Source organism: Triturus cristatus, chromosome 12 (genome assembly GCF_964204655.1).
Source record: "Triturus cristatus chromosome 12, aTriCri1.1, whole genome shotgun sequence".
NCBI lineage: Eukaryota > Metazoa > Chordata > Amphibia > Caudata > Salamandridae > Triturus > Triturus cristatus.
Genome location: NC_140595.1, coordinates 762254730 through 762398908, shown reverse-complemented (window position 1 = coordinate 762398908; position 144179 = coordinate 762254730). Strand labels below are relative to the sequence as shown.

The window sequence follows — 144179 nt, the reverse complement described above, 5'->3', positions numbered from 1 at the left end:
CAGTGAATGTGCCGTGGACACCAATGTTTCACTTTTCTGAACTCTTCAGAAGGGAAAATATCCTTTGGGGGAACCTGACAAGACGCTTAGAGTCTGTATATAGGTGCCAAACAACTCCAAATCAAGCTGTTTTCAATGGCTGTTTGGCCCTACTTATGCTAACAGCTGTGCAATGGCACAATTCGCTATACAAGTCTTAGAGGGTTAAGTAGCCTCACCCAGATTTTGTGGCATGGTTTATTCTTGCCAATCTCATCTCCCACTACCAAGGTGGACTCAACCTCACTGAGAGGGAGCTCTTCTTTAGAAATGTAGGTGATACAGAAGGGATCCAGATAAATTAAAGTTAACTTGAGGTAAACCCAAGGGTATACCTGTATTGTTGGGAACCCCAGGTATATTTGAAACCAGAAAACAATTGATTATAATGAGGTTAAATCACCTGTTATTGCATGTCAATATAACATGCTTCTGACCTCTCCAGTGCCAATACATGTCAGGAGCATTCGACAGGACAGATGGGATCTTTGTCTCTAATTCTAAATCCCTTAAATTAAACCTAGTAAAAAGTGAACAATGGTAGGAAATATAACGTTTCTAGCTCGACAAGGGGCACAAGTAAGGATTCTTAAAACTAAAAGAAGTAATGTAAAAAAATATTATTACATGGGAGACGTACATGACCGGCATAAAAACACATGCATCATGCATATAAATTAAACACACTGATGTGAAAAAATGCATTGATGAGACTGAACTGCAATCCCAGGCGCAAACAACTGTGTACCGTGAAATGTGCTTTCACACAATTCTTGCCTAGTGCTTACCCTAACTGCGGAATAGCTGTGCTTGTTGGTCTGGTGGGAGGAAGCACCCCATATGGTCACGCAGTATATGTACACCAATAGTTGAGAACATATCAATTAAAAGAGGGATGTTGGACTTGGCCCTTTCTGCAGGGTCATCCCTAAACTTTTTGCCTATCCCCGTAGTCTTTTCTCTGACATTGTGTTGGTGATTTTAGGCCTCTGGGCACTTTAGCACTGCTGTCTAGTGTAAAGTGTGTGCGATCTCTGTGGTTTATATGGTAAGATTTGCCTGCCCTCCCATAGGAATGCATTGGGATTCCCTGATAAGTGTTTCAGTGGTAATCCCTGATATGAGAGGCGCAGCGTGGTCAAGTTTAATATATTTGGAATTGTAATAATAAATGCTGCGCAATGGTGTGCACAGATTTATTATTACTATTTTAGAAATACCAGGCTGCCTTGCCTGGTTGTGGGTGGGGTGGTGAAACGGAAGCTGAAAGTCCGGAGCCTCGTGGGCTCCACATCGAAGTCCCAGGAGGGGGCCCGGGTGAAATGAGGAGAGGCCTGGTGCAGTGGACACCAGGCAAGCTGGCCCCGGATCGTCGGCGGGGCTCACATGTCTGGAGAGTGCCCCGCATGCTGAGTGAGGGAGAGAAGGCATCCGACCTGAGCCTCCAGATCTCCAGTGCAGAGATTCCCCGAGGAGTGGGGGCTGCCATTGGTGTGCCGAGGTCGGCACCGGTCGGCACCGGGAGGACCGGCGTAGAGAGGAACAGATGCCCAGAGAGTCCTGGTGAATGGGGGCCCTATGTGCCCTTTGAGGCACGTTCTTGGTGCTTGTTATGAGCGGACCTGCAGGAGAGCGGGCTGCTCCAACGTTGGGGCACATTTGTTTGAAGAGCCCCAGAGCAGGGCCCCAGAGAGCCGGTGCCCCTTTTGCTCCCTAGCTGTGCTGCCCCAAATTGTGTTCTTAAGGCCCCAGTGGGAGTCCAGAGGGCACCGAGGAGCCCTGCCAGTATTTATTTAATTCAGTTGTGCCGCGGAAGTGGTCAACTGCACCGTGGGGCACATTTGTTTAGAGAGTCCCAGTGGGGACGCATCCAGAAGGCACAGTGGTGCCAGCGCAATTGCGCACTTGGGATTCTGCTGCATTGGCAGCCGCCCTGACATTATGGACATAGGGCATTTTGAGCCCTCTGAGAAGGCCAGTTGGCCAGGGGGACTGTGTGAGGTTGATAGGGCACCAGGCCCTAATGTGATCTATGTGCTTTCGCATAATGTGTTTATGCTTATGAGGTTATGGCATACAGTGTTTATGCTTGTGAGGTTGGCGCAAAATGTTTTGTAAGCCTAATTTGATGCTAATTGCATAATATGATTTATGTTGCAGGATATGAGAACAGTGTTTGGCCAGTAGTTACTGATTGTGTTCTACATTTATTATTTGTGCTTGTGATGGTTCTGGCAGTGGCCCAATTGGCCCTGTCATGTGTATATAATCCCCTGTAAATATTGCCTAGTGCCCGTTGACACAGTGTATATTGTGTGGTTACTATTCTAATGTGTTTATGATAATGCAAAGGCTATTTTTGATATAACTTTGAATGGAGTTCCTTTTGTAGTGTGCCCAGTGTGTTGCTGTTGTGTGTCTGTGTTGCGCAGATGCTTTACACACTGCCTCTGAGATAAGCCTGACTGCTCGTGCCAAGCTACCAAGGGATTGAGCAGGGGTTATATTCAGCTTGTAACTCCCTTGCCCTGACTAGAGTGGTGGTCAGTAGTGGCCCGTGGAGGGAGTTCCGTGGGGTAGTGAGGCAGGGTGGGGGAGGGGCAGGATGGGGGGTAGTAAACACCGGAATATGGATGAACGGAGGTAAGTAAACAATCAAACACCCACCACACACTAAGAAGTTATATATTATATTAGTTTGATTGTACTATCTTTTGACTGATTTTCTTCTGGCTTCTTTGCTTTTAGGTGCACAAAAGACTGAGGAGGAGGTGTGTCATCATCGCCTGTTGTGGTGCCAGACCGGCGTCCTGCTGCTGTACACGACATGAAGTGTGAGTGACCTGACCAGCCATCTCTGCAACTTGTGCAACTGTGTGCTGCTGACATCTGAAGAAGATGCCCCCAAAGAAAGCAGGTAGCAGGCCCTTCAGTACCAAGAAAGTTGCCATTGAGAAGAAGGAACAGAAGAAGGAAGTGTCACTTAAGTCTGGTGTGCCGCCCAAAATCTTTTTTCGGACACCAAAAATGATGCCTCCAGCAGCGGAGTCCGGGGGCCAAGCTGGGGACAGCACCTCCACATCAGTGGGCCCAACTCACCAACCCAGGCCAAAGTAGATGAGTGTGGAAGAGGTAGTCAGCCTAATGGTGGAAAGCAGTGATGCTGAGCCTGAACTAAACTTATCGCTATCTCAAAGTAGTACACAATCAACGCAGGAGGGAACACAGCAGATAAGTGGTCAACTACAACAGCCGCAACCACCGCCCGCAATAGTAGCTGTTGTTCGTCCTGAAGTAGGGGCAGTTCAGGAAATTGAGCCTCATGCAGAGGAAGAAGAGGAAGCCACTCCTTCAGAAGTTCCATTGTCTTCCAAATCCCCAGCAAGGAAAAGGAGGGTTAGTCCATCAAGTTCTTCGCCAAGCCCCCCTTCTGATGATCTAGATGCCACTTGGAAGCCACAAAATGAGTCTGAGAGGGAGACACATCCCAAAATCAGGCTAGGGAAAAGGAAGGTTCCAGAAAGCCTTACACTTATGGAGGTTGATGTAGAACAGCAGGATGCTGATGATGATGAGCCAGTCATCACGAACATCTCCCAGAGGAGATGGAGACCAACATTATTACGCTACCCAAAATGGCTGCAAGGGATGTAGCACACATACCTCCAACACAGGTAACACCAACACAACCTCCAGCTTCCATATTTACATTAGCAAAGGGCCGGCAGCGTCCTACATCCAGCACAAGCACCACCTCGGCAGAAGTAGATAGTGGTACTGCACAGAGTCAAATTCAACGCACACCCTCCAGTTCATTCGGCATTGGAAGTGTCACCTCCAGCAGGAGGCAAACGTTAAGCTCCCCAGTGTGGGACTTCTTTACAGTTAGCGAAAAGGAGGAGAACATTGCTATATGCTCCATTTGTCATACCTCTGTTAGTCGTGGTAAGCTTGGTACAAGGTACCGGAGGCCAAATGACTCATCTGAAAAAGCACCACGCAATCCACTGGGAGGAGCACTTTCGCGCATAAAAACTGGAACCATTGCTGTTGGTGGGGATAAATGAGTAGAAGAAGGTCCGCTCCCGGTGGAACAGGAAGAAGAGGGAGACATTCTCTGTGGTAGTGGTACACAAACTAGCCCTGTCCCCAGCACTGCAGTGGTAACGCCCACATCCTCAGCAACATCTCAGTGGCACAAGAGTAAGAGTCAGCCTGAGACACCAAGGAGTAATGCATTGAAAAAAAGTGCGACGTTGAGCATTACAAGAAGGAATACCACGCAGCCTACCATTCTTAGCATGTTTACTAGGCTGGAGGGGCAGTATGAATGCAACTACCCAAAAGCATGTTTGTACAATGCGAATCTGGCTAAAATGTTAGCACTTTACCTTCTCCCTTTTTCTTTTGTTGAAGGGGTGGGTTTTCCGGAATTTGTGACAATCAATCTGCCTAAAATGGAAGGTTTTCAGCCGCTACTATTTCGCCAGAGTTGGTTTTCCAGCACTACATCACAACATGCTGGAATTGCTTGGAAAAGCCTTCAAACAGAGTGCTGTTCAGAGTATCCACCTGTCAACAGACATGTGGACCAGTTGCCAAGCCACTGATTACATGTGCATCACTACACACTGGGTCTCTTTTTCGGGTGTTAGAGATAAGATATCTGCAGGTGTTGACACTGCTGAGATTTTTAATGACACTCGCAAACATGCAACTGTGCCATGTTTGCTATGGAGAAATCTCATACTGCTGCAAACATTTTGGATGAGTTTAACCGCAAGGTCTTTGAGTGGCTGCGACCAAGAGGGCTTAACATTGGTTTTGTTGACACGGACAATGGCAGTAATGTAGTTAGGGCCATGAAAGATGGTGGCTATTTCAGGGTCCCGTGTTTGGCACACTGCATTAACATTGTTTTTCAAGACTTTCTGAAAAATGAAAGCAAAGTCAGCAACTTACTGACCACCTGCAGAAGAATATGCACACATTTCAACCATTCTTTTAAAGCCCGGAAGCAGCTGAGGGTCATTCAACTTGAGCAGAAAATGCCAGTCAAAGCACTCATCCACTTATTACATGTTTGAGCGTCTGTTTGAGCAGTACATACCACTCAATGCTTATGTCATGAAAAGGTCAGGAGATCCTACTGTGAAAGGCATGGCCATTGAGATGGCCCAATGGGACCTCTTTAAATGCCCGACAGAGATGCTACTTCCTTTTGAGGTCTTCACATGTGAAGTCAGCAGGGAGGACTGTACTATGGGCCAAGATATCCCATTGTTGTACATGCTAGAGCAAGAGCTGAAGAATGTGTCTGAAACTTACGCAGGTGTGGATGACAAAGTAGATGCATATTATTTGGCGGACACCTTTGCCGTTTGCTTATCTGAAAACACAAGGATTCAAAATAACATTGTGTCACATCGACATTACATTACTGCCTCAATTTTGGATCCATGTTACAAATTATTTCTGAACAGTAATGAAGTAATTCTTTTTTCAGAAGTGGATGTTGCCAAGTACAAAACTGTGATCACGGAGGAAGCCACTGTCTTCAAAAACGAACGGCTCTTAATTAGAGGCCCGCCACCCCAGGCCAAAACAAGTACTACAGGGCACCCAGAGTCAAGGTCTACTTCAGAACCCAAGAGCAGTGCGTTTGCCTCCCAGCAGTCACCAACACTACCAGCAATAACATCAACAACAGCACCAATAGGATCATCAGCCACATTAAAAAAAACGGCAAGTGATTGGTTTCTGCGGAAAGGGTTTTTTACGTCCATTGCTGATGCAAAGGCAAAAGAGGCCAAGCAAATCGGAGCATCCCTGAACATAGAGCGGATGGTCCAGACCTATCTGGATGACACAACAGAGGTCTTCATGGAGCAAAGCCCATTGGTGCATTGGTATGGGAAAAGAAGCCAATGGCCAGTGCTCAGCAGGCTGGCGATAAAGTATCTAGCTTGCCCTATTGCAAGTGTCTCTTCTGAGCGTGTTTTCAGTGCTTCTGGTGCCATTGTAACTGTGAAGAGGACCAGTCTCTCACCCAAAAGTGTGGAGAGGTTAATCATGATCAAAATGAATCAGCACTTTATACCACTGGAGTACAAAATATGTGAATCACAGCAGGAAGAGGAGAGTGACTTCGATGACATAAGTAGTGGATTACATGACCTACTTCTGTCTGAACCACCAGAGTTTGAGGACGAGCTCCTCTTCCCTGACAACTAGGCTTTCAAATTGTTCTTCCTTCCTTTATTTGTGTGTGTATCTGTTTTTCCAGTTCAAATCTAATCACAACAAATCCATCAACACCGTCTCCTCTTTTTATTTCCCTGTTGGAGTTGCACGTCTGTGCATAACTGTCCACTCCACTCCTCAGAGTCCTGCTCCATCTTCCTTACTCTCCCTAAATACATTTCAAGCAAGCCAGACATTGGCTGGAGATGGAGAATAGTACGGTAAATGTTGCCTATAACAGTCCCTCCAGATGAAGTGAAACATAACTACAGCTATCTTCCGTTTTTTTTCCGAGACAAAACTCATCACTGTCAGAAGGCTAGGCATCTGATCTGACAGCCAAAGAGAAGAGCAAGACAGGTAATGATTAATGAATGATGGCATGCATTGTATTGGATGCTTGCTGACTCCGAGTGAATGTGCATGAAGTCGAACTATACTAGTTTATCTACAAAGTAAAAGTGACTCAAGCGACAGTCAATGTTTCCTTGTTGTTTAATAACCACATTGTACTCCTAGTACTGCAGGTGCAGGCCAATATCCGTTGCATTTTTTAAAAATGGAATATAAACTTAATCTACAGACCGAGTTGGTATTGGAGAACACATACCACATGGTCATGATGATGACCATACTATCTTTGCACGCAGTCAGTCAGTTGGAACAGAGATAATTGATGGAATAACTGCATTTCATGGTCTGGCATAAAAGGTAAACACAACAATTCAACAAGAACCACAGCAGACCTAGGCTACATGTCCGTGTAGTGGTGTGGAGTAGAGTGTAGTGGTATGACTGACAGTGGCGCATTGCTTTAGTCACTTGATTTGGAAAATGCTAGGTTGCTGTATATGCATTTTGTCTGGCTCTGTCAAAATTTAAGGTAAATGGAGGTTGGGTCACGGGCCAGCCCTAAGTACATTTCATGCAACTCAGACATTGGAGACATTGGATGGAGATGGAGAATAGTACAATACATGTTGCCTCTAACAGTCCCTCCATAAGAAGTGAAACGTGACTCCAGCTATATTCCATTTTGTTTCCAAGCCGAAAGAAACTCATCACTGACTGCCCGAAGGCTAGGCAGGCATCAGATAAGACAGCCAAAGAGAACACCAAGACAGGTAATGAGTGATTATTGTGAATGATGGTGGTATGCATTGCATTGAATGCTGGCTGACTACGAATAATTGTGCATGATGAAGTAGAACTATACTAGTTTATCGACAAAGTAAAAGTGACTCAGGTGTGGTGACAGTTAATGTTTCCTTGTTGTTTAATAATAACCACATTGTACTCCTACCACTGCAGGTGCCGGCCAATATCCGTTGCAATTTTGTAATAAGGAATATATTATAAACTTAATCAGTCACTACAGACTGAGTTGGTGTTGGAGAATACGTACCACACAGTCATCATCATGATGCTTCTGAGCATACTATTTTTGCACACAGTCAGTTGGATCAGAGAAAATTGAAGGAATAACTGCGTTTCATGGGCTGACTTAAAAGGTAAACAGTTTGAACAAGAACCACAGCAGACCTAGGCTAGATGTCCGTGTAGTGGTGTGGACTGGAGTAGAGTGTAGTGGTATGAGGGACAGTGGCGCATTGATTTAGTCACTTCATTTGGAAAATGCTAGGTTGGTGCAGTGCATATGACATTTCTCTGGCTCGGTCAAAATGTAAGTAAGGGGTAGGGTGCCTGGCCTGTGCCGCGGTTCTCCTGTTCTGTGGCTGTGCTGGCTCCTGAATCCTGTCCCGCTGTTGTTGTACCTTAATGCTGTAGAGTAGACACTAGGGGCCTCATGTAGGTAACATACTATTTACCGATTCATAAATACCGAATTTTACCGATTCGGTATTTATGAATCGGTAAATAGTATGTAGGTAAACAATCGGTAATTATTACCGATTCGGTAAATATCGGTATTTATGAATCGGTATTTACCGAATCCGTAATAATGCATCCCTTCCCATTCATTCCTATGGGCCTGGAGGCTCATAGGAATGAATGGGAAGACATTTACTATTACCGATTCGGTAAATACCGAATCGGTAATAGGGGAAGCATAATCATGGATGGCAGGGTGTCACATTGACACCCTGTTGCACCCCTGATTCGTGCATGTGTGCGCATGTGGCGCACATACATGCCCTAAGGGCATGTATGTCTGCCACATGGCACTTTTAAAGCAGCCAAATTTAGATTTTTGAAAGGTATTCGTTATTTAACATCAACCTGTAGTTGGTGTTAAATACCGAATCCTTACTACTGAAATTCACTCACTTGAGTGCTCCCTACATATGATTTAAGGATTCGGTAATTTACCGAATCTGTATTTTACCGATTCGGTATTTTACCGATCCATTACCGATTCGGTAAATTACCGAATCCTTAAATCATGCCTCCTACATCTCAAATGCCTAAATACCGGTCAGTAACGGGATATTTACCGAATTTCGGCCGTTACCGACCGGTATTTAGCTACCTACATGAGGCCCTATGTAGCCTATCCAAGCTGCCTCAGTCTGAAAGTGTTCTCTCCAGAGTGTTGTCTTCTCTTCTTGCACTCCACCGTAATTGAGATTTTTTTTTAATTCAGTTATTTTTCAATACCCCTTTTGTTTATCCATTTACACTTACAGGTCGGCCTTTACCCTGTGCTATAGTGGGAGAAACAACTCACACTTACCTCACCAATCCGCATCAGGCAGGCAGTGGTACCCAAGATTGATGTGCGGAGTGTCCATGGAAGGGAGGACCCAGATGAATGACGAGAATGATGCAACTCCACAATTGCACCTGGATAATACAGTAACTTTAGTATCATTCATCATTCGTCTTTTAATTTATTTGATGCCTTTTTTCTCTTCAATTATTACGACTCTGTGTTGTGGGTTGTTTGGTAATTGATCCCTACAACAATTTTTTCATTTTCTTTGCTAGCTTTAAAACTAAATGTAAGCATGTAATTTGGGTCTCTCTGGGGGAAGACAGGCAAGGCAAATTTCATATTAATAATTACTGCCCTGTACTGTCTAATTGTGTAATAGTAGTTAGTAAGTACTGCTCATTAACCATCATCATGCATGCATTTCCTTTTTCTCCCTTTATAGATTTATTGGGTAACGGATCATGGTTGTCTTCCAAGATTGTGTTTTACTTTTGTTGTGTCCATGCGTACTGTCTGTTTTTCTTTCTCAAACCTTTCCCCAAACCCCCCTTCCCATCCATTCATCAATCCCTACCCCTCTTACCCCGGGCTGTGTGATTTATATTGAGGTGTAATGTGACTACATTAAATGTACACCAACAATTGATCACACACTTTCTGGGGCAGATGTGGGGAAAGCAACACTAATTCAATTTCATGGCAGGGCAAGGATCTTCTTCTGCTTGCCCACCCATGCTGTACTTTACTTCGTTCTACTGCTCCTCCCACAGTCTCTCTCAGGCAAGTGACTGTCTCTTGTTTTTTTTCAAATGCTAGTGCCAGTGTCTACTACTACCACAACAACCATGGCATCTTCTCCATTCTCTTGGGAAACCATGCACCCATCGCTGTGCCGAACTTAATCATCATCAATCACAGGTAAGATACGTTTGGTGGGAGGTATAATGGACTAGGAGGAGAGACTGACAGTACTAGTAGGACCAATAAAGTAACTCAGTGAGGGGTACCGCATCTATCTATTTGTGTGCTACAAAATCAGCAAATATTTTAAATCAAACACTGGCTGCGGGCCTGCAGCAGCAAGGAAACCATGTGACGTAAATTAGTAAAACAGTAACCCACCCACAAAACATTAACATCGTATGTTTAAGTAAATGTAATTTATTACCCTAACAAAAATAAACTGTCCCACTCTGACCTGACCCACCCCTCTCCCTAACCCCAAACAATGTCCAAAAGTCCCAAATGTCCACAAACCCCAACACCCAAAACCCACCCACCAACAAAAGGAATGAAAAAAGGGGCAATTCATCGAGGTCCTAAATTCGGCTGGCTTTCAGATGTTTATCGACCAGGATCTTTAAACACTCCTCTAGGGGTACCTCCAAGCATGCTATCCGGAGGAGCATCTGGCGGCGAAATGCCCTGCAGTTACATCCAGGGTGGGGGCAGCATTGCTTGATGTTATTGAAGCACGGCGGCTGCCTGAGCACGGCGCTGTAAAACTAGAGGCGGGGCCTGGCTGGTGCCAGAGGCATTGGAGGTGGCTGTAGCTGCAGCCGCCTCCTCCTCCTCCTCCGCCTGAGCCACCAGCTGCCGGTATTCTTCACAAATGGCCTCCAGTTTACGGTGCCGGGCCCTGGCTGCCAACTCCTTCCGCGTGGGTTTTGGTTGGGAAGGAGGATCTATATCAAGAAAGAAAAAGAATATTGTAACCAATACTCTTAGCAAAACAGTAACACAATATTCATTCAACACATAGTGGCACAGTATCACTAGCAAGCACAGTACATAACATTTGTGGTAAGTATCTATCCTCCTACTTCCTCGGACTCTAACATTTGTGGGAGTTTGAGGCATTATACTAGCACTATGGACTCCAGTACACATCAGTCGTCTTGTTCTTATCTCTAGTTTAGCGAAATGACATAACCTTGTTGTAGCCGGCATGCCAGCTCAGTCAGCTAAGCTTGCACCCAAGAAAAACAGATACGAGTCACATGATGCATACTCACGTTAGTTTTATTTACTACTACTGTCTGCAGGTGGGGAAGCTCATATTTTTGTATTAAGGGTGGCACTGGCCATACTCTCCCTGTTACATGAGGGCAATTGCTCAATTTCACTTTCACCCTGCCCTGGGTACTACAAAAAGGCAGATTATTTATCTGATCCAATGATCATTGCTTATGTTATAGATACGGAAACACGACATAAGGTCAGCAGCAGTCGGTGGTGGTATTACTGCCGCCGGTGATGTGGGGAGGGGCAAGCTCGGGGGTAGTAAACTGTGGATTACGGACAGTTACAGGTAAGTAAACAATACATATAAATAAATAAAACAAATTTCGTTGCACACCCTGCATCAAATTTGGCGGTGCAGTGCGCACAATGAAACTTGTTTTATTTATTTTTATGTTTACTTACTTGTATTAGGCCGTAATGCTTAGTTTACTACCCCCCACCCTGCCCCTCCCCAGGTCACCGCCCACCAGCACTCCCACCACCGACCGCTACTGCATAGGGTACTTTGTTTTAATTGATTGTGAAACCAACAGATAGGCCACCCTTTGCAGGCTGGCTGACACAATCGAAAATACATTAACATAGGTAGGGAGTCGGAGGAAGGCGCTTGATAATATAAATATATATATGATGTACTTGCAAACTACTGTGAGTCAACTGCATTCTGAAAATACTACTTCTATTCCCCTCCGCTTTGCTACTCTGGTGCAGTTTCTTTTACATTCTCTTCAAAGTAAGACTCTCCAGTGACAGTCTCCACCTATGCTGTCTATGATGATAGTACATCCAGGCATCCATCCATTAAAAGTAAATGTCTATCATTCTTTTTTGTATATCTCTTAACAAACCTTAGTTGGTTTCACCAACAACCACCCATGCGTCCGCTCTTTCCTTACTTGCCTTGGCATGGAGTTTGACCCAAACACCGCTGTTGATTCTTGCTATCTAGTATCCACCCATACTGTGTCGCCCACCCAGGCAGGCATATTCTTTCACCTTCCACCCATCCTTCAACAACCCATGCATGTGATCTGATTCCAATCAGCCACTTATGCATGCTTCCAACATATCCTTTTCTGCCAGTCATATTACATCTCGCCCGTCCTTCCTCCTTCCACCCTTCTTTCCCTCTTTGTTCAACACATCCATCAAGGTCATCTGATCTGAGTTTTAGTCTTCTCCATAAAACATTCACAGCTGAGTTGGAGTCAGATAGAAGAGGCCATTAGTTACTCAACTCACACTGCTAATGCATTGCTAATGCTAAGTAAAGGGTGTCTTCTTCAACCGTTGTATAATGTTCACTACAACTTAATAAGTCTCACAGTACAGTGAGTGAAGTGAACATGCTTCCAGCTAGTAGTAATGTCAATAAGTAATGAATATAACTTACCACCGTCCACCACTGCTGCTGGCTCACCCCCTGTAGCTCCTGCGGGTTCCACCTGTTCTCCTGCCCCCTCCACAATGGCCGCATCGCCATCGCCACTAGCCCCGCCGGCACTGGTGGTTGGTAGTATGCTTAGAAAAAACATTACACATTTTTAGATGCCTGTACACCTCCCCCTATTTTATTAGTTTTCACTAGGAAGATTGAAAAAAAAGTTAATACAACATACATCATCACTAGTCCAAATCGGGTACTAGAATAGAGTCAGTAGATAGACACTAGTAGTGTTATTATGATCTCTAGGGTCATCTAGTCCTACTCTACTCTTTGGAAAGTTAGCCTGAGCCATGTAACCATTTTAGATTCATCATGTCTACTCTTTTGCGCATATTACCTCACAGCTTGTTGTGCAGTAGACGCCTTTGAGGCCACATGAGTGTTGCGTACAAGTGAAGAGGTCAAAAAACAAGCCACTTTGTTATGGAGTTCGGTTAGTCCGTATTGCTTAGCCATCACATGTACATGTTACACTTTTTGGCATGACTGCGAAATGCTTGCATAATTGCATTATACTATCTAACACGCACCATTTTTCTCATAATAGGCGGAAGATTCCCTTCCACAAACCAGAGATTTACGGAGCTTATGATGCATGTAACCAGTATTTCTATGTTCTACGGTGAGGGGTCTTCCAGAATTCACACAGACCTTTTGTCCTCTATCATGCACTTGTAAATGTTTACTGTTTTAATCTTATGCTTTTTGCTGTTGGAGCTGGCTGTAGTAATAATGTCATAGAACTACGTACAGAGCTTGTTACTTATTTGAAAATAAACCTTTTGGACTTACACATAGACTCTGGTATTTGGTGTGGTGGGGTGGACTTACACAAGTGAGTGAGCAAAAGGGTGTTATGTTCTGGGTTGTATCATCATCATTGGGTATCTTCGTGTGGGGGGTCGGGTCCTAATGAGACACTATAGCTAGTCGGTCAGGGGATTGTGGGTTCTTCTGACTGAGGTGTGAGTAAGGTCCAACCTCCCATCACCAAGATCCTATTTTCTTGTGCATAGTTCTGTATGTGGCTGCGCAGAATCCCTACAACAGTAGTAGTATGTACTATCCTATCCAAAATATAAGTCAAATATCTGGTTGGGTATTTTGTTGGTGGGAATTGTCAAAGACTCAAGATTAAGAAGACTAGAAGAGGACAACCTAAAGGACAGGACACAGTGGCTAGAGCTATTGGTCAATCTGAGTTTTATTCTAAAGAAAACCTTCAATAAAGAGTGGCCAACTGGGCAAGCTTAGCTACAGACAGACTAATAGTAGTAGTAGTAGTAGTAGTACAGAGACTCATAGCAGAGGCAGTTAGAAGGAACTTAGAGGCAGGGATAACCAGAATTTGGAAGCAGATAGTCAGGGTCAAAGAAGCTTTTGTAAAAAATAGAATTAGGAAGTGTAACCATAATTAATAGTTCGGAAAAAAAGGTGCAGTAAAGGTTAGGGAAATATAATTGTTAATATTAACCATTGGAGGACTTACTGGGGCCAGCAGTAGGGGCCTCGGTAGAGGAGCGGTCCTCTGGTTGTTGTCCCGCCGACTCGGACCCCGTCTTCTTGCCCCTGGGTGGTGCTGATGATCATGTAGGAAATAATAAAGAAAGAGACAACATTAAGGAGTGCTGTGAAACAAATAAATCATTTTAAAAAAAAGTCAAAAAACATTTTAGGAAACAACAATTGCAATAAACGACCTATCTAATTAGATGGATCGACTACAGGGCTGCTTGCTGGATTCACGGATCGTCTACTTGTTTATGAACACTCCAGTGTTCCATAATCATTTTGATTCCAGAATACTAACGAAGCCTAAGTACCACCTGATCTAGACCACCTATTCCAGACGGGCCAATTGTTCACTAAGTCTGCATTTCCATATTTTAGCCATCAAAAATGCATAGATGAGATGGAGGACACATGCATACATTTGTGCATACACCAAATTGTGGGTTGGTTGCGTCTGATCTTGTTCTGCTACTGACTGACACTGCTAAGCCTACCACTCACTAAACAAACTACAAAAGGTTCTACGGAGGACTGGGTTAAGCAGCACTCAGTGACAGAGGAGGCGTCACGCAGACCGTAAAAAAATTATGAACTAATAGTAACTAAACCTAGTATCCATCCACCACTATTTCACTGGAGGACAATGGAAGGACTAGAGTCTCTCTAGAAATAGCATTACCTAACTTCAGTTCTCTAAAGTAAACTCTTACATTAATCAGCCAAGCTAGCGCAAAGTTGCAAACAAGTAAGAGTAGCGCCAAGCACCTGTGTCCTACAATCACAGATTTTGAAACGTAATTTACCAGCAATGTTAGCAGCAGTAATCTTGTTATTCGTCAAAATTGTATACACAACAATACTTATACTACCGTATATTAGCTACTCACCAAGCCCCATGACCTCAACACCTAGCAGGTCCAACAGGTCCTGCTCCCGGTCCAGGATGTATGACCACCGGTGGGCCAGCTGTTTATGGGTGCGCCGGAGCCCTGAGCAGTGAAACACTGCCTGGCACACCTTCACCCACCGACGCTGACGCTCCTGGGTAGGGTACCCAGAGCCGGGCCTGCCTCCTGCTGCCAAGGTCAAGGGGAGGTGGCGCTGGATAAAAAAACAAGGGCGGCCACCTTGCCAAAGAGCTGCCGGGCCTGCACCCCTGCAGGGCGCATTCTGCCGCAAGGCAGGCGGCTCTTGGGCGCAGGCGCCTTTGCCTTTGAGCTGTTAGTGCCCTTGGCCATGGTTCTGGGGTAGGTGGGAGGCGGAAAAGAAAAGTTAGAAGGGAAAAAAGAAAGTTAGGTAGAAGAAGTAGTAGCTTAAAGAAAGAAGTAATATAAAGTTAAAAAAACACAGTAAAAGTAGAAATAAAATGCAAAATATAAACTTAGGGACAGAAAGAGATAGATGATAAATAAAAAAAGTCAGAAAAACTGTGTAAAAAACTAAGGATTGCAAAGATTAAGGGAGGATAGAAAAGTAGGCCCAGAACCAAAGCATAGAGTGAAAAACAAGATGGCCGCGCCCATTCGCGAACAAGTAAAATGCACTCCTGAACATGACATGCGTGTTGCGAACATGCTATACACGACCCTGAAATAAGGCATCGCGAGCCGGCGGGACAATTGAAAAACAAGATGGCCGCCGCATGGGTACGTTTGGGAGATATTATCCCCCGAGCACGCAAACAGCGCCCCGAACGCGCACAACGCACTCCCGAACAAGAAAAACGCATCGCGAACGGGCACCCCAAGCAACTACGCATGCTCGCGTGGCTACGCGTAGCTCGAGTAGTGCAATGACATCATCGCGTAGCGCGAATACGGGAACTACGCCCAGGGTTACATATGACTTACAAATACCAGCTGTTCCATTATTATCCAATACTCACTTTTTAAATTGACTAAGGCTTTAATTGAGGTTAAAGTCTAATTTAATGTCAAGTGTAGTAGCTGTAACTTCTAGTGAAACTATAATGTCACAATAGCTAAATAAATTGATTACATGAAATGATTGTAAAAATATCTACCAACAACAATATCGAAGTCAAAATATAGAAAAGCATATTATCGACAATTTTTAACTTATAATTAAAACAACAACAAAATTGAATCCAAAATATTGTCCTACAGGAATATTTAAAGTTAAAAATGATCTAATAAAAGATGTAGGTTACCATAAAATTGACTTTTAAAATATTAACAAATAACAAAAAAAATAAAAAATAAAATAGAGTGAAAAAATATAGAATATATATTTTTAAATATACAAACATAAATTTAGGTGAAACAAATTACAAAAAGTATCATTATTTTACTTAAAACAATAAAATAAATACAGATAAATCTACACATATGTAAAACCATTTTAACACATTTAAATGTTTAGAAATTGGCATATATTTGTGGGGTGCATCAGACTTATTATTCCCACTCCAAACCAAGCATCACTGGGGAAAACTCTGGAGGAGTCAGATAAACTATTCTCACTCCAAACTAAACAACGCTTGGGAACGTGTTTGACTCTGGGGAGTCAAATATACTATACCCACTGAAAAACTGAATAACATTGGAGGAGTTTAATTCAGGATGGGTCAGATTTACTACTTCCACTCCAAACAAAGCAACATCGGTGAAAGTATTAGACTCTTATCAAATACGCTACTCCAACTCCAAAAAAAGGAACATTGTGGAAAGTGATAGACAAAAGGCTCAGAAAACACACAAGAAGCCAACACCTTCAGGCTGAAAGGATAACTCGAATGGGGCCTTTTCCCAAACTCCTGGATTCCTGGCTGTTTCTCCCTGCTCTTCCATCACCAAAATGGCAATCACCCACCTGAGGATTTCCGCTGTCTTTTAAAGATGACCCACAGTTCATTTTCATTCTCTTTTCATTTCCTTTTCAATCATGGCTGTTTCTTCCTTGGTTCTGACCTGATTCATGTTTCCTGCCATGTAGTGTCTGATGTAATTTCATTTTACTACTCTGTTATGAAGGAAGGACTTCAGCTTGGTAGGAAGTTGTGTCAGAACAACGCTGTGTTCCTTTGCTTGTTTCCTCACTCACTCCACTTGCTGATCCTAACTCTTCACTCCAGAAGAATTCCTGTGATGGATGCCTTCTTTATGGCTTCTTCAATTCTTTGAACTCTTCATCTAGTAAGGAGGTTTCATATTCCTTTAGCTTTTTCCTCCTGAGAAGGTGGCAGCTTCACAAGAACACATGCCTACGCCATATTTCAGAGCGTGGTGAAGTTGTGGTTTCCGTAAATAATATCCCTGACTTAAGACAGAGGAAGACCGGTATCCAGGTTTTGGGTAAGCGTCTAGTTCAACATTTTGTAATAATATTTGACATATAAATTTAGATTAGCATAATAAATTCATTTCCAACTTCTATTTTTAAATTGAAACAATTATTAAAAAATCTTAAACTTAAAGGAAAAATATTTTTGAAACTCAGAAACAAACATTTCAACAAAACAAATTATTTGTTTTAAATAAATAAAATATTAAAACGTTTAAAGCCGCACAAATATTTAAAAGAAGACATTTCTAGTTTTTCAAATTTTAAACAATTCTTGCCTATAACCCCTATTGAACCAAACAACCCAAAACATAGACCAAGACAATACATTTTTAAATAGCAGACCAAAAAGTGCTAATAGAAGCATGATTACCTTCAACTATATTGAAATATTACTGCCACTCAAAACCCGCTTGGAGTTTGGCTATCTGGGCATGTTTAGCACGAGAACCAAGGTCCAGGACTGGTAGAATATCACTTGGGACTTTAGGACTCACTCAGGCTGGGTCCAGGTGTGGGTTCAGATGGTAGTAGCCTTTTATGTCTCAGTGGCTCAGAACATGAGCTCAGCAAACTAACCTCTGGAGTCACTCTGGTAGATATGAGTTAATGTGCAAGTTCAAACAGCAGGGCTAGCCTCTGAGGATTCAAGGCAGGCTCCACTCAGCAGAGAAGTCCTTCCAGATGCAGCAAAGCAGTCTTGTAGAGTACACAGCAGACAGGCTACAGCAGCAGGCAGTCCTCTGGCAGTCCTTCCAAAGATCCAGAAAGTGAACTGAAGAGTGGTTCTGAGGGACCTATCGTTATACAATGTGCCTTGGGTTGAAGTTGGTAGAAGTTTGTAGAGATTCCTCTTTGAAGTGCTTGGAATTTCATGACTCCTGTACCCTGACTCAAAGCTGGCTGCAGAGACAATGTGCAGGTGACAGGTCCATTGTATGAAAGCAGATCACAGCCTATTCAGTTGCAAGTGGGGCTGTGCCAGCAGATGGGCCAGAATATGGTCAATTTGGTCCATTTAGGCACACCTAATCCCTCTACTGTGCAACTGTTTGGGAAGAATTCACAAAGTCTGCCTGAAGGCAGGAAATATCAACTTTTGTAAAAGTGGCATTTTCTAAATTGTAACTTAAAGTCTGGCTTCACCATTAAAGAGGATTTCTCATTACAATTTCATAGGTATCAAACAAGAATGCATTTAATAAGGCAACAGGTAGGCCTCACAAGAGTGAAACATAAATTCAGGAGTTTTCAGTACCAGGACATGTAAAACCTAATAGTACATGTCTAACCTTTTATAACAATGCGCCCTGTCCAATGCGCAAGCTAGGGTCTACCTTAAGGTTGACTTATATGCAATAAAAGGGAGGTTTAAGACTTTTCAAGGGGTTTATGTTGCCAAGTTGAATTGGTAGTTTAAAACTGCATTCAGGCTGCAATTGCAGACCTGGGATATGTTTTAAGGGGCTGCTTAAGTGGATGGCACAATATGTGCTACATGCTCACTAGTGGAATTTAATTTACAGGATCTGAATATATGGTATACCACTCTACAAGGAACTTATAAGTACATTAAATATGCCAATCAGGTGTAAACTAATTTAGCCATATTTAGGGAGTGAGCACAAGCACTTTAGCACAGGAAAACAGTGGTAAAGTGTACAGAGTCCTAAGCCCAACAAAAACAAATTTCACCCTAAAGTTGACAGTTCTAACAGCTACCAATAATGTCAAATTAGAAATATGATATCTCCTGGACAAAGCCATGCTCCGAAAAACAATGTCCAATACGTATCCAAGCTATTTATTATGTTTGGCGTCTAAAGAAGTGTCAGAAGACAAAATTCCCTTAGCTTTAAAAAGAAGATCCAAAACCTATTTTGTCCAGAACACCATTGTACTGGTACTGTGGATACCTCTCAAAACTCTCAGGGCCTTATTATGACTTTGGTGTCTCAGAGCAGGGCCGCCATGCTGCAGCACTGCTTCGAGACTGCCAAAGCCATTAACTGCCTGCTAGAGTACGACTTTTAAAGTTTCTGGCTGGCAGTTCTTTGGCAGTCCCACGCGGTGCCTTTGAAAATGGCACCGCAATGGGAGCATTAAAGTCAGTTTGTGTAGGGGGAGGAATATCAAGTCCATGCCTTGCAGGATTTGGGGGTACATACAGACATGGGGCCACCTCATGTGAGCCCCTGCATGCACCCTATGGCACAGAGGCACCAGGGAGCCCTTTAAGTCCCCCTGTGTTTGCTCACTGCCATACTTTTTATGGAGGTCGCACGATCATGAAAGGTGCGGTGGTGAGGATACTTGTAATATGATTATTGGGCCCTCAGCAGCTATGCCAAGCATATTGCGGCCTTGAGACCGCTGCAACACCACCAGGAATCCCTGATCCTTGGCTTTTGCAGCGGTATCATGCAGTCAGACTGCCCAAGTTATAAGGGGGTGGTCAGTGTAGTGGTGCTCACTCCACCACCATGGCTACAGCAGTCCGATGGACCACCGCAGTCATAATAAGGTCTTCAGTCTCTTGTCATCAGGAACTTTACAACCCACTCCACCCCCCCACACTCACCTCTAGGAAATACTTTAAAAAATCATCATTCTGTTCCTCTTGAATTAATGCCTTGAATCTCATTGTTTCAAGGTTATATATTTTCTGGCTTACTATAATGTTTATTGTATTGAATGTGGACCATATTTGTGGTAGGAGCACTATTTTCAACTGTTACACAAATAATGACTAACAGAATTGGACAGGTGCTTCATCATTTCTAGTTCATTAAAATTATCTATAGTGACAACTTGCAGTGAGCAGAAAAGATAATTACACAGATGTTTCAAAGTCCTTAAAAGTCTCTTGCCTACCTGTGTGTTTCCTGTAGCCCACTGGGCAGCACACATTGATAATCAGTGGCTGTTCTGGAGGAGTATACTAACAGCACTGCCCTTGATACTTATCACACAAAATATATTTGTATCGTAAAAGGCAACACCTAGAGCAGACCTTTCCAAACTCTGTGTCGCAACACGGTACTGTGTTGCCTGCAAATGGTGGGTTTGTCACGGGATGATGCCGGTACTATGCCAGACGTACGTGAAGAAAGGAGGAGACCGTTAGGCGAGCGTGTGCGCTCCACGCGCTGCACATGCACAGTTTGTTCTGCAGAGCCTGGGGACGAGGAGGAAATGGCAGGCCTGGAGAACAATCCAGTAGGTGCGGCATAAGCCAAGTATGGGTGTTCAAGTTCTGAGGTAGGTAGGGCATAGTGTGCGCCTTTCTGTCTGATGTGTTGTTTTAAGCCAGAATGTGTTTTAAGCAATCCCTTCCTCCGACCGGGGGGCAAGATCGTGTGCCCTTTCTGCAGGACACCTTCAGCAAGCAGCGGGACAGTGAACACCCGGATCTTGGAACTCCTGCAGGACGGTTCTCAGGATGCGGGAGGGATGATGAAGGGATGCCTATGTCAGAGTGGTCCCGATCTTCCACCGGAAATATGCCCACTGTGTGAGGTTTACTTTGAGGGGAGCAACCCGAAGCCAAGGATATTGGAGTGCTCCCATGTCTTCTGCGGTGACTGTATCTTGGACATGTTGGCCACGTCTCGCGGAAAATTTGTGAAGTCCCTGTACTGCCCGCTCTACGGCAGTCAATCAGTGGCTTTCGTACAGGGCCGTGTGCCGTTCACATACAGTGGGCTTGGGCTATCTCCCATCCCCTATTGCTATGGAGGACAGACTCTTCCCAAGCAGACAGTAAGCAGCGAGGAAGACAGAAGACAGTTGCAGTCCGTCATCTGAGGTGAGGCGATGGCTGTGAGTCCTGATGAAGATGAAGAGCAACACGAGGATGAAGAGGAAAGGGAGCTAAAGTGAGGCTGCTGGGATGTTCGTGCTCCTTGCCTTACTTCTTTTTCACACCATTGCAAATGTTGTGCAGTGTGTATCTTAGAGTTACTCAGAGCATAATCCGGTAGTGTCAGACATTCATCTGTCTGAAAATGGAGAGGGAATTTTCAGGGATACGAAATTCATGCAGGGGACAGCATGAGATACTTCGTTCAATATCACATCATATTTTCAAGGTGGGAGGTTCGACAGCCCCGTATATTGAGTCAGGATAGGGGACGTTGTTACGATGATGGAGAAACCGAAATGAAAAATATCAAGTGATGCATTTTAAACCAAATACTGTGCTTAATACTTTATTACACCTTTACGGCCGCCATGTCGCGTTCGGGAAAAACCAATGTGAGATGCACGGAAACAAAGAGATTGGCAAATTACGTGATAATCCATGTGGTACCAAGTTAAGCAAAACTCTGTTTTAAGAGCAACAGAACTAATCGCAGGCCCCCCTGGAGATATCTGGTAGCCATCAATTGAGAATATGAACGAGGTGCTATGTAGGAGTACTAAAAGATGTACTGGAACTCTGAGCCCTATAGCAAAAGACCATGGGCCTCATTTATGAGGTTTTGCCGTAGGGAAGCGCAGCAGGCCTTCCTGCTGCGCTTCCCTACGGCAAAAGAAAAGGGCAGAAATGCGCTGTATGTATAAGATATGGCGCATTCCTGTCCTTTTCCCCTGCGCAGGCGCACAATGGGCTGCCTGCGCCAACGCAGGCACCTCTGCACCATGGTGCAAGGGTGCCTGCGTTGCGGGGATGAATATTTGTGTACAGGAAGGGAAACCTTTCTGTACAAAAATAATCACAAGAGGTTTTTCCTCTTTGTATGGGTGCTGCAGAATGCAGCAGACATAGAAAAAGGAAAAACGAAGAGAAATAAAGATATTTCTCCCCGTTGCGCCTCCCTTACGCCTCCCCTGGGGAGGCGTAAGCTTTTGGCGCTGCCTCAGATTTACGATTTCTCGTAAATCTGGGGCAGTGTCAAAAGGCCATGGATGTTGCTGGGAATGCCCCCAGCAACACCAATTGCACGCCCCTTTAACACAGAACACTGCGTTAAGGGGACTGATATTTATGAGGCAGCAGTAAGCCACAAAAAGTGGCTCAGTGCTGCCTGATAAATGTCACGCAGGCTTCTGCACCACGGAACGTCACAAAAAGTGACGTTCCGATGGCGCAACGGGCCTCATAAATGAGGCCCATAGTCTCAAGTTGTGTCACTGCAGAACTGAGTCAGTTCAATTACCAATTATAATTAACAGGCACGCAATGTGGGCCTAAGTCTCAGCTTCTGTGGCTTTGAACTGCGGATCAATAAATGCAGTGCTCTTTAGATCATTTCAGTGTGCGATCATTCCTGCTGCACGTAACAAAAGTCATAGCAAACAAGCAGAAGATTCACATTTTTTTTTCGTTGTGAACTCCCCGCACAAACTTCCTGCACAGACCTTGAAAGTATCTTACATGAGCTTGGTGTTGTGGAGCAGTCGGAATAGGTGAGCACGCGTGGCTCAGCTTAAATAGGAGTGGAGGGGGAATCATGCAAGGCCCTGCTTAAATAGATGGCGGAGGGGGAAGCACGCGCAGCCCGGATTATAAAGAGGAATAAACGTGTACAGCCCGATTTACATGGGGCGGAGGGGGAAGCGGGTGTGGCCCGGCTTATACAGGTGCAGAGGGAAAAGCGTGTGCAGTCCAGCTTATATAGGGGCAAAAGGGGAATTGCACATGACCCAGTTTATATAGTGGGGGGAGGGTGGGCAGCCGAGCATGTGTAGATCTGTTGAGAGGAGGTGAGCACTTGTGACCCGGCAGATGGGAGCACTGTGTGGGGTAGAGTGGAGACAGCATGACTGAGGTTGTGTACTAAGCTTGGCCTTAATATATCCCATTGAGCACACAGTAAATAGACACGGGTATGCTAAGAGTAACCGAAAGGGTGTAACAATTAGTGACGGGAGAGCGTAAGGTTGTAAACAGCACTGCTGAGGCAGTTTTAGGCATGGATAATCATGCAGAGAGTGTGGACCAGTGTCTGCAGACTAGCTAATACTGAGCAGACGAATGAGGTGAAGCATATAAATAAATGCGTATGGAAATAATAAATATGGAAAAACTTCAGAGAAAGAAAGCACATTTAAATAAAATGACACAAGCTTCAATACGTTTAGCTTCCATAAGCAGTGGAGCAGCACTACGAGGTATCCAAAAGGGCATGAGTGAAGAGGCCTGAAGCAGGGCTCCCCCATGCCCCCGGGGTGAGATTGCTTCCGTAGTGTATTAAGTTGATCCGTTTTAATTTCTTGCACCGTACGTATATCACACCAGTTCTGCCTTACAGATTGACCCCAGTAGGCCTAAAAGTTGTTACCGGTGTCAGTCACAGGTGATGTCATTTCTCTATCTTGCCTGGAAATCTGTAGTGAGGCAGGTGGCCACGGTCATTGGTGCTGAGATGGATCTGGACCCAGTTGTTTGCCTGTTGGGCGCTATTAAAAAGCATAAAGGCTGAAAGATGGAATTAAAAATGTTGCATTTGCTATTGTTGTTGGCAAAGAGGAGAGTCGCATTTACCTGGATAGGGCAGGGTGGGCCTAGTCTTGACGTTTGGGAGAGGGGTGTGTGTGAGTAGGCGATGGCGGAGGAAGTGCGCCTCCGTAAAATGTAGACATGATGATAAAGTGGAAGATGATCTGCAAGTTTGGGGGGTGCTGTTGACTAAATATGATGGACGGGGGAAACCAGACATTTCTTCTGAGGACAAGGTGAGGTTACTCCTGTTACGGGTGCTGTGGTGTATTGAGACATAATGTACATGATTTCTTTCTATGGGGTTTGATCTACAATAACTTATTACTACATATCAAATGTTGGGGGATGGCTGTGAGTCTTGTATCATTTTCAATTGTTTTGCTGTTTTGCTCAGCAGTAAACAATACTAGATGTCTTTAAATAAAAAACTCAGATCTGTGACTGGTGGTGAGTGTTTGACAATGTTCAGCATTCCGTCCATCACCTTTTTGTGTTGCAAATAAATATCCATGTGCAGATAGTATGGATGAGTCTGCAGCTGCACTCATGACTTTAATCCCATTGTTATCTCATTTAAAACTTGTATAACATTTTTGCTGTGAACTATTTATTGATAAGTCATCAGCAATTTGCTGCAGAGTTCCTCAACGATATTGAGAGCTGAACACACACTCCAAATACTCGAGTCTCACTCTTAATGTGTGAGACTTGAGGTCTGCATTTCTCTTGTGTGCCTAAAGTTGGATTGGGATTAAAAATCGGCCCGGGCAAGCTAAAAAAGTGGCCCTCATTTGCATATTGCCTTTCCGCAAAACACTACTTCGGTGAAGTTTTATGAAACAGAGGCATGTTTTCTTAACAACATTTTTTTCCTAGGTCAAATAGATAAAAAGTTATGGAAAATCTCACTATTCATGTTACCGCACACTGGAAAACCTCTTGCAAAGATTGACTGGTCATCTTTTAGTCGCTTATCGCTGTATTTGGGTGTTAAACTGGTGCACCCATGTGTATCTACAGCAGAAGGGAGTCTTAACATGGGTGAATATGACACAATATTGATGTAATACTGTCACAAAAATGCATAATTTAGTCACCCTTGCCGCATAATTTGGTCCTTCTCAAATGTTGAAATCCAAGACTATGTTTGCATCAGAAATCCATATCTATATATTTTTTTTAATCAATTAAAGGTTTTTGTGAGATATGTTGTGTCTCCATACATTTTGATATTTACAATATCTATGACATATATGTATTAGTCCTTATCTCTTAATGCAATTAATTTTACCTCAAAGTGCTGAATGGAAAAACATATGACTCGTCTTATTTTCTGTTGGCTTTTGGTGCACTGAGGAAAGCGGTCCTACCTGAGTTCAATGCGCAATGACCGGCTGATAAGTTGCATGATTGTTTTACCACTCACAATTCCCCCTTCCTGAATGGATTTTTGTATAACTCATATTCAGCAAGGCAGCAGGCAGACTTTGTGCATGGTTGAAAGGGTTGGCAGTGCGTGCACCCGCCCTTTTTGTACCGTAAATCACTGGGGCATGTGTCAATGTGTGCATGATTATATTCTTGTTTCAGGCACAAACCTAACCTTACACCCAGTTTTGCCAATCACTGTCTTTGTTAGAACAGATTCACAATTGCTTCATTAACCTTCCAGCTTTCTCAAATTTGCTTGAAAATGCACCATTTGCCCACTATTGTTTGAAGATTTTTGCGGGGGCAGGACCCCCCCGAATCCCCCCTTAGGTGGTTCGGGCTGGCTCGCTACGCCCGCAGGTATTACCGTGTCGCAAAATGATGATTGTCGAAAAAGTGTGTCACCAACATGAAAAGTTTGGAAAGCTGTGCCCTAGAGTCTTCTTTTTTTACAGGAGGGTCATGCTCCATTACCTATTCAGAGACTAACCCTGTGCCTGTGTATTATTTTTTTAACAGGCCAAGTGACAACATATATATATATAGGAAGTGCCTCACATAAGCAGCTACCATTGGCCTTTTGGCTGTTATTCACCAACTTGCTTGCTTTCTCATCATTGGCAGCTGTTCTATAACACCAGAGAAACCAACACCCAGACTATAAAGTCAAACACACACATTAGCCTCTTTAGGTCCTCATAAAAGAAGAAATAGCTATACTATCTTCCTCACAAAGATTATATATACTAAAAAAGGGTTAAATGTAGCATGTCTTTTTTCCATGCCCATACTCATGATTAAAATCAAGTCACATGTTTCGACCATATTAGTGTGAACGCATGAACTGTTTTGTACATAATACCCCCCATTTTTAAATCCACACCCGGACTCCGCTATTTTGAATTTCTCAGGTAGTGTAGCATCCAGGTGTGGATTTAGACACCGGCGATGATATGATATAATGTATTAATCAGTTTGCAATTCATTCTGGTTATTCTGATGGACAACATTAGCAACTTACTGGGGGGCATTACCAATAACTGAGAATTTACATACAGAGTTATTATTTTCATTAAAGTTGGATTTGCCTTTTGCACTTTTTATCTTTGCATTGGATACTCATATACTATACCCCAAGCCCTGAAGAAGTCTAGTAAGAAAATATACGTGTTGACTGGGCTGACTAATCAGACGTATTATGCAACAACAGATTTTTTATCTCTTTGTATATCACATACTCTGATCTTTTTTCATCTTTGTGAATACGATCATGCATTGTAATTAACAGAGGCATTAGTATATGTATGATCACATATTTCTAAATATTTGTACATGTGCCATATGTTTTGTAATTAGTGAAACAAAAAACAACTTATTTCTTCCATACTGATTTGACTGTTGTATTAGAGTGCTCCATACTTCTTTGGAATGTTAAATTGGGCATTGTGTGTGACAATTCCCATGTATACACCTTTTTGCAGCAGAAGTGCTGTCTGATAAAGCACCATTTGGTATTTTCACTGACCACGGGTGTGGAGGTTTTGTTCAGGTTGTGTATCCAGATTGCAATATTTTGTATCTCAGAATCCAGACACGGTATCTAAAGGAATTTTAATTAGATACACGTTACTGACCATGCTGTGGGGTTAAAAACTTCACTGGTACATAGTAAAGAAGTAAGGTTTTTGGCCAAGGCACTGACTATGCTGTGATTCTACTGCATGTCTCGAGGGCTTTTGGCACCATTTTAAACAATCACTTGGTTAGATGTGCTGGAGTCAAAAGGCATACTGCATTTCACACTAGGCTCCTCCCTGTCTCTCATTATGGATTGTAGGATCCCATAAAGATTGGCCAACCCTCCAACCCTCTTTAGTGCTTCTCAGGGGTCTACAATTGTAGATGCCAACCACACTAACCACAAGGTAGAGGAAGAAACCTCCAGATCTACCTCAAACCATGCAAAAAGATCTGATTGGCTCAGAGGACAAAACACTTGTTCCTGGGCCCAGTTGATGCTTCAGCGCACCACCTTTCATTTCACCAAACTCCATGGGTCAATCTCCTATGCCATTGTATTAGATACACAACATGGCAGTGCTGTTTGACAGTGACTTCTGATTCACTCATTCATTCACTCCCCAAGTCAATGCAATAACTAAGAATGTGTTCAACCACCAAATGTATGCAATTAATCTTACATTGCACCATCTTCTAAATTGCTCTAGTTGTTACTGAGGTTACTTTCCACCTGGAGTACTGCAACATTATCTACAAAGGCTTCCAGAGAGTCTAAAACCATGTAGCCCAGATAATGTTCTTCCAAAGACAATAATACATTACGCCTACCCTCAAAAGGGTGCACCAGGTCAGAATCAAATAAAGTTCACATTTCCAAAGATTGAGATGGAGATGGAGTGAAAATATTATTTTAGAATAAACCCCAAACTACCCTAACATTACTCTGCTCAAACTTTTCTGGAATGCAACATACAACACTACACAATCGTTAAACTAAGTGGAGGCCACTCGTGTACAGAGATGTCTACCAACAAAATCTATCCACGATCCACTAACATATTTATACATCAGATCAGAAAATATGCATCCACATTACTTGGACACATGCTAATCAGGGCAGGCTTGCTATTACTTTAACAATCTCATAAACATAATGTTTGCCTAAGGAAAATGCATCCCTGCCATGGGCAGAAGTTTGAGATATTTGTACATGTCCCTTGAATGAAAATCCCTTCATCTTGTATGCAAAGCCTCAAATGCTCCAATCCAACCACAGTGGCATATATTGCATTGTTAATATTGTAAGTGATTCTGAAGTCCACCATGCTGTCAATTGGAAGGCTGTCCAGTTTCACTTTCCCTGTGCACAACTTTGTTACATTGCTCTTCTTTGGGAAGTTTTCTTTATTCAGATACTGACAACAACCAAATGTTTCTCCTAGAACTTGTTCATAAAATAATCTTGTGAGGATGATGATGGGTAAATGCTGATTTAAAAAGTTCATCATTTCACCACTATAGATTGCAAACCAGATGGTAAAAGGCAAGATTTCTGAGTATTGCTTGATGGAGAGAACATGGTGACTAGGCTTCGACGGCAATCCAAATCTTTCAAATGATATTCTGCCTCATCATATCATCTAGTAGAGGAACCAGATTAGCTTTAGATGAAAAGACAACAATGGCATTGCCCATGATGATATAGAAGGCTTGGTTTAGGCAATTATTCTCAGTAAAGGCCACATGAGCCCCGCCTTGATTAGCTGCCATTGCACTATTGGACTACCCTGTTGTCCATAATCATTATCCGCAGCCGGAATACCAACACGTGTGCATCACTAACTGGGCCAGTCCATGGGATTGAAGCTCATCGTTGGGATTATTCCAGTTGAAGACCCAAAACATGAGGAACAAACCTTTACCACATGGCAAACAGAAGAAACAGAACTTCTCGTTCTGAAACATACACAACAATCCGGGGTACAGGGCATAAAATTATGAAAACAAACCAAATCCCATTATCCCCAACCCTCAATCTCGAAATCACGTAAAAAATCAAAGTAATTATCAAAAAAACTAAATAAAAGACCTAATACTTGCCAACATCACAAGGTGTAATGCAGAACACAGGGAAATTCAAGGTGAAAACAACATGGCTGAATTTGACTTTTGCAAAGGCAGTCATTAGCCAACAGCTAATGACATGTCATTGCAATAAACCTCGGTAGTACAGTGGCACAGATTTAGCTAAATTTAAAACACTTAAGACTTTAAAAATACTTACCTGACGTACCCTACAGACTTATACATACAAAAAAATATATAATCTTGACACATTTCGTACAAATCCAACTGAAATACAAAAGTCTATGTAAAATGCATTGGATTTTATGCCAGTTTTGGGACCTCCCCTTTTGCTTTGCACCCTCTTGACCGAACGCTGTGAACTTTACCTATGCCAAGAACGTAATGGGGGCAGTAGGTCTGCAAAGTTTTGCAGACATTCATCAAACGGGTGGAAAGTTATTAAGGCACAAAAATTCAAAAAAATCCTTATCACTGGATACCACAACTATAACTGCAGAGTGATCACTGGAAAAACCAAAGGTTACAGGAACATTATAGTTAGGCTCAGATTTCACTCATACAAAACCATAGCATTTCAGCAGTTATAGTTACTTGAGCTTATGTATAACTTACACTCCCACAATGCACTGCTTATGACCTCACATATTACATTTCTCATGAAATGATCCGTGACATCAGGGGGTATGTGAGTGAGTTTGCGTGTCTTACTGGGTGTGTGAGTGGGTGCATGAGTATCTGAGTACCTCTCTGAGTGGGTGTGTGAGTCTCTGAGTGGGTCTGTGAGTCGTCAGTGCATGAGTTTCTGAGTAGGTCTGTGAGTGGGTTAGAGAGAGTATGAGTGATTCTGTAAGTGGGTGCCTAAGTGTCTGACTGGTTCTGTGAGTTGGTGTACATGTCTGAGTTCATCTGTGAGTGGGTGAATGAGTGTCTGTGTTCTGTGAGTGGCTGTGAGGGTGTCTTAGTTGTTCTGTTAATTTGTGCATGAGTGCCTGAGTGGGTTCTGCTCCTTTTCTGCATCTTTTCTGTTCACGGTTGACCTTTATTTCGTATCTTTCTGCTCATTGTAGACCTTTATTTTTCCTCTTTCTGTCCATTTCTCACCTCTATTTTGCCTCTTTCTGCTCATTTCTAACCTTTAGTTTGCCTCTTTCTGCTGGTTTCTAACCTCTATTTTGCCTCTTCTAGTTCGTTTCTCACCTTTTTTAGACTCTTTCCACTGTTTGCTCACCTTTATTTTGCCTCTTTCTGCTCGGCTCTCACCTTCATTTTGCCTCTTTCTGCTCATTGCTAACCTTTATTATGGATCTTTCTGCTAATTTCTGACCTTTATTCTGCCTCTTTCGGACCTTTAAGTTGTCCCCACTGCTCATTTCTAAACTTTATTCTGCCTCTTTCTTCTCTTTTATGACCTCTATTCTGCCTCTTTCTGCTCATTTCTTACCTTTATCTTGCCTCTTTCTGCTCGTAGCTGACCTTTATTCTGGCTCTTTCTGCCCATTTATGACCTTTATTCTGCCGTCTCACTGCTCGTTTATGAACTTTATTCTGCCTCTTTCAGCTCATCTCTGATTTTTATTTGCCTCTTTCAGCTTATTTGTGACCTTTATTCTGCCTCTTGCTGCTTGTTTCTCACCTTTCATTTTTCTCTTTCTGTGTCTGAATGGGTCTGTGATTAGCCGTGAGGGTGTCTGAGTTGTTCTGTGAATGTGTACATGAGTGCCTGAGTTCTGCTAGTTTTCTGCATTTTCTGTTCAATTCTGACCTTTATATTACCTCTTTCTGCTTGTTGCTGACCTTTAATTGGCTCTATCTGCTCATTTGTCACCTTTAAACTGCCTCTTCCTGTTAATTTCTGACCTCTATTCTGCCTCTTTCTGTTCATTTTTACCTTTATTCTGCATCTTACTGCTTATTTCAGATGTGTATTTTACCTCTTTCTGCTAATTTTTGATCTTTATTCTGTCTCTTTCCGCTCATTGCTCACTTTTATTCTGCCGTTTTTGCTAATTTCCGACCTTTATTTTGCCTCTTTCTTTTCTTTTCCCCGGGGCCGCGGGGCCTCAAAGACCCTGTGATCCCAGCAGGCTCCCCTCTTCCTGTGGCAGCCGGCATTGCTGCTGCAAAGAGAAAGATGATGGAAAGGCAGCCCCCTCTATGTAGGAGCAATAGTTTCATCTCTTTCCCTGTCCGCATGTCTACGGGCAGGGAAAGAGATTACATCTCTGCCTTCAGTGAGCTTAAGCACTTTGACAGCTGCCGCCAGCTGAAAGCTGAGTGTTTGATTTTGCTGGGCAGGAGCTGTCAAATCTCCTGCCAAGGGAAAGCAAACAGCTATGTCCCTGGGGTGGGCAAGCCCAGGACACAGCAGGAACCAGCCTGAGGGGCTGGCAGGCCCAATGGCCATGTATGGCTCCAGAAGGGGGGCTGCAATGACCCCCTCCTTTTATGTGCACGGACCGGTATCAGCGAGTTCTCCCCAAGGCTGTCTATGGCCAAAAAGGGGGGCCGCGTGGCCCCCTCCCTCTTTTTAAAAAAGGAATGGGCCCCAGGGAGGTTATGGTCCCAGGGGACAGGGAATCCGCATGGCCCCTGTTAATTTTTAACACTAGTCCTTAGCAGGTGGTGATCCCTGTGGCACAAGGGGTTCACGCATCCCCCGCTAAATGTTAGCAAAAGTTTCAGGAAGGTGGTGGTCCCGGGGCAAAAGTAAGCCCATGGAGGGGGGCCTGTGTACCCCACTACTATTTTAAAAAATGCGTGCATGACCTTGAGACCTTGCCCACCCGTGAGCTATAATGCAAACAAGGGCAGCAGACCATGCTTGTTTATTTTTTATGTGGATTCGTTACCCTGACGGGGTTCCTCTGGGATGCGAGTACCAAATCTAGGGGGTCAGGATATTCCTTCCCAGCATCCTCTTCATTTCTTAACTTTTTTTTAGGAACTCGGCTGAAGTTCAGTCTGAAGTTGGCTGCCAACACTTCCTGGTTAAAGTTCTGGCAGCCAATCAGATCACAGCACAAGATCAGTAGGGCTTGCAGAGCCTTGCGTCCCTATATATCAAAATAAGAATTTCTTTTAATATCCCAAAAACTACTGAATGGATTTACAGCAATTCATAAAAAGGTCTCTTTCTGAACAAACAGTGACCTTTTTTGCCAAATTTGTTTCATTCCCGTTCAGCATTACTGGCTCTAGTCGTGTCCAAAATCCTTATGTGAATTTGCATGGGAAAGACAGGTTTTGGGACCCTCCTTTTTCTCAGCCCCCACTTGATAGATCAGCAGCTGAAGTGAGGGTCATACTAATTAAAAGAATTCTGTGAAGATTTGTTAATATATAAATATATATATATATATATTATCTACTGGCGGTCGCCAGTAGATAGTTATAGTTAGGACCTATTTTCCATAGGAAATCCGCAACATTCTATTCCCAATAAGTCTGGTGGCGATTGACGAATCTTCGCGAAATTTTCCAAACTTTTGGCCAGCTCTGCTCCGCTCCTACCCTGAGAGTTTCGTGGTGATTCGTCAAGCGGGGGCCGAGAAAAAAGGGGGGTCCCAAAACACGTTTTCCCCATGCAATTTCCCATAGGATCTACAGCCCGAACCGCTGAACGGAATTACACCAAATTTGGCAAAGAGGTAGTCCTCAGTTCCGACTCGTGCCTTTTGCATAAATGGTGTGAATCCGTTCAGTAGTTCCTGAGAAAATTAGAGTTAAAAGTACACATATATCTATGGCCGGGGAGGATCCACTCACACTACCTGCACCGTAAGCGCACCCTCCCCGAACCGAGCGCGCACCCTCCCAATCGCGCGCTGAATGCTAATTGGCTGTCGAGTGTCTGTTTACATTCGAAACCAGGAACTGTTGGTGGCCATTTTCTGCCTCGGTAGAAGCGAGGCTGAAGAAGCAAGGGAAATAAGGGGACCCTGGGGTCCCCTTTTAAAAAAAAAAAAAAGGCGAAATGCGCGCAGGGTGCGCGCATCCTATCGCGTTGGGTGCACGGATTCTCTTGCGTTGGGTGCGCGGATCCAAGGAAAAAAAAATTGAAGGAAGACAAGAAATCATTGGTTGTATGACAACTTTCTACACTGAAAGGTAGGGCGTATATTTCTGTTTTTTAAAGGCATGATTCTTATTGGTTAACAAAAACTGATTGTAAGGAACATTATATATGATAAGCTGATATGTTGAAAAGTCAAGTACACTTGCTGTCTTGTTTAGCAACATTGTGTGCTGAACTTGTGACCTGTGTGCAGGAACATTATATATGATAAGCTGATATGTTGAAAAGTCAAGCACACTTGCTGTCTTGTTTAGCAACATTGTGTGCTGAACTTGTGACCTGTGTGCTCAGTGCAATGTTCCATGACCTGTTTCTATGGTAACAGGCAGAAGGCAGATTGGGGGAAGGGTTGAAATGTTTCACCAATAGAAATGTGTGTTTGCTTTTGAATTTATGTGTGAAGGATTGTGATTTGATGTTTACATGTATATGTGTGGGAAATGTAAGGGAAACTTTTCCATTCTTTGTTTTTGCTGAGAGGTGCACAGTGCAGAGATTCTGTAAAAGAAAATCTGGTGTGTGACAGATATACTTCTTAATCTACAAAACAACTTGAAAGGTGAGTTATTTAATTGTGAGGGGATGTATGTAGACTATTTTGATTTTAATCAGACTAATGTATTTCTCCTGCTAAAGTGTAGGGAGTACTTTATTTCTCTACAATTTTATTGACAGTGTGTGTGCATGTAGAAACCATTCTGTGATGAGCATTTGTGTTTGTCATGTGTTTGCAGACAGATAACTGTGCTGTTTGTATATTTTGGTAGAATTAGAAACCAGTCATTGTTTATGAATTTGTGAAATGAGTTATGTTTCTATATTAAATATGTAGTACTCCTTCTAGATGAAGAAACGTGTTTTGGTATAGTGCAAGGGATAGTGTTGTTTGTCTAGAATCACACAGTGAGTCTGTGTGCATTTGGGAACCACAGTGAGAGAAGCATTTGGTAACATCGTGTATTTGCTGACAGATAACTGTTTTTAAACCTGTCATGTTGTCAAGTTTTAGTAGCATTAGAAGCCAGTCTTTGCTTATGCATTGATAAAATAAGTCATGCTTTGACACTAATGTGCTGTACTTTAATATGTAGATTGTGTGTAGTCTCCTTACCCCTTGCACAGTAGTGAATGAGTTTTGGTAAGCTGCTAGGGATAGTGTTGCTTGTCTAGAATCACACTGTGAGTCTGTGTGCATTTGGGAACCACTGTGAGAGAAGTATGTGGTAACATTGTGTATTTGCTGACAGATAACTGTTTTAAAACCTTTCTTGTTGTCAAGTTTTAGTAGCATTAGAAGGCAGTTTTTGCTTATGCTTTGATTAAATGAGTCAGGCTTTGACGCAAAAGTGCAGTCCTGAAATGTGTAGATTGTGTGCAGTTCCCTTACCACTTCCACTTTAGTGAATGAGTTTTGGTAAACTCCTAGTGATAGTGGTGCTTGTCTAGAATCACACTGTAAGTTAGTGTGCATTTGGGAACCACTGTCAGACAAGCATTTGGTAACATCGTGTATTTTCTGACAGATAACTTTTTTAAAACCTGTCATGTTGTCAAGTTGTAGTAGCATTAGAAGCCAGTCTTTGCTTATGCGTTGATTAAATGAGTTAGGCTTTGACACAAAAGTGCAGTCCTGAAATATGTAGATTGTGTGCAGTTCCCTTACACATTCCACAATAGTGAATGATTTTTGGTAAACTCCTAGGTATAGTGGTTGTTGTCTAGAATCACACTGTGAGTCTGTGTGCATTTGGGAACCACTGTGAGAGAAGCATTTGGTAACATCGTGTATTTTCTGGCAGATAACTCTTTTAAAACCTGTCATGTTGTCAAGTTTTAGTAGCATTAGAAGCCAGTCTTTGCTTATGCATTGATTAAATGAGTCATGCTTTGACACTAATGTGCTGTACTTAAATATGTAGATTGTGTGCAGTACCCTTACCTCTTCTAGACTAGTGAATGAGTTTTGGTAAACTGCTAGGGATAGCCTTGCTTGTCTAAAATCACACTGTGAGTCTGTGTACATTTGGGTAAGGATTGTGATAGAAGCATTTGGTAACATGGTGTATTTGCTGACAGATAACTGTTTTAAAATCGGTCATGTTGTCAAGTTTTAGTAGCTTTAGAAGCTATTCTTTGCTTATGCATTGATAAAATGAGTCAGGGCTTGACACTTAAGTGCAGTACCATGTACTATTCTCTTCACTGTGCCAGAACTGAAAATGTAAAAGTTTTACCCAGGCACTGTCCTAGCAGTAGTCTGATGATTTAGTCAGTTTCCAAGTACTCATGTTGTGAACCAGACATTACCACATAGACTGCTTCAAATGTCTATGCAGTATGCATGCAGTCTTCTAACATACTATAGACTTGTCTTTCACATCTTCAATTCCCTAGTCAGTATCCATACAGTCCAGCAAACATCCGGTCACTCCCTTTGCACTCCGCTAGTGACCCATTCAGTACCACGTACTAATTCAGTCACTGTGTCAAAAGCCAACCACTTATAAATTCACTCAGGTACTCTCTTTGCTGTACTCTAATCATTCCGTCAGTTCCCAAGTATTCATGCAGTGAGCCAGGCCTTAGCACATAGACTGCTTCAAATGCCTATTCACTATGCATGCAGGCCTCTAACCACCTACACAGTTGTCTTTCACACCTTCAATTCCCCAGTCAGTATTCATACACTTCTAGCAAACACCCTGTCACTCACCCAGTGTGTCTCCTTATAGTACTGTAATCATTTAGTCAGTTAGCATGTAGTCTTTTAGTGAGGTAGGCTTTAGGGCATGAACTGCTTCAAAGTAGTATGCACTATGCATGTAGTGTTTTAACGATCGTCACACTTGTGGTTCAAGGCTATAGTTTCTTAGTCAGTTTTTATATAAAATGTGTTTGTACAGTAATGGAATAGTATAAATTTGAAAGTTATTAATATACATTTATTTGTGACTCTTTTTTACAGATACAGAACAGGAGTGTTTCTCATCCGTTTGCACTCTTCTCATGCTAGATTGTTTGGATGAAGGGTCCTTCAGTGTTTCATCATACTTGCCGTGCCGTATGAGTATTTCTAGTTAGGATCCCCTTGTAACAGAACTCTTTTGCTAATCTTGCACGTGACCAAGGTGGCATTGATCTTTGTTTGCCCCTCGGGAAAAGTAAAACATTTCCACACCACTGAAGGAAAACGTTGTGGGCGTGGTGCGTCCTCCAAAAATTCATCCTTAGATTCGGTGAATATTTTAAAGCGACAACATTTACAGTTTTTGTAAGTTAAACTTATAAAATTTTGTTAGCTGTAAGCATTATATATCTGTGATTTGTATTTTGTGGTATTTTGTTGAGAATAGCATTTTTTTTTTTTTTTAACAATCTTTGTGAATTTTTTTTTTTGCCCGCTGTTAAGTGATGAGTACGATTGAAATCACTATTTTTAGTGAAATTTAATATATTCTGAGAACAGCAAAAGAGACAAACAAATTACTTTGTGGAAATTATGCTGTGTTGTAAAAAAATTATTATTACATGTTATAATTTTTTTTTCCTTTTCTTTCACAGATCCAAATTTTAAAATAAGCAATTTATATGAATTTAGATTGTAATGAACATCTGAAAAAAATGTATACCAGTTTTTTATTCCTATTACTGTGAAGGTAAGTATAACTAAGTCTCAATATACAGAATGAGGAGGTCTGCAAGAAGCTACAAAGTTGAAACACGTTTCTAAAAACACTCTGTTTATACCTATGTAGTTTTGAAATCTGACCATAATCAGATATCATGTGACCTGCAAAAAAAGAGATTTGAGGGGTTCATAATATTTCCCATTGTAGCTATTGAAGGACCGCAATTATTTCAATCATTCTTCTTTGAACAGCTTTGCAGACAAAACTCTGTGCTTACCTTCTGTCATTCTCAAGGAATTTTAAAACCGGAAATATGTCACTTTTTTTAACATAGTTATTGCGCAAGACACTCTTTCATATTTACAAAGAGAGGAAAAGGCACTCTGTGCACTTTTTATACTCCATGTAAATACAACCTCATCATGCACACCACTTTGCGTTGAAAGGGTGTTCTATAAGTGTTGTTGTGCATGATTGCACTGAATACTCATAGAACAAGACACATGTCTAGATTTATCAGAAATTATAATTCTCGATATGTGTGTGAATGCTACACCATTCTATAATTGGTGTAGGAAAGCACAAGGAGATTTGTTTTCATTTCTCCACATTTTTATATCTTCAATGCATGCTAAAATGTTCAGCATACATTGAAGGAGAAAAATAAATGTTCTCATTGTTTTTGTGCAGGAAGGTGTGTCTTCCTGCAGAAAAACAAACAGCACATGACACAGATGTCCTTGCACTATGGTGCAAGGGTGCCTGTGTCACCACATGGCTGCAGTTTAAGCAGCCGTGCAGAGAGAAGCATAGATTTGCAACATATTTATGTACATATGTTGCATCCCTGTGCTTCGGAAGTACTACAGCACACTGCAGTTAAAGAGGTTACTGTGTGATGCTGCAGCACTTCCTTATAGTTCTGTACTTATACATTCACCATACGCTATTAATGCATTCATTCAGTCAATTACGTACTACACATACATTCATCTAAACTTTCACACACTAACAAAGAAATTTAGCGGTTTTTTTAAACCAGGAAAGTTCGTTCTTAGAAGAACTTTTTTTTTCTTCTTTCTTCTTTTATATTTTTTTGGGGGGGTTTCTAACAATTTTGTGAATATTTTGGTTTTTCTGGAAAAAAGAAAAACAGGAGGAACCAAACAATGAACTTCAGGGAACAAAAAAAAACTAGCAAATGTAACTTTCTTGCCGGTGGCAGATCAGATCGATCGACTGCTCACCGTAGCACAAAGTCGCCTTGCACTTAGTGCAGAGCACTTTTAAAAATTGAAATTGAGGACGGATGTCCAAGTTTTGGGCTGATGGGTGCACTCTTGAAGTGCTCGGCTGCGATGAGGTGGAAGGCGCAGGAGTGTTTCTTATCCGTTTGCACTCTTGTCATGCAAGATTGTTTGGATGAAGGGTCCTTAGGTGCTTCATCATACGAGCCGTGCCGTACGAGTATTTCTTGTTAGGATCCCTTCGCAACAGCACTCTTTTGCACATCTTGCATGTGACCAAGGTGGCATTGGTCTTATTCTGCCCCTCGGAAAAAGTAAAAAATGTCCACACTACTGAAGAAAAACGTTCTTGCGTGGTGCCTCCTCCAAAAATTCATCCTCAGATGTATGAGGAGATGCAGGTGATGCCTGCTGCCCTGAAGCCATTTTTAGTTGAAAAAAGTTAGAGTCAAGTGTAAACTGAATTGGGTGGGGTCTTTCAATAGTTAGAACAGGAAGCGTAATGAGCCAATCAAATCTCTTTATTTGCAGGTCTCATGGGATCCGCGCACCCTGCGCTTACGCATCACCCACCCAGCGCGCATCCGCAAAATTGAATTAAAAAAATTATAGGATTAGATGTGAAAATATATTCATTTTAAGACTAGTTTAGAGTTTGTCTTCAATTAATATTCACATGAAATACATATATATATGTTTTTTTAAATGTTAAATATTTCGCAGGATCCGCGCACCTACCGCATCATAGACGCAGATGACGCATCGCGGAAGCGCGTAAACGTCGCGTTACGTACATCAAACGTGTGGCATAAAGGCTGGGAGTCGCGTACTGGTCGCATTGCAATCGCACACTAAACACGTACCCAACGCGTACCATGTGCGGATGCTAACGCATAGGGATCGAGAACGGTGCGCTTAGGGTGCGCGGATCCAAAAACATGGAAAAAAATATATAAAATAAAGTTTTGAACATATAATTAAAGAAATATTTTTAAAAATATGCTTGAAAAAGCCAATAAAAACAAATAATAAGTTTTTAAAAGAATTAATTAAAAAAATAAATTTTAAAAATGGTGATAAAAAAGAATTTCAAAAAAACATAATTAATGAAATTTACACACTGAATTTGAAAAATATAGCAATCCAATGAAAATCATTAAACTATGATATCTTTAGAGATAAGTTATAGATAGGAATTAGCATTTAAAAAACCTTTGAAATTCACTGAAAAAACCATAGGTTTCATGTGCGTTATATTTAGGAATTGGCATTTAAAAAACCTTTGAAATTCACTGAAAAAACCAAAGATTTCAGGGGCGTTATAGTTAGGAAATGGCATTTAAAAAACCTTAGAAATTCACTAAAACAAACATAGGTTTCAGGGACGTTATAGTTAGGTGGACATTTCACTCATACAAAACCCTAGAAATCCCCCTGTTATGGTTAGTTCAGCTAACTATAACTCGCGACCCCGCAATGCACTGCTGATGACGTCACATATTACATCACTCATGACATGGTCAGTGACATCACTGATGACATCACTGATGACATCTCAAATGACATCACTGATGACGTCACTGATGACGTCATCCAGTGACTGTGTGTTTCTGTAAAGTTTAAATATGTTTCTATATATTTATAGTGAAAGGCCTGTGGAAGAATGAGTGGGTGTATAAGTGTGTGAATGGATGATTTTCTAGGTGCGTAACTGACTCTATTGTTCTTTAGCTCACTTTGCCACCCCTGTTTAGTCTTGAACCTGTGCCTCATGGGAAAAGTCCAGCACGAACTGCAAAGCCAGGTCTTCCCTGGACTCGAAACAAGCATCCTGGGACCAGTTTTTGGGTAACACCCCTCATCAGCCAGGCTAGTTTGAATGCTGTTGCAAAGTGAGCAAGGGACACACGTCTGGGCATACCCTGCCAACTTAGGCTGAACAAGGAAAACACAAAGAGATGATGGACAGAGCACTGAAACTTTTCAGACACTCACCCCAGTCACAGATCTGGGTTGAATCCATCATCGTACTTTAGCTCACTTTGCCACCCCAATTCAGACCCAGCAATATGCAAATCAGTCATGACCCTGTGCCTCATGGGAACAGTCCAGCCCGAACTGCTTTGTTCGCCCTAAGTTGGCAGGGTATGCCCAGACGTGGGTCCCTTGTTCACTTTGCCACAGGATTCAAGCTAGCCTATCACACAGCATTCCCCTTAGTCTCCCGAGTAAAATGATACCACAATTGTGTGGGTGGGCTATGGTCCTGTGACTCGGAAGGGATAAAAACATAGGGATTAAGGATATGGTACAGTGAATTCTAAGCACTACATTTAAAAAAAAATACATTTTTTGCTGATTCTGTATTGAACAGCCATACAAGTTAGATAACATTTTACTCGGGAGACCAAGGGGAACACTGGGTGGTAGGATATTTGTGCCTGCACAGTGATCCCACACAAAAATCTATGGAAAAAAATTATTTTTTCAGTTAAATTTAAAGTTTGCAAGGGATTCTGGATAGGAAAACGTTGGGGGATCCACACAAGCAATACCTCCCTGGACTCTCCCGGGTATCTAGTTTTCAGAAATGTATAGGTTTCGAAGGTTTCCCTAGATGGCCGCTGAGCCCAGGACCAAAACCGCAGGTGACTCCTTTGAAAAAGCAGGCAGTCTTGTGCTAGATAGATGGTCACCTGTGTTTTTGGTCCCGGGTTTGCAGACATCTAGGGGAAACTAAAAAACTCAGACATTTCTGAAAACTAGACACCCGTGGGAGTCCATGGAGGTGTGGTTTGCATTGATCCCCCAACATGTTCCTTCCAAGAATCCACTGCAAACCTCAAATTTAGCTAAAAGTCACATTTTCCTCTAATATAAGTGTGGGAAAGTCGTGGGACCACAGCACGGCATAAATTTCCCACCACTCAGCATTCCCCTTTGTCTCCCAATAAAAATGATACATTACTTGTGTAGATGGGCCAAGTGCCTATGACATGGAATGGCCAAATACCTGTAGAGATTGAGAGGGGCCCAAAGTGGGTCCAAAAGGGCAGTTAGTTTATAAGTTTTTAGGTTGATGCTACTTTGGGCACCCACAAAAGTGAGGTATAATTTTTGTCGGGAGACCAAGGAGAATGCTAGGTAGTAGGAAAGTTGTGCCCACACAGACATTTGAGAAGAATTTGACTTTGTAAACTGAGGTTTGCAAGGGATTTGGGTAGGAAAGTGCTGAGGGATCCATGCAAGCCACACCACCATCCAAGAGTCAGTACATGCACACCACCATCCACGCACACACCAGCCAACTACTATCCGTGCACACCGCCAGCCAAGCTCCATCCACACACACTGCCCCATCCATGGACACTGACAGCCAAGCACCATCCACGGACACCGACAGCCAAATGTTATCAATGCACAGTCAGCCAAGCAATTTCCACACACACCACCCACCAAGCGCCACCCATGCACTCCACCAGCCAAGCGCCATCCCCACACACCGCCAGCCAAGCAGGACTGGACTGGGAACACCAACCAGCCCTGGCAGATTGCTGCTGGACTGGCCCTGAGAGGGGGGGACATGCTAGTCAAAAGCACACTCCCCCTTTTGTTGCTGGGGCCCGATATGGCAGCACTGCTGCAAAACCAGTCCCCAGTGACGCAACCGCCCCCCACAGCCAGAAAACCAACCCCCACCCCTCCAGCCCACCGGGGAAATGCCCAGTGCTCGCTATGGCCAGTCCGGCCCTGCAGCCAAGCACCATCTGTTAGAAATGGGAGTCTCTTGTTGGCAGAGGTAGGTCCTTTGTACAAATAGGGGCTCTTGCTTATAGTCAGGGTAAGGGGGATACACACTTTAGATAACCCCTGTTTACCCCCTGGGTAGCTTGGCACAAGCAGACAGACTTATCCCGAAGGCAATGTGTAAAGTATTTGTACTCAAATCACACAGTAATACAGTGATAACACCAACAATGGACACCACACCAGTGTAGAAAAATAAAGTATTTTTATCTAAACTCAATTGGACCAAAATGACAATAATCCAACATACATCTAATAAGAATATGACTTTAAAAAGGTTTCAAACAACTCGGACCATAGAAAACTATGGATGCGTGATTTCTCTCAAAGTACCTGTAGTTGCAACAAAATTCACTCTTCCAAACTGCCGCAGAAATGGTGAGCATCAAAAAACAAAGAGATGCATCAGTTCATGTGACCATGGGGAGGCGATGCGACAATTCTGCTGCACGCAGGAGAAGTGATGTGCTGAATCCAGTCTGTAGTGGGAAGTGAGCGTCAATTCCAAGATGGTTCTGGTCAGCGGGTGATGTGTTGGAAAAACTTGGCGCACAGGTACAACGTGTGGAATTCCGCATCAGCGATCGATGCGGCGGCGTCAAGCGGCACTGCGTTGGTTTCTTCATCTTCGACCCCTCAATGCATCAGTTTTTGCAGCGGCAACAGGCGCTGCGTCAGTTTCGGCAGCAACATTGCGATGCGTGGAGATTCTTCTCGCACAGCGGTGTTGCGTCAGGAAAACTGCAGCAAGAAGAGTGATGCGTCGATTTTCTTGTAGTTGTGTTGCTTTTCCAGCTCAAAACAGCAGGAACAAACTCCAGAGGCCCAACAAAGTCACAGGCACCTTTTGGCAGGAAAGAACCCCCAGCAAGGAAGTTCAGGGGAACTGGGGGTTAAGTCTTTGGGGCATGTGTACAAGCCCCTATCACCAATGGAACGTCACTTTTTTGTGACGTTCCCGTGGCGATAGGGGCCTTGCTTTATGTAAAAGGCAGTGTTAAGCCACTTAATGTAGCTTAACGCTGCATTGTACATAAGACACCCTTTCGCGCTGTGTTCAGATTGAAAGGGGCGTGCAGTGGGTGTTGTGATGGGCGTTCCACCGCAACACCCATTGTATTTGATGCTGCCCCCTATGTACAATGGTGGCATACAGAGGTGGCAGCTCCAAAATTAAGACCCGTAAAATCTGGGTCTTAAGTTGGCGAAAAAAGGAGAAATGCATTATTTCTCCTCGTTTTTGCTGTTTCCATGTGTGCTGCCTTGGGCAGCACACATGGAGAAAACAAACTGCCATGGGTTGTTTATGTACAGGAAGGTGCCCCTCCCTGTACATAAACAAACCTTTTAAACAAATGCCATCAACGGACGTGGACACCGGATCAAAAAGGAAAATATAATAAGGGACTGTCTGATATTGAAAAATTCACGTCCTCCTATCCGGAAAAATGTTCAAATCACAAGCCTTCTAAAGACAAGTGTGTCTCTGTTGACAAGTGACATCCCATATATGAATACATTGTTCTAAAACAAACGCTACACCTCATCTGACCCCACCACACAAAACCATCTAAGTAGTCAGAACTTTTGAACTGAGACGAACTTTGGACTAACTTAACAGAAGATATTACAGAAGCACCCCCATAATCAAAGCGAGTAATTATAACCTAAGTTCCCTCCTGCTCCTATCCCCTACCTTCTGCTTCCTCTGCTCCTTGGCTTTCATTGGTCATCCCACCTCAGTGAAATGCCTTATTTCTCCAAGTGGCCTTTGACATAGCTTTCTTTCTGTGTCTCTTGAATTTTGGTCAAAACCATCACAGTGGATATCGCCTTCAATGCTACAAAACCCAACAGTTAGTAAGGAGGTGGGTTGGGCCGCGTTTGTCAAATACAATTATCAGCATAAACACACTCTTCCAGGTCCTGCTCTGTATCTTTTGGCTGGTTCTTGCTCCTCCTTTTTCTGATTATAACACCCACACCCAGCCTGGTAGTATCATAGTGGAATGCAATGAGGGTTCCTCAATTGCATTCTGGTGCATGTTAATCTACCCTGGTCTTCTGACCACAATTAGTTTCATAGTTGCCTTTATGGCCAGAAAGCTGCCGGACTATTTAACAAAGCTAAGTTCATTACCTTCAACATGCTTGCTTTCCTCAGTGTTTGGCTGTCATTTGTTCCAGCCTATCTGACCATCTAGGGGAAGTACATGGAGGCCATGCCGCTATTTGCCATTTTGTCTTCCGCTTTAACTCTATTGTTCTGTTTATTTTTTCCAAAATGTCACATCATCCTGATAAGACCTAAGTGGACCACTACAGATTATCTAATGGGACAAGAAACGAGCCATACTTAGGGTGCTTAAGTTAAAAATAGCTCAAAAGCACTTGGTATATATTTTTCTTTATCTGCAACCGCATGCAGAAATTCTTATTGCCAGACATGTGGTTAATAGGCTGTTGTGCAAATCACTATTCATTCAACTACCCGTGTCACTAAGGAATAATTAATGTCTTCAAGAAAACGCCCAATATGCAAACAGTCAATTTCTTTTTCATTGACCAGTGGACACATATTAAGACATTGGATTCAACCTTGTAAGTCTCACGTCTTTTTGGAATCTATATGTGCAGTTGGTATGCAATTATGGGTTGCGCTCAATAAATTGCTCTGAACAGAGGAATTATGAGAACTTGCAATGAAGTATTATCCATCAAGTAAGCTTTTGCATGCTTTCAGGAAGGTGTCACACAGTGTTTCTAAAGTGGGTGCGGCCAACATATGTTAAGGATTTCTAGATCTATGATAGATTTTCAGAATACCCACTGATTTTGTAAATATGTTATCTTTATCACCATAATATGTAATATCATTGTAAATGGAATCTGACACTCCCTGACCTTTGTTGGACACCCCTGGTGTGAAGTGTCTCAACCACTATTCTAAAGTGTCTCACAGTGATTGCTGATTACAATCCCTTGCTTTTGAATTATTATTTAAGGCAGCTACTGCAGATTATGTGTCTAGTCCAAGGCCATTATAAATATCATCCCTGATGGGTGTGCTCTGTCTTGGCTCTTGTTGTAAGTTCTTAAGACACTGACCAGTATTTAAGAGATATAGAAGAGTAATTTTATCTTCACAATATCTCATCTTGTTTTTAAACGTGTTCGAGGACCTTTTGAATAAATCAGTACCAGGTTGGGCATCCTAGAGATACTTTTAAACAGCACCACTCTTTGAGCAAATTTTTCACATTCAAAATTCAAAAAACCCGCTCCGCTGTAATCCAGACGTCGAAGCACAGCTGGCTTGCACTCGGCACCCCAGCTGGGTACCCGATGATGAAGCATGCCACCAACTGGGTTGGTGGGTGAGGGTTCTTCTAAAAAGTTCATTTCTAAGCTCTACACATACCAGTTCTCCTTCAACTTTCTCACTGTCATGGTTATTATTTGCTAAATGTTTGCTGATTGTTTAATTTTTCTTGAGTCACAATTCCTAAATAAAATTATTTATGTTCTCATTTTGTGTTTATATAAGCACTGTTTTACAAGAGAGGTGACATGATTATGAAGATCAGCAAACTTCTACATGAAACATCTAAATGTGTAACTAGAATGAAGATACTCAAGAGACAAATACTAGACAAGGCTTGGTGATAATAACAAGGCTCATGCTTCAGCTGGTGACATGGGAATTACTGCTTAGACAGCATCATCCACAATTTAATGTTACACTTACTGATGTGTGTGACTACTGTTCTCACACCTAAAGGAGATGGTGTTAAGGGTCTACACATGTAGAAATTCAAGTTTTCACTTACTCTTCTTAGAGTTTGGGGTACTTTCACAGGACAGCTACCACCAGGGCAAGAAGACCACAATTTGACAATTCACTTGAATATTCGACCACATCTCTAATGAGAATTTTGTGATGCTATCACACTTTAGTGACATATTCATTACATTCTTTTAACTCTATGGCTTGTCCACAATTGATTCGATGTCATTTTTCCATTTTGCGGTTGTCCCGGCAGTTCTGCGTTGAGTAAGGTTTACGCCCATCAATTACTGAAGCTTTGAGTATGTTCGCAGGCAGCAGGCTCCGAGGGCTCCAAGGGCACAGGAAGAAGGAAGCCGGACACCTAAGCCTGAGCCCAGACAGACATCCAGCCTCACCTCCCCGGAGGCTCCCGAGCCATGCAGCAGTAGCAGCCGCCCCATCCCCAGTAATTAAGTGTAGAAGGCAGCTGAGCCGCGGAGCAAATCGGAGAAAACGCCGCCACCGCAAAGGAATGCCGGATTATTCCAACAGTCACCAAGTGGGCGTGCAGCGACTGCCTGGGTGCTTGGTCGCTGTCAGTGGCTATTCGGCAGATTTGGGCTCCCGCAGACTTTCACTGGACTTGGTGGAGCGGCTTGTGGATATTGGAGCGGCTTGGTGTGTGGCGTGTGGGGGAGCCAGCATCGTAGCTCACCCCACCCCGCCCACCTGAGTCTGCAAGCTGTCTGTGATTGTGGCAAAAGGCTTGTTGGTCATGGTAGTTGCAGCTGAGAGCCGTGAGATGCTTTGTGAGAACCTTTGCCTCGAGATCCTCTGTTTGGTAGGGGGCAGGGGGCTGGGTGCCTCAGTGCTGTAGGGGGGCGCATTGATTTTGGAGAAGTGGTGCTGTTGAAGTGATAGTGGTACAAAAGGGAGTGGTGATGGACGGAGCATCAGAACCAATCAAACACTCACACCCAGTCAACAGATCTGGGTTTGATCCATCACCGTTCCGCTTTGTTCACCATAAGTTGGCAGGGTATGCTCAGACGTGAGTCCCTTGCTCACTTTGCCACTGGATTCAAGCAAGCCTGGCTGAAGACGGCTGAAATGCCAGAAACCGGTCCTAGGAAGCTTGTTTCCGGTCCAGGGAAGGCAATGGCTTGGCAGTTGGGGCTGGACTGTTCCCACGAGGCAAAGGGTCAGACTGATTTGCATATGGCCATGTCTGAACTGGGGTGGCAGAGTGGGCTAAAGAACGGTGATGGATCAAACCCAGATCTGTTGACTGGGTGTGAGTGTTTGATTGGTTCTGATGCTCCATCCATCACCACCCCCTTGTGTACCACTTTGTTCGCCATAAGTTGGCAGGGTATGCTCAGACGTGAGTCCCTTGCTCACTTTGCCACTGGATTCAAGCAAGCCTGGCTGAAGACGGCTGAAATGCCAGAAACCAGTCCTAGGAAGCTTGTTTTTCGGTCCAGGGAAGGCATGTCTTGGCAGTTCGGGCTGGACTGTTCCCACGAGGCACAGGGTCAGACTGATTTGCATATGGCCATGTCTGAACTGGGGTGGCAGAGTGGGCTAAAGAACGGTGATGGATCAAACTGAGATCTGTTGACTGGGTGTGAGTGTTTGATTGGTTCTGATGCTCCGTCCATCACCACTCCCTTGTGTACCACTTTGTTCGCCATAAGTTGGCAGGGTATGCTCAGACGTGAGTCCCTTGCTCACTTTGCCACTGGATTCAAGCAAGCCTGGCTGAAGACGGCTGAAATGCCAGAAACCAGTCCTAGGAAGCTTGTTTTTCGGTCCAGGGAAGGCATGGCTTGGCAGTTCGGGCTGGACTGTTCCCACGAGGCACAGGGTCAGACTGATTTGCATATGGCCATGTCTGAACTGGGGTGGCAGAGTGGGCTAAAGAACGGTGATGGATCAAACTCAGATCTGTTGACTGGGTGTGAGTGTTTGATTGGTTCTGATGCTCCGTCCATCACCACCCCCTTTTGTACCACGTTGAAGTGATAGTGGCAGGACACAGGAGACAGGAGGCACAAGAACGCACTGCTAAACCACTGTTAAAATGCGGTTGAGAGTGGAAATCCTTTTAAGAAGAAAGCCGCTGTAATTTATTTACTTATCTAATGTGACAGCGGGAGCAGGGAACTATGAAAAAAATACATCGCTGAAAACTGTTGGAGAATTGTTTGGACTGCCCACGAGACCCCTTCAACACTCGGCGGTCATTAATTATTAATTTTTGGTTTTTTGTGATGACGTGAAAATTACTCCAACACGGAATAAAACCTCTGTGACAAGTATAACAAGTGGGAGCAAGTAACAACCTATGCCGATTTTCCATTTGCCATTTAATTAGTTCCCACTTTTTTTTTTTTTCTTCTCCAAAGCCACTGAGAGAGTCGAAGCATTGGACTAGATTGCCCTCGCAGAAGCGGCTTGGTTGTCCTCCATTTGAGTTTGAAATGGAATGCAACCTTTAGTGCGGCTCGTGGTGTGGCTTGTGGTGCGGCCCGGGGGTTGTGGGGTAAGTTGAGTGCCAGACGCACCACATTGACTCGCACTGCCGTGAGGTGAACGGCCAACACTTACCTGAATCTTTCCTCTGCATCGTTTCCTGCTGGGAAGACCGGTGGCACAGGCACTAGCTGCACCGCCATGCCGCCGTGAGGGGAACGGCCAGGCAGAAACTATATTCCCCAGAAGTCCCCTGTGCGGCGCCAGCAATTAGCGTCATCGGAGGGCGCCCAGGGCCCTCATAGCCGCAGCTACTATATAAGGTACTGAATTGTATGGGGGCTGGGGCGTATCGTTTATTATCTACTAGTACCCATGGCCATACATGCAATGAGCAAACACAAGGCTACAGGCCCGTCAGTGGGAGAGGGGTTGCTGGGACTTTGGATGCTTTCCTGACAAGAGCAGAGTCACTACTGACCCACCAGATTCAGCTGACAGAGAAAAGACTCTCGTTTGACATCCTCTCAGCACATAAACGGTCCTCAATGGGAGGCATAGCTGCGGGTAAATCCCCCATGGGTACCCTGGTGACTGTGGACACTGTGGAGAACACACGTATCGCCACCTTGTACCATTGCACTAATGGAAGTGTGGCACCTTTATTAGTAGGATAAAGTTTGGCCACGATTGCACAGATTCATAATGCCAGCTCTGCCCAGAAGCCCCCTGGGGACTGTAACTCGGATTATCTTTCTTTATTAAGTGATGAAAGAATAGACCTGTCTACAGTGGATACTGAACCTATATATGCTAGCAACGAGGCTATTACCCGATTAAAAAGAATCAGCAGGGATGATGTGACAAGCCTATCAAAACCTCTGATAGTAAGCTCTGATGAGCCACCTGCAAAGCGCACGAGGGGGGGAGTTGCACAAAAACAGAAGACGAAATCTAAACCTAGATCTAAACATCAAGGCAATAGGTCATCGGATAAACTGACACCAAAGCCTAATACTGGACTGGCCGGGATCTATGTACCAGACGGCAAAAATAGTACAGTAGTGGAGGCCAGGGTGGAGCCTGAGTTATGGACACGGTTGGAGACTTTGATGTCTACTTTTTTGGGACTGCTCTTAAGCAAATTAGAGGCAATAGAAACAAGGCTGTCACATTTTCAGAACTCTGACAATGTATTAACCACTGTAGGGGCTTGCAGATGTTTTTGTGTTGCTGGGGGGGTCAGAAATTATTAACGCAAAAGTCCCACCTCTTATCAATGAAACGGCGCAGAGGGCAAAGGGGGCCAACGATAAGGGTTCAGCAGATCGTGGGGGGGTCGGTAGTAACCAACTAGAGTGTCCTGACATAATGAGACCAAAACCAATTCCCGCTAATAGGGGGCCAAGGGAGCCTAGGCCAGTGAATTTAGGCAATCCCCCAAGACAGTTAGTGGACACATCTGCACAAGGAAGGGGAGATAATGTGACGCAACAAGAAAAAGGGATGGTTTCTCACCTGGTGCAGAGTACCCCTGGTTTACCTGTTTTAGATCTTCCTCCTGCTTCAAGCCTGCTTACAGTTGTTTTAACAGGCGTACCAGCTTATACTAACCAAAGGGAGGAACCCACAACACAATTGATTAATAAGGTGGTGCACTGGATGTTCAGAAATGTGGGGTTCAACATCAAAGATCACAAACATATTTTAATGGCAAGGAGAGTATCTTGGGTCGGTAGTACAAGAAAAGTTTTCTCAGGGGACTGTGTGATTGTGACACTTAGGTTCCCCGAACTCGTGCGTTAGACCCTTGCCCAGAGTAGAAGGCCTTATCTACACAACGTGGACTCAAGCATTAAAATACTCCCGCTGGGTTATTTTTTATAGACAATCGGTTAATCCGAATGTGCCCTATGGATATGTGGGCCAACAGGAGGGTGAGCCTTGGCAGGCTAATATGGTGCCGATAAGTAACATCTTTTCACCGCTTAGAGGTCTGGATGATATTGACTGACTAATTGGGGTGGAGGAAGCAGGTAGTGCTTTTATCACTGGGGTGCTTAGTATAGATCATAGACGGGGGTGGGGAGCCTAGCCTGGGGACAGATGAAGTTCATGACAATTGCAATACCCAGGTGGCAAACGATCCTGAGATTATGGGTACAAGTAAGCCAATTGGTAGGCCCGCATAATTCTCAGGTGACTGTTAACAGAGAGAGGCTAAATGAGAAAGATATAAAAATAGTCTATTGGAATATAGCAGGCCTGCCCTTGAAATTTAAGGACCAACAATGGCTGCCCTATATTCGGGAGTTTCAGATAATTTGCCTACAAGAAACCTGGGAATCAGTTAATAACAACCTCTTTCTAGAAGGATATAAAACCTTCTTTTGTCCAGCACAAAAGGCCTCTTCAGGTAGGGCTAGGGGAGGGCTGGTTATCTACATAGATCTTACACTACAGGGAAGATGGCTGGACCTAGCATGGGGATCGGAAGTTGCGCAGGGTTTAAAAAAAATTAATAACTGTTACAGGTTATTTTTTATTAATTTTTATAATGCTTACCAAAATGGACAGGGCTCTGTAAGCCTGCATGAATTAAACACAAGAATTAACCAAACACAGGCGCAAGGGCAGTTGTCTCTCCGGCTGGTCTTAGCAGGTGACTTTAACTGTCACCTATGTCCAAATCTGGGAGCCTCATCTGGGGATTGGACAACATGTATGTTACAGGACGGCCCACATCTGGAACATACAAAGGAGGGAAAGGAACTTATCGACCTTCTTGATACATATGCATTAGCACACACAATGGATTTGTGTCCCGCTAAGCATGATAATACAGTCCACCCCACATTTAAAGGCAGAGGCTGTGCCTTCTTTATTGATTATATTTTTGTCTCCATATCACTCAAAAACTCTGTGACCCAGTTCAGCTTTGTTTGCAGCGCATTCAGTGACCATAATCCCCTAGTCTTATCACTTGTTAATGGAGGCCAGGCACAGATTCCACCTGGAATGGGGAGGGGGGTGATCAGGGCCACTGATCAAGGAAGGAGGTTGCATTGGACACAGGTTGATGGAGAGGCTTTTTACGAAGTATTTTTAAGGGAGGGCTTTCTTGCTGTACAGAGGTGCTTAGATCCGGAAATGGAAGGGGTAGAATTAGTGAATGCTTTTAAAGACGTTGCCTAATTAGTCGACAGTCTGTTGAAAGTCCCAGTCCACAAGGCTAACCTGGATACCCCAAGATGGTTCGACCATCAATGTTCACGTGCTGCAAGAGACTTTAAAAATGCCTTACAAATGTCCCCCAGGGATAGGGAGAGGGTGACTTTATGCCTGAAAAACTATAAGCTGGTAGTTAAGGGGCGTAAAAGTCAATTACATATACAAGCCTGGGAAGATTTATCAGAGGCGGTGGTACTAAGGGATTCCACCGCCTTCTGGAGAATAATAAATAACCCATCCTTCTAAGAGGCTGATATGCCAGGATTGAGCTGCAACATTTTACCAGAGCAATGGTGTGAGCACTTTCAGAGACTCTATAACCACACGTCGTGCACGAATCAGCTGTTGGAGGACCACTGGGAACAGGCCACACCCTCTTGTAGATTCTCATTGGGAGAGATAAAAACTGGAATTGGAGGCCTAACTAGAAATAAGGCCCCGGGCCCAGATGGGATTCCACCAGACCTTTTTATAAGCAAAGTAGATCTTTGGGCGCCAATTTTGACTAGGGTCAAAGAGGAAAGAGGTGTGGCGCAGCGGCCAGGGTGACTGACGTTGGATGCTGGGGATCACGGTTTGATCCCCGGTACCGGCAGCAGGTTAGCCCAGCACCATGTGACTCTGGGCAATAACTTGCTTAATCTTCCCGAGGGCCCCCAGCGCCGGGATGCCTACAGGTAGCCGTGCGCTTTACAAATACTGGATTTACATTTACATAAATGCAGCGGTGGACACAGTTATGCCAGTGTCCTGGACCACCGCTACAATTGTCCCCATTTTTAAAAAAGGCAATGGGAACAGCCCGCAGTGTTATTGCCCGATTTCCCTCATCGATGTGCCAGTGAAGGTGTTAGGACGGGTGGTTTTAAATCGATTGATCGATTGGGCAGACGAACAACGGGTTATAAGTGACCTACAATTTAGTTTTAGACCTGGAAAATCTACTACCGATCAATGTCTCAATCTGTATCTGAACTCAGCCAAATGCACATTAGTTAAGCAAGGAACGATGTATTTGGCATGTATGGACCTGACCGCAGCCTTCGATAGAGTTAATCGAGGGAAATTGTGGGCGATCATGGGCGGGCTGGGTGTGGATCCAGGGATTATTAACATTTTAAAATCATTACATTCACACACCACGGCAGTGGTCAGATATAGTCAGGTGGGGAATACAACAGAACCCTTCCCGTGTTCCAGTGGGGTCAGACAGGGTTGCATATTAGCTCCCTTTTTGTTCACACTATATATAAACGGTCTGGACCGCGAATTAAGCATGCTACAGGTGGATACCCCTAGGATAGGTACTCGGGAAATCCCGGTTCTGCTTTATGCAGATGACGCAGTACTCTTAGCTCGTACCCCTAAAGGTTTGCAGGTTTTAATTGATGGGTTCATGTCATGTATGGAGAATTTGGACTTATCGCCCAACCTGGCAAAGTCATATGTAATGGAGGTGGGGAAAAAAACAAGCAAATCTTATAAGTATACAATTGGATCGCAGCAGCTAGGAAAGGTACAGTCCTTTTCATATCTGGGGATTTTATTTGATCATCAATTACATTTTAAATATCTAATTAAGGATAAGCGTCGGGTAAAGACCAGCTGTACTAGATCCATAATGAGTTTATAAACAGATACTAAGATTATATAGTGCTATGTGTTGTGCTAAAGCTCTGTATGGAAGTGAGGTGTGGGGCTTTACCCAGGCTACACAGATGCAAATTGAAGAAAACACATATTTTAGGTGTCTGCTAAAAGTACCTCAAAGCACGCCAGCCCACATTGTGCATGAAGAACTGGGTGCCCGATACATCAGCGACAGTATGGCAGTTAAACCTTTAGTCTGTTGGGTAAAGATCTGGGCAAACGAGGAGGCGGCTTTTAGGAGGCAGGTTATAGAAGATTGCCTTTCCCTGGACCATGGGCTAAAAATTCCCTGGTTTAAATATGTGAAGGAGACTCTGGAAAAAATTGGTTCTGCAGACCTATTTGCCAACCCTTCTAAAGTGGGTATGAAAGATAAGGCTTTGGTTAAGGACCAGTTTTTTAAACATGCACTAATGCTCCGAGAAAACACAGAGCTGGCCAAGCAGTCGGTCAGGGAACACCTAGTAGTTAGGTCTGTCAGAGGCATTGAACCATAACTGTCTTGCATAAACAGTGCACACGACAGATTTTTAATGACTCAGTTCAGGTTGAATCTCTTGCATCATGTGTTGGCGGAACCGGCAGGGTTCACACCTTCCATAGAAATGAAGGGGCCCTGTGGCTGCGATCATAGATCTCCTCAGGACACCCTTCATTTCATTTTATTATGCCCTTTTTTCTCTTACCCTAGGAGATTCTTCTTGAAGGGAATTCTAAAGAAAGCCAGATTTAAACAGGCACGGGTGGCACTGTTATTTTTAAAACTGACCCCAGATACTCTCACACTGTTTTGTATTGTAAACTTTTTAAGGGCTGCATTTAGACTAAGGAACACAAGGGGTAATGGTAACCTGTAGCTTCTCTGTTATAATTACCTATTGTTTTACGAATGATCCTCATAACTAGAGATGAATTGGTCGGATACGTGACAAGGGTTTTTTTAACGCTCAGATGGAAATTGTATCATATGGTTTGAAAAAAGAGGGAATTTATTAACTTTTAACTTGTACCTGTAACCAGCTTTGATAAATTTGGTTGCTTTTATGGTATTTTTATATATTGAATAAAGTTCTATGAATGAATGATTCGACCAGCATCAACATGATTTAAGAGATTGGCACTTTTAGGGCCGCGAGATAGAGGCATAAGTGGACATTTTTCTATTTGTTGCCCATATCTTTTCCACAGAGCAATATTACCTCATAGGAAATGCATCATCTTCATTGAGTAAGTCTATATCTGTTGATGGACTTTTCAGATTTACCATTCTGGATGAAGTATTTTCAGATGGGTTTGAAATATTTCTTTCATGATTTTGCTTCTTCTTCACACCACGGGCATCTTCAAGCATCCTACGGGCAGAGTAAATGTAGAACATGGCCAATCTTATTTTTATATCAAACCTCACATTAGTCAAAGTTACTGAATTCTTTATCATAATTGCCACATCCTGCCACTATGCCAGTATGGTCCTGAAGGTAATGTTAATCCACACTCGGAAACTTGAGCCTCCAACTTACCCTTTGTACATTTTCAATCCCTCAGGAACATTGCCCTTGTTACTTCTGGCTTCAAAGCTTATGTCAATGAAGCCCAAGGCCTAAGTCCGCTGTGCTGGTAATGTAACTGGTTTAGGCAAATTGGCTCAATAATTTAGGGCAAATTTTTGTAGAAAATGTTGGAAAAGGCTGCAGCAATTACTGAACCCAATCATGTGCTGTATTAAATTGGACAAGCAGACAAGGTAAAATGTAGAATCAATGTGAGGCGGACAAAGGTGTGGATCTGGTTTTCTAACTAGTGCAATGGCTACATTCTTGGGCAGCAAATCTGTGGTTCTGATGCAGGGACAGGTCCTCTTTCCCGATCTATATTATGTGCAGTCCAGGGACATAAACATTTCTTATTCTCATAACATATGTTGATCCTCCATACTGTTTGTTGGAGTGCAGGAACCCCGTCATATGCAAGTTGCACCCAGGTGGAATGGTAACACATAGCTGGCTATGCACCACAATTTGAAGTATATAACACAACTTCTGGCATAGCAGGGCATAAGCAACAAAGCTCTCTACATCTCTCCTGTGTCCTGCAATTTTTGAATTTAGAGTTTGGTCAACGCCCTCTCTACACTATTTAGAATATATTGATGTTCATGCACTGTAACTAGGGTACATGGGACACTTGCAGCTTGTTGGTGGATGTCCCTCATCTTCAACACAATATCAGGCCATTTGTCCCTTTGATACAGGCAATGTCAATTAAAGTTACTAACATCTTTGCTCACCATTCACATGGTTTCATTCTCCAATACTGGAGATGTCAAATCAGAGGACTGCACAGTAACTGGGAGGCAATGGAGAGAATATGTGCAGGTTGGTCCCTCCTAAGTACTTGTGGGTACTCCTGCAATTCATGTCCAATATGTAGGAGGGTTCAGTCAACCAATGTGAGACAAGGTTGCTAGCAGATTCTGCACCAAGACAATGAAGTGTGCCTCCACCAAGAAATCTAAACCTGCCCACTTGGGTTTTTAGTCTTATGCTGGTGATTCAGAGTACATTGCCAGCTTACTCCTGTGAGAAAGTGGATTATTAGTTGAAGTGGATGGCAGCCCTCTTCTAGTAAAAATGATACTATTGCTTACAAGGTCCACTGAACTCTCAATATTTTAACCCTGTGTTCAACCCATGGTGGCTGTAGCACAAAGCAGACAGGTGTAACTTAGGAGAAATGTGTAAAGCATTTATCAGTACCAAAACAGTTAAAATATGAAAGCATGACACAATAAAATCCCCATTCCAATTTGTAAAATAGAGAAAACTTTAAGGATCAAATAGACACCAAAACAACAAAAATCTGATGTAGGAAACTATAAATGTTTCTAACACCATATAGTGCAAAGCGCCAACCCTGGGTATCTCGTCAAAGTCAAAGGTTAAGGCTGACCATGATGGAGCGCTGGTTAGATACAGAGACCAGTATTCGTCCAGTGGAAATCATTTCATTCCGACTTAGTCTCTGGAATGGAAGTTGAAGATCATCAGCGAGGCAAGGCAGTACGTGGTGACCGAATTGAGCTCCAAGAACCACTGACTTTTGGCAAGAAAGCTTAGTGGGAAAAATATTAGTTTTGCACCCAAGGAAGGTCCCACACCAGATGGATACATTTGGCGCCTTTGTCTGGTGAGGATTTCTTCCTGCAGACTGAGAAACCTTTTTAGCAATTAGGATCCCTTCAGCTGGACAAAGCAGCAATTTGAGGCCAACCTGCAGTGCGATGTCTGTGGCTGCAGATTGGTGACACTACAGTGGTAGCCTATGATTCTTTTGGCAATAATCCATGAAAAAGTTTCTGAGTCTCAGCTTTTAGGGTTTGGCAGGAGAAGTATACTCTGGTGCTTATCCAAGGACTCAATGTCCTTATGGACATAACATTGGGGGTCACGACTCACTCCTGGGGAAGCCAACAGCACGTCCAGGGAAAGTCTTGTTGGAACTGGTCAGCTGGGCTCTTAAGGAAGGCAAACTTGTTGCAGTTGTTGTTTCCCTGTAGATTAACAGGAGGCTAGCTAACTAGTCCTTGGAGTCCACTCTTCTGTTCTGAGTTCAGGTAAAAGCAGGTCCAGCCCTTGGAGTTTCTTTACACAGTTTACAGAAGGGGCAGTCCTCTTTCTGAAGGCCAAGGTGTTCAGCCGCTGCAGTCCTTATTCTGGTTCCCTCAGGCCCAGCAGTGCGCTGAAGTAAGTGTCGGGGGCTGCCACTTTTATAATTGACACCAGCTTGTGGGTGGGGGTAACTCTCAGTTCAATATGGATAATTTTGACAGAAGCAACCATACCCACATTGAAATCATTTCCTGTGGGTTTGGCCCTAAACAATCCCATAGTGCCCTGCTCTGCTCAAATCCAACATAGCAGAGGTATTCTTCCCCTAAACCGAACTTTGGGCACACCGCTGAGCTGTGTCTAGGAAAATTAGGAACTCATCCTAAACAGCAGTTCTGAAGCAGGTCTTACCCCACTAGGACTGGTGCTACACTGGCTAGTTGGACAATGGCAGGGGTAGGCCTAGGACTAAGTTACATCTGCTTGTGACAGGGATGCCCTATTAAAGCTTGTACAGCTGGTGGCCACAAGCCCCAGGCCTTCATCTTAAGAGGAGGTCATCCCTCCTCCCAGCCAAGGACCTTCTGTTTTCTTTCCTTAGAGCAATTCTCAGCTTCCAGCAGGCTGCTAGGTGACAGCTGGGGGTTATCTTTGGAAGGGTTACTAAAGGCTTTTAGGTAGGAAGATACCGACGTTCTAAAAGTCTAATTTTTAAAATTGTAATTAAAAATCTAAATTTACCATCAGATTGGATTTTAAATTCCTATTAATTTGAATCCTAGAACATGTTTCCAGCTAAACCCAAACTGAAGTTATAGATTACAGGGTGATATAATGTACCCCAGTGATTTTCTAGGGGAGTTATCCAGTCTTGCTACGATGAAAATCGAATTTGCAGATTTTACTGCCAAGACCTATAAAATGCAGGTACCCACGTCCAACTTTTTAAATACCATGCACCCTGCCCTCTGGGCAATTAGGGCCTACCTTTGTGGTGGGTTATAAGTATTAACAAATGCAATTTATGCCTAGCCATAAGTTTACTTTGTGAGGCCGAATTTACAGCTTTAAAACGACACATTGAGGCTGCAGGGGCTAGCCTGCATTGTCACTTTATTGGTGGTACAATATGTGCTGCAGTCCATTATTGACATTTACTCTACAGGCCCTGGGTAAACAGAGTACCTATAATAAGGACTTATAGGTAAATTAAATATGCCTATCAGGGATTAGCCAATTCCACATGGGGTCAGAGCACAAACATGAGGTACTGGACTGCAGTGTCATTGTTCAGAGTACATACACCAGCAATAAAATCAAGCAAAATGTTGGTGGGTGATCACGCAAAAGGGAGAATTTTCACACAACTTCCTGTTCTAAAATTAGGCTTGCCATCTTCTGTGCCTTGCGCCTGTTTTGAACAAGATCTCTTGTGGATGTCTATAGAGAATCTGCTTTCCGGCAGACACAATGTAAGGACCGGCAAACAAGCCACCGAATCCATCTATATTTTAGCAAATGTGAAAATGTGTTATAAGATTTTATCATTTTTTTATGGGTTGTAGCCAACAGAGGGAAAAGTATTGTCCATGCATTTTATAAATCTGTAATGAAAATTGTTATTGGGTATTTTATTGTTCTCTTTCTTTGAAGGGAACAATTAATTAGTTAAAATCCTTCTGAGTTTCTGACAGGGTTCTCACTGGTGTCCCTGTGTGCTCTGGTCAATCTGAAGACTGCTCAGACCTTTCATATACTTATATAAATGGCAGATTGACCTTTCATATTCAGTCACCTTGTGCAGCAATGTTTTTGTAGAAGAAAACCCAGTTGAAAGATGTGCACAAGACCACAAGCCTGTGAGTAAATGTATTAGAGGGGATTTAGATTCCAGGTGGCCAGTGATACCGCTCCACTTTGCTATCCCCCTGAGGCAGCGGAGTGCTCTGTGCATTAAACAACCTTTTCTTTAGCACAAATTACCACCTGTGATCATGGTGCAATTACTGCAGAGCTCCTCCTGTCCCTCTCTGGGGGACTTGTTCTTACCTATAAAGGCCTGTAGTAATTGAACAGGCACTCACAATGCATTAGGGGCCAGAGGGACCGGTGCTGAGGGCGCGCAGGAGGATTTTAGGAACAGGGCACTCTACCAGAGAGTTAGCACCTATTTCAGGCGAACCCTGGTAAAAGAATTCATCCATTGTCCTTCAGGACTGAAAGCACGCTTGTATTTCAATGCCAGACTTGTTTCTTCCTTGCAGACATGCGCACACAGACACACTCAGTCAAGTCCTACCCATGCCTCACTGTCCCTCCCTCTTGCTTCCACTGACTTGTGGCTCAGCTGTGGCTGGGAGTTGATCTGCTGCAGCCTGCTGTGTCAACTCTGAGATCCACAGAGCTGCTGGAACCAGCACTGAGGCTCGGCTTCTTATCACTTCAGAGTCCGGTGACAGCAGGTCTGAAGCAGAACCAACGACAGGCCACATGTGGCCAACACATACATGTAGGGCTTCCACTGACAGGTACCAAGAGACTGCAGAAGACATGTGCTAGATGCTACAGTGTTAGACATGGAAATACTGGTATTTGATTGATTTGGGCTCTTAACTTTCACTGTGGCAGAAAACCAAAGTGAACCGCCCCAGATTGTGGCAAGGACATGGACTATTAATAAATGATATTGACTTCTCATAGCCGCTCTGACCTGTTGTTGTTGCGTTCACTGAGACACAGGGTGCTTACCAATGCCTTGTCCCTGCTTGTGATCATGCTTCTCATGTTCTCCTGTTTTCAAAGATTAATCTCAGAGATTCCCCATGTCCATGAGACACTTTAGGATGGATACTGGTTTATGATGATGATGATGATGGAGTGATGGTAAGCTGCAGACAGCATGGAAGCCCCACTAACCACTCACATATTAAGCCCATGATGCAGTTTTCTGCCCCCGAGGCATACTCGCTTGGACAAACCTCCCTCTCCATAAAGGTGATGGTGTGGCCTCTAGATCTCCAGGTCAGAAGGTCATTGTACAAAGTGTCTCCTCAAGCTATGAGACGAATGGCTTTCAGGGCCTTCATCAGGGCTCTCTGCGTGCAGAGGCTCATTGGGTACCTGCTCTCCTGCTCTTCGATGCCAGGGTCAGTTGCCCTGGGCTTGTCGGATGGGTGCCATCTCCCGAGAATTGAAGCAAATGGATATTCAAAGGATGGAGATATCGTGATCGGTGGCATCTTCCCAGTGCATGATGATGCGGTGCAAGGAGACATCACCTTTAGAGAGGAACCCGCGCCAGCCACCTGTCAGATGTAAGCAGCTCACTCTAATTGTTTATGTTGTGAGAATAATTGTGTAAAAGCCAAAAATCTTTTTCCAGGCATTCAAATTATCACATGGAACAGTTGAAAATGTTATGCTAGAAATTGCCAAGGGATACGCTGAGTCCTTGTAAAGGTGCACTGGCTGCTCAGATGTGTACTTGCATGACGAATATCGAGAATAACAATGTTGTGTTGCCAGAATATTTCGGCCGAAAAGCGGCGATAATTTTATCGCTATATTAGCAAGGCCACGCTAACGCGTGAAACCTTGCTTTAGCGTGGGGATGTCTAACGCCCAGCTTTGCATCTCTAATGAGATTCAAAGTGGGCGTTCCTGACCCGACATGACAGGAGAAATGTCGCTAAGCGACATTTCTCCTATCATCAAGCCCCACGCTATGAAGCATAGCGTCAGGAAAAGTAGCGATAACACCTGTTATCGCTACTTTCCTAACACCTGCTTCAGGACTGACTTAGCCATGATATCCTATGGAAGGTGGATATCATGGCTAAATTTGTGAGTCTCTATCAACTAGCTAACCTGAGATTATCGCAGGGTTTCCAGCGATAATCTCACGTTAGCCAGTAAGCGCTAGGATTTTTATCGCTGATGAGATAAGCGTTGCTAATAGCACGCGATCTCAGCGATAAAAATCGGCGCTAACCGGCGATAATTATCCGAGCGCTAAGTGCACTCAGCGATAATTATCGCCGGTTGTTGTTGATATACCCCTTAATTTGGCTAATACACATGGATGTATGAATTGGTAATCTCTCTCAATGAATGGTTTTAATACATTTAGCATCTTTAAATGACGAAATGCTTAATTATTGCACTTTTTAGTTATTTTTAAATAAAAACCTAATACTGTTGCAGCATTTAACAAACAAACGTTTGTATATAGAGGTATGATATTTTGCCCATTATAAAGTATCTCTTTGTATTGCCATGTTTGTTTTAATTCAATGAGATTGTTTAAAGCAGGCTCTTAGCTTCAGGCCATTTGATAGAAACTATTAAGCTGCCATAAGCTTTTAACTGAATGCATTGTAATGTTTGGTGTAGCGGTATTGTAACCTTTTTATTTAACTATATGCAATAAAGATTCATTCATTGTCAGTACATGAAAATATTGGGGAAGCGGCTTAGAAACAGGCACAGTTCACGCAGAGGGCTTTCTAAAACACATTGGTAAGACTCCAAAGTGGGTGGGTTGCTCAAGGAGCTGGATAGACACCTCCACTAGACTTCACATCTAATCACAGCTTCACCAATTTAACTAATCACACTGGAAAAAGCACTGAAGTATAAATCTAGACAGGGCTCACAGGACAGTCACATTGCCCTGGGAAGGGCAGTCTCATGGACTTTCCATCAGAATCACTCTCACCGAAGTTGGGTCCTAACGCGCTAGTTGAATACTGTAGAACCAGGAGCCATTATTTTTATTCATGGCCTCCCTATTTGGCCTAACCGCGTGTTCTTGGGCTTTCATCTCTTGAATGTATTCCTCTGCTCCCATTTTTGTCCAAATGTAATATGGTGGTAAGGTTTTTGGGGCAGATTTACAAGGAACTGACACATCTGCATAGATGCATCAGTCTCCTTGCCCCACCACGGATGCGCTGTATTTACAATACAGTGCTCCATGGCGCAAGGATCAACAAATGCGTCAGAAATTCTCACGCATCTGTTGGCCCGAAAGTGACGCATTGCTGGAGTTGCACATGAAAGTGACGCAACTCCAGCACTGCGCCACAATGGATGGGTGAGTCCAATTCAAAAAGCCCTGCGTCATTCCTTATGACTGGACTGAGCAGGCGTAGGGATTTTGACGCAGTGAAGGCGTCGAGTGACGCAGTGAAATGTTGTAAATTTCACTGCGTCAGTTCTACATGGCTTTTTGCTTGGAAATGCCCACCCTGCATACATTATACCTGACGCAGGTATAATGTGACGCAGGGCTTTACAATATGATGCATCTCCCTAGATGCATCACGTTGTAAATTGGCTGCATTCTTGGTTCACCTTGAAGGAGGCTTAATAAAGCAATAATCATTAAAGTCACTTTCCCAGCAGGGGCCCTCATCATGTTTTTCATTCAAAGATTCAGGGTTGTCCTACAACAACTCTTCACATTCCCACCACCACTTTTAAAGGTGACCCTGTCCCTGGTGCTATATGTGCTGTCCTGGACCCCTCCTTCCATACCAGGAACATGGACCTTTTTCACTGTTTTTTATGTCTGAAATAGTGAGACGTGGACACCCTGCCAGGCCGTTTGAGGTAACTTGTCAACAGCTTGATGTGAGCACTAAACAGTAGGACATTTGGCTTCTTGCACCGGATGGATAGAACACCCAAATGTAAGACACATCTGAAAAAAATATATTGAGTGGCCCTAGCTTCAGTTTCTAGGGAGGGCCGCCATCAGCAAGTAGAAGGGGCTTCTCTGCCATCAACATGCACAAGGGGCTCAACAAATGCCGGAAGGCAATGGACATTCTCTCAGACCTCTGCGTGGAGGTTTGGTGGACTAAGATAAATGTTCTGATACTTCCTGCCCGGTGATCTAACATTGGGATGGGTAGCACCACAGCTGAGAGGCATAAGTACTCTGTCCTTACAGTATACACCTCTCTTTTCTGCAGTGACCGGGTCGTCTTCTCCTCTCTCTACCTGTACAGGAGCTTGCAGCCCACTCTCATCATTCCTTACATCCACTCTCCCTACCTGTGCAGGAGCCTTTACCTCACTCTCTCTAACTCTCTCTAACTTTCAGGAGCATGTAGCTCACTCTCATCATTCCTTACATCACTCTCTCTACCTGTGCAGGAGCCTGTAGTTCGCGCTCTCTTTTACTCTCTCTAATTTGCAGGAGCCTGTAGCTCACTCTCTCTCTTACTCACATGAGCCTGGAGCCCTCTCTCATCATGCCTTGCATCTCCTCTCCCTACCTGTGCAGGAGCCTGTAGTTCACTCTCTCTACCTGTGCAGAAGTTTGTAGCCCAATCTCTCTGCCTGTGAAGGAGCCTTGAGCCCTCTCTCATCATGCCTTGCATCCTCTCTCCCCACCTGTGCAGGAGCCTGCAGCTCACTCTGTTTATTTGTACAGGAGCCAATAGCTCACTATCACTAACTTGCAGGAGCATGTAGCCCTCCCTCATCATGCCTTGCATCCCCTCTACCTGACTGTGCAGCAGCCTGTATTTAACTCTGTCTAGCTGTGTAAGAGTCTGTAGCTCACTCTCTCTACCTGTAAAGGAGCCTGGAACCCACTCTCTCTACCTGAGCAGGAGCCTGCAGCCCAGACTCATCATACCTTGCATCTCCTCTCCCTACCTGTGCAGGAGCCTGTAGTTCGCGCTCTCTTTTACTCTCTCTAATTTGCAGGAGCCTGTAGCTCACTCTCTCTCTTACTCACATGAGCCTGGAGCCCTCTCTCATCATGCCTTGCATCTCCTCTCCCTACCTGTGCAGGAGCCTGTAGTTCACTCTCTCTACCTGTGCAGAAGTTTGTAGCCCAATCTCTCTGCCTGTGAAGGAGCCTTGAGCCCTCTCTCATCATGCCTTGCATCCTCTCTCCCCACCTGTGCAGGAGCCTGCAGCTCACTCTGTTTATTTGTACAGGAGCCAATAGCTCACTATCACTAACTTGCAGGAGCATGTAGCCCTCCCTCATCATGCCTTGCATACCCTCTACCTGACTGTGCAGCAGCCTGTATTTAACTCTGTCTAGCTGTGTAAGAGTCTGTAGCTCACTCTCTCTACCTGTAAAGGAGCCTGGAACCCACTCTCTCTACCTGAGCAGGAGCCTGCAGCCCAGACTCATCATACCTTGCATCTCCTCTCCCTACCTGTGCAGGAGCCTGTAGTTCACTCTCTCTACCTGTGCAGGAGCCTGCAGCTCACTCTCGTTACCTGTGCAGGAGCCTGTGGCCCAGACTTTTCATGCCTTGTATCTTCTCTCCCTACCTGTGCAGGAGCCAGTAGTTCACTCTCTCTCTCTTACTTGCATGAGCCTGGAGCGCTCTCTCATCATGCCTTGCACCTCCTCTCCCTATCTGTGCTGGAGCCTGTAGTTCACTTTCTCTACCTGTGCAGACGTCTGTAGCCCAATCTCTCTACCTGTGTAGGAGCCTGGAGCCCTCTCTCATCATGCCTTGCATCTTCCCTCCCCACCTGTGCAGGAGCCTGTAGTTCACTCTCTCTACCTGTGCAGGAGCCAGGAGCTCACTCTCGTTACCTGTGCTGGTGCCTGCGGCCCAGACTTCTCATGCCTTGTATCTCCTCTCCCTACCTGTGCCGGAGCCTGGACCTCTCTAACTTGCAGGGGCCTGGAGCCTCCAGCACAGCCGCCAATCAAATATATCTTTCTTTAAAACAGGATCACATCTTCATTTTAACTGCCTTTCATTTTGAAAATTGCCAACTGGAATGCCGTGATTGACTGGCCACAACCTGAGCAGAGAGCTGTGGCCACCATTTTACCTCATCGCAATAGTCGCCGTGGCTGAAACCAAATGCAGAAAGAGGCCTCTTGTTTGCTGTACTGAACTTTGGGAGCACAACCGGCTCGCCTCAATATCAGAAGAGGCTTTCCCTGGTATTTCAAATACGTGAGGTGAGCAAGGGAGAAAAGAGGGTGAAATGACTTCCTATTTCTGGTTTCAGATCCCTTTGTTTAGAAATTCCATTTTCTTTAAGAGGCAAGTGTGCGCAAGAAAATTGACTTAACATATTTTAAATGTACATAGTCACTTTATTCTGCCAGCTGTGTCATACTTAGAATAATAATGCCACTGCAGTATTTTGACGTGACCCCCCCATCCTAGAACTATTTTGGCCTGAAGACACCATCCCTGGGGCCTGGCCACAATTTTAAAAAGGAGCAGGGTTGCACGATCCACCTTTGGGAGCCATTAATGGCCCTGGGGACCTCATAACCCTAGAAACTATAACTCATATCCTAAGGGAACTAGAACTCTCAACCTCACTATGCACTGTTAATTACCCCACATATTACATCAGTCATGACATCTTCCACAACATAATTGATAATATCATATATATGTATAATATGTATATTGACTGAAAAAAACAAAGGCTACAGGGACGTTATAGTTAGGCTGACATTTGACTCATACAAAACCAGAGAAATTCAGCAGTTATATTTACCTGAGCTAACTATAACTTATGCTCCTCCAATACACTGCTTATGACCTCACATATTACATCACTCCTGACGTGGTCAGTGACATCACTGATGACATCTCAAATTACATTACTGATTACATCATCCAGTGACTGTGACTGTTTTCTAAAATTAAAGATATATACTAAGATAGTACAAAACCAAAATAAGTAAAGTTTCTGTAGTACTAAAGACTAATAATATTTGTAACACGTATTATGTGGATGGCTATGGGACTGTGTGTATCCCTGTGTCTCAGTGGCTGTATTGGAGTGTGAGTGGTTGTATGAGTGAGTAAGTGGCTGTGTGAGCAGCTATATTGGTGAGTGAATGACTGTGTGTAGGGCTGTGTGGTGAGTGAGTGGATGTGTAATTGGTGTATGGATGAGTACGTGGGTCTGTGAGAGGCTGTATAGGTGAGTGATGGGATGTGTGAATGGCTATATGGGTGAGTGAGTGGGTGCCAAGTGGTTTATAGATGAGTTCATACTTATGCCAGTGACTATAGGTGAGTGAGTGTGTGTTATCTGTATGGGTGTATGAGTAACTGTATAGGTGAGTTAGTAGATGTATGGGTGACTGTATGGGTGTGTTAGTGGCTGTATGAGTGACTGTATGGGTGATTGAGTAGTTGTGTGAGTAGCTGTATGGGTGACTGACTCATTGTGTGAATGGCCGTATGGGTGTATGAGTGGGTTTGTTAGTGGCTATATGTTGGGATGTTTGAATGGCTGTATTGGTGAGTGAATGGATGCATGAGTAGCTTTATGGGGGAGTTAGTGGTTATATGAGTGGCTGTATCAGTCAGTGGATGTGTGAGTGGCTCCATGCATCGGTGAGTGGGTGTGTGAGTACTTGTGTGAGTTTGTGAATTGGTTTGGGAATGGCTGTGTTGGAGTGGGAGTGGGTGTAGGTCAGTTGTATAGGGGTGTGAATGGGTGTGTGAGTGGTTCTGTAGATGATGTCATTAGTGATGTCATCAGTGATGTTATTTAAGAGTCATCAGTGATGTCATCAGTGAGGTCACTGTCCATGTCATGAGTAATATAGTCAATATAGTTTTTTTACTTGCTTATATCTTTGGGGACGTGTACCAAATCTTCCTGACATTTGCCCCCAAAAATGCTCAGGTGATTCTTGCACATGGAAAGTTTCGAGGTGTTCTATCAAGTAGGGACCAAGAAAAAGGGGTCAAGAAAAGTTGCATTTGCCATGTTCATTCCCATAGGACCTTTAGTCAAAGCTGCAGCCTGAAGCACTGAACGGGATGACACCAAATTTAGCAGAAAGGTAACTTTGGAAATGCAGCTCATGCTTTCAGGTATTTGGTGTAAATCTGTTCAGTAGTTGTTGAGAAATTCAAATAATAAAATAGGGATATATGTGGCTGCGACAACTTCATGCTAAAAGATAAGCTCATGCAGGGAAATGCAGAGCTCTGATTGACAGCCAACACTTCAACCATTTTCAACCAATGGACCCCTATTACACCTTGCTCTGGTGAATATATATATACCACTGAGTGGGCCTGCACCAATCATGACAATACAGAAAAGCACCTTGCAGCACAATTCTCTAATGTTTTTTTCTTGAAATCTATTAAATGAGAAGATGCAGGTGTCAAAGATGCATTTATAGCTCCTTTTTCACAATGTGAATTGAGAGGAGGCAACCAAATTAAAACCGTCATCCAGCTTCCTGTTAATGATGCAGAGGGATGAACCTTATGTATTTTCAGAATTGATTACAAAAAATCTGAAGTCACTGTACTCAAAGGTTTCCATAAACAAACATAAGTTGACCACACAGCAGAAGAAAGCACGTGGCTCCCCTCTCTGAGCCTTAAAAGCCCTTGTGGACTCAATTCCCCAGCCCCAGCTCACAATATGTGTCACAGGGAGCCCTCCCTTAGGACACAGTGGTTTCCCTGCCCGCAGGAGTCCGGGCAGGGAAAGCAGGTGTACTCCTACCAGGCGGAGTTTTGAAAATGCTCTGACTGGGTAGAAGAAGACTGTGATGACGATTGCCACACCCAGTGTGTTGTGTTTGAACCAGAATTTATTGAAGTTTATCATGTTAAAAAATAATGTCCCTGCCACATCAGCAACCCACCAACTGACCACTAAGGCACTCCAAAGTACATTCCACTTTCTCAGAATACTCCCCCCATAAACATTTCTGCATGCTAAGCATTGATGCATCCTGATGGCAAAGAATGCAACCAAATATAGATACGACACGTCTTCTCCCCTTTTGTTTTTACATAAATGGAAAATGAATGGCAAGTCAATAGTAAAATATGCAATGAAACACTTGACAACATTATACATAGTCCTTCATGATTTAGGAGGAACCACAACTAGTCTGCTTCATCGTGCTTCACTCTTTTCACACAAGTTGTACGGTTGTTCTCACAAACCGAGCAATGATATACAACCTCAATCCTATTCAAACTCCATATACGGTTGTCATTAAGTTTAACTGAATTGGGAAAAAACTTAACCCCACTTCTCTGTGGAAGTCTTACTCTCACCATGTCACCCACTTTTACATAGGTGTGACAAGTTGCGTTTCTTTTGTGAAAATGTTGTTTCCATTTCCAAACCTTGTCTCGCTGAACTTTCCTCCACTTATCTTTATCCAGCGACACACCCATGGACTTAGACCTCATCCAGGACAGAGTCATCATTGTGTTAGGCTCCCTGACCCTAAAGCTTCACAGGGCACTTCTCCTGTGACTGAATGAGGCATTCATCAATATATCTCCACCCTTTCAAGTATATCCTTTTTCTGATCTTTGAACTGAGTTTTTGAAACCTGATTAGATTCTTTCAGTGCTCTGTTAAATCTCTCTACCATCCAGTTAGTTTCAGGATGGTAGAGTGAATAGTTTTTTTGTTTAATCGTTCTGGTGGACAAAAAATTATTCCATTTCAAAGGAAACCAACTGAACCCCATTGTCTGTTAAGATATATTCCAGAAGTCCTTCCTTGCTAAAACAAAAGTCCTTGAGAAACCCAATCACACTGCTTGTCTCTGTGTTCTATTTCTGGCCAGCATGAGAACATATCTTTCAATGCCAACACTTATGACTAGTCAGCTTTGCCTGGACTGGGTCCAGAAGGTCCAGAGCCACCTTTTGCCACACTCTCTCTAGGAAGTCTCTCACATGCATCAGCAGAACCCTTGTTTTGTCACTTGAGCTGTACTCAATACACTTCCTGATCACTCTTTCAACCTGGATGTCCATTCCAGGACACCAGAAATATAGTCAGCTTCTTTCCTTTGTTTTTGAAATTCCCAAGTGACCTTGGTGACCCAACTGGATGAGCTTCACTCTGTCTTTACTGGGACGAACTAATCTAGTGCCTCTCCACAACATCCCATCACTCTCACACAATTTGTCTCTCACATTCCAGTACCTCAGTCTGACCTCACTCAGACGTCTCTTTGAGTTCCACACTTGTTTACCAAACTGATCACCTCCTTTAGCACCCCATCCTCACTCAATAGTGACTTCCATTGACGTCAAAACTCTGCAAAGAAGGGACATTATAAAGAGCACTTTTCACATCTTGAAATTCTAAGGGCCTGGTTAAGAGTTTGGCAGTGTGGAAGCAGGCTGCCATATCAGCGTCCTGCTCCTACAAAACCAAACTCATCCGCACACCGCCCACCAGATTACAAGTAAATTTGTGATCTGGCAGATGGTGCTTTGGCAGTCCCAAAGCAGTGCCTGTTAGAACGGCATCTCAATGGGATTGCCAAAGAACATTCAGGATGGACTGTGAAATCCATGCTATGATGGAACAGGGGTACATGCAGACAGGAGGCACACTATGTGCCCCCATGCATATATACCCTGGCCCTGAGGCACCTCGGGACACTGAAGGGCCCCCTTAGTTTCCTCCCACCACACTTTTCATGACAGGCTCACTGCCATGAAAGCTGTGGCAGTGAGAAGACTTGCAATGTGCTTAGCGGTGCTGCAGCGGCACTGCAAGCATATTGCAGGCCTCAGACTGCTGCACCATCACCAAGGGATAACAGATCCCTGGCTGTTGCAGTGGGCCAATGGTGGTCCGACCACCAAAGTCGTTATATGGTGGCTGTTGCCGCACTGCCAGCATGGTTTTGGCAGTCCATTGGACCACCAAACTCATACTTATGCCAAAAGTCACATTGTGAAGACCAAACAAACTTCACATCCTTCTTTAATAGTGCTCCTAAGCTGTGTGTTCTGCAGTGTTAGGCTCGCAAAGCATGGTGCAAATGTATTACCGTACTTAGCCATACCTAGGAATGTTATCAACTCCTCCTTCCTAATGGTAGCATGCAAATTCCCAATAGTTCATACCAACTGTTCATAAGGTTTAACTCCCCCTTTAAATAGCCTATGTCCCAAGTACTCTATCTCAGACTGAATAAACTTACATTTATTTTCTCTTAAGGCACGGCCTCTTACTCTGAGCCTCTCCAAGACTGATCTGTGTTTACTATCATGCTCTTCTTGCATGGACCCATAAATAAACACAACATCTTGGTAAATAGTTACCCCTGCTAGATTCTCAAAGACATCTTCCATCACCCTTTGGAAGACTGATGCAGCAGAATTAAGTCCAAAGGGTAATCTGGTGAACTTCAACAACCCAAATGGCATGATAAATAATGTTTGATCCATACAGTCACAGTCAAATTGGATTTGATGATATGCCGCTTCGAGGTCCAAGATAGAGAAAGCAACAGCTTCCTCTAGCTAGGCAAGCATCTCTGAGATGTTGGGGAGAGGTAATCTGTCTGCGACCACAATCCTGTTCAATCCCCTCAAGCCCACGCAAAACGTACATCACCAGATGACGTGCGTGCAAGCACCACTGGAGCAGGCCATTCGGTTGCTTCAGTCTTTACATACCTTCCTTTTCCAATTTGATAACTCAGTGAGCATGGCTTGTCTCAATTCCAACAATACCACATGCAATTTGCACACTACAGGAGAAGCGTTATCCTTTAGTACTATCTTGTAGGAATAATTGGACAAACATCCCAACTTCTCCTTAACGACTTCCTTAAATTCTTGGTGCAACTCATGAATAGAACTATTTTTACCAATTTCATCTTTGACCAAAGTGTTGTTAGGCACACCAGAGACTTTGCCATGAATCAAACCCATAGTAACAAGTACATTTTTTTAAATGATATAAGGTTCACTGTCAAGATCCAACATAACATTCTAGCCTTTTTGATGGAACCAGCTGATGATACTGTCCCCTTTGCAAGAAACATAGATTGTTCCAGCTGTAAGACGTCCCATATACTTTATGTCTCCCATGAAGTATCCAAGCAACTTTATGAGTTGGCCTCCATAGGCCAGAGGCCTAATGTCTGGTTTAACATATATGACTCTGCCTATCAGTTTCTTAGTATAACATTTTCTGGGGATCAACAAGATTTTAGAACCAGAATGAAGCAACATGTCTATAATTTGACCATTCACTTTGACCCAATCAACAGGTCCTTTGTCTCCTAGGTGTCCCACTTGGAGTACCACTTCTCCACAATGTAGTTCAACGGATTCATACTCACCATCATCATCTAACACAACCTCTTTCACCTTCTTAGTCTTAATCTTGTTTGGAGAGTTGCAGCTTTTCGCAAAGTGCCCCACTTTGTTGCAGATTTGAAACTTGGCCAACAAGGCAGGACAACTCTTGTCATTTGCTAGCTGACTCGAAGCATCACATCTAAAGCACTTGCCACTAAATGACTTCCTAGCATTGGGAGTGTTTATATGTCTCATTTGTACTTTGCTTACACAGTGTACCTTTTCCAGAGAGACAAGGCCATGTTCCTTCTTCATAACATCTACACAAGCTAGAGAGTGTTCAATCTTTTTGGCAATCCACAACACCTCATCAAGCTTTGGGGCATTGTTTTGCCACAATTCATCTATGAATTAGCTGCGGACACAATACTCCAAACTACCATCAAATTTGCACATGGCCCCCCACTTATGTGGACTGGTAACATAACTCTCTGAAGATTACTTTGGTTTTTGTAGTCTCTTACCAAAGTGGTATCTCTCCAAAATCATACCTTGGGGAGCTAGTGCTTGTCTAATTGGTGGCTTGCTGATGTGGTGGTTAGAATTTTTCTTCTTTCCTCCTGACAGCAGCTGGGTTCTTGAGCTAATAGATCCTTCCTTTACTAGAGTGACTTCTTCATACAGAGTGTGTTGAGGTTCAAGATCATTGTAAATTTGATGAAGATGGCCTAACAGAGAAGAAATGAAATGTCACAGCCACCACATCAGCAAGCCACCAACGGACCACTGAGGCACTCCAAAGTACATTCTTAGAATACTCCCCCATGAAAGTTCTGCATACTAAGCATGGATACATCCAAATGACAAATAATGCAAGCAGATATAGATACCACACAGGCTTTTGTTTCTCGGCCCAAGCTCTTGCAGGCAGGGAATAAAAGATTGCTCTAATTGATTGTTTTGGTTTGCCTATTACTTTCCATTTGACAAATCTTCACAAAACTTTCAAAAAATTGTTACATCCACTTCAGCTCCTTTCTGGAACGTTTTGAGGTGATCTATCAAGAAGGGGCCCGAGAAAAAGGGGGGCACCAAAGGGGGTTTCCCCATGCAAATTTCCATACGAAAATTGAACAGTGATACAGAAAGTAAATGGGTGAAAATAATTACGTCAAATTGGACGGAAAGCTAGACCTTTGCCCAGAAAGCATGCTCTCATTTGGTTTAAATCTGTTCTGTAGTTTTTAAGAAATGAATGATTAAAATGTTTGCATAGAGAGATTCGGAGGATCCACGGACCTAACAAACCTAGTGATAAGATCTGTCTGGCTACCACAGCATCAACAGTTATGTTGCAGCAGCCATTTTAGGGTTTGGGAACTCAGTCCCTTGTCATAAAAAATCTATAAAAAAAACATATGGAGGGCAGGGTAGATACCCTTCCCCCCACCCCTGCGGGTCCAAATTAGGACTTTTTTAAACAGTACAGTGGATCCACAGAGGAGCTGCAAACATTTTTTTTTTAAAGGCGGGCTCATGCCATTTTCAAATAAATGCCGCCCAGTCAGAGCTAGGACCAGGAGAGATAGCACATTGTATTTTTTGGGGGAGGCAGGGGGTATGCGTCCCTCCTCTGGAAAGAGTCAAACAAAAGCCAGATGCAAAGTTTCATTAGAAAGATCTAGTAGTTAATGAAAACAACAGATAATGGTGACATTAGACAGTAAGGGAAGTCAGGAAACTTGGAAGAACTTCGACCAACGATGGAACCTGATACTTCATGATCTAGGTATTGGTAATAGATTAGGAAAACAACCAAAGTGACATTTACAAAGGTTTCATTTCTGAGACATAAATTGGTCAGAAGACATTTTTGTAAGGAATTACTGATTAAAACAAACAAAAGCTACCAAGCAAAGAATGACATGTGAATCTTAGTATGTGGTATATATAATTGAATGTGAATTTGGATTGAAATATTTTGGCAGTACAATCTGTTCTCTTAAGAAAAGAAACTTAGAACATATAAGGGCAGTGCTGGATAAAGATGCCAGTTATGCCACTGCCTGCATGAAATACCATGTTAATGATTGCAAAACAATTACATGTTATGAAATTGATATGATCAAGAAACACAAACAAGGCTGAGATAGAATAACCAAACTCCATCAACTGGTGTCTTAATACATCATCAGAATGAGTACCAAAATTCATTTTGGAATAAACAATAATGAAGAAATACATGGGCACTTATAAGAGGATTAATTCTTTTACTTAGAGTTCGTACCAGCACTGGTAACATAAGCACGTAACAAAAGAAAATCAACTATCAACAAACTTGAATTATTCAATCAATCAGGATTTGTACAGCATGGCTACTTACCTGTAAGAGTCTCAATGCGCTGAGGGGGTGGGGGGGCAGCTGATCCATCTACATGTGGAGGTTCAGTCGAAGAGCCAGGTCTAGAGGTCCTTCCACAATTAGGTCAATGATGTGGATTGCCTGCTTAATATTCATGGAATCATTATTCACATCAATGACAAACACATTTGAAGAGCTATCTAAGGAATTAACAAGTTAGTTACAATCTTTACCCAATAGGATTCAAATATGAAAGAAGCAAAACTGTGGGGGTCATGACGATGTCAAGCGGACAGCAACTGGCAGACCGTCAATGGCTGTCTATCCAATTTCATGGGCAATGGCTGACTGCCGGATTACAATGCCCACAGTCAAAGTGCAGGGGTCAGGGGGTAGGTGCGCTGCCTCCGACAGGATCAAAGATCCCATTGGGATAGTGGTCAGATTCCTAACCCTACAATGGGAGCCGTCCCTGTGCAGGCACCACCATAGGGATTAGGATAGGCACTTTCTGACTGTCTTCATGGTGCTCTTATCGTAATATGGCAGGTGGGACCACCAACTCCTTGTTGAGCGGTCACATTATTGCTGCAATGTCAGTCAATCGTCCAACCAACCGCCATCGTAATTAGGCCCTCTGTTTGGAAAAAATATTGAAAGGTACAATTATATTGGTTAGAATGTCACAACTTATCTGTAAGAGCCATACAAAAAAGATGGTGCTCAATGGATTCAACATACATCACAATGTATCCGTAAACTGAATTCAGATTGGAGTACATAAGAACATTATTGAATTCCAAAACTACTGGCAAAAAATTGCTTGTAAACAGATGAATGCTACCTGTATCTGTGTCTTTGAAATCACAGAATATTTTGCCTTTTATTGAACTATGATTCCAAGAATGATTTAGTACAAGCACTGGCTCATGGTATTTAAATTGAAAGAGACAATAGACTTACAGAATGTGACAACGAGCGAGAGGGACAAAATGCCTCGGTTTAGTTGGATGCCCTAGTTAAAGTAATTTGACGTTCCTTCAGTACAGCAGTCAGTTTGTGTAAACATATATATCATGTGTGTGTGTGTAGTATCTATTTATGAGTGCATTCATTGTGTAAGTCTGAGTTTTAAGTGTTTGAAAGAAAAAATACATTTAATTGTAAATATTTTATGGAGGGACCGACTGCTGCTTATCCAACGGGCTCAAGGAGCCCATTAGGGCAGCGGACGGAAAGTAATCCCTACAATGGGGCAGGTGTACTCAGGCACTGCCGTATGGATTATGATGCACATTTCAGGCAGCATTTCAATGGTGGTCTGACTGACATTGAAAAGCGGTTGGAAATTGTCCCTCTGCGACCACCCCTAAAAGGCCTGTCGGCACTTGTGGTACCCCCTCAAACATTAATGCTCCACTTGCCAGGCACGACATGGGGACTGTCTCCCGGAGCATTGATGTTTGTAAACATCCATTTTCCTAATGCTGGTTGTGCAGCAGCCCTTATTTGCCCGGTGTTCAAGCAGCATTAAGAAAATTGATGTTTGCAACTGCCTCATGGGTGGTCGCATCAAAATTCATGAGTTAGAACAGCCAACAACTACTCGGTTGGTTTCCATTCAGACATGATGCCGGTGGGACGCTGGTCCAACTGGCATTGTAAGTAAGGCCATGTTTGTTACTTAGATTTAATATTTATAGTTGAAATGCTTGTTAGTATAGGTTTCTTCAAAACAATTGTTAAAAAAATAGCATTGCTTATATTTAATTATTAAATTATTTAATGAACATTTATTTTGATAGGTCAATGTGCAGTAACATTTTATGTTATTAGTCAAAGGTTAGAGTAAAGTGGGCAGAGCGAAAGTTTGTAAAACCACTGCGCTGCAGCAGGAAGTCACAGAATGTTGTTCGGACAAAATATTGTGTTGTAAATATGGTAAGATATAAATATCGGAAAAAAATAGTGTCACAAAAAATTATTGTGATGCAAAAATACTGTTATCAAAAATATTGGTATTTAGTTAAGTAATATCTTTTTTTAATAGAATATTGTTTTTAGTATCGGTTTTAATTATATACTTGTAAAAAAATAATGTAAAATTATTTTAATGTATCATAGTATATTAATTGTATGTGTTAGTATTGCTTGTGTAATTGTAAATACTTTTTAATTTAATTGTTCACAGTAATTTAAAGAGGCATAGCGGGTTGTTGGGTTTGGAGGGGGAGAGGGTGGGAAGGTAATTAAGCAAAACTAATGATTGGAATTAAATATGTGATTGGTATAAATTATGTAAATTATGTACTATCAACTTATTTTAGCTATATTTTAGGTATGGGTGCTAAATGTGTAGAGGTATTGCGTAGGAAGTTAATTAAGTAATAATGAATTAACAATTAAAATATAATTTAATATTAATCATTTAATTGATTAATAAGTATGTAAAATGTGAAATGATTATATATTTCTATCATGTTTTAGGTGAGGGCTGCTGGGTTTGTAAGGGTCTAGGGCAGGAAGTACATTAAGTGATAATTAAAATACAATTAATTATTAAAATTGGCAATTATTTAACTGCCTATCAATTATGTAAACTTTGCTATACTTACTTATTTGATTTAAATTTTAGTTGCAGGATACTGCATTTATAGAGGTGTAGGTGGGAAGGTAATTAAGTAACAATTAAATAACTATTACTTGTTAATCAATCATTTAATGTATTTTAAATATGTATGTTTTTGAACAGTTATTTTTTTAGTTATTTTTTAGGTGCAGACTGCTAGGTAGGTAGAGGTACAGTGTGGGAAGTTAATTAATCAGTAATGGAATAACAATTATTTATTAATTGATAAATATTTGTAATAGTAGATATGTAAATTGATTATTGTTCTTAGTTTCATAAAAAAAATATACATATTTCAAATGAAATAACACCTGAGACGCCCATCCTATTGTGCCAGGGAGAGTCAATCCCTTAATATTTCCAAGAAAAATATACCACCAGCCAATCATAAGTGACATACTTTTAATCTCGGCAATGCTCTTCGCATTACGCATTTCGACTCCACAAAATTCTTATCATATGCAGAAGCACGGAGTGGTCACTGAGATTAACTGTTCCATTAATCAATTTTTTGTTCTTCCTTATTTCTTACATCGGCACTCAAGAGCAAGAGGGCATCACAGATAGGATTGCCATGACCAGTGTTGTAATGGGTCGAATCCCTGCATTATGCTCTGATTCTATATTCCATGTTTCTGTAGCCATCTTCCTCCTGTCTGTTCTCTGTAGCATTCTTCTGCTTTTTAGTAAGCATTTCCTATTCCCTTATATACCTTGTGTTATTGTAAGAGTAAGAGGTACAGATTTGTGGCACTGTGAAGATTGCAATCCCAAGAAAGCTATTATTCATCACATGCTTGTCGAAACGAGAGTGGCCATGGTCATGGACCTGCCCCCCAATGTTATGTTATCACTCATTTATACTGTATACCAGCAGTTTCTATTACATTGCAGCATGGCAGGAAAGTATGAGAACCCACTGAATTTGCCAACCAAGACCATATCTCCTTTATTGACCATTCCACCCCTTCTTGCACTTCAATGACTCAAAGTCATCATAGCTCTTTCCCTCCATTACAAAACTTTTTTGGCTGGCTTGACAACCTGGTTTTTCTAACATTGCCAGCCAACAAACCTCCCAAAGTGATAGTTTTGATAGAAGATACTGCTAAGCAAACAGTAGTGAGATTTTGAAGTTATGCTTTGTTAAAAAAATATAATATTTACTAAGGAGGCAAATCGGGCATCTAAAATGTGTAATTTTCATTCTAGCCATACAGACCACCAGTGCTGGGAGCTGGCAGCATCATCAGCACCAGTGTGACAGAGGTGGATCAGGAGGTGGTTGGAGGGGGTCCCAGAGATGGCAGGGACAGTTGATAGTAAGTTGCATAGCTTGCTTATTAACAAATTAAGTACGCTCTATTTCTTAAGCGATGTAGATTTCCCACCCATCATCATGCATCACCTACCTGCCCATGGCATTTCACCTTCCAGTGGCCTAAATGCAGCATGGTTGAATTTGGCACTGCATTGTTGGCTGTGCAATATGCATCTGCTTCAGCTAATGTGGCATTCTGAAGTTTTCAATGCATTACCAACCAAACACAAGATATGCTTCCTAGTGCCCCCTCAATCACCTCCTACTATTACTTCACTTTATTATTATTTCCTAAGTTCTGTCCCAGCATCATAACATTGAAAAATCCCTTCTTGGCATGTACCACATTTTCCTGGCCAGGTGATTTAAGTATATTTATTTCAGGGCTTCCATGACAGATTTACGCCTCTTCAAATGTTTCCCTTTTGTCATTTGTCAACAACACTGACTGAATATACCAAAGCTTAGCACATGATGATTGGTGAAACCCTAACATTCTATAGCAAAACCTCTACCATGCCTAGTCCCTGTAATTTACCTGCAATAAAGTTACTTTCTTTACTGCCAAGCAAAAGGTATTTGTTGGATATAATTGGTGGTGGAGGGTGAGGACAGGGAGTAAAGTGGGACTAAGTACCTCATTTAGAATTTGGTGGTTGAGATTGGGTGAACTTGCCAAATAAAAACTATATTCCATTTCCTTCCCTGTACTGCAGTGCATTGTTTTTTCCACTCTCTAATTATGACAGGATATTTGTGCTATACATAACTAGTATGAATTGATATTAATATTATTCATCTGTCTCTTTGGAGTCAGGATAGAATTAAAAGGCAGACGGAGAAGAGCATGGCCGCTGGAATTAAAGTAAGATAATAAATTGTCCATACAGCTGCCCCAGCTCCAGACTCCCGAGAGTAGCAAAGTATCAGACACCTGAATGCCTCCATTAGTGTTGAACAACAGGAATACTATCAATTGTGCTGCATAACGCCTTACCCATTAATGACAGGAAACGTTTATTTTTACAAACAACATGCCTGTTTAGTTTTTTACTAGTAAGTCCTTTCAAAGGAAAAAATCACTTAGTTTTAATCTGATGGTATTCTGGCTTAAATCTTTGCAGTCAGTGTTTTAATGTGATGCACGTGTAGGGAAAACCTGGCCCTGTAACTGATCACATCAAAATGACCAATGGCCCTAGGGGACGAGCAATGGTCTGCTACTGTGCCACTATATAAACAAGTGTTTGCACTGAGCATTATTTACAATTTGTCTTTTTTCTTGTTTTTCTTTCTTGAAATAGCTACTCCTGCTGCTGCACCATCTCAGTTGGAGATAGCAGCTGCGGTGGCACTGGATGACGGCCATCCAGGCCGATTATCGTTGGCTGGTAGCTCTGGAGGAGGAGATGTACGGATCTGCCACTGCCCTAGGTACCTCCAGCCAGCACCACCATCCCGGTCACGCCACTGGCAGTGCCACTGTCATCTGGGATCCACCACTGCTGCTCCCACTCCTCATCATTATCCATAGTCCACTTCCAACGCCATGTCCTACATGAGCGGGTGCTGCTTTGCCGAGAGGCGGTATACCTTCACTTCTGGTTTGATGCCCTCTAACAACCTTTTATTAATATATTCGCTTTGGTGGGAAGGACTTTTGTTGTGGGTGGACAGGGTGGGAATTGAGAATGGCAGTTGGATTTTCTTCCTTTGGAAGTTGGTTGGGGTGATTTTCTTTATTTATTTGGGGAGAGGGGTGAGCCAATTATGGGTGGAGAGAGTGGGTTTTATTGTTAAAAAATTAAAGGGAAATTGTTTATGATGGACATTTACTTTTTGTGTTTTACTTTGTACTGCTGCATTTTAGCACATCCTGTTTTTTTAATCTACTTATCAAAGTGTATTCCATTTATATATATCCTTTTTCTACTACCCTCTGTAACTATATTTACCACTAGGGGGGTAGGCCTATGTCTATATTTCAGACAACAACCTATTCAAAAATTCATAACCTTCAGTAGAAGTTAGTTACTAGCTTAACTAGTTCACTTCACTCCATATTTCTCTTTCTTTAATAGATGAAGCGATGGGTGCTACCTCTCTTTCCCAAAGTGCCTATTTAATGGTAGTGATTGGAGCAAGCTAGTGCGCTAATTGGGAAGACATCACAAGCAAGGTCCCACTCCCTCCTAGGTGAACTCCTAGGTGAACTCCAACTGTAGGATTATTTTCAAGCAACTAGATTGAATGAAAACGCACATGTTTTGAGGTAAGAGACTGGACTTCCTCACTGTGACAACTGTGCCAGCTGCACTGAACATATTTTCAGCAGAAACACTGGATACTGGACAAGCCAGATGCTTCATTTTCAGCCTGCTGAGCTCTGGTCATTGGTGTATCTTCCCATACCAATAGACCAATGGATTTTGGTCCACGTAGACCTCTTTTGGGTTATCCAGACAGGCCTAAAACATCCTCTGAATGGTGATTGGTGCTGCAACTTGCTCAAACATTTTTTGCCTTCACCTCTTCACTTCACCTAATCTCTGCAACTTGAAACCAAGCAATTGCAGAGGTTGGGTCCGATTTTTCAGTTGCTATTGTTGCCTGTGTTCTTGTTGCTGGTGTTGGCTGCAATGAGAGAACAGCACTGTCCTGTCTGTCAGTTGAAGGCTGCACACCAGGGTCTCTGCCTGAAGCTCTAATTTCCAGTATTACCTCTTCCAGGTCTCTTGCTTGATCAACAATCCACATCTTGCATTATGAAACATCCATTTCTGAAAAAGGAATGAAAGAGGCCAGTATTTATTTCTACTGTGGATCAAATATTGGATGAGATATCTCTTTGCATCCTTGTGTTAACAACCAAGCAACGGATTAAACTCTCAACCAAGTCATGCGCTTTGATGTTCATAACTGCAAACATTGGCAACATATTTTCTAACTGGTCCTTCAGCAGAATCAACAGCAGGATAACTTGGTTCATCTTACTGTCTTCTGTGCTGACTTCCCACATGAAAAACTCAAAAGGAAGTAGCATCTGTGTCAGTGATTTGACAAGACCCAATTTTCCACCTTCATGGTCATGCTTTTCCCACTCCCCTTCTCTTTGAATAGCATAGTCATTGATTGGTTTGAAGTGCTCAAACAGGTGTTGCTACATGCAATAGGTTAACTGCCAATGTATTGGCAGCTTTAGCTGGTACTCTAGTAGCACGCTGAATGATTCTCAACCGCTTCCGGGCTTTAAAAGCATAGTTGCAATAAGTGCAGATTCATTGGCAGGTGGTCAGTATGTTGTTGACTATGCCTGTTTTTTTTTTCCAGTCCTGCACAGACAGGTTGATGCATTGCACCAAACACAGGACCTGAAATAACCACCATCTGTGTAGGCCATAACTATATTACAGCTATTTTCCATGGCAACAAATCCAATCCAGAGACCTCTAGGTCACTCAAACACCTTGCTGTTGAAGCCTTCCAAGATGATTGCAGCTTTATGGGAACATGGTTATTGTTGCATGCTGCAGAAACTTCCTTAAACGTTTCTTCAGCACTGAGACCTGTATATAGCTGTTGCCTTACCCCCACAAATGAGATCCAGTGTGCAGGGATATACATGAAATCGGCTGCTTGCAACTGGTCCACATGTCTGTCATCAGATGGATATTGTGATCAGCACTCTGCTGCAAAGCTTGTCCAACCAACTACAGCACATTATGATTGAGTCCTGTAACAGCAACTCTGGCAAAATAGTTCCAGCTGGGAACCTTCCATTTTGGACAGATGTCTGCCACATATGCTAAAAAAACACTTCTTCCACAAAAGAAACAGGGATGAGGTCCATCACTAACATTTTAGCCAGCTTCCCATTGCACAAACGTGCTGTTCAAGGTTGCGTTCATAGGGCCCCTCCTGCCTAAACATGTCCCTAATAGTAGCCTGGATTTTTTTCTTTTCTGATGCCACTGATGCATATCACTTCCTGAGAGAATGAGGAGGTGGTTGACTCACTGTGCGATTTGGGAAACTCATTGTATGCAGTGGGTTTCCCCCTGAAACTTGAGCCATTTCAAGGTTGCTGATGCAGGTGATGCTGGCGCACTGCTGGGGGCAGGTCTGCTTTGTTTAAAGCTGTCGTCCTCTTCTTTCTCATCATCGCCCACCGCGATCGGAGCTGACTCCCTCTCTCATCACCACCTCCAGATTGCGTGATTTTTTCATGTGGATTGTTTGGCCTTCAGTACCATATTGAGAACTAGGTTTACCTCAACGAACAATTGTGTAACAAATGGAGCATATTGCAATGTTATCCTCTTGCTCGCTAATTGTAAAGAATTCCAAAACTGGGAGGAAAACATTTTTAGTGGGCCACTGGTGCCACTTCCAATGCCCGAAGAACTGGAGGCAGGTGGGTGTGTTGACAAATGCCTCTCTGCAGTGTGTACTTCTACTGTGGTAATGGTGGATGTAGGCCTCAGTTGGTGGCCCATTAAATATGGAAGCTGGCAGTGATGGTGGTACCAGTGCAACATCCCTCGGAACAGGCTGAATAGTAGGGGTAACGTCAGTATCCTCTGAGCCACCTACTATGACAATGACTGGCTCATCCTCCTTATCCCCTTCCCTAATGGTAAGGCTTTTAGGAACTTTTCTTTTTCCTTGTCTCTTGTGGTAGGTCTCAAACTCATCCGGGTTCCAATTCATGTCCAGATCATCAGAATGAGACTTTGAGAAGATGGGGGAGTACCCTTTATTTTTCTTGCTAATGATCAGGAAGTCAATGGTTCAAGAAGAGGTACATCATGTGCAACAGGAAGCTCAATCTCCGGTTCCCCTACATCAGGAATATCTACTCTTGCATGCTGTGGCTCCTGTTGTCTAATTTGCTCAATTTCCTGCGACGATGGGGTACTAGTTTGCAGCTGAGTCAAACTCAATTCAGAATCACTGTTCGCCACCATGATTGCAGTGGCTACCTCACTGAGAGACAAGGGCATGGGCTCAGGTTTGGGTGCTGGTATCATTGATGCTGGAGTGTTGCTCCCAGCTTGAAGCCCAGAGGATGATGCGGTAAGCACACAACTGTCTTGAAAGTGGGGGAGGGTTGCAGGCCACTGGCCAATTTCTTGGCAGCACTTTTCTTTGATGCACTTAGCTTCACAAGCGAAAGAGAGAAAGATTCTCGTGTTGTGGTCACATCATTTTGTCCGAGCCTTCTGTCTGGCAGTATTGTGATGGATGTCTCTTGTGCAACTAAAAGCAAACAAGCAAGAAAAACATTTAGTGAATGTGGCAATTTTTGCTGTTTGAATTATTCATAGTGCAGACAACATAATCTAGTGTGGTTACTTATTATCCTAGATAATTAAAAACAATAGTGAATCCATTCCAAGGTCAAACCACACTACCATAACTTAATGTTTCAATTAGGATAACAATATACAGATGTAACAGTTTGCTTTGTGTGCATCTAAGGATAGACACCTGTGGCAGGCTGGGAGGTGCAGGGGAAAATAGAATACTCCTTAAAAAATTAAAGGCGGTATGAGTATATAGCAGGTCAGCTGGGTACGGGGAAAAATGTAATGATCCTTAAAGTAATGCATGTGTGTTCCTATGGCAGGCAGGAGGTTAAGGGAAAATTGAATAATCCTTAAAAAATAAATGCTGGTGTGAGCTTATGGCAGGCAGGGGTTCATGGTAAAGCTTTATAATCTTTAAAAAAATAATGCTGGTGTGGCCCCATGGGAAAATGAGCAATGACGATCCTTCAAAAATGAATGCTGGTGTGTGACAGGCACCAATGGCAGGCATTGAGTGGAGGGAAAAGGTAAAACACAAATTAAAATGAACCTTTTTAAAATGTAGAAATTTATTTTATAAAAAGGTAAAAACATAAATTAATAAAAACTAAAATAAATGTGAAAAATAATAAAAAAAAACATTGGTTGTGTACTAGGGAACTATGAGAAACCCATTGGGAGGCAAGGAGGTGCATGGGAAAAATTTATAAAATACACTTTTCCTATATACATACACTAAAATGAACCTCAAGCATGTTAAACCTATAAAAGGGAAAAGTAAAATAATGAAGAAAAACAAAAAGGCATAGCCTTCGCCTATCAATCTCCCTAGAAAATTGCTTTGAAAAAAGAGTTTACACACTGCTGGCTGCCCAAAATGGCCGCTGGTCACAGGGTAAACTGACAACAACAAGCTAAGAGGCATGGGCACAACAAAGAACAGAGCAGGCTTATGCCAAAAGCACACTAGCTAGCTACACAAAATGGACAATGGCCACATGGTCAAACATTTATAAGGAAGGAGGCATGGACAAGAAAGAACACATGCAGGCCTATGGCAAATCACACTGGCAGGGTACACAAAACTGCCACCGGCAACATGCTCAAACAACAAGCAAGGAGGCATGGATAACAAAGAACACATGTAGGCCTTTGGCAAAAGCATGCTGGCTGCCTGCACAAAATGGCCAATGGCCACATAGTCAACCAACAACAAGCAAGGAGGTATGGACAAATCAAAGAACAATTGCAGGCCTATGACAAAAACATACTAGCTGGGTACATAAAAGGCCACTGGCCACATGGTCAAAGAACAACATGCAAGGAAGCATGGACAACATAGAACACCTGAAAGCCTAGCTTGCTACACAAAAGGACAACTGGCCACATGGCCGAACAACAACAACAAGTAAGGAGGCATGGACAACAAACAACACATGCAAGCCTATGGCAAAAGCGCACTGGCTGGCGATACAAAATGGCCACCAGCCACGTAGTCAAACAACAAGCAAAGAGACATGGACCATAAAAAACACATGCAGGCCTATGGTAAAAGCATACTGTCTGTGTATATAAAATGGCTGCCAACCATGTGGTCAAACAACAATACTAATCAAGGAGGCATGGACAACAAGGATCAAATGCAGAAATATGGCAAAAGCACACTGGCTGACTACAGAAAATGGCCACAGGCCAAACGAGAACAACATGCAAGGAGGCATGGACACAATGAAGAACACATGCAGGCCTATAGCAAAAGCACACTGGCTCGCTACACAAAATGGTCTCCACCCATATGGTCAAACAACAACCAAGGAAACATAGTCAACAAAGAACACATGCAGGTCTACAGACACTGTCTACTCAGAATTGCCCCCGGCCACATGGAATGGAGAACAAAGACAAATGTTGCCTATTGCAAACACACACATATGCTGGCCATACAAAGGAGGTATGGTGACAGTGAAAACAACAGTACATTTAATTCAGCAATGCCAAAAACGAAAAATTAAGTGAGCTATAAAAAATTTAAACAGCACACATCCTCCCAAGGCATCAAATATTACCCCACCAAAATTCCGGGCATAAATGATGTTTTGAAACAACATATACCACAGAAACAGTTGTTTTTTGTACCCAATGACGAGTACTGATTGAATGGCCTGTGGGCAGACTAGGGCATATAGTAAAATAAATGAATAGTGCAAATTTAACAAACATTGAGAAAATTTACTGAACTGTGCAACCTTTTCCCATTACAGATGATAAAAAATTTAATGCACAAAAATAAGTGGGCCCCTACTGAAATTCCAGGCCACCCACCACAACCATCATCACATTTGAAAATCAGATAAAAGTAGAAATACATACTGGTGTGTGCCCACTATCAAACAAAAAACATCCTTACACAAATGTTTTTAAGCTTGCTTGTGATATCACAAAAACTAAGTCCTTAAAATCCGGTGGTATATATGCAGCAGGAATTGCAAATGGCCTGATTCACAAAGGCAATATTAAACTTTTGTGTAAGTTTGCTACTTTTTGGTATTCACAAAAGTAAACTTTAGACCAAAAGTCTAACTGTACTACATTTTGGTATTCACAAAGGTAAGATACTACTATTAAAGTTAGACGATTGGTGTAAGGTTGCGTTTTTGAATACAAAAAAGTCGTAAAGTTAGACTTTTGGTGTGAGGAGGAGCCTACTGGACAGGAAGAGGAAGTTGGAGTCTCTAGGGATCTTCCTTCTTTTTGAAAAAAAAGGTTAAAAAAAAGCTTTTTGAACAAGAAACCCAAATGCTCTGCTGGAGTAGAATACTCACTTGAAAATGTCGTTTTGATTAGATTTAGCTGCTTTTCGAGTAGAGAATCTGCCCGAGAAGCAGATGCACCCTCTCGCCTGTGTAAAAAAAAAAAGGGTGCCAGAAAGCTCTGTTGTGACCAAGAACCACACTAGTGGCTGGTAAATCTTGGGTACCCTCTCTAGTAGTTGGCAAAGATCGTTGCACTCAACATCGCATGCTAAAACAATTCTTTCACATGCTAATTGAATTAACTCCACCAAACGCCAGAAGGAGGAATTTAGCGGAAGCTACATGTGACACGCATAGCCCGGAGTTCCCATATTCCAGCACCTCCATGAGTGGAATTATATTTTCATACCAGGTCTATTAAATATAGTGTGCAGCTTAAAGGCATTGCATGCAGAATGTGAATAGAAAAGAGATGCATCGTAAATTCCCTGGTTCAGTGTAGGTAGCTTTATGGAGCACCTACTGCAAGTATACAAGTATTACACTCAAAATCAATACAATGGCACATGTGTCACCATTGTGTAGTTAATAAGGGGAGGACTCAAAATCAGTGTTCATGGCCCACATCTAGAAAAACAAGAAAATAATTCATTAAAAATTAAAAAGTGACAAGTGAGTGGAAAAATCTAGTTTTTTATCAAAATAGTCTTCATGAGTGTAAAAGTGGACTACTATATCGCATTTCCAGAAATCAACAACCACAATTGTATTCTCTGATAACATGTATAAAACAAAAGTAGCTGACTGGACCATACAGAATTCCAGTCTTACCAAATTTAATGAGATGCATCTTTGTAGGATCCCTCATTGTCACTTTGCTGATGCTTACATATTAAATGAGAAAAAAGTTGCAGATCATTGTTTCTGTGCAGCTTATGCATTATTAAAAAATTAATTTCCAGAACTTTCATGTTTCAATCCTGCAATTCAGGAAACAGATGCTTTTACACAGCAATCAGTAGATGAATTTACTCTAATATATTCATTGTAATAAAAACAATGGCCACACCAGTGAAGCCAGAGAATGTTATCCCACTGCTTGTATTATATTCATGGCAAAATGCTTCTAAAATATTTTTCTTTTGTTCAAGGTTTGGGTTTCAAAATTATCAGTGCATCCAAGCTATGGTGTTTGCCATTGAAGAAATAAACAACAACCCAACCCTTTTGCCCAACATCACACTTGGATTCCAGCTCTATGACTCCTGCACAATCCTCCAGCGGGCCCTGAAGGGAGCCTTGTGGATCCTCACAAGACAAGAGGAGCCAGTTCCAAACTACCGCTGCCAGAGAGGTTTGCCACAAGCTGCCATTATAGGGGATGCTGGCTCCACGCGGTCAATTGCTCTTGCAAGGATTCTAGGTCTATATAGATATCCGCAGGTAAGACATTGCAAATCACACTTTAGTTATTGATCAGTAGAATAAGTTAAAGCATATGAAATACAACTATGCACTGGATCTGTGTACACTTGAACTTAACCAGAATCTTGTCCATTAAACAGACACAGAAGAGGAGACAATATTAATTGATAAGGTCTATTAAACACAATAGTAGAATGTCAGGCAATAGCGTGATTCTAAATTGACCGGTATAATGTGATATGTTTAATTACCTGAATATGCCACTATCACCTCACTAAACCCTAGAACAATCCAATAATCCCACTATAAAACATTTCCATCCCTTCACTAAACTCACTAAGAATCCCACCAACAACAGCACAGCAACAAATCCCACTCATTAGAAAGCATAACTATAAAATAAAAAACCTCCACCTATACAAAGAGCTGCTCTTTCACAAATTACCCACCAAATCGCTTTCAAGAAGTTTCCCTGATTGAAAAAGATATTGAGTGTTGTCCTAATATTTTTTTATAACAATATTTGGGATTTTGGGCGCTAGGTGGCGCACAACCAGATTGGCCGCCCCTCTGTGAGGCTCCGGTAGCTCGGCTCCAAAATACTGCATTTATCCTACTTTCCACGGAGGAAAATGACCACGAAGCATGGCACTTATGGAGTAAGGTGCCTGCTGCCTCCGATGCGAATTCCAGCTTGCCTGAACCCTGGGAACCTCTCATGGGGCACAATATATGGCGAAGCAGGAGACTGGCGGAGCGTGGAGTGGTGCTGAGTGAGGCGGGCGCCACTCCGCGAGTTCCTGGCTTCACACGAGGTGCTAGGCAGTGACTTGGGAGGCGGCTTGGCACCAAAAACACTGCGAGCCCCAGGTAAGTCTAGGATAGCCAGGTGCCATCCCGTGCCTATACCTGCCCACCACTGAGGCAATTATACCGGTCTGTGGAGCGCGACCACAGAAGGTGGTTGAGTGCGCAGGCATTAGGCGACGAGAACTGACACCGGCGCACATGCGATGAAATACTGATGCGCAGGACTCTTGCTCTTAAGCCCAAGAATAAACAGTAGCGGACACATCTCCGGCCCAGAACTGGTGGAGCACTGCGTGGGCTTGCCTACCTTTACCATAACTGCGGCACCGCCACATTGCCCGCACGCTGCCATTTTGCAGACGGAGCGCTATAAGGAATTGTCTGTGCCCGCTGCTGCTGTATGGGCTCCCGGTCCCCTGGGAGGCACTGGGCCGTGGTCCCGCTGGACGCCCATGCCTGCACTCGCTGCAAGATTGGTGATGCAACAGGAGGCCTCTCTCATAAGGCGCCATAACACAGCAGCTGCCGCGTAGCAGGGCGGATCGACACGGCTGGTGGGGTGGTAGTTGTCTCTTGGAGGGACATGGGTGCACGCCGCAGATAGCTGACGCGAATAGATGAAGAGGCAGCACCACAGCACTAGCGCCTTCATTGCAGTGCCCGCAGGGCTGGAAGCGCTGCTCCAGGCCATTTGGTGCAGGATTGGGAGACCACAACATAGCCTGCATCCCAGAAGGGAGCTTGCATAGGCCAGAGAAGAACTGCAGCAGGGGTCCCAGGAGTGGCGGCGCTAGATCCTCGCCACCATCCCATTTATCCACGCCTTGGGTACCTGAGACAATATGCAGCGGAGACGCTAAATATTAATATGCGGCATGACATTGTGCACCGCCACAATAAGAGAGGAGGCTGCACAAACTGACAGAGGGCCCATCCCCTACACCGAACCACGGGCAGTTCCTGCAGCAAGCGCCAGATTTCCGAACTGCACTTCATTCTTGACAGGGCCTCTATTAACTATTCTTCGTGTACACGATGCTGTGCTGAGTTGCCGCGCATGCGAATCTCTCTTTTGGTGACCCAAGGTGCCAGCTGGACTAACTTTCATTACTCGGGCAGACTGCCGAACTGGGAAAGCTCCTTCACTAGCCCAAGCCATAGGTTGTACTTCCTGAGGCGGAAGCCGGGAAGCGTCCTTTTTCAATACCTATTGATACTGCATTGCGCGACACTTTATTTTTACTACATGTAATTTATGCACCTTGTACTGTTCTTTACTTCCTGAGGCGGAAGCCGGGAAGTGTTCCTTTTTTTATTTCAGTTTAAAGAGGATTTTATTGAAAAAACGAAAGAAGTTGCAGTACAGTAATAATATAGACTTGTGATAAAAAATACAATGTAAAACATTCCAAAATAATAGAAGAAATAGAGAGAAAAAGAGAGAGAAGAAAAGAAGGAAAGAAAAAAGGGATATCATCAAAAACATATTTCAACACTATGATAAATAAGTGGCAGTATAAAGAGCAAATATGATTTCATAATGCAGGAATTAATAATTAACAAGAGATAGAACAGATTGACAAAGGTACATATGTTGATACCATCAGAATCATTAATAAAACAAGAACATCAAGGAGGCTTAGGTACTTCCTCCCTGCAGGGGTTATGTAAGGGAATGGATTGGGCAGATACATTTAAAAAAGAAGTAATGGGTAGCCATAATAAGTCCCTTTTAATCGCAAGGGAAATAGGGTAGACATATGCTCTATCTAACCTATGGTTATAACAAACCCCATACCACCATGCTTGGTAGGAAATAAGAGAAGTATCCTTCCAAGCTTTCGTGATTTGTTGAAACGCCACAGCAAGAAGGAGATCAACAATGGAGGTATCAGTGCTGGAGGAGGACCACATTTGTGAGAGACTCCCAAGAAAAATATGAGAAAAAGAAAAGGGGAAATTGGTGGAAAAAATGGAATTAATTTGTTGCCAAACTTTGCCCCAAAAAAGGTGAACATCAGGGCAAGTAAACAACAAGTGTTTAAGATCAGCCACTAAAGCCGAACAGGACCAACAGATGGCCGGGATGGAGGGGTCAATGTGGTGTAGTTTGGATGGGGTGATTAAAAGTCGATTGTATATAAAAAATAGCGTTTGGGTTGTATTTGCCGCTCTAGACGATTTCCTTATTTTGATCCAAATGTTATCCCAAGTAGTGAGAGGAAAACAATCCTCTAAATCTGATTCCCAAGCACATTCCACAGCAGATTTCACTCGATCAGCAGATGAATCTCGCAATTTTTTGTAAATTTGAGAAGCGGATGGAGAAGAATGCAAAAATGGCAAGGAAATGAGAGAGGAAGTATATTGAATAGAAGTACCCGTAAGAGCATCAAAAGTAGTTTGAGCCGCCGATTTTAATAGAATATATTTAGGATAAGAAGAGAGGGGAAGAGAGAAACGATCCTGAAGAACAGAAAAGGGGATAAAAGAACCATCATGGAAGAGTTGATGAGTCCATTTAAGAACTAGAGATAGCCAATCATTCCAAAAAATAAATCTATTTTTAATCTTGATAAGAGAGTTATACCAGATAGGGGATTGTAAAAAACGAGCACGGTCATCCAGGTTATGTAAAGTAATAGGTTGAAAAGTTTTGTAAACATGTTGAAGAATAGGGAGAGAAAATTTCTTTGGAGCTTGTGACAATGAAACAAATTCTTCAAACGTAAAGGGTTGAAAAAAGGAAGTCTCAACCTCTACCCACAGAGGACAAGAAGAGGGGTCGGGGTATGATCAGAAATGAGAAAAGCAGAATGAGTAAGAAAAAAGGAGGTATGATACGACGAAAAATCAGGAAAATTGACACCACCCAAGTGTTTAGGAGATTTAAGTCTAGAAAAAGACATTCTGGCAGTTTTGTTTTGCCATAAAAATTTAGATAAAACGGAATAGATATTCTTGTAATAGAACTTAGGAATGTGGACCGGAAGATTCGACAAGAGAAATAAGATTAAAGGAACCAACATCATCTTGATAGAATCTAACCTACCCCACCAGGATAAGAACAAAGGGTGCCATTGTTTCGTAGAGGTGGTAAGAGCTGTTAGTACATTTTTGAAGTTCAGAGCCACTGTGTCCTTAATAGAAGGTGTAAACCAAAGACCAAGATATTTGATTTTGTTCGGGCTCCAATTAAAGGAAGAAGTTAAGAAATCGGCATGAAAGCAAAATTTATTAAGAGGAAGAATTTCGCACTTGTCTACATTAAGCTTATAGCCAGACACTGATGCATAGTTCGAGACTTCTGATAAAAATGCCGGAAGAGATGTATGGGGATTCGAGAGAAATAACAAAATATCATCTGCGTATGCAGAAATCTTTAACTGTGTAGAACCATAAGGGAAACCAGAAATATCAGCGTTCATACGAATTTTAGTTAAAAAGGGTTCTAATGCTAATATAAATAGGAGGGGGGACAGCGGACAACCCTGTCGAACCCCACGAAGAAGCGGAAAGGAAGAGGAAACAAGGCCATTGGCTAGAATAAAGGACCTAGGAGAAGAGTAGAGCATTGAGACATGAGAGAGAAATTTAGGGCCGAAACCAAACCAAGAAAGAGAGGAAAAAATAAATTGCCAGTTGACTCTATCAAAAGCTTTCTCAGCGTCCAATGCAATAGCTGCCAATGACGACTTATGAGAGTGTGATTTACTTAAAACATTAAAGAAAAGACGGGTATTGTCAGATAAGTGACGCCCTTTGATAAATCCACATTGTTCTTTGGCAATTAATTTTGGAAGAATTTTTTCTAAACGAAGTGCAAGGATCTTGGCAAAAATTTTATAATCTAAATTAATTAAGGAAATGGGCCTATAATTCTTACACAAGGTGTGATCCTTACCATCTTTGGGGAGAAGACAAATAAGGGCCTCCTGAAGGGTACCTTCTGATCTTTGGGATGATATAAAGGATGAGAATAGTTGGTGAATCCTAGGAAGGAGTAAGGAGGAGAAATGGGAATAAAATTCTATAGTAAACCCATCAGGGCCAGGGGCTTTACCCCTCTTCAGAACTTGAATAGCCTCCAGAATATCGTTGCGAGCAATGTCAGACTCTAAAGGGGAGAAATCAACCCCTGAGGGGGAAGGTGGGGCAATGGACGATAAATAACGAGTAATTTCGGATATGTCTGGGGAGGATTCCGGAGTATATAAACGCTGGTAGAAATCCGTAAATTCAGCCAAAATATCTTCGTCTTTATGGACCACAACATTAGAGGAGGTAACAATGGATTCAATTTTAGTACGTTCTTTCCTGACTTTGAGGTATCTAGCTAAAAGATTACCGGCTTTATTTTGGGCAGTATAATACTTAGCACTAGACTTAAGTAAAAATAAATTGGCAGAATCAGTGGAAATTTTATTAAAGGAGAGCTTAGCCTTAATAAGACTATCTAGGTCGGATTGCTTCTTAGAGAGGTAAAAGGAGTGTTCTAATTGTTTAATTTGTGTGTTAAGCAACTGAGTCGATTGAGAAGCTTTACGACGTTTACGGGCAACAAATGCAATAATGAAGTCTCTAGAGGCGGCTTTAAATGTATCCCAAATAAGGGAAGGAGTTAACTGAGGTGAGTCATTGTCTACAAAAAATGAAGAGGCAAACTCCATAAAAGCTGGTGTAAATTGCGGGTCTAGTAAAAGAGAGTTATTAAACCTCCATCTCCTAGTGCCTTTCACTGGGGGGAGTAATTCCAGGCTTAAGGAGACTGGAGCATGATCAGAAATTAAGATAGAACCTATGTCTGAATGAGTGATAAGCTGAGTGAGGGCTTTGGAAATGAAAATATAATCTAACCGGGACTGGGAAGAGTGAGGAGGTGAGTAGAAGGTGTACTCTCTAAGAGTAGGGTGGCAAAGCCTCCACGAATCAACAAGGGCTCTTTGGGAAATAGTGGAGGTAAACAAAGAATGCATGTGGGAGGGGGAGAACCTAGAATCAGATCTTCTGTCCAAAAAGGGGTCTACAACCATATTACAGTCTCCACCCAAAATCAGGTAATCATCGGTGACTTGCATAAGCAATGAGAGAATATGGGGCCAAAAGACTTTATCTGGAACAGTGGGAGCATAAATATTGATAATAGTCAGAGGAATTTTATTAATCAACAAAGAGACTGCTACCCACCTACCATCTGCGTCATTATCTTGATTGACAAGCTGAACGTCTAACTTCTTATGGCACAGAATGGCAACACTGTTGCGTTTCCCAGACCCAGGAGAGGAAAACACATGACCAACCCAATTACGACGCAATTTAGGAATTTCAGTATCTTTAACATGAATTTCTTGTAGTAAAACAATATCCCCTTTTAAATTTGCTACATGAGATAAAACTCTTTGGCGTTTGATAGGTGACCCAAGACCTTTAACATTCCAGGATAAAATATTCAAAGTCATTCACAAATGAGGAGGAAAATGTAAATAAGAGGAAAACATAAGAGCATAAGTAGAGAAAAACTGGATAGTAATCCTTACATTAGTAAAAGAAGGAAAGACAAAGCATTGCAGGGAGAAAAAAATAGTATCAAGTACAAGAAAGAGAAGCAGATACATAATTTAATAAATACGACCAAGGAACCACCATAAAACACATTATATTGAAAAGGGAAGAAAATCAAAGAGTACAGAGAAGAAATGAGAATGAAGTAGGAATAAGCAAATAAGGGAAAAGAGTAAAAAATAGATTGAAGGAACTGGATCAAGAGGAAGAGAGAAAGAGAAAGAAAGGAGCAGTAGGTAAGAGTAAAAGAAAAAAGAATGAAACAATGGTAATGAGAAAAGAAAGAAGGAGTAAGAGAAGAGAGTAGAATAAAGAGAAGAAAGCAACAAAGCAAAAACAACCAATTCCATAAACAGAAGAACACAATGGCAAAAGACATACCACAGGAGAACAAGAAAGGATGAGGGTGTTGGAACCACATCAGGGAAATGGAACGCCGAACGGGAAACCACAGGGCAACAACGGCAGGAAGGGCGGCATCCAGGAAAATTGAAGAGGACAACAAACAGGGGCCCAAGTATCCAAAACTAAGGGGAAAAAGACCAAATACAAATGTTAACAATGTGGAACAATAAAACCATATACAATAAAACGGCAAACATTCTACATGAGGGAGACAGAATAATTATAATCTGGAGACATCCATGGACTCATGACGACAGGTATTCAAAAATTGTTGGAGAACAGCCGGATCTTCATAAGAGACAGTCTTGTTATTATATGTCACTTTAAAAAGGCATGGATGAAAAAGGCCATATCTCGCATTAAGACTCCGGAGAGCAGGTCTCATTTCCAGGAACTTTTTCCGACGATCTGCAGTCACTTTGGCGTAGTCCTGGGTAAAAAATAGATTGGAGCCATGCCAAGAGATCTTTCCTTTTTGTTTGGCAGCTTGGAGTACTTTGAGGAGGTCCGTATATTCCAGAAAATATAAAATAGTACCTCTAGGTCTCGCTGAGGAGGAGGAAGAAGCAGACAACCGGCCCAAACGATGAGCGCGTTGAATGTTCAAAGGAGGAGATTCAGGGAGACCAAGAAGAGACGGTAGGAATGACTGGAAAAATGAAAGTGGATTGGAACCTTCAAGGCCTTCAGCCAGACCATAAATACGCAGGTTGTTGCGCCTGTTGCGGTTTTCCAATTGTTCGACTTGTTGTTTAAGACGATCAATTTCTGTATGTAAGGTGGGTACTTGACGTAAGGTATCTTCGGACACGTCAACTCTTTGTTCAAGGGTCACAACTCTCTGGATGGTGTGAGACCAGTTGTCTTCAAGGCTTTGTAGGCGCAAATTAGTTTCTTCCATATAAGGCTTCAGAGCACGAATTTCATCAAGGAGAAGCTCCATAGAAACTGAGGAAGATGGATTAGTAGGAGAAGGGGGGTTAATTTTTGCCCGTTTGCCAGAGGGCGAGGCTGCTGGTAATTTGGAGAGTTGTTTGGGGCGAGTATCCGCCGAAGAGGAAGTTTTAGGATCAGAAGATTCCGGAGGAGCTTCATCCATATTATCTCGAAGGACATTAAAAGGATTGTTATCAGCCAGTGGCGGGGAGATAGCTTGATGAGCTCCAGCGCGAGCGCCACTGCGAGCACCACGCGGCATTGCCATGAAGAAACGGAAGACAAAGTCTCTTTTGGTGACGGAAGAGACGGTCAGAAGGAGAGATGATTCAAACAACAATATTTGTCAAAGTTGGGAGAAGTCCGCAACAGAGCGTTGATAAAAAGAGAACGAAAAACTGAAGAAAAAAGGTTCTGTAGGAGGTACTCCAATAATTGTCCCAAACAAGACCAGGAAATTACACCGTAAATGAAGAAAAATCTTTGTTCATGTGATATACTATCAATCCCGTAGTGACTGGTACTGATAAAAAGGGTAGCGAATGCATCAGGAAACTATTGTCACAAAAAACAAAATGGCGGCCGTTGTTCTGACTGACCGCATTTTTCGAAATAAAATCACCTTAACGGCATGGAAACTCTCCGCAATTCCTCACACCGCTAGCTGAAGTATTCCGACGGAGGACATGCCGATTTCTGTGACCCAGTACAGAAGAAAAGAAGCCTGGAAGCTCTTCACTGTCTACGTCGCCGCGGAGCTCCCGAAAACAGCGGCCATCACCAACGGCTCCGAAGCCACGCCCCCGGGAAGTGTTCCTTTTAAATACTTGAAACTGTATTGCGCGATACTCTATTTTTACTGCATGTAATTTGTGCACCTTGTTCTGTTTTTGCAAAAACGTTTGTGCTGCTCTCAGCTACCACCCTACCTGCATCTTGTGCCCGCCCCGCATCCATCGCTCGTTGCTCGCCCATACCCGTCGTGCTCTCGCCAGCGGCTGGGCTTGCACCTACCAGCGGGGCCGCCATCTTGTGTGAGGGGGTCAACTCGCGCTCTAGTCGCTAGAGCTTGCTGAGCATAAATTGCCGATGTTAGCGCAAGCGCGCAGCGGACGCGCTCAGCGGGCGCGCCGGCAGCGCGCCGAAGGCGCGCTAAAGGCAAGCCCGTCTGCGCCCGTCCGCGACCGACCGGGACAAGGGCCAGGACCCGCTGTTCAGCATTTTAAATACTCCCCCAGCGAATTACGCACTTTCCGCTACCCTTGGCCCATTAAGCCACGACTAAAGCAAAAGCTTCTTTCTTGTGGAATCCTGTCCTCCGGCTCCCTCTTACCCCTTCCATTGCCCAGCATAGACTCCTCTGTTCCCCTCCCTACTACCCTTAACCCCCCCCACCCTAACAAACAGTTGCTGAATTTTTATTACCTAAATACGCGATCCCTCCCAAAACACCAATCAGAAATTTTTTATCTGCTTGACACTCTAAAACCTGACGTACTCCTTCTTTCCGAAACATGGCTTACGGATGACTCTCTCCCAGATATCTTGGCAGCCATCCCCACAGGTTATTACATATTGCAGACCAACAGACCTGCCGGGCGCCACGGCGGTGGTGTGGCTGCAATCATCCACCATCAGCTACAGTTTACCACCTTAACTACCACTGCTATTCCCTCCGTTGAGGCACTCATTATTAAACTTGATTCCTCCTTAGTTTCTTTGACCTGTGCCTTATTCTATCGGCCTCCCCTCTCTATGCCCTCTTTTCCTCAGTTAGCTGGAGATCTCATTTCTCACCTCATAATAAATAATCCCAATTTATTGATAATAGGCGACTTTAACTATTGGCCCTCTGACCCTAATGAGACCTCTCCCTCCCGAGAATTCACTGACCTCCTCGGAGGCCTCAACTGTACCCAGCACATCCACACTGCTACTCATATTAAAGGACATCGCCTCGACCAGCTATGGACAGTCAATATATCCATTATCTCCCTAGCTATCTCCCCCTGTCCCTGGTCGGACCACTATTCCATCCAATTCTCCTTAGATTTGCCTAGTTTAGCAAAATCTTCCACCCCGGTTAAAATTCTAACCAGGAACTGGAGTCGCGCTAACAAAGAGAAGTTCTGTTCCTTACTTTCTACCACCCTGCCTACGGTGACTGACTGCCTCAAGGACCAAGAAACTGCTATCCACAACTGGCTTTGCGCTGCCAGCAATATTGTCGCCCCTTGCAAGTTCTCCATAGTTAAGCGTCCTCACGACACCCAGCGGTGGTTTACAGAAGATCTTAAAACTAAGAAACTTTCTCTTAGACAGGCAGAACGCAGGTGGAGACGCAACTATTCTTCTACCACCAAAGTTACTTTCATTAAGCTGCTAGCTGACTATAAAAAAGCCATCTTTGCAGCTAAATCTGCCTACTTCTCATACAAAATCACTAATTTGTCAACTAAAACCAAAGACATTTTTTCCATCGTCAATGAACTATCCTTACCTGACAGGGTGACCCTTAAACCAGCACCTACCCAGGCCCTTTGCGACGCTCTCAATAATTTTTTTATTCAGAAAATGATCACTATTAAGCAAAGCATTCCTCTGACCCCCGTTCGTTCGGCTTTGGGGACCTCACCCAAAAACACTCAGTTTCTCGATCTAATCCCCCCGATCTCTAAGGAAAACTTTTGCTCACTGTTAAAAAAGGTCAGCTCGGGCTCCCCTTTGGACCCCTGTCCCCCTCCATTTCTCCGAGAAGCTTTTCTCTCATGCCCTGACCTTCCGCTTGCATTTCTCAATAATTCTTTAGAAACAGGGGTCGTCCCTGCCTCCTTTAAAGTAGCAGAGGTCCTACCCATTTTGAAGAAGCCTCAGGCAGATCCCACTAACCTAATCAATTATCGCCCCATTTCTCTCCTCCCTTATCTGAGCAAGATTTTGGAGGCTCATGTCACACAATGCCTCAGTTCTTTCATTGAACGCTCACTCTTTCTCGATCCCCATCAGGCCGGATTCAGGCCTGCACACTCCACCGAGCAGGTCATACTTGAAGTGATGAATGAGCTCCGCAGGTGTGCGGACCATAATCTCTCCCAAGCCCTCGTTCTTTTAGATCTATCAGCCGCCTTTGACACGGTCGATCATAACCTCCTGATCGACCGTGTCCGCGATGCTGGCATTCAGGGCACGGCCTTAAAATGGATCTCTTCCTTTTTGGGAGACCGCTCGCAGGCTGTTCGCTTAGCCACCTTTTCTGCTATGAAGACCCCACTAACCTGTGGTGTCCCACAGGGTTCGTCTCTCTCACCCTTACTTTTTAACTTATACATGGTCCCTCTTATCCACTCGCTCCGCAATTTTGAAGTGGTTTGCTTCAACTATGCAGACGACCTTCAACTGGTTTTCAATATTAACTCCTCTACTGCGTCCATTTCCAGCTTTCAGGCTACTCTATGCTTCATCAGGGATTGGATGAATATCAGTCAACTCAAGCTCAACCCTGATAAGACCGAGCTTGTTTTGACTGGCCCCTCAAATCCCTGGAACAACAATTTTTGGCACCCCTCGCTAGGAAATCCTCCTTTACCCTCTAAATCGGTCAAAAGCCTTGGAGTGATCATCAGCAGCGATCTGTCTATGAAGCCCCAGATTGGAGCAGTTACATCTTCATGCTTCTTTCACTTACGCAGAATTCGTAAGATTGCTAGATTTCTTACCACCGAGGCCCTTACTGTAGTTCTCTTGGCCCTGGTCATTTCACGGATAGACTATGCCAACTCCCTTTATGTTGGCATCCCCCTCTATCAACTTCACCAACTCCAGCTGGTCCAGAATCAGGCTGCCCGCCTCATCACTCACCAATCACGTACCCAACACGTCCGTCCTGTGCTGAAACTTCTTCATTGGCTCCCGGTTGACAAACGTTGTTTGTTTAAACTGGGTTGCACTATCTTCAAAACCCTTACCTGCAAGGCGCCTGCTTTCATTTCTTCCTTAATCTCTCGCTATTCCCCCACCCGTGCACTCCGATCGTCACACTCCAACTTTCTCACCCCCTCTCGCTTCAATCAAAAAAAACACGGCGGACTTTCTTTTTCCTTTTTGGCACCACAGATGTGGAACTCCCTTCCTTTGGATCTCAGACTTGAAACCTCCCTGCCGCACTTCAGATCTCTTCTCAAAACCTTTCTTTTTATCCAAGCTTACCAGTAACCTCCTGTTCTAGTGCACCTTTGCCATAGCGCCATGAAACCTTTGGGTGTACGTGCGCTCTAGAAATAATTTTAACATAACATAACATAACATAACATTTACCTGCTGCAGACCATTGCACGTTACACCCCGGACGACACCTAACCAATGTATCCAGACGTAGGGTGCCTTTCATCTCGGAGCTCTAAGATCGGGTAGCCAGAGTGATGACAGTCTAAACTTGTGTTCGATGCGAAAAAGATAGTCACTCGCTCAAGCACTAAAGTGCAAGCGCTGAGTATGGAAGGCCCCTCACAAGCACAATCCCCTACCCAGGATGACGAGGTCAAAACGTTACTCCTTGTCAGGCAAAATGGACACTATGAATATTCGCCTGGACTTCCTGGTGCTGAAAGTGGACAAGCACGGTGAACAGATCAAGGAAGCGGAATGGCGGATCTCTGACTCGGAAGATGCTGCGGCCCAAATGCAAAAACAAATGGCACAAATGGACAACATTCAGGAAGTAATAGCCTCTAAGAACAAGGACATTGAAGCTAGAAGTCGCAGAAACAACATTTGAATTCTTGGTATTTCGGAAACTACAAATACGGGTCGTATGGAGGATTATATTGAGCGCCTCTTGTGAGACACCTTTGGAGAAGCCGCCTTCTCTCCGAATCTGACAGTGGAGAGAGCGCATCAGTCTCTTGGGCCTCGCCCGCTTCCAGGTAGCGCCCTGCGCCCTATCATTACCTGGATCCTTCATTACCGTGACCGGAACACAGCACTCTGCCTAGCACGTGAAAGGAAGTCACTGTCCTATGAATGTATGAATTTCACCATGTATCCTGACTTCACAGTTGCTGTACAGGAAGTGTGCCGCAAATGTATCCATGTGAAACAGCAACATTGCAAGGCACAAATCGATTTTGCACTCCTATACCTAGCGCACCTAAGGATCACACACCAAGGTAAACAGTAGATAATTGTGAGCCCCCACCAAGTGGAAGAGTTCCTCAAAATTGTTAACAGACATTCACCTCGACGGATTTCTGATGATCGCTCCTCTCTGTCCCGCTCTCCGGAGCTGGGGGATGACTCGTAATGAGGTGGGGTGAAAAGGTTGTTACATTTTGGTGCTGATAGTCCAATATGAGTGGGACTTTCTCTCTACAGACCATCCTTCGCCTACCCTACGCTGCAGAGGGGCAACGCTCCATATCAGCAGGAGACTGGCCTTATGGACAGCCGAGAGACACCAGATAAGTATATCTAACACTCCGGGCATGTAATCGGTTACAGGTAAGACTTGAACAATGGTACCTTTTCTCCACGGCGTAGAGCCGAGCACCCTCCCACTACCACTTCCGAGTCCTCGCCTGCCTCTACCGTGGTCAGTTGTGTATATTGGGAGTGAGGAGGTAACTGTGACACACCAGCGGTTCCCCCACTATGGGTGATCCCCCACACGCCTCTAGTTCACGCGGGTCTTGGTTGACCACATTGACCAGTTGGGGAAATGTTGGGGGACGGGAGGGAATTGTCGTTTGGGCACAATTGGGGTGCTGTTGTGGGAGGGTAGGGGACGGGTGAGGGAAGGGTTTCCCGATATGTTTGTTGTTCATCACTATACTAAGTTATGACAGACAAGCACATGGTATTTTTATGATCATGACACACAGAGTACAGGAGACATGTCACCACTTTTTGTGCACTGCAAGTACCCATGGCTGATTTCATGGCTAACCAGAGTCTACAGATACACACAAGGAATGTAAGGGGACTCGGGGATCCACGTAAGCGCTGACAACTTTTGACATGCCTAGATAGACACCACATACATATTGTGTTAATTCAAGAAACACATGTTCATCCATTACACCCCTCTACATTCTCTACGAAATGGGCCGATCACCGACTATTCTCCTTTTACTCATCCTATGCTAGAGGCATGGCAATACTTATTAAAAAACAGACACCGTTCACCTTAGCGGGTACATTGTTGGATCATAATGGGGGATACACTATAGTGTGGGGGCAGTTGGGTAGGGACTCGGTCACCCTGGTGAGTTGTTACGGCCAAAACGTAGACACTCCAGAATTTTTCACTGCGCTCTGGGGGAAAATACTGGACATTGGCTCCACGCATAACATATGGGGTGGGGATTTGAATGCAGTTCTCAACCCAATGGAAGATAGATCAAACCCCACACCACATCATTACAACAGATCGTACCATGTTCTGCAGGGCATTAAGACAGAGATGGGATTATTAGATGCCTGGCGACACGCTCATCCCACTAAGCGGGAGGGAACCCACTTTACAGCGCACGCCGCCTCTTGGACATGCTTAAATTATTATCTAGTGTCTCGAGGATTGGGCCCCCTTATGAAAGATGTCTCACATCTAGCCAGAACATACTCAGACCACTCTCCGGTCAAGCTCACAATTACCCCGCTAGTATATAACAAACCACGTCGCGCCTGGAGACTGCAGCCCTTAACGCTCCTAGATATGGTATTTCACAGCGAATTGGGGGATGAGATCCGAGATTTTTCCCGTAGGAATAAGGGCTCCGTAGATGCTGTAGAAACAATTTGGGAAGCCTTTAAAGTGAGAGTACGAGGGTTCTGTATCTCTAAGGGTTCAGGGGTGTTGAGGGACATACAGAATATGATCAGACGACTAGAAACAGAGCTTAAAGACCTCGAGGCACAATTGAGGCTGTGTGGGGTCAAGGATGTTCGTCATGTGTTTTGGGAGAAACTCACTGAATATACAGAAGCCACTGATCAGGAAACGAAATTTCAAGGGAAATACTGTGTGGTGCAGAGATATGGGGAGGGAGAGCGGCCTGGGATGACACTAGCTGAAACCATACGGCGGCCACACTTCTCCAATTGCGTGTTGGAAATCACGGGCCGGGGAAGAACGCAACACTCCTGACATCCTAGCTACATTTACCGCACACTATTCAACGCTTTACACCTCGCAGCATGGGCATCATTTTGAATTAGACAGCGTTCTTGGTGATGTTGCCCTTGGATGGCTCAGCAATTCGCAAAGGGAATTCCTCTGCGCTCCTTTCGAACTAGACGAAATACGAGAGGCCATTATGCAGCTGCAATCCGGGAAGGCCCCCGGCCTTGATGGGTTGCCAACTGAGTTTTATAAAACTTACATTGATCTGATGGCGCCGATATTAAAGGAACTTTATGAGGAATCGTTTGAAGTTAGCAAACTACCCCCCATCTATGAGGGAGGCGTTAATCACATCTTTACTTAAACCCAGGAAGCCGCCGAAATGCTGTGATTCTTACAGGCCGCTATGTTTAATTAATTGCGATGCCAAGATACTGGCAAAGGTTATTGCGAATAGACTAGCCTTATTATTGGAAATATTAGTGCTCCCAGATCAGGCAGGATTCATTCCTGGCAGAGAGACCGCGCATATCCTCAGTACCCTCTTCTCTATGTTACAGTATGTGGCACAGGAGCTGCCGCTGGCGGCAGTCTTCCTGGATGCCACTAAAGCATTCGACTCTGTCAAATGGTACTATCTCTATGGGGTGCTGCATCACATGGGGTTTCCTGGCTTATTCCTGTCCTGGAACGACTGCTATATCAGTTGCCAATGGTGAGAGTGTTAATTAATGGTCACCTGTCCGACGCGTTTCCCATAACCCGGGCACGAGGCAGGTGTGCCCCCTCTGACCCCTCCTCTTCGTGCTAGCCATCGAACCATTGGCGTCAAAATTGAGGCAGCATCACCAGGACAGGGCTCTAAAATGTAATCTGCGACAAATCCTCATATCCCTATATGCGAATGATATAACGCTATATGTGAGGCATCCACAGGATAACTTAAACCCACTACTGAGAAAATTCATAGTGTCTGGGATACATATAAATTGGGAGAAGGCTCAAGTGTTGCCCTTGACCTCGGCGGTCTCCTGTTTCCCCTTGGACTATCCGCTGGATTGGTGTGATTCGGACCTACGCTATCTTGGGGTAGTAATAACTAGAGACAGAGACGAGTTGATGCGTCTCAATTATGGGACTGCAATACATCGGATCACGGAAAATGTCACCTGATGGATCTCCCTACCGTTGACCCTCGCACAATGTGTGGCATAGATTAAAATGGTGGTTTTGCCACAAATACTATACCTTTTTTTAAATATTCCATATCTTCCTGGACGATACTTCTTTCGAACACTCCAGTCCGAAATGACAAGGCTGATATGGGGGGGCAAACAACCTCGGTTGAAATGGAAAGTGCTCATCCAGCCATATGCTCAGGGAGGATTCGATCTGCCAGATTTCAAGCTTTATTATGTGTGTGCACAGGCTCACTATGCGTGTCTATTGGTTTCATCCCCCTAGGTATATGCTGTAAATCGCAGCTGAACACTGGCTGGCAGATCCTATCCCCTTAAAGGGCATGCTGAACGCGCCTCTCCGTACACGCGACATTGAGCCTTCCACGATCACATGCACAGCAGATGCCCGGTGTCGCATTCTGTCTCTCCTTCAAGGCCAGATGTTATACTCACCGCTCCTCACCCTCTCCTATCACCCATGTATGCCACTGCTACAAGAAACAGGGTTCCTTAAACTATGTGAGCGCACTAACAGCACCACATGGGGAGACCTCTAGCAAAATGGAACATTTCGCACCACTGACAGCATATTTCAAGGGCTACAGCCAACTTCACTGGATATATTTCTTTATGTCAGACTACGCCAGGGCGTGCAATCTATCATCCCAGAATTTCCTAAGGAACCCCCAACATTTCTCCCTTTGCAGATGCTGACACGCGCCACATCCCAGGGACACCTGGTGTCCATGCTCTATCACATTATAGACCGTAGACCTCCCGGTTCCAACACTTGGTCCTGATGAAAACCTTGTACTAACACTTAGAGGTTGAAACATGTTGACCGATATATTTTTTACTTAAAACACTGATACTCTATGGTCAACCTAGCCATTCAAAAGTATCTCACTTATTTTGTAACCGTGTCTTATTGCTCCAAATAAAATATTTAGGGAGTACAATAAAGACACTTTTAATCCACTCATTTGAACTAGTTTCACACTGTTCAAAAAAACCAGCTCCGCTGTAGTCCAGGCGTTTAAGCACACCCAAGTGGCACTCGACTACTTGGGTGGACCCCGATGATGAAGCATGTCACCAACTAGGTTGGTGAGTGTGGGGTTTCTTAAATAAATAATTTTTTCCCCAGGCTTACTCTCTCCATTTCTCTAATTCACAAGGACGCCGCTTTGTCCTTGGGACACTCCCACGTTTTGTTTTGATACGATTTAGTATATTGCCAAGATCAATTGATTCTGTATGCTGGAACATTGCCCAGAGCCTCGAAACTACGGAACAAATGGGGTCCCCTACGTAGCTAACTTCTCGCACGATCTGCAGAGTCCTTGCCTGATGAGTCGGAGATATCAGAACAGTAAAGACTTCTACACATCAGGCACATGTCACGCATGGGACACTCAAGCAGACCTAACATTATGGTATGTGTCATATTGCCCCGATGACGCTTTTTGTACTGTGTATGGTGTTTCTCTTTTCCCTAGCGCTTAGGTTAAGGTCTTCATACCGACACCGTTTCCCCAGATGCTACCCTGCCTATGGCACGAGGTCTAATGTTTTTCATGCTACATGGACATCTAGCTGCAATTATAGAAGGCATTGAATATGCCTGCATGGGCCTCCTGTTCAAGGACACTGCACTGTATAGTATAACTACATTCTTTGTGGCAATGCCATTGATTGGTTTTCCACTTACCATGTCTGCTGAATGTCATTGAGAATCTCTTTTTCTTATTGTCATTGTTTTGTATTGACTGAAAAACAATAAAATAAATGGTTAAAAAAATAAATAAAGGTATTTGGGATTTTTGGGAACTGAGGCAGCAGTAGCCACGCAGCAATCAGTGCTGACTGAAGTGTGACACTGATTGAAGGTTTTCTGCAATACTGCTTGTAAGGCACACTAGTTTTAAAGTGGCAGCCACTTTGCAGAGTCCGCCTTGGCCTATCCCCTTATTTCTGCCATTGTGTCAGACCTCATTTGGAGGGCCACTGGCCAGGCAGTGGGTACTGGACCACAGACGTGCGGACAGGGGTAATTCGCCTCTACTGTATCAGGGTCCTTCCTACTATGGCTCTGCAAATTTGTGCCAAGTGCAACCCCTGCAGCCCTTGACTCTCAGTAGTGATGGTGAGCATTCACAGGCTTCTCTGGGAGGTTAGTATGGAGGAGGCACCGCTGGCTCAGAACTCAAAAACACATCCAGCGGCTCCATAAAATGATTGTCCAGCCAAGCGTTTGTTTTTTTGAAAAGAAAAGTACTGTAAATACTCGATTCTAAAATAAGGCACATTGCTAGAGAAATCACAAAGGTGTCTCTGATACCCACTGTATGGGTGCAAGTCCAAAATGCTTCAAGGTGGCCCCTCAAGCACTCTGCTTTCTTCCCCTTAATTGATAATCTAGGGCCCAGTTTCATAGTTACTAGTGCAGATGCAGCTCTCCCTTTGGTACCCCTTTGCTATCGGTAAACTATTAATTATTTGTGACTGGATGTCGGTCACAACACCTTAATGCATACCAATATGATTCACTATCTTTAAGGGATGCCCATAAATTCCCATCCCAAATACTGAATCTGTACTTAGTCATAAACTCAAAATGTGATTCAGTGACAAGTTACCTAATCGCAACATGGGTTTTACCCATAATCAAAAGCCTTTTTTTGTTGCAGTCTTATTCTGCGAATCTGATCTTTCACAAAAAGGCTTAATTAATCTGGCCCCAGTTGTCTCTGTGGCTTGGAACAGCCATATAGACTCTTACCCACTCCTCTGGGTGGTGAAGGACCATATAGGTTGTCCATTTACAGTCTGGCTGGCTCAGTAGAGTTCTGCTAGACTACAGCTGGGACATGCAACAGAAACGTCAGGCCAGGAATTTGCAGGCAAGATCCTGAAGTCAGTGGTGGGAGAGACTGGCCTCTTAGGGTAACCTTTGTCTGGGCTCTGTCAGTGTTATCAGCAGACTGGCCCCATAGTCTCAGGGGGACCACTTCCTCTATGTTGGTAAATCACAATGGCAGTCACACTGATCCTCCTTGGAATGCAACAATCTTGCACTCCTCTTCTAAAAGTGCAGGGCTCTTGCATTATCTTAACAGCTTTGATGTGCTTTGGAGCAATGAAAGCCATGGCTTATGAGATGTGCAGATCTCAAGCACCATGTCAACCAGACAGTGCTTTGACACAGAGGACTTCAAGGCAGCAACTTTGTACTTAGAAGTAGCCTAGTCTACATCTGTGAACGGTGCCAGGAGAGCTACTCAAAGTGGTTGGTCAAGTACCCTGGGGTAGATTTCAGGCTTCTTCTTCTGTGATGGCAGGGACTGCCTGGTCATAGATATGGCCTAACTGCTAGAGAGGTCAATCTCAAAGCTGGGGAGCCGAGATCGAGTCACAGCAGGGACGCTCAACATCCTGTGAATCTGGGAAAGTCACTTAATCTCCTGGGCCTAACAAAATTAATGTATCTATCAGTAAAGCAACTGGTGCTCATGCAAAGTGCTCAGATACCTTCGGGTCGAGTTCACGCAATATAAACCAACAAATAAATAAATAATAAAAAAAGTATTACCACACAGTGGATGCCAGGTGGAAACGTCAATCCCACCTTCAGACAGCAGGCTGATTGGGTGCTCTTGGCATGTGCTATAGCTTAAGACAATAGGGATGACAGTGGAGACCACTCGGGCATGTTTCAGACATGCAGCGATTCCTTGAAGGAGTTCAGGGACTGGCTCCCAGTCTAGAACAGACAAGTCACATGGGCTGTGAGTCTGGTGGACAGACCACATTGCCATGGCCAATTATCTTTGTCCACACCAAGAATCAGCACTTCCTGCAGGGTTGGATTTCTCCTTCCTCCTCTATCAGGGAGTGGTCTTTAGGCTTTTAATACAAGGCAGACAGCTCCTCCTCCAAATTAGACTAAAGTTGATGTTCCCTCACCTCTGGAAAGCTAGCTGTTAGGCAAAAACCATTCAGGCACACACCAGCTGTGCATTCGTATTTTGGATACTCTGAGCAGCAACTCCCTCCAGAGAAAACATAGAGCTGGAACAATGAGTGGTTCAAAAACTTCCATTCTTATTCATGGATGGCAGATGGGATGGGAATTATCTATCAGCCCTTTATTTTTAGACACATCCTTTTTAGGCTTCCATACTCTGATTTTACCTTGAGGTATGCTCTTCACAGGGTTTTCTCAAGGCTAGATAACAATGTGTTTGTGGTTGCTAAATTTAAGGCTTAACTTCAATTATTTTCAAGTTTCTTAATCAGGGATTTATTTGGAATGATGTTTTCTGTGAGGGATGGTCATCTGTGTTTTTAAAATAATTAATTTGTATCACAATGGATTGTGTGTTTTATGCTCTTTATGACGGCTCTCGGCCCTGACTATTAGAGTTCATATGACCTTTTTTTCTCATTTGTGGGCAGTGTTTTTCTCTCTTCCAGCTCAGCAGTACTCTCCTATATGTTTGGGGTAATTTGACTCTTTTTTTTTTACACAGTGCTCTCTACGTGTCTCAAGAGTGGCATGCCCATGCTCTTTTGTGCTGTTTAAGTCCCTTTGTGTACCATAACGTTTTTGGCATTTTTCTTTTACCCAGTGGTTGAAATCACCTCTAACTCCTTCATATTGTCTCACATTTTTGGATTCTCAGTTGGGCACAATATTTGGATGAATTCTGATCAGATTATTTAGAGAGCTTATCAGCCACTCTTTCACATTTACCAGCTCTTCATTCCATTCCTAGACCTCTTTCTGAGAAAACGTACATTATAATGTGAAATAGAGTACAGTAATAATTGAATCATGTGTGTGATATGTTCAATATTTGTGCTCTTGTGTGTATTTTCTGGATGTGGTTATCCTGTGGAGGGACACACTCAACATATATCTGATTGTTTTGCCCATCGTGTCACAATTGTTTATGGGGCTGCTTATTTCGAAAATTGAGAAATAGATTTGAAGCCTAATTTAAAGAAGATTTTAAATTGAGGAAAATCACTCTTCCAATATCAAACAAACATTTCGCAAAACAGTGTTAACAGGCTCCTTCAGTTAGGGACTTGATCTCTATTGATAGCATGATCAGGTATAACTTCAAATAACACTACTTAGCATTTGCTATTACTTACAAATGAATCTGCACAATTGTTAAATATTTTTTTATTTCTTTTTTAAAAGATTAGTTATTTTTCAACAAGTCCGCTTCTGAGTGACCGGAATCAGTTCCCTTCCTTTTTCCGCACTATCCCCAGTGATGAGTTTCAATCCCATGGACTGGCCCAGCTAGTGATGCACATGGGATGGACATGGGTTGGTATTCTGGCTGCAAATAATGATTATGGACAACAGGGAAGTCAAATAGTGCAGCGCGAGCTAATCAAGGCCGGGGCTTGTGTTGCCTTTACTGAGAATATCCTCCTAAACCGAGCAGATAAAAATGCCTTCCATATTGTCCAAGTGATAAAAAATTCAACAGCTAATGCAATTGTTGTTTTTTCATCTAATGCTGAGCTCATTCCTCTATTGGATGAGATGGTGAGGCAGAATATCACTGGAAAGATTTGGATTGCCAGCGAAGCATGGTCAACATCTTCTCTCCTATCCATAAAGCAATACTCAGACATTTTGGCCGGTACCATTGGGTTTGCAATCCATAGTGGAGACATGATGAACTTTCAAGAGTATTTTATTGGCATTCACCCATCATTATCCACACAAGATACGTTTATGAAAAAGTTTTGGGAAGAAACATTTAGTTGTCAGTGGCTGAATGAAGACAACTTCCTAAAGAAGGATAATGTAACCAAGATGTGCACAGGGAATGAGAAACTGGACAGCCTACCAATTGACAGCATGATGGACTTCAGAATCACTTACAATATTTACAATGCAGTGTATGCCACTGTGCTTGCTTTAGAGGATTTGAGGCTGTGCATACATGATGGAGGGCTTTTTATTCAAGGGACCTGTGCAAATATCTCAAACTTCCACCCATGGCAGGTATGTATTTTCCTCAGGCAAATAATATGTATATGAGATTGTGAAAGTAAGCAGTAAGCCTGTTCTGATCAGCATGTGTGAAAGTAATGTGGGTGCATATTTTATGATCTGATGTATTACACTGCAAGTAAATAAATATCTCAGTGGACCGTAGATAGTTTTTGTTGGTGTACATTTCTGTACACCAGTGCCTCCACCTGGTCTGACAATTGTGTAGTCTTGCATGTTTCATTGCAGACACTTTTTGCAGGGTCATGTTAGGGTAGTTTGGGGTTTTTCCTTTGTAGATGATGTTACAGTACTCCAGGCAGAACGCAACCACAGTAACAACTAAGGCAATTGAGAAGATGGGGGATTGTAAGGAGAATTCTATGGAGCTTGTGGTGGAACACAGTCTTAATGACTGTATTGCCTTGGAGAGTAAAGCTTAAGTCACTGCCAAACAGCATTGCCACATTGTGTATCTAATGCAATAGCGCTGGAGACGGGCCCATGGAGTTTTGTGAAATGAAAGTGGTGCTGTGAAGGATCGACTGAGCACAGGAGCAAGGTTTTTGTCTTGTGTGCCAATGGATATACATCTTGATTACACACAAGGTATATCAAAGGGTACCCAGACATTTTGCCTGGATTGAGGAAGATCTTAGTGTCTCCAGCACCTGTGGTCATCATCTACAAATACAGGCTCTTGAAGAGCATTAATGGGGATTTCATAATGTGAGACAGGAAGGAGCCTGGTGGCAATTGCTATATGCTCTTCAACTCCAGCACATCTAACCAAGTGATTCTTCAAAAAAGGTGTCAAAAGCCCTTGACAGATACAGTCGAAACAAAGCATAGCCAATTCCTTGTTCAGAAACCTTACTTCTTTACTATATGCCGGTCCAGTTTTTAACCCCTAGGTATTCTCAGCAATATACCTGAAAGTCACTCATACAGTTGTTGGTCTGTAGATGGACAGAGAGTTGATTGGTTACCATATTTTCTAGTGCTGTTGTAGTGCAGAATGGGGCCAAAATAGGGAGGTAATTTGATATGTGTTATAACAGGATGATTGTGACTCTGCGGGATATAACTACCGCTTTTTGAGGCATTGATAAGGGTTTTGTTCAATGGAGCAAAGTTAGAGAGGGTTAGGTTGATGAGCTTCTTATTAAAGTTTTTTAAAGGATAGGAGATTCTTCATACTATTGAGTTCTTGAGCAGTGGTGCAATTAAATAAGAGTGACTGCCTATATCTGCTCTGCATTGTAGGGGCTAGTTTTTTGTAAATAGCATGTTATTCTGTGCACTCCAATTGTGTCGCTCTTGCTAAAGAAAAATGGCATTAACTCTTCAATTTTGCAAATGGAGCAAAAGCAGAAAACACAGGTTTTGATATCATGAATTCATTCAAGATCCAAAATAATGACCTCCAGATATTCTCTGCCTTTGTGCAGGCTTGGGATCATTCTTAATAGTACCAGTGCAGTTGAGAGTATGAACATTTTACTTTCCTGTTAGTATGGTCAGGTAGGAACTAGAATTAGATCCACCATTTCTAAAGAGCTGAGCCCTTTCACTCCATGTGTGGAGAGCAGCAGTGAATGAGGCACTGTTTTAAATTATGCTTCAATGTGGGCTGAAATGAGCCTATGGCCAAAGGCAGTGATATGTTTCCACCCAGAAAAATGAGATATTGGCAGAAATGACCTTAAATGAGAGAAAATCCTCCTCTACTAACATTGTGGTTCTTGCCTTACTCAGAATCAGAGTTTCTGATGGGGGAGTCTCAGGTAGCATACCTGCTGGAAAGTATTCTCTAGTGACCCATTCACTATCGGACAGCTAGCTTCAGTGTATCAAAGTTTAGGATGAGTATTCTGATTTTTCCTATCTGCGTCTCCCATGTGAGACTGAAAATCAACAAGCATGTGTCCAAAGTACTTATTAGAGAGCTCCGTGCTCATCAGTAACACATGCTCAATTTTTTTCCAAAACAGACCCCAGGAGGTCTGTTCAGAAAAATACATAAAATTTTGACCAGGCATTCTTGACATGTTGGAGGTGACAAATGGCTAGCATTACAATTTCCTGGAAATGGCTACTCCTGAGTGGGGAGGGTCAAAATACTCTGTTGGGCCAAATTCTGCCAATCGCTTCATGGAAGAATTGCTTACATCCCATCGCACCACAACAGTAAATTGGAGAGCATGAGTGAGATTTGGTTCCCCTAGCATGATTTCCAGGTTCTAAAAAAAACATCCAGTGAGATTTTTCCAAAGCGGGTGGTCTCTGGCAGTTGTAACCAGAAGCATGCCACTCAGGCAGAAAATCTACTTGTGCGGCAGCAAAATCAAGTTAGAGTAGTTGTGCCCTCTGGCGCGGTGCCCTTCATGCTGATTTTTCATCATGGAATGTTCTCCCGACACTAAATCACAACGCGAACAGGGTGGCTTGCCTACTTCGCGGAATTTCACAAAGTCAAATTCTGTGAGTTCCACCAACTCCTACTGCTGAGTTAGTAGAAACCTTTTTGGCAAAAAATGAATGAGCAGCGAGGATCTCTAAATATCAAAGCTGTCACATTTCTGGGCTAGCAGAGCCGGGCCTCTGTGCCTGGGTGGCTTGGATGCCACCCACTAGGCCCTTACATTACAAATCGTCTAGGATTTGAGAGAAGGATGCCAGAGGTAACTGAGGAACGTTCTCCGGGGCCGCACATTTAATGTTAAAGGCATTGACTACAGAGGCAGTATTTTATGCATGATTCTTCTTATGTAGGGACCTCTGTTCAGTCATCAGACTGTACTTAAGGACTGAGGTAAGAATTGTGGTGAGGCAACAGTACATGATATACAATTGGTAGGCTTTCTTGTTATTTCAGTGATTTCAAAACCTTAAGAAACAGTAGTGTGATCACACATTTTCGCTCCCTTAAAAAAACAAAAGAAGCAATGTTTTTGGAGTGTTTATGGAACCTTTTGCTTTTATATTTTTGCTTGCTTTCTGCACTGATATTGCATGGTATGTAGAACGTGTTCGTACAGTGTATATGAGGTCCAAATACATTCTTACAAATCAAACGCATTGAACTACACCATACAATACTTTTTCAGTGAGTCTTTGGTCATGCGCACTTGGCCTTTCCTTTCCATGTAAACAGTTATCTGTAAAAAGGACCTTTCAACATTGGCACCTGAGACTGGCAACGCCAAAACAGCCAGTAAATAATCTGCTAACTCTATCCAATGACATAGCTTTCCATGACAATACTGGTGCACCTGAAGATTGTGATTCTCTGGGACAGGTTCTCCTACATATGCATTGAACTGGGAGCATATGCCCTCAGAGTTATTGAAGCGGTTAAAAATGAAGCAGTACTTTTCAAAACACTGAGAAAAGGGTGTTTTCTGACTCTACTTTTTTGCTATGTCCACAATAGCAGTCATGTTTTTCTGAAAAAAATCAACAAATGCAGTGGAGTGTAATTTTTTCACATCACAATCAATATGCGATCAAAGATCCTCACATTTCTTGCCTTTGGCATCAACACTAAGCAAACATTCTGTAAACGGTTGCCACATGGATAATATAGCATTCACTGCCTCTAGGACTAAGAATCACCATCTAAATGACACAGTTGGAATGACTCTTTCTTTGATGCCACACAAAGCACAAATTGAGAAATATTTGCATTTTAGTTCCAGTGCATAACAAAACAGTGCACCAGAATGGACTACAAAGTCATTAGCATTTATCATTAACTCTGAGGTTTGTTAAGATGTTTTCAGCATAGCATCTACCAAGTGGCAAGGAACTCTTACAGGGAAGCACTTCAGCTCAAGTATTTATTTGAAAGGTCATCACACAACATTTTCATATCCATAGCTGAGTCACTTGAGGAAATATGAATTTTGTGATCAGTTATGTCCCCTATCGTAGACCCCAACGGCTCCATGTACATGCTATAAGTACATGTATGTTCCCTCCTATTCCACTTTTTGAAGACGCAAATATATGTGCGTCCACCGTCAACATGTCCTCTTTTAGATCCGCCATGAATGGGTCAGATATTCCTTTCCTAAGTATGAAAGGCCACCGACTTTATGTGGTTCACTTTCCACATTTCTACAGATTCAGGCGAGTAGGCCCGAATTCTGTCATCAAGCCTTTTCTGCCTTCTGCCTCTGAAAGCTCCAGTCTGAGCCCGCATCTGTGACCATGAACTTTGTCTTACTCCCTGCGCGGCTAACGGAGCCTGATCCAGCCTGTCGCCTGCCAAAAACTGTATTTCACCTTCGAGATTATCTCCTTCGCTCCTCATCCGATGCATTCCTGTCTAGTAGTTTAGGTAAACATTCCCCCAGCTACCGTGCAAAGGGCCAGGCCTTGCTGCCCTCATGCAAGTAATTCATAGCCCCGTTACCATGGAATATTCCTACTCCCTCGCATCTAGTGTAGACACTTAGACGCTTGTACACGCACTAACAGTCAGTATAGTCAGTATAGAATAAGATTCTATCCTAAGAGACCTCTCTTTTTGGATAACACTGTTCTTTAAAACATAGGATATTAGATATGATTTGGGATTAGGTTGACATAACCCCAGACTTCTGTCTCCACATGTAGAGCTAAACGTCAAGTCCCCTTCACCCTCTAGTTGCACGTCAATCACACGTCATGCGGCTGCCCGCGCATCTCTGCCAACTATTTCTGCTGACATTGCAGGATTCTCTTATGGATCCACCCACATATTACATCATGTATGATGACGTTTATTAAATTACGCCCTCTATTAGCTACGTATGCACCTCTTATCAGCTGTTACGCCTCTTGCATCTGTTTCATTGTAATGTATTTTCTATAAAACTGCTTATCTGTCAATAATATATGTTCCTTCCTTCCTGAACTTTCGTGGTGATGGAATAGAAGGCCCATAATTCGAATTATGTTCCTTTGTATAGGAATAAAGCCTTTTTAAACCCTCTAATACCACGGATTCTGCCTCTCATTTTACTGAGTTATTCTCGATAGATTTTACCGCATAAAAAAAATAGTACCGGTAACGAAATATTTACCACATAAATTGGCGCCCGAACAGGGACACTTTCTCATCTCACGCGCCGGCGGTGCGTTGCAGGCCCGGTCTCCTGCCACAGCTGAACGGACAACAAAAACGCGTATCTGCAGGATTTCCTGTGTCTCCTTCCGGCCAAGCGGGGACGACTGAGGCTGCGATCAACACCCAGACGAGGCGGTGAGAGGTGCGAAGTATCCCGACCAGAGCCTAGCTGAGAGAGCAAGATCCGAGGTATACAGAGACCCGCCAGGTTCCGAAGTTCCGAGTCCGGTCGAGTCGAGTCCAGTCCCGTCCAGTTTCAAGTCCCGTTCCGAGGCCTTCCGTTCCGAGCTACCCGGTGAGTACCATTACCGGGGAGGCATTTAACGTGCACATAGTCTGTGCCGGTCAAGACGGGTTTGGGTACACAAATCCGGTCTGCACTGTTTTAGCAGTGTATCTGTACTGTTTAGCAGTATATATAGTATGTCTTGCATATAAATAAGTATTATCTAGTGTCAGTATTATGTCAGTAACTAGTTTTCTATTAGTTATCATTGTTCGTAAAACTGTTAAGTGTTAAATGTTTTAAATACGTTCTATATACTGTGGTGTGAATGACTGTTCATTATTGTGTTTTTTTGTATAAAGTATGTTCTAGTAATAAGGTCTAAAAATGCCGCTCTTTTCGAAACTAAGACAGATCAAAACTAGAAAAGGGGTACTCGAAGAAGCCGTTCCCATCCCACCGAGGGACACTCCAGGGTACTTTATGTATCATAAGCATGGCCTAGATGCCGTATTATTTCTTGATTTATGGGTGGATTACACCAAAGAATTACCAGAGAGTCAGAGATGGCCCGCAGCGGGGACCTGGGATGCAGATTGCATCATGAGAGTAGAAGAAGAATTATGGAAAAAGAAAGCCAGACAGTCACAGAAAGATGCCATTGAATTATGGCGTAAAGAATCCTATAGACGTCCAGAAAAAGCACTTAGACAGGAAGATAAGAGTAAGGAGAATTCAAATAAAGTCTGAGAAAATCTATTACTTGAGGAAGGTACCCGAGTAAAATCAGAACAAGTAGATAGACAAAGAAACGCTCTTATGAATGGTATGTATCCACTTCTGGCCGAAGGGTTACCTAAGGCTACTCCGGAAATACCAAAAGACTTGCCACCTCCATTGTTTCCGATAAAAAGCGCACCCCAAGGGGCATCCCAGAACCGCAGAAGATGTTTTCCTTTCCCGCTATTTAGATGACGCAGCTCCCGAGTATGCTAATACCGCACCACATAGACCGCTTGCCGATGATGCTCATCGCCAAGAACATTCGTCTGTACCTCCGTAACAACCCGCTTCGACACACATTCCGACAAGCACATCTGTTTCTACAGCTTTTCCCGCAACGACGGTTGCTGTCTCACCCTCAACAAATCCTTTCACGTCCAGCACCCCAGACGGTGCTACAGGAGGTACGACAGACATTTTTTCTACGCCACCCAGAGGAAATAAATTTTCCCTTAGAGATTTAGCACACCAACGTACGCCCAAACTAGCCACTCCCGATATGCTTAAGGAACTTCTAGTAGATTGTAGATATGATCCTGTGCCCGGTAAACGGGACGAAATGCTGCTGTCATCATTACGTATTAGACGAGCTGCCATATATTTAACGAAGTTACCAGGAATGAATACACATTTAGAAAATATATATCACTTTGTCCAGTCAGGGCGAGGTCCTGAAAGTATTAGCAGAGCCATGGAGTACCAGAAAGCGGAGGTACAGGGACAACTGTTACGTTTCCTCATAAACTGTGTAATTAGAAATCAAGACCGGCCTGGGGTAAATCCGGAAGAAATGCAAACACTTGTCACTTGGGGTAAGAATATATCAGAAGGGAGACATGATAAACAGTTATGTATAATAGCTATGTACCGAAAGATCCGCAAAGAGGTAGAACGAATACATGAAGAAAGATTAGAGGTAGACGCCGCGGACCTAAACAGAGAGGAGGAGGAGCAAGAATCAGACCAAGTAGACACGATAGCTTATGTAAGTAAAGGAAGATCCCATAATAATACCAGAGGTTTTAACGACCCAATACGTCCAATACGTCCAGAATATAATAGACATCTTCCAAACCCTATGCTCAATACAAAATCCCCTGAACACTTATTCCAAGCCGCTGATAAATTACTCCGAGATCGAAGGGGGTACCACGTGCTCGATTCCATGGACGAACAAGAATTAGTCAGGTCAGCAGTACAATGGGCTGACAGTCCCGGCGAATACAATGATGATGTACTTGCACACACGTTTCTGAATCTAGACCCATATGAACAGCGTTTAGCTAGTATATACATGATTCAACACCTCCTTATATTATATAAAGGCCAACACTCCGATCCAGGACCCTTACCTGACATATTGACAGAACTACTCACCAACATATGGAGAGGGTCAGGTACTGATTTGATTAAGGAAATACTAGAATCCCGAAACCAATATTTAAATTTCGTATGCCCAGAACACGTTCCAGTTCCCATAATGGGAAGAAAAATGTATCACATAGATAGACAGAACCCGTTACGCGAAGTGCACCCGATCAGAGGTGCCGACGATAATTTCACACGTGTGTTTGTATACACGCCTATAACTAAACTGGAATTATTAGAAATGAAGAAAGTAGTACCCAGCCATGACAAGGACCCAGCAGGTTTCCACCGTGAGATAAAAGACATGTTACTCATGGGAGAGTATACCTACCCCGATATTATGAAAATATTAAAAGTCCTTTTACCCGCAGGTGTTTATGAAAAACTCAAAGAAAAAGAATGGGAGGTAGGAGACCAAAAGATAGATTGGACAGCATTAGAAAACGAAGAAAAGGCCCGAGCTGCAGGAGCAGGGCTTGGGGATAAGACTACCGCACTAGCAGGATTACTAATACAGGTACTGCCACGTTTATTAACTACGAAAAAGGAAGACTGGGGTGCAATTTCAGCCTGTAAACAAAAACCAGATGAAGACACTAGTGATTTCTATTCCCGATTTGAAAAATGTTTCAGTATAAATAGTGGTATAAAAGCTAGTAGTGAGTCATATCCACATCTGTTTGTGACAAAATTAGTTGAAAATTCTCTGCTACAAGTCAAGAATAGAGTATTGAAATTCGAAAGTACCTGGCAAGGTAATACCCCATCACAGATGCTACAGATGTTACAATATCATCACAATAGAATTAGAGAAGAACAAGAACACGAACAAAGACGTATGAAAGATACGAAAATGAAAATGCTTGTTGCACAGTCAGTTCCAGCTGATAGTCATCAAAAGGGTGATTCCACAGGTCCTGCAAAAGGGACATGCAACTATTGTAAACAACCAGGTCATTATATACACGATTGTCCAGTCCTGAAACATAATATTGCCACCGGTAGAACACATGAGAGACCACGTCCACCTAGACAGGATCAGAATCAACAGCAACTGCCTCAGCAGGCACAACCTAGGTTAGTTCCGCAACAATTAGCCCCGCAACAGGCAGCTCCACAACAGACCGTAGCACCACCACAAGCGCAGCCTGTCGCTGCAACTCAAGCAACAACACAACAAATGTATGAGTATGCACAAACAGATTATCCCGATTATCAGCGATACTCATGAGATAGCCTAGAGAGGGAAGTTGGCTTACCCCTTATAGAGGTTCCTGTAGACCAAGAGGGACCTTATGTACATAGTGAACTATTAGGGGAAGACAGAAAGTTTTTACTTGATACAGGGGCAAGCAGAACAACTATAAGAAGTAGTGAAGTTCCAGGGGCACCCCTCTCAGGCTCACAAAATATTTCCCTTGGATTCTCAGGAAAACCTATAATTAATGACGTAACACAACCTCTTCCACTTACAGTAGGTCCATTGACACGTACTACAGATTTATTGCTTACTAAATCATGTCCAGAAAACTTGTTAGGTATAAAAACATTGAAAGCTTTAGGAGCCATAATATGTTGTTCTCCGGAAGGAGTACGACTATTTTTACGTGACTTTAAAGGTCACTACGTATCCAGAGACATGGATCACCGACTGCAGAATTTACCTACACATTTATGGGCACAAGGCCCCACTGATGTTGGTTGCATGAACATTACACCATATCGAGTTACACTGAAATCAGGAATAGTATTACCACGAATGCGACAATACAAGTTACCACCAGATGCTGTAGTGGCTTTACTGGAAATCATTGACGAGCTCATTGCACAAGGAGTGGTTGTCGAAACAGACTCCAATGTATGTAATTCTCCGATAATTCCGATTCTTAAAAGAACGGATTCAAAAGCTCCACCGGTATATCGATTGGTTATTGATCTGCGCGAATTAAATAAATGCATTGTACCACAATACCCTGTGGTCCCAGATATCTCTTCATTACTCACAGCTATTGACTCAGAAGCAACGTTCTTCACTGTAATTGATCTCAAGAATGCCTTCTTTAGTGTCCCAATTGATCCGGAAAGTCAATATTTATTCGGATTTAGTTTAAATGGACGAAGTTTTAAATTCACACGCGCACCTCAAGGATTTACAGAAAGCCCCAGCATCTATAGTCAAGCACTGAAACGAGAACTTGACAGTATCCACATGCCAGTTAACACTGCCTTGCTTCAATATGTCGATGATCTGCTGATCACCGCTCGAAGCGAACCTGAATGCGAAACAGCATCACTGACGGTTTTGAAATTTCTGGCTGACAAGGGGCACAAGGTGTCCCCTTCTAAGCTGCAATTCTGTGTCCAGCGAGTTGTTTACCTTGGGCACTCGCTGTCCAAGGAGGGAAGGCAGCTTACACCCGACCGCATACAGTTAATTGCTAACATGCCACCACCCAAGACACAAAAGGAGGTACGAGCTTTTATAGGCCTCACTTCATACTGTAGGCAGTGGATCCCTCAATATGCATTTCTAGCAAAACCACTCATCCAGTTGACAACACAGGAGGCAGCCACATCGACTGTCCTCCCTTGGACTCCAGAACATACACACGCCTTTGAAAGCTTAAAGAAAGCTTTATGCCAAGCACCTGTCCTAGCAACGCCATGTTACAGTAAACAGTTTACACTCTTTGTTACAGAACGTGAAGGTACTGCTTTGTCAGTACTCACTCAGGAACAAGCAGGATCACACAAACCATGTGCTTATTTCTCTAGTACATTAGATCCAGTAGCTCAGGCACTTCCAGCGTGCCTGAAATCAGTGGCAGCAACAGCTTTAGCAATCAGACAAAGCGATGCCATAGTGTTAGGACATCAACTGACAGTACAAGTACCACACGCAGTAGAGGTTGTTTTGAACCGCACACAAACACAACACTTGACTATAGCGAGACTCACCGGTTATGAATTAACATTGTTTCAGCCACACATAGAAATCAGACGTTGTAATACGTTAAATCCTGCCACACTGTTACCAGTAGGCGGAACAGATCCATTGGCACATGATTGTGTCGAAGTCATTACTATCACGACGAAGCCCAGACAAGACTTGACAGACATCCCTTTGACAGATCCAGACTTGACATTATATGTAGATGGGTCATGTATGAGAACAAGTACAGGAGAGTTAGTGGCCGCTTACGCAGTCACAACAGACACTGAAGTCGTTGAAACAAATTGTATTAACACTTTGTCAGCTCAAGCAGCAGAGCTCACCGCTTTGACACAAGCCTGTATTCAAGCCACAAATAAAAAAGTCAACATATACACAGATTCACGTTATGCATTCGGAGTCGTCCATGACTTCGGCGTACTGTGGCGAGAGAGAGGTTATTTCACTTCTCACGGTGCCCACATCCAACACGGACCCCTCATTCAAGCCCTATTAGACGCGATTCATCTACCTACTGCAATATCGATTATGAAATGCAAAGCCCACACAAAAGTTATCGATATCATTTCTCAGGGTAATGACCTAGCTGACAGAACAGCTAAACAGACTGCTCAGAATCAGACTCACACAACTGACATGACAAAGACAATAGTTCTGACACCAACACATTGCATGACAGTTAAGGATCCCGCCCTTGATGTAATTGATATACAGACACACGCTACACCAGAAGAAATAAAGAAATGGACTGAATTAGGAGGGATCCAAACAGATCAAGGATGGATGACGAAGGAAAAATCTATATGGTTTCTTCCCGACTCAATGGTCCAAGTCATCATTAACACTATACACTATACACAGTCCAGCGCACCTAGGAGAAAAAGCTATGCTAGACAGCATTCAACACATTTGGTTCAATAAACATTTACGAGCCGCAGCGAAACAAAAAGTTCGTACCTGTATGATATGTTGTCAGTTTAATCCAGGTAAAAGCATCCCCGTAGAACAGGGTGGATTCCAAACTCCCGATCATGCTTTTGAAGTCCTCCAGATGGATTATATCCAGATGGAACGATGTCGAGGATTCAAATATGTTCTCGTAGTTGTCTGTGCTCTTTCCCGTTGGACAGAAGCATACCCGGTTTCAGATTACACTGCCCCGACTACTGCCAAACAGTTAGTTCGAGAATTCTTCCCACGGTACGGTTTACCACGTGTTGTCTATTCAGATAACGGCCAGCCGTTCTCGTCCGAACTAATGAAACACGTTTCCCTTCTATTAGGATACCAATGGAAATTTCATTGTGTCCGACATCCCGAGGCGGCAGGTCTCGTGGAACACCATAATCAAACTCTGAAAATTAGATTGTCCAAAATATGTAGAGAGAAAGGAGTCGATTGGATAGTAGCCTTACCAGTTGCGCTCTTTTACATGAGAATGGTAGCACATTCTCGAACAGGGCTATCCCCGTATGAGGTGATCTTCGGTAGACCACCAAATATGTGGGGGACGCCTATACCTCGCAAAATAACTGACGTTGACTGTAATATGCTGACAGATTACCTGGCTTCCTTGATGTCTGCACTACAATCTTGTCGTTCACAGGTATCCGCAGCTTTTCCCGACAATACTGAGGTGAAACCCCATGACGTGGTTCCTGGGGACTTGGTGTTGGTCAGGAATTTTGACCGGAAGACCCAACTGGATCCTAGGTGGAAGTCACCGAAGTTAGTTTTACTCACCACAAGGACAGCCGTGAAAATCGAAGGAAGAAAAGGATGGTTGCACTCGAGTCATATCAAGAAATTTTATGGACTACCATCCAATATAGAGACTAAACCCTGTATTTCCTCAAAAACAGACTCAAAGCTCCCTTTGGTTGAGCAATCGAACTCAGAACTATATAGACTAAAATTGAGGTCTAATAAGTCAGACAATTTGATTGTTTAAGTCCTCTCCAAGGTGAATCGGTTGAATTTGTCTCTGACATGTATCCTCTGGACCGGAATAGAGAAAGAAATAATCAAATGCTGCTCAAGAAGCAAGCGTATTGTAAATCATTTCGTAGTCATTGTACAGTAACATTATTAATTTTGTTTTTTCTAAGTCTTTTGATCATCATTGTCAGCATCCTATTGCACATATATTACCCTATTTCTAAGCATGCTTATAATATAACTGCAGAACATTCTTTTAGTGAATTACCTCCACATGAATTGTCTTATAGATTTGCGCTGCGCAATAACACTTTCATTAGTATGCTACATCATTCCCATCAAACCAGCAATGCCACAAATTGTTGGATATGTGGCCGACTCCCTCCCTATCAGAACTATAAGGGAGTTTTGCCCCTCTTTCCCTATCCGTTTACACACAATGGCTCCTGTGGAGCATGGTTTAGTTTGATTAATTCCCTAGATTCAAATTCCGCAGTTTATCAAGACAACTGGGTATGGGGAAACCTGACCTTAGTTTTGCTTAAAGTCTGCTACCCTAACAAGGAGGGACTTCCCAAAAGAACAGGAACTGATCTAGAAAATGAAGTATATGGATTAGGTAATTTTACACTTAACCTCATGATCCTGAACGTTGAATCTGAAGCTACACCAATCTTGCCCGCCATGTCAGTATTCCCAGTAAAAGGGGAACTATGTATAAGAAAGAATGGCTCCATACACATGGGCCATAGTAAATGCACCACTGTAATAAAATTCAGTGATCAAGGCAAGTCTACATTTAGAGCTTCTCGTCATTCCTACTTTATATGTGGCCAGACCGCATATATACGCCTACCTTTAGATTGGGATGGTACCTGTTACATAGCATTCCTTCTACCACCTGTTTTCCTAGCCCCTCCTGATTATCATAGAAATACCCATTTAGTACACAATAGACAGCAGAGAGATCTCCCAATTGTCGATTACACTGAAACAGCATGGGAAAAATACACAGATTTCAATAAAGGTTTCTTCCCCTATATAGGTACAGTCACTAATAGTAAGCTGATACGTAGATTAACCAGAACCCTCGAAGCAGTAGTGAATGAAACTATTTCCGCCTTAGGCAATTTAACAGAAGAGCAGTCTGCTATGCGGATTGTTGTGCTTCAAAATCGTCTTGTCCTTGACGTCATCCTGGCCGATAGGGGCGGAGCTTGTAGGGTCATCGGATCAAGTTGTTGCATTTTCATACCAGAAAATTCACCGTCAGTATATAAAGCCATAACCCGCCTTCATAAGATTGTAAGCCAGATACACCAGAGTCCAGGCACCTGGACTTGGTCCGGTTGGTTCTGGGGCGTGTTGTCAGCCTGGGGATGGAGAATCCTCTCCTTCCTAGGTATTGGCTTTCTCATACTATTCAGTTGCTGCTTATGTCTACAATGTGGGCCAGCGATTTGTGGTCTGTGTGCCACCTCGTGTATCCCACATCCAAGTATTCGTTCGAGATCCCGGAAGAAGAAAGAAGAACAAATGATGTTATATGAACAGATCGATGGATTGATGAAGATCGATATCTCCTAAGGGTCCGAAGGGGACAAGGAGGGAATGAGGAAATATGAATTTTGTGATCAGTTATGTCCCCTATCGTAGACCCCAACGGCTCCATGTACATGCTATAAGTACATGTATGTTCCCTCCTATTCCACTTTTTGAAGACGCAAATATATGTGCGTCCACCGTCAACATGTCCTCTTTTAGATCCGCCATGAATGGGTCAGATATTCCTTTCCTAAGTATGAAAGGCCACCGACTTTATGTGGTTCACTTTCCACATTTCTACAGATTCAGGCGAGTAGGCCCGAATTCTGTCATCAAGCCTTTTCTGCCTTCTGCCTCTGAAAGCTCCAGTCTGAGCCCGCATCTGTGACCATGAACTTTGTCTTACTCCCTGCGCGGCTAACGGAGCCTGATCCAGCCTGTCGCCTGCCAAAAACTGTATTTCACCTTCGAGATTATCTCCTTCGCTCCTCATCCGATGCATTCCTGTCTAGTAGTTTAGGTAAACATTCCCCCAGCTACCGTGCAAAGGGCCAGGCCTTGCTGCCCTCATGCAAGTAATTCATAGCCCCGTTACCATGGAATATTCCTACTCCCTCGCATCTAGTGTAGACACTTAGACGCTTGTACACGCACTAACAGTCAGTATAGTCAGTATAGAATAAGATTCTATCCTAAGAGACCTCTCTTTTTGGATAACACTGTTCTTTAAAACATAGGATATTAGATATGATTTGGGATTAGGTTGACATAACCCCAGACTTCTGTCTCCACATGTAGAGCTAAACGTCAAGTCCCCTTCACCCTCTAGTTGCACGTCAATCACACGTCATGCGGCTGCGCGCGCATCTCTGCCAACTATTTCTGCTGACATTGCAGGATTCTCTTATGGATCCACCCACATATTACATCATGTATGATGACGTTTATTAAATTACGCCCTCTATTAGCTACGTATGCACCTCTTATCAGCTGTTACGCCTCTTGCATCTGTTTCATTGTAATGTATTTTCTATAAAACTGCTTATCTGTCAATAATATATGTTCCTTCCTTCCTGAACTTTCGTGGTGATGGAATAGAAGGCCCATAATTCGAATTATGTTCCTTTGTATAGGAATAAAGCCTTTTTAAACCCTCTAATACCACGGATTCTGCCTCTCATTTTACTGAGTTATTCTCGATAGATTTTACCGCATAAAAAAAATAGTACCGGTAACGAAATATTTACCACACACTGCAAATACAAACAATCTAACTCCAATCTTTGTTGAACGTGGTAAAATCTTTTTGCAGCAGCATTCCAAGTGACAGTGTTTTCCAAAAGGCTGGTGTCATGTTTTCGCCACTATCCCAGATACTTTGTGACTGCACTCTTTTCACATATACCTATCACTACACCTTGCATTGAATGTTTAAAGCCTTGGGTGTTTGGCAATTCACCTACTATCAATAGTGACTCGCTAGAAAAGGGGGCTGTTGTATCAAAGGGTTTCACCCGTTCTATATCTGTGAATAAAGGTGATGGTACATATTGGGAAAGATTCTTATGAAACTAGCCATTTTACCTATCAGTAAAAAAATTAAACATAGCCAAAATATCAAATAAGATTTTGATATTTCTTGATTCTCCACAGTTTATAGAATGATTATATAAGACCTAAAACATGTTTCTGAGCCCTGAATCTTTAGACCAAAGACAACAAAACTGAAACATCAAAAGAAAGAATAAACAACAAGGTGTGGGGGTATGATTCCAACATGTTTGATTGCAAACATGACAGGGTTTGTTACAGCCAGTTTCAAGATGGTCATCGTTTAATGACGCGGTGCTCCTCTATATGTTATATGGCTGTCTCACTTTTAACACGGGAGAATGGACTACGAAGGCTGTAGGGGGTGTCCTGCTCATACAGAGGCACCCTCTTTCAACACGGGAGAATGGACTCCGAAGGCTGTAGGGGGTGTCCTGCTCATACAGAGGCACCCTCGCACTGAGAACCAAGCACCCTGCCTTCAGGATTGAAAAGACCTGCAGTAGGGGTGTCTTATTGGTGTTAAGTGCAGCAACCTGTCGTAAGTGGTGTTAGCAGGATCCCAGTTAGACTAGTCAGAAACAGTATAGCACTTTCTTACATTAAGGAAGCAATTCCTGCCTGCTTTTATGGCAAGGCCTCCCCTCGGAGGCAGGCCTCCCCCTAATTCTTCAGTAGCAGTGGACTTTTCTTCCCATCTTTATAAGTTTGTTTTTTATAGAAAGTTTCTGGTTCTTGCCTTTCTCCAGATGCTGTGTAGACCTCCATAACATCAAGCGGGGGATTGTGTATAGGATGAAGGTATCAACTTACATATAGAACTGAGGCAGTTGTCCTAAATGAATATATTATACAATTAACCATTGTCCCAAAACTTTGGTGTGAACCAATGAATCTGAAGTGTATTTTTCTTTTAGTGTCCTACATCTCCATGGCAATCAGTGGCAGGTGAAACTGCCTTTTTGTGTTTTTGTGTAGCATCTCAACATATCTTTACAGCAGGACAAAGCACATGATGCTGGGGTTGAGCTGGCAGCCTTCTTCTCTTATGCAGCCTGGATTTGTCATTCGGTTATGCCATTGCATAGGTGTTGCTCAGGCCAGGTCACACCTCAACCTGTTTGAAAAGGTTTAGCCAGTTTCAATGAACAGAAAACATGTCTTGTTCGCCATTTACAGGATAGTTACTCAAGACTGGCAGAAGGACTTGTTTTAAAAAACATTCTAGAGGAAGGGGAAACGAGAGGAACAGAACAAGGACACAAACACACAGACATGCACACATACGAGACAGAAAGCTCTGACTACCACTAAACCTATGTAGCACCTAGGTGTTCAATACACCTTTTGTGGACTCAAAGACTGATACTCCACCTCACAACTTCTCAGTCACTGTCATGCACACTGCACATAGGGGCAGGGAGAATGAAGGGGCTCGATCATGACCTACTTCATAGATTTACGAGGGAGAACCAGTAGGTATTCTCCCCACTGTGATGGAGCCAAAAATGCCTGTACCCTACAAAAATAATCAGCTGGCACTAACCATTAGTAGTCTGATGGCCTGGTCATGGTTTTAGAAGCCACACATGTTAAAACAAGTGCTACTTTGGATGGGCCTCAATCATCCAACATATTTTAGCACAAGCATATAGAGCATTTGTTAGCAAGTTTGTGATACAGGTAGGCTTAGAAATACTAGTTTACTCATGATACCTTGAATTATCTGTGTAAATCACAACGTGGCAGAGCTGTGCGATGCAAGAGAAAGCTGTTTTCTTAAAAATATTTGAAGAAGCAATGGAATACCTGTTTGTCACTAAAGTGATTTCATCATCTCCACAGCTCCTCCACTACCTTAGGAAGGTGCAACTGCAAAAAGAAGACAAAGAGACATTCTTTGATGAAAATGGTAACCCTCCAGCACAATATGATATTGTCAACTGGCAGCGGGGTGCTGAAGGCACCACCAGGCAAGTGAAGGTGGGAACCTACCATTACAGTGCCCATCCAGGGAAGACTCTGATCATCAATGTCAGCGCTGTTCAATGGGCTGCAGGAAGCACACAGGTAGGTAAAAGTTTTTTAGACATCTGTGTAGTTATTTTTTCTGCTCCCTGCAATGTGTCACTATAGAATATGAAATATGAAATTGAGTGAACTCGAAATGAGAAAGCACCTGTTCAATTCATTTAATTCGTTTTTTGTGTAAACAGTTGAAAATAGTGTTCCTACCCCACAAACTGATCACAATAAACATGATAAACAGTATAGTACGCCAGTAAATATAGAGCCTTTGAACAGTGAGAATCAAGGCAATAATTCAAAAGGAGACAGAGTGATGATTCTTTAAAATAGGGAGTGGGTGAAGGTTGGGTTAGAAAGGTTCTGATATTAAGTGACTGAGAGTTTTCTGAGGTATCCTCAGAACCAGCATAAAGAGGTTTGGAAACTTGTTGTTCTGAGCTCTAGGGATTTTGTCCCCTGAGACTTCTATAGCCGCCCAGCATGATGAATAGCTTAGCTATATATTAGAAATTGACTAGGAGGGTGAGGAGACATAATATCGATGTAAAAATATCGACTTGCACAAATATCGAGGTGAAAATATCATGGGTCAGAAATATCGACAGACAAAATATTGTGGTCAAGAATATCGATTTTAGGTCATTAATAGCGATGTTTAAAATATGGAAGTGCTTAATAACGTTTGCAAAAATATAGTTGTTAAAAATATCGATTTTTAATAATGTTATGTATTTTAGTATATATTTTATATGTATATGATGTATGTTTTTTGTATAGTAATTGTTTGTAATGTTATCATATGTGTTAAAATTTTAGTAGTTATTCATATTTTTTTATTAGAATTTTGCGTTTTTAGTTCCGTAGTGGGTTGTGGGTTTATAGGGAAATAGGGTGGGAAGTAATTTAATTATATTACATTTATTGAATATTTTTTATTTATCAATGTTTGTTTAATTGAGATGCTATAGTGTTAAATGTGTAAAGTCATTTATAATTTGTTGTTAATTGTTTCCGGTCCAGGGAGGACCTGGCTTGGCAGTTTGTTCCCATAAGAAACAGGGTCAAGACTGAATTGCATATGGCTGGGTCCAAACTGGGGTGGTGTGGTGAGCAAAAGAATGATGGATTAAACCCAGATCCGTGTGACTGGGGGTGAATGTTTGCATTGTCCAACATTCCATCCATCAATTGTTTCTTTTGCATATGTCACCCTAAGTGGGAAGGGTATGTCCAAACGTGGGTCTCATGCTCACTACACCACTGGATTCAAGCTATCCTGGCTGATGAAGTATGATGCCCTGAAACTGGTCCAAGGATGCTTGTTTCCGGTCGGGGAGGACCTGACTCGGTAGTTTGGGCTGGACTGTTCCCATAAGGAACAGGGTCAAGACTGATTTGCATATGGCTGGGTCCAAACTGGGGGGGTGTGGTGAGCAAAAGAATGATGGATTAAACCCAGATCCTTGCGACTGGGGGTGAAAGTTTGCATTTTCCAGCAATCCGTGCATCAATTGTTATTTTGCATATGTTTAAGAAAGTCACCATTTTACTGCCGTTAGCCAGTTGGGTCACATGACTGGGTGTAACAGGCGGTTAGAATTTGTAAATTCCTCCCAGACAGTCATACAATAGGGGGATTAAGTGTGCCTGAATGGACCACCTGCTTGCACAGCCCCACTTGCAACTGAATAAGCTGTGATCAGCCTTCACACATTGGGCCTGTCACCTCCGCAATGTCTCGGCAGCCAGCTTTGAGCCAGGGCAGGGTAGTCAGAAAATTCCAAGTACTTCAAAGTGAAACCTCTAGAAACGTCTCCCAATTTCAAAGGAGGCACCATGTATAAAAATAGTTCACTTTATGGATCTGCAGACGGATTTTCAGAGGACTGCCTACAGCTGTGGCCTGCTGTGTACTCCACAAGACTGCTTTGCTACATCTATAAGGACTGCTCTGCTGCCTTGAGCCAGCTTTGAAAACTCAGAGGCCAGCCATGCTGCTTGGGCCCTGCATTTTCACCTGAACCCAAGACTACCCGAGCGACTATAGGGCTAGCTTTCTGGCCTTCTATTCAGAGCCACTGGGACATAAAAGGTTTGTATCATCTTGAAACTGCACTTGGACCCCCAAGCGGTGCCCCAGCATTCCTGGACACTTGGCTGTGGTGCTCATGGTGCCGTGATAGACACATTCTGAAACTTGTACCTTAGAATTGTTTGTGCTAAGAACTGCTCTAAGAACGGAGGGAAGGCTTGGACCCACCTTCTCACCGCCCTGATTTTGCAGCTGCTTCCAATATGTTCTTCTCTGCAGTAGCAAATCCTTTTTAGTGGCGCTTTGTCAAACGGGTATCCAACCTCCTGGGATTGTCTCATTCTACAGCTTCCGACCTCATCCTGCTGGAGATTTTCAACTTTCAAAAAAGGGACTACGTCCGATTGGAGAAACCTTCACAGCAACTTTGTCCAGAGGCTCCCGATGATGATGTTCCCTCTGACACCCAGCAGCTTTACCTCACTGAACTTTACCATCTCAAAACTTTATTCTTGAAATTTCTTCTATGTCCAAAGGTAAGTGCTGACTGTGCCCAATCAACTTCTTGTATCCGAACCAAGCTCCATCGCAGCCTCACATATTTTTCAACTTTGACCCAGTCTTGTGCGGCTAGATGTCCACAGTTGGTGCTTTGATCTTTTACGCAATAGTTTTTATTAAATGTTTACAAATTCATAACTCTAGTTCTACTGATTCAATTATTCAATCAATCAGGGAATTGTAAGTGAACTACTCACCTGTGAGGGACTCAAGGTGTGGGGGTGAGGCAGCTCTGTTCAGTTGAAGAGCCAGGTCTTGAGTGTTTTCCTGAATATGTTCAGGGAGGGGACGCATCTGATGTTGATCGGGAGCTCGTTCCAGGTCTTGTAGGAGAAGGCTCTTCCTCCTGTTCTGGCTTGGCGAATGCATGTGGTTTCGGCAAGGGCATGGTTGGTAGATCGGAGGTTTCTTTTGGGTATGTGGAAGGAGATTCTTTCATTGAGGTATTGGGGTCTGGTGTTGTGGAGGCATTTGTAGGCTTGGGTGAGTATATTGAAGGTGATTCTCTTCTCGATGGGGAGCCAGTGGAGGTTCCGTAGGTGATGGCTGATGTGATCATGTTGAGGGATGCCAAGGATGAGTCTGGCTGCTGAGTTCTGTATTGTCTGGAGCTTGCGGAGTAGAGACTTGTTGATCCCAGCAGAGAGGGCTTTTCTGTAGTCCAGACTGCTGGTTGTGAGCGTGTGGGTGATAGTCTTCCTTGACTCGGGAGGATCCATTTGAAGGTCTTTTGGAGGATGCAGAGGGTGTTGATGCAGCTGGAGGCGATGGCGTTGACATGTCGGTTCATGGAGAGGGAGGAGTCAAGTACGATGCCGAGGTTCCGGGGTGTGGTCCTTGGGGGTCGGGTGCTGCAGAGGGCGATGGGCCACCAGGTGTTGTTCCATGCTGACCGGGAAGTTATGAGGACGAGGACTTCTGTCTTCTCTGAGTTGAGCTTCAGGCAGTTGTTGCTCATTCAGGATGCAATGTCCTGCATTCCTTCCTGGAGGTTGAGTGTAGCGGTGGTGGGGTCCTTGGTGAGGGAGAGGATAAGCTGGGTGTCATTGGTGTATGATACTATGCTGAGGCTGTGCTGTCTGATGATAGCGGCTAGGGGGGCCGTATAGATGTTGAAGAGGTTTGGACTGAGCAATGAGCCCTGGGGTACTCCGCAGTCGACTTCTGTGGATTCAGAGCGAAAGGATGGCTGTCAGACTCTTTGGGTTCTGACAGTGAGGAACAAGTAGATCCAGTCGAGGGTATGCCGGTGTTGTGGAGTCTGGTGGCAAGTTTGCAGTGAGAGACAGTGTTGAAAGCTGCTGAGAGGTCGAGTAGGATCAAGGCCGCGGTGTGTCCTTGGTCGAGGAGGGTGCAGATGTCATCTGTGGCAGTGAGTGGGGCGGTCTTGGTGCTGTGGTTGCTGCAGACACCGGATTGGGAGGGGTCAAGGATGGAGTTGTCTTCAATGAACCTTGTAAGTTGTGTGTTGACGGTTTTCTCCATGACTTTTGCCATGAAGGGGAGGAGGTTTGGGCCGTAGTTCTTAAAGTCCGTGGTTTCTGCTGAGGGCTTGAGTAGGGGTCTGACTTCTCGCTTTTCCAGTCATCTGGAAAGGTGCCGTCTTGAAGGTGGCATTGATGGTGCGTCGTAGTTCTGGTGTGATGGTGGCTCTGTGGTAGATGTGCGATGGGCAGGGGTCTGTGGGGGCCCCTGAGTGGATGTTTTTCATGGTTGTGGTGGTTTCCTTGGTCGTGACAGGTATCTAGGAGGAGATGGTGGGCTGGCTGGTGTCCCCGGAGGAGGGGGTGGTTTTGGGGTCGGTTGTCCAGCCATTGAAATTGATGTATAGGCTCTTGATTTTCAGGTGGAAGTAGGATCCGAGCTTGTCGCACAGGTCCTGGGACAGGATGATGCTGTGGTTTTGCTGCGGGGTTTGTTGAATTCCTGGATGACGCTGAAGAGTTTCTTGGAGTTGCTGGAGTTGGCGAGGATTTTGTTATGGATGAAGGTCCTTTTGGTGGTCCTGATGCCCTTGGTGGTATTCCGTCATGGCATTCTTGTAGGTGGTGTGGTTTTCAGGCATTTTGCTGTTCCTCCAGCCCTTCTCTAGACGTCTGCAGGTGCGCCTGGCTTTTTGGAGGTCAGTGGTGAACCAAGTGGCCTTCCTGAGGCGCTATCTGTCGGAGTTGTGTAGTAGTGCGAGCTTGTCTGCACAGTTGGAGATCCATTTGTGCAGCTCACTGGCTGCGACATTGGTGTCGGACACTGTGGTGGGGATGTCGTGGTTAAGGGAGGAGTTGAACTGATCCTCAACGACTTTGCTCCAGTTCCTTCGCGAGGGCACAGAGCAGATTTGGGCTGCTTGGGTGTGTTGACGAAGAAGTGAACGCAGTGGTGGTCTGTCCATGGGGTTTGCGTGGTGTGGCTGAAGTGGATGTTGTTTCCTCCTGCAAAGATGGGGTTGAGGGTGTGTCCTGCCTTGTTGGTCGGCATGGTGACGAGCTGTTTCAGTCTGATGTTAGCGAGGTTGTCCCGGAGGGTGGTGTAGTTGGGGACACTGGGGTTGTCGAGGTGGAAGTTCAGGTCTTCGTTTAGTATGTAGTCCATGGAGAAGATGGCGTGGGGTGCGATGAGGTCTGTGATGGTGGTGGTGAATGGGGCAAGTGGCTTGGCGGTCTGTAGGCGAGGGTGCCACAGAGTGTGGTTCCAGGGCTGAATTTCTGTTGTTTTGGTGTCAAATAATTTATTTAAATGTATTCTATTTTCTAAATTGATGTGGAATTCTTCTTGTGCTGTGTTTGCACTTTATTACTGTTTGTGTGTTGCATAAATACTTTACGCATTGCCTCTAAGTTAAGCCTTACTATTTTGTGTGTCAAGTTACCCAGGGTGACGCACAGGTAAATTTACTGATTTTGGATGTTTTAATTATTTTTAGTGTTTTTCGTTAGATTTATAATTGTAATGTTTTTATTAGTTGAGTTTTATAAGTATGTTTGGTGGGTAGTGTATTCAAATATTATTTTCATTTATTATTTCCTAAAAATATTTTTTACTTATTTAATGAATTTTTAAGAATAGTAAAATGATGCTCTTGATTCCTCAATATGGTGGGTTTAATAAGGTTTTAAGTGTTAGAGCTTAAAGTAATATTTTAATATATTTGAAGGTAATCATTTGTGAATTGTTTTGGCCTAAAATGTTTTAATATTTTTTTGAATTTTGTTTTATTTAAACATTTGTTTCTGAGTTTCAAAAATATATTTTCTTTAATTTAAGATTTTTAAATAATTGTTTCAAATTAAAAATAGAATTAGAATTAATGTATTGTGCTAAATATAAATTTATATGACAAATATTATTACATTGTTCAGGACTGGACGCTTACCTATAATCTGGACCCTGGTCTCCCACTGTCCTAATTGAGAGATACTAATTCTGGAAACCATAGTGTCACAAAACACTGTAATACTGTGTGGGCAAGTGTTCTTTTGAATTTGAGATTTTCTCAGGAGGAAAAATCTAAAGGCATATAAAACCTCCTTGCTGAATGAAGATTTCAAAGTATTGAAGAAGCCAGTAATCAGGAATACATCACTGGAACTCTAAAGAAGTGAAGAGTCAGGATCAGCAATTGAATGGAGCAAGGAAAAAAGCCAAGGAACGCATCTTTTTTGTGGCTCCACTTCCAGCAAGGCTGAAGCCCCCATATCGTAACAGAACAGGAAAAATAAATCACAGCAAACACCATATGGCAGGAAACATAAATCAGGATGAGACCAAGTAAGAAACATCTGTGATGAAAAAGGAAAAGACAAGAGAATGAAAATGAATGGCAGAGCAGCTTTGAAAGGCAGCTGAAATTCTCAGCTAGGTAATTGCCGTTTTGATGTTGGAGAAACTGGGAGCAGCTGCCAAGAACCCAGAAGCACAAGAAAAGGCCCCATGTGAGTGATCCTTTTAGCCTGCAGGTGTGGGTTTCTTGTGGAGTTCTCAGAGACTTTTGTCCATCGTTTTCCCCAATGACCCTTAGGGCCTTATTACATTGGTGGTCAGTCAGACCGCCGACCATCATCATTTTAGACAGGAGACCGTCTAACAATGAGTCTGCAGTCCCGCCTACCCTATTAGGAAATGACCACTGGGCAGACAGTCATAAAGTGCCTTTTACTCCAGTGGCTTGTGCTGCAGCTCAGGGTAAGTAGTAAAAGGCAATTTGTTTGCACATCCGTACCTGGATTTGTGGGGGACACATAACAGTAGGGCCCCCAATCACTTAAGTCCTTTTCCGTCTGCCTGTTCATGACGGTGGGACCACCATAAGCAGGCAGTTGGAAAGGCCTATCCTAACTCCCACGGCGGTGCTTCCACAGGCACTGCCTTCACTGTAGGGTTAGGAATGTAACCACCATCCTTAAGGGAACTTTGATCCTGTCAGAGGCGACAGTGCTACCCCCGACATCTGCGGTCCAACCATTGTAATGCTGCATCCAGTCCGATGCCCTGGATGACAGGCGGACCGCCACCACCAGCCTGTCGGTGGCAGTCCACCCGCCATCATTATGAGGGCCTTAGTTTGGAGTTGGAGTAGTTTACTTGATAATAGTCTAGTGCTTTCTCCAGTGTTGCTTAGTTTGGATTGGGCATAGTAAATCAGACTCCTGCAGAGTCTAACTTTTTCTCCAATGTTTTCAGTTTTAGAGTGGGTAAAGTAGATTTGACTCCCCAGAGCCCAACACTTCCCAAGTATTCCTTAGTTTGGAGAGAGAATAGTTAATCTGACTCCTCTAGAGTTCAATGTTCTTCTGTGTTTTGCTTAGTTTGGAGTGGGAATAGTAAGTCTGTCTTACCCCACAATATACATGTTAATTTAAATGTATTAAAAATTGTTTTATATTTTTGTAGATTTATCTGTATGTATTTAATCATTTGAAGAAAACAAAATGATACTTTTTGTACATTATTTCAGTTAAATTGTTGTTTATAAAATTAATAATGTTTTTTAAATTGATTTATTTTTTGTATATAAAATATTTTAGTTTTGAAATTATGTTATTTTTTAATTAATTTTAATGTAAAGTACATTTAAAAAAATTAATAGCATGTTAAAATCATCCTATTTATTTTAAATATATTTTAAAATGCATGCATCTATTTAAAATGCAAAAATAATTGTAATGAAATACAATATATATTTAAAAATAAACTATATATTCCATATTTTATTGCTGCATTTTGGCTTTGATACTTTTGTAATTTGTAATGTTTAAAAAGTCAATATAATGGTAATCTAAGTGTTTGCATAAAATATTCTATAACTTTAAATATTCCTCTAGAACAATATTTTGGATTCATTAATGTTGTTGTTTTAATTATAAGTAGCTAGTGGTCAATATTATGGTTGTCTACTTTGATATTGTTGTTGATAGACATTTTATAATCATTTCATTTCCCCGGCAGTGTCTAGGTCTGCAATCCACTGGATTGAAGGTGTAGAAACAGGTGACCTCAATAAGAAGATTCCACCTACAGATATCATGTATATGCCATAATAAAATCTATACAATTTTCTCTTGGATTAGGTATTCATCCTCTGAAAATAAACAAATCAAATATTCAACTTTATAATTGGATACTACAACTGCACAAAGACATCCGTGAGCTAATCAGTCAAATAGTTCTAGGCTATGTAGCAGCTACAACCTATCCCTACACTTTCCCATCACAAGAACTGTGTTTTCCACCTGTATTTTTAGCTAATGCTTTCTTGTAACCAACATGCAGCGATGGGTGCCTTGAAGTGCCAAGTGAGTCATTTGTGACAAAATGCATAGTTTGTGCTCACTGGCCAAACTTCTGAGATGTGGCACTTCTGCTTCTGGAGCACTAGATGGTAAGAGCCCTGGTACAAGTACAGGCTTTTGAGAGTCAGGGGCATTAACCAGACTCAATCTCAGTTCTGTCCATTATTGGAATTCTCCTGGGTCTACTAGGTCTTAAGGTCTTCTTTCATTCATTCAGTGATTGTGCAGATTTAAGTGGGAATGCTAGTGTTTCTGGCACATCTCCATGAAGCTGAACACAGTTTTTATTGCCTGAGTCTCAATAATTTGCTATTGGTTAAGACATATAAGTGGTTTCTATTACCTCATGAAGAAGTGTCTGCATTCTGCTGTGAGCAACAAGTCCCTGTGCTTTGATTTGTAAATCTGTATCCATTCCCCACATTTATAAGATGGCTGTCTGTAGCACCTCGACATTCTGTGGTCAGTTTTAAATTGATGTTTGTATAAGGGAATGTTCTGATGCTGCTGATGACAATATAGATGTGCGTATCTCATCAATTCTCAATCGTCTTAATTGCTCTGGGTCCAGAAAAACTTAAAAGCAGAACTCAATCTCATAGCAAGAGCTTTCGGTTCCTGACTATGTGATTGTAGCAATCCTTGGTTGTTTCAGTGTTTTTGTCTATGGATTGTGAGATTGGAGACATACTATGAGAGTATTCAGTGGTCCATGAGACACTTGCCTACTCCCCTGATCCTAGTACTGTCCATCTCACAATTGAAATTGTTAGGACTGATAAACTTCCCCCTTTTGAATGATTATTTTTTGTCTTGAAAAATAAATATTCATTTGAAGTTTTGCAGATTCAGGAGCAGTTAGAATTGAATATGACAACTGTGTATGAAAATCAATTGTCAAATTATAATTTTAGTTTGCTGCATTGAACAATGGGGATCTGCATAAGCACAGTATGCCACTATGTTGAAGCTTTACGAACACAAACCACTATGATACCTCTGGCCTCTTTTCTCAATGACTGGTATTTAAAAGTATCTTGTGAATTGTTTATGCTCTCATAGATATTTGTATAAATGAATACCATTGGCAAACCATTAGCTGAGGCAGCACCCGCCTTGCAGCACAAATCATCTCATATTACAAGAAAAGAATAACACCCGCAGACTCTTTGAAATACTGAGGTTTCCTCATGTTTTGTTTTCCTTTGTGCTTTGATTGTGTCTGTAGTCTCTGCAGTTTTGCCCATTGGAGTTGGTGTATTCAGAAAGAGAATTATGTTTCACCTCTGTTTTCATGTACTGTTGTTTGCTATCTCCAGGTCCCGGCCTCTGTTTGTGGTCCCAGCTGTCCTCCTGGATTCAGAAAAGTGGCTATACCAACAAAGCCCATTTGCTGCTATCAGTGTGTTCCCTGTTTGCGGGGAGAGATTTCCAACCAAACAGGTAATTGGACCTGCAACATGAGAGCTTGAGTTATGATTTTTCAGTGGTCAGCAATAAGAATTAAATATGTTTCATTCTTGTAATCTATCAGATTCCATTGAATGCCTCAAATGTCCATGGGATCACTGGTCCAATGACAAACGGATCCGCTGCATCCCAAAGATCACCGAGTTTCTTTCCTACATGGAAACCTTTGGAGCCATCTTGGCTGCAGTCAGTCTTTTGTCTTCGTCAATTCCTGTTGCCATCCTTGGACTCTACATTCATTACAGAACCACACCTATTGTCAAAGCAAGCAATTGTTACCTTAGCTACCTCTTGCTCTTGTCCCTCACCATGTGTTTCCTTTGCTCATTGGCTTTCATTGGTTACCCCTCAACAGAGAAATGCCTTCTTCGCCAGGCAGGTTTTGGCATCACTTTTGCCCTTTGTGTCTCATGTGTCTTAGCTAAAACCATCATGGTGGTCATTGCCTTCAATGCCACCAAACCCAACAGTGACTTAAGGAGGTGGGTTGGGCCTCAGTTGTCATATACAATCATCTTTTTCTGTACTCTAATCCAAATTCTTCTCTGTAGTGTTTGGTTGGTTGTCACACCTCCCTCTCCGGTCTATAACACTCACACTCATCCTGGTATCATCACAGTAGAATGTCACAAAGGATCCACCATTGCTTTCTGGTGCATGCTGGGATATCTTGGATTTCTTGCTACCATAAGTTTTGTAATTGCCTTTCTGGCCAGGAATCTCCCCAACAGCTTCAATGAGGCTAAACTAATCACCTTCAGCATGGTCGCCTTCCTCAGCGTTTGGATCTCATTTATTCCTGCCTACCTCAGCACTAACGGCAAGTACATGGTGGCCATGGAGATTTTTGCCATTTTATCGTCAAGTTTATCTCTAGTTTTTTGTATATTTTTTCCAAAGTGTTTCATCATCCTTTTTAGACCAAACAGAAACACAAAATCGGATCTAATGGGCCGGGTTCCAGGTCACACTAAGACTTTTTAACCACAGATATACCACATTAGGACACACATTTTTCTTTAACGTGGACAGAGCATTGTTGTGCCGAATATGCAGTCCTGAAACTATTGTGCAAATTAATGTTACTTCAGCCCTTTATTGGTATGATTTGTTCATAAAGTATTTTGATGGCAGGTCCTTAAATGCTACTGTGCATTAGTGATACAGAATAAATACATGACTACATCTATATATAAATATAAATAAATGTACACCACCCTTTTGGAAAGTTCAATTAAAGTTATACTGAGACCTTTTCTCATGTTTGAGGTAAGTCAGATTCCTTTGGTGAGCCCTTCTGGAAATGAGCTGTTTTACTGTTTCAAGGTTGATGTGGATGGTTGTGCAATGTCCTTTATCGAGAATGATAAATGGCTGTGTTATTTTAGGCTCAGTGTGCAATGCTTGTTTACAAAACCAACGGTTAGGCAATTTGCCAGAGTTTAGAAATCTGAGCAGGGAACACAGGGTCCGTTTCACAATGCTGTTTCAACACAGACTTGAAGTAAGTTGTGCAAATAGCAGAATGTATAAAAAGAAAATTGAGCTCTGTCACTGACAAAATATGGGCTTGCACCAGAAGAGTGTAATTTTACTTGTCAGTAACTCTCCTCCCAGGGGTTGAAGGTGAGCATTTCAGGCTGTGGATAGATTCTTGCAAGTTTGTAGGAATTAATAAAATGTCACTAGGTATTTTTTCACCCTGAAAATGGTTGGGGATTTACTCATAGTAAAGTCACTGGTACATCTTTTTTTCAGGGTGGGAAATGTAATATAACACACCTAAATTAAGAGGGTGTGATAGAAAAGCTTTTCATCCACAGGGAAAATTACCATATGGGGGAAAAAAGGAAAACCTTAGGAAGTACATATGTACTTAAGGATTTCTTTTCTTTGATTGAAAGTGTGCACCTGTTACATTTCTGGAGACGTACTTGTTTCCATCTGTCAGTATTCCTGGGAAGGTACAACAGCTGGAGCTTCTCAGGAGAACACATTGAAATGCTTGAGAAGTGAGAAAGTTGGACATTTGCTCCAAATGTACGACTAATGCTGGAGAGGGGTTTTCTTAAAAAAAATGTGTATACCCCCTCCATTCTATAGGTTTATATTAATAAGAATAATTGATTAATAATAATTGCATTAATAAGTTTGCTGTGGTGATAGACCAACCTTACTAATTAAGAAATACATGTGGGGATTGCATTTGCATGGCCTAATTAATACGTAAATTAAATTTCGTACGCATATTAATGATAGTTAAGTAAAATTTGCATGTTATATGTTGCTTTCGTGATGTAATTTGTGAATTGTGCTTTATAATGTGAGTATAACCCGCAAAGAGTGTTGCTTTCTGCTAGATAAATACACACACATAAAGGGTTTAGCGAGGGAATAACATTTTAATAGCCATTTCTATGTATTAATTACGTTTTGTGTTTCTTTACTTAAGTTGACCTTTCGGAGTGGCCACAAAATGGCTGACATCCCTATCTGACGAATTGACTCCATCATGAAAGTCTCTGGGTGAAGTGCGCATGCGTCTCCATCAGCAGCAGTGGCCGTACTATGACCCTAATTCGACTGTGCCCCTCAAGGACGTTCTGGGCTGCAAGCCAGATGCCCTGAAAGAACAATAAAAAGATAATTTTGACCGGAAAAATTATGAACTACATCTAAAGAGACATTTAGCGCGTGGGAACCCTGTTGAACAAATTTAACCAACCAATCAGAGACATTCAAAATTAATATTCGATACTTCTGGAATGTGATTTTACTATAAAATACCATAGAATAGAGAGTTTGAGAGCTCGAGTCTTGATTTCCTGACGTTATGCTGACGGAGAGGACGGCGACACTGCAGGACAGCTGTTTCTCTGATACTCTGACGGACTGACTAGATGCCCAACTTCCAAATGAACTGATTAATCGCTTTATGGGCAAAAGAGACAAAAGATCTGAATTTGACTTAGAGGACGACATTTAGCCAGAATAGGTAAATATGATAACAAGCAATTGAATGATTAATTACTTTTCCGTGCAATTATTTTGGATAAATATCATCTATTAATTACAAGAACTGTGTTGGGTTGTTATTTGAGAAATGTATTGATGTAAAGTGTTTAGAGAAGTTAAAAGTTACTTAACCCAGCGACTAGCTGATCCATGGCCTATCCATGGGAGGAATACTAAGGATGATGTTTAGATTCTATTAAGGTAAAGAAGGATAGGTGAATCTATTGCTCATTAGGGACTACAGGTATTTCCTCTCATTACAGTGTATGGAATGAATCACCTCTTAGAAATACAGATCAAGAAGAATGAATGTTGGTGTTATGGGCCCCACCAGTGAATTGAGTGAATGAATGCGTTTGTGAATCTATGGCCTGTGACGAAGAGAGGGATTTAGTATTCCACGCTGCATCTGTTTTTCTGGTAGCAGAATGATGGTTAGCTATTGTTTTGGGTTTAATGACGATTGCTTGTAAATAGCTTATTGATTATTGATTGGTATTGGTTTATGTACTATTACTCTATGTTGAGTTACGTTGATTTTTATGTTATTTGCACGACTTCTGGGATGTAGGAAGTCGGGAACTGGTAACAGTTCTGTGGCAGAGCAGAGGTAAGCGCTGTTCTCGGGAAAGACGGAATTGTGGTTGCCCGTAGGTACACAGGAGAAACGTGTAACAATTGAAGTTGAACTGCGCATTGTCTGGGTTCAATTCGGCAGCATCGTCGTGTGTTGCCATTAGTGATATTCTCTGTGTGAGAGAAGTGTGAATGATAGCAAAGGGTTACCTGTGAAATTTTGGTCTTAGGTACCAGGAAACCAAATGGCATACCGATAACGCTTATCACTGAAAAGGTAGCAGGTATTCTCTGAGCTTGCTAGAAGGACAAAGTAGAGGGAAGCGCTGCTTTGTTAACGTATGTCATAATTCTGTAGTAGAACAGACTGTTCGCTGTTCTCAGGAAAGACAGGATTTTGTGTAAATGTACTACATTTTCTCTGTATGACAGTGTGCTTACGAAAAAGGCATTTCGATTAATGGCGAAGTGTTATTTCTCAGGAGCATTAGGTCTCCAACTAGGTGTCTTAATTCTAGAGAAGCGGTTAATTGATGCTTGTTAGAAGGGTAAGGTAGAGGGATGTGCTACTTTATCAACGGAAGTACTGATTCCGTAGTACGACAGAGGTAAGCGCTGTTCTCGGGAAAGACGGAATTCTCGTGAGAAAGGTCTTTTGCTGTTCTTTGGTTAGCGAAACTGACAATGGAGATGTTTTTGTGTTGTTACTAATAGAATTGTAGAAGTTGCAACAAAAGTTCCCTGAGCGGATTTTGTAAAGGAGGGGTAGACAAGAGCAGAGCTGCCGCAGCAGCTGCTGACGTCAGAACGGCCGCGCTGGGATTGGACAGTAGGTCAGAGGCATGAAACGCTCTGGATTGGTGCGTTAGTGTAAAGCCGCGCTAGGAGTGGAGAAATACAGGGTGACGTAAACGCTCCCTATTGGTGCGTTAGTGTGAGTCGCGCTGAGATTGGAGGATTGTGACAGTGACTTAGACGCCCCTGATTGGTGCGTTAGTGTGAGTCGCGTTGCGAGTGGACAGAATAGCGGTATCATTGTAGGAAGACTAAACGGTACACGGAAACCGAGAAAATGTTTTACTAACCACCGGAAAAGGAGAAAAAATCATGGTTTGGAAAAATTAAGAAGTGGTTCAAGAAAGACAAACTGGTTAAGACTAGGGAAGGACAGTTACTTCCACCACCGAAGACCCCCGCATCTATAATGATATTACTTTCCTAGTGGACACTGGCGCTACTCGATCAACTGTTAGATCAGCTGATGTTAAGAATCTTCCTCTTTCGGATGAAACAATCCAAGTAGTTGGTGTATCTAACAAACAGCTAAAAACATACCTTACAGAACCAGTAAAGGTTAGTATAGGGAAATTCTCCGAAATGCACCGCTTTGTGGTGTGTGACACAAGTCCTGTGAACTTGTTAAGTAGGGACCTGTTGTGCAAAATGAATTGCACTATATTTTGTACTCCAGATGGAATAGCATTTGAAACACCAGATGAAGATCTATTGTATAAAATTACCCTAGCTAACAGAGAATGTGAAGTTATTGGAACATATGGAGTATTCAATCCAGATGAACTGCCTAAAGAATTGAAGCAGTCAGTAAAAGCAGAAGTTTGGGATTTCACCGGAGAAGACGTAGGGCTGATGAGAAATGTAGACCCAGTAAAAATAACCGTAAAGGAAGGAATAAGTTATCCGAATATTCCTCAGTATAGATTAACGCCTGAAATAATTGAAGGAGTAACTCCAATAATTGAGAAAATGATCAAGCAAGGAATTCTGAGAGAAATAATGAGTAGTCCATGTAATTCACCCATAATGGGCCTGAAAAATCCAAATGGGACGTTCAGAATAGTGCAAGACCTGAGAAAAGTGAACAAAATTGTTGTGCCATGCTGTCCCATTGTACCCAATCCATCAGTGATTTTGTATCAGATTCCCCATGATACAGAATGGTATACAGTGATTGATCTGTGCCATGCTTTCTTTTCCATCCCATTGCATCACGACAGCCAGCACATTTTTGCATTTCGTTTTGGAGATCCTATTTTGGCATGGTGGCGAATCCCGCAGGGGTATACAGAAAGCCCCTCAATATTTAATCAATTGTTGAAAAAGTCATTGGAAAGTTTGCAAATGCCCGAAAGTTCAGTACTAGTGCAGTATATCGACGACCTTCTTGTGGCATCGAAAACCCGTGAAGCTTGTGAGGTAGACACTATAGCCTTACTAAATCACTTGGCAGATGGAGGACTAAAAGTGTCCCCAGCCAAACTGCAGTATTGTAAGAAAGAAGTACAGTATTTGGGACATAACATTGAAAAAGGATTGAGGAAAATAACGATAGACAGAATCAGAATCATAAAAGGAATGAGGGCCCCCATGACCCAAAGAGAGGTGAGAATGTTTCTGGAATGGTAGGGTACTGCCGTCAGTGGATCAGCAACTTTTCGCAGATTGCAAAACCTCTGGTACGGCTGACAAGAAGTGATGTAAAAGATCCCCTTGAATTGAACAAGGAAGAATTGGCTGCATTCAAACGATTGAAAGATGGATTGTGTGAAGCCCCAGCATTGGGTATGCCTGATTATGAAAAAAGAGTTTGAGTTATATTGCAGTGAAAGAAATGGATGTGCACTTTCTGTGTTGATTCAGAAACATGGAAGATTGAGGAGACCGATTGCATATTTTTTCAATGCTTGACCCAGTAGCCGTAGGCTTACCTGGCTGTTTGAAAGCAGTAGCTGCAACATGTCGAAGCTTGGAGCAGAGTGAAGGAATTGTGATGGGATATCCTTTGAAAGTGTTTGTACCTCATGACGTGACGATTCTCTTAACAAGGAGTCGTACTCAGTATATGACACAGTCGTCTGACTAAGTATGAAAAGGTTATCCTAGGTGCAACCAATGTGAGCCTTGCAAGATGAGTGAATGTAAATCCTGCAACACTTTTGCCTGATGTCGAACATGTGGAAGTTCAAGACGAAGTGGATCATGATTGTTTGGATGTGCTTGACTTCAGCACGAAACCACGACCAGACATAAAAGATGTACCTTTGCCAGAAAGTGATTTTGTGATGTTCGTTGATGGGTCATGTTTGAGAACAGAAGAAGGGATGCTAAGTGCAGCATATGCAGTATGCACGGTTGCAGCAGTGTTGGAAGCGTCTTACCTGAAAGGGGTAAAATCTGCCCAAGTAGCAGAATTAGTGGCCCGGACTTGAGCATGTAAGATCAGAAAAAGTGTGAGATTGACTGTGATAACTGACAGCCAGTATGGCTTTGGAGTTGTCCACGATTTTGGCCAATTATGGCTACAAAGAGGTTTCCTGACCTCAAGTGGAACTCCTTTAAAGAATGCTGAAGTGGTTGGAAAATTGCTTGAGGCGATACAGCTGCCTAAACAATTGGCTGTGGTGAAATGTGCTGCTCATAGTCAAGGTAGTGATTACATCACTACTGGGAATAGATATGCCAATGACATGGCACAGTATTGTGCACGAAATCAGAATTCAGTCAATCGGGAAAAGGAAAAGGAAATGTCTTCTTGATCCTTAATGTTTACTAACGTTGTAGGAACTTGGGAAGAAGTGAAACAATTGCAAGAAGAAGCAGGAGATGAGGAAATGAGGCAGTGGGTAAAGGCAGGATGTGCACCAAGAGAAAAGGACCATGTGTGGGTTTATCAAGATGGAAGACCAGTTATGCCTGATAGCATGATGTCTACCATGGCACGGATGTATCATGGCCTGGGACATATAGGGAGAGACGCCATGATCAGGTCGTTTAAGCAGACCTGGTACAATCCAAAATTTAGACTTGTAGCAGAAAGTCTATGTCAGAGATGTCTAATATGTCAGCAATACAATCCTGGGAGAAAGACAGTGGTGAGTCTAGGAACCATAGGTCGAGAAGGAGGGCCTTTCACTAGAATGCAAGTAGATTTCATTGAAATGCCTTCCTGTAACAGATTGAGGTATGTGTTGGTTATAGTCTGCCTATTCTCCAGGTGGGTGGAAGCATTCCCAACAAGAAGAAATGATGGAATGACAGTAGCAAAGCTGCTTTTGAGAGAATTCATCCCCAGGTTCAGGTTCCCAGTGACCCTTGAATCAGACGGAGGAGGGCATTTCCATAATGAGATCGTAAAATTGATTAGTGAAGCATTGAATGTACAACAGAAACTGCATTGTGCCTACCGACCAGAGGCTACTGGTGTGGTTGAACAAATGAATGGTACGATCAAAAACAGAATTGGGAAAATGTGTTTAGCCACAGGAATGAAATGGCCTGATGTCTTGCCTCTAGTACTGATGACGATCTGAGCAACACCAGACAGAACTACAGGGTTAAGTCCTCATGAAATAATCATGGGACGTGTGATGAGGCATGTGAAGGACTGGGTTTTTCTAAGACCCAGCGGTGCCAGGGAACAACACCTGAAACCTTCGTGGGTTACCTGTTCTGGCGTACCAAACACAGAGACACGGGACACTTCCAGCGGCGTCAGAGATCAGCGTTTATTTTACTGCAGGGATACAGAGGTCACAAGAAGTACACAGCGTGTAGGTTCTCGGAGACTGCTTCAATTTGCAAAAGTGGATCGCTCCTTTTATACACGTTTTTCCCATAGCCCAATATAGTGAACAAAGATTACAACTCAGTTCCCACAATAAACTTCAAAAAGGGTCGCGTTCATGTTTCAAGAGGCCGGAACATGATTATCACAGTATTTCCAGTTCCCAACTGTAAAAGCATATAAAACACATTCCATCCTGATCGTAAACACGTTAGGAGAAGGGACAAAAACAGATGCAAAGGAAGAACAAGGATGCACAACAGGTTAAAGAAGAGTGTTAGGAGTAATAAAGGAAACTCGATAACGGGATCAGAGATACCCTGTCTAATGTATGCATGGCTGAAACAATAGACCGGCACGGCAAGATGAGCCTCGAGCGGGGCCATCTGCCTTCGTTGTGTCGTTTCCCTCATCATAAAAGTCATACTCAAAGGAACACGTGTCTCTCGCGTAAGCTTGAGAGTCCCAGGGTCACGAAGCGGACAAAAGTCCGTTCGCTGGCTACTTGAGGGCAAGAAACAAAATGGAT

General features: G+C 43.0%; 1 protein-coding gene across 1 annotated transcript; it reads left to right on the top strand.

Annotated features, from left to right (window-relative positions):
* The first annotated feature begins 59162 nt into the window (after positions 1-59162).
* Positions 59163-136461, top strand: LOC146782748 (extracellular calcium-sensing receptor-like). The gene is made up of 6 exons (XM_085637225.1): positions 59163-59539; positions 85814-86105; positions 107311-108132; positions 125446-125670; positions 135327-135450; positions 135542-136461. Exons 1-6 carry the CDS (start codon positions 59163-59165, stop codon positions 136459-136461), a joined length of 2760 nt encoding a protein of 919 aa, XP_085493351.1.
* Positions 136462-144179: the final 7718 nt, after the last annotated feature.

Excerpts from the sequence above, each read along its gene's own strand:
- LOC146782748 (XM_085637225.1), top strand. The coding sequence starts at position 59,163 with ATGCAGTTTTCTGCCCCCGAGGCATACTCGCTTGGACAAACCTCCCTC. Across the intron at positions 59,540-85,813 it reads GCGCCAGCCACCTGTCAGAT|GTTTGGGTTTCAAAATTATC; the intron begins GTAAGCAGCTCA and ends CTTTTGTTCAAG. Across the intron at positions 135,451-135,541 it reads AGAGATTTCCAACCAAACAG|ATTCCATTGAATGCCTCAAA; the intron begins GTAATTGGACCT and ends GTAATCTATCAG.